This window comes from Meriones unguiculatus, chromosome 1, assembly GCF_030254825.1.
Source record: "Meriones unguiculatus strain TT.TT164.6M chromosome 1, Bangor_MerUng_6.1, whole genome shotgun sequence".
In the NCBI taxonomy this organism is placed as follows: Eukaryota; Metazoa; Chordata; class Mammalia; order Rodentia; family Muridae; genus Meriones; species Meriones unguiculatus.
Window position 1 is genome coordinate 153924047 of NC_083349.1, and position 144179 is coordinate 154068225.

At 39.9% G+C, this 144179-nt stretch overlaps 3 protein-coding genes across 16 annotated transcripts; 2 read left to right on the forward strand and 1 right to left on the reverse strand.

Annotated features, from left to right (window-relative positions):
- The first annotated feature begins 15852 nt into the window (after nt 1-15852).
- Mtmr2 (myotubularin related protein 2) lies at nt 15853-74135 on the forward strand. Of its 11 annotated transcripts, none has more exons than XR_009586727.1 (17): nt 15860-16090; nt 43892-43997; nt 48840-48915; nt 53086-53180; nt 53604-53714; nt 56151-56252; nt 57331-57414; nt 58576-58725; nt 59325-59513; nt 63031-63216; nt 63700-63906; nt 67506-67598; nt 68650-68763; nt 69940-70116; nt 70505-70678; nt 72242-72388; nt 73935-74135. XR_009586727.1 is itself a non-coding variant. In XM_021646380.2 (16 exons), exons 1-15 carry the CDS (start codon nt 16011-16013, stop codon nt 70664-70666), a joined length of 1932 nt encoding a protein of 643 aa, XP_021502055.1. In that variant the 5' UTR covers nt 15860-16010; the 3' UTR covers nt 70667-70678; nt 73935-74135. The 11 variants fall into 11 exon arrangements, 1 of the variants encoding a protein (XP_021502055.1); XR_009586731.1 differs by adding an exon at nt 23391-23461 and having other exon boundaries at nt 15953-16090; nt 70505-72388; XR_009586725.1 differs by having other exon boundaries at nt 70505-72388.
- Cep57 (centrosomal protein 57) lies at nt 72950-92459 on the reverse strand. Of its 2 annotated transcripts, none has more exons than XM_021646383.2 (11): nt 91943-92459; nt 88772-88830; nt 84977-85156; nt 84482-84603; nt 82824-82940; nt 82174-82251; nt 79271-79381; nt 78468-78545; nt 75864-76099; nt 75095-75239; nt 72950-74073 (listed from the first exon to the last, which is right to left on the reverse strand). In XM_021646383.2, the coding sequence occupies exons 2-11, from the start codon at nt 88800-88802 to the stop codon at nt 73840-73842; spliced, it is 1332 nt and encodes a 443-aa protein (XP_021502058.1). In that variant the 5' UTR covers nt 88803-88830; nt 91943-92459; the 3' UTR covers nt 72950-73839. The 2 variants fall into 2 exon arrangements, with proteins under 2 accessions (XP_021502058.1, XP_021502057.1); XM_021646382.2 differs by having other exon boundaries at nt 88674-88830.
- Nucleotides 92460-92786: 327 nt separating this feature from the next.
- Nucleotides 92787-112744, forward strand: Fam76b (family with sequence similarity 76 member B). Of its 3 annotated transcripts, none has more exons than XM_021646377.2 (10): nt 92787-93134; nt 93836-93900; nt 94781-94835; nt 95697-95852; nt 97914-98113; nt 101618-101665; nt 101829-101909; nt 102579-102711; nt 105518-105619; nt 110247-112744. In XM_021646377.2, exons 1-10 carry the CDS (start codon nt 93048-93050, stop codon nt 110334-110336), a joined length of 1017 nt encoding a protein of 338 aa, XP_021502052.1. In that variant the 5' UTR covers nt 92787-93047; the 3' UTR covers nt 110337-112744. The 3 variants fall into 3 exon arrangements, with proteins under 3 accessions (XP_021502052.1, XP_021502050.1, XP_060225366.1); XM_021646375.2 differs by having other exon boundaries at nt 92791-93134; nt 102576-102711; XM_060369383.1 differs by lacking the exon at nt 92787-93134 and adding an exon at nt 93145-93530 and having other exon boundaries at nt 102576-102711.
- Nucleotides 112745-144179: the final 31435 nt, after the last annotated feature.

Genomic DNA, 144179 nt, shown 5'->3' on the forward strand with positions numbered 1-144179 from the left:
ATAATCATAGGGCATTAAATCTAAAAACACAGACTTATAAAATAATGTCCGCTGGAGAATCTTCCACACTGACTGTGCACAGATGTCCCAGGATGAGGTCATCTCTCTTGTCAGCATAATTTTTATTTCTAAGGATGTCATTCACACTGCCATAAAATCAGTTGCATCTCATTATAGAACACAGAGAAAATTATCTCCAAATATGTATAGATATCTAAGGTTAGCTGACCCCGGAAGGGAGCCAAGAAACAAATACACCTATTTCCTCCCTACTTCACCCAAGAGAAGCATGCTTGCACAATTTTAAGTGTTTAAGTTAAAACATGTGATGTTTTATTCAGAAAGTCCAATTCTTAAAAAGTTCATTTAGTTCTAGAGCTTTTCCAAAGATGACGTTTCTCTTCCCTTCAAAGCTGGAGGCCTCTTGATGAATCCCTTCCATTAGCCCCTTAGTGCAGGCACCTGGACTGGGCCTTGGTAAAGAATTCCCTTCCTTCCACTTGAGCATCATCTCAGTGATACATGCGACCATGTTTGGGGAATTTTCTAACAGAGGAAAAACCTATCTTAAAACGTAAATGTCCTAGATTAATTGACTAGTGGATGTCCGTGGTACAGTTAGACATAGGCCATCTTGTGTCTTTTAGTGTAGGAGTGTGTTCTCAGTAGCCTTTTAGAAACTATGACTATTTTTACAATAAAATTCAAAACATTGATTGTTTGCAATGAAACAACATTTTGTGCATAAATTAAAAAAAAACAAGACTTTATTGATTTGCCTTTAAGGCCAACTGCAGTCTTTCCAGAGCTTGTTTTGTTTTAATTATTATTTTATTTATTTGTAATTTATATACATTGGTGTTTTGCCTGCATGTATGAGGGTGTTGGATTCTCTGGAAGAGGAGTTATAGACAGTTATGAGCTGTCATGTGGATGCTGGGTATTGAACCTGGTTCCTCTGGAAGAGCAGCCAATGCTCTTGACCACTGAGCCATCTCTCCAGCCCCTGCTTTTGTTTCACTGCTGTGCCACAGAGCAAGAAACAGCACTCCACACAACACTGGGACACCTTTCAGGTAATAAAAGGCACCAGGAAACTCAAGTGTTAAATGAGAGGGCTAGAGTGGAGAAAGCAACGCACTTTCTGTTTTGGGGAAAAAGGCTCAGAGCAGCATGCTTTGGAAACAGGGCCTAAGAGACAGTGAGAGAGGCTGGTGTCTGTTCTAAGCTAGAAGACTCTTTGAGGGACGCCAAGGGGAACAAAAGAAAGAGAAATTTTCTAGACATCTACCTTAGCCTAAGTTCTCTCGTTAGCTTTTTAACTGTCACTGTAATTTTATTTCCTCCTTAAAAAACAGCATATGTTCTTATCTGCACACTGAAGAATCAGTCACCCAGCATTGCTTCCGCCTTCCTATAACATCTTTAGTTCATGTTTTTTAAATTATGTGTATGGATGTTTTGTCTACATGTTTGTCTGTGCATCACAAGTGTCCTCAGTGTGCTATTGGAGACCAGAAGAGGGAGTTGGGTCCTCTGTAACTCCACGAAGGTTGAAGGAAGTTTCAGAGGTATCTTCTTGCACTTCCCTCTGTAACAGCCCCTACCTTCACCATCCATCAAGGATAACATAAAAGATATTTTACCTATCAAGTATGGTTTTTACTTTTCAATTTTTAAAAGCTATTTATTTATTTATATGTGTGTGTGTGTGTGTGTGTGTGTGTGTTTTGCCTGCATATATATGTATGTGGACTACATGTGTGCCTGGTGCCCATGGAGGCCAGAAAGGGACATAATAATCCCTGGGACTGGAGTTACTGTTGTGATCTACCATGTGGGCACTGGAAATCAAACCCAGGTCTCCTGAAAGAGTAGCCAGTGCTATTAACCACTGAGCCATTTCTCCAGCCTTTTATTCTATAATTTTTACCTTACATATTCTATTTACCTAGTTGTAATCACCTTCTCTATATCAATATTTCTTAATATTTATTTTTTCCATTTTACTTTTTAGACATTATTTTATCATATAGTATTCATAGTCTCTTCTAGTTTTCTTTTGTATGCTTAACAAGAATCGTAAAAATCATTGAGCTTGCATGACCCTTTTATTCATAAATATATCACTTATTATTTCCTCCTGTTCTTGAAATGTGATAGGTGCCTGACAGTAGTATGAGCAGTAGCTGAGGCCAGTGCCTGTCCTAAGTAGCTGAAGCTAGATGGATTTTTTTTCTCGTTTCTCTAGCTCACCCTTCCATCTTTCCTTAGAAGACTTTACTTTTCATTCTGTCTAGTGTTGAAATTTTTTGAGCCTATAGATACCTATAGAAAATCCATTTGAGCAGTATAAAATGTGTTAAGCAGATACATAACTAAGCATCGCTCATGTAATGATCTTGTGACAGTAACATGAAAAGGTCTATATCCAGAAGGCTTGTCGACATGGTAACCATCATCACAGCAGATGCCACATTCTATGTGACAGGGACGATTGGAGCACTTGATGTGTCCAGAGACTTTATGAAACAACTGTTAGTACTTCTGCACAGAAGCAGAAATTGAGGCAAAGAAAGGTTGAAATTCTTGGTACTGTATAAGAATTCAGGCTTGATTTCAGAAGTCCTACTATGTGATCTTAAAAATTCAGTTCAAGTTACAAAGGTAAAACATATTATGAACTAGACTTTTAAAGTTACTCTGTTTCTCTTTTAAATGGTCAACTATTTGAGTTACTGTGGTTAAAGGTTGTATTAAGATTTTCTAAATATATAATCATTAGCCCTGATATGTTCATGATTCCAAATTTCTAGACTGTATCCTGACTCCACAGCCATTATATTAGTTTATCAAGACATTTGTAATACAAATGGCAACCCAAGAAGATAGACTTTTGTTGTTTTTGTTCTTGTTGTTGTAGTTGCAGTAGCAGAGACTGAAGCCGGAACGTGGGCATGCTGAGAAACATTCCACCCCTGAGCCGGTTTTTTCTTGAGATGGAATTGAAGTTTTGAGGACAACTGTGATCGGCTGTGCAGTAGTGGTGGGGTTAGTGGGCAGAGGAGAAATGGAGGTCAGCTTATAAACAAGCCCAGCTCATGAGAGGCAGTGACAGGGGCATAGTTTCCTTGGGCAAAGTTTCTAGCTAGAGCATCCTAATCAGTGAGGTTCAGGTCTGGCAAGAGACTGTCTTTGTAAAATCAACTGGAGATCTATAGAGGAAACTATAGGCCAGTCTCAGGCCTCTGCCTCTACATCTACTCCCAGACATGTCAATATATATGCGAGCACACAGGCATAGCCACCACACACAAATACACACACAGTCACTAAAATCAGTATTCATTTGCCCTGAAGTGTTATGGGTATAACACTAGCATTTAACAGCACAGTGTTGTGGTTGTTGAATCTACATTTTGAAATGTAAAGAAGGCTCAATGTTCTCTATAATACAAGATTTGCTAGGTTTTTGTCTGTGTCTCAGCACACAGATGTTGTATTTTGATTAAAGTCACTGATTAAAGTCACTGAACAGCATGAAAGCTGTATAAAGAAATGAACATTAGTTTTAGAACTAGACCTGGTCTTGGTCAGATTCCTTAGAAAGGGAAGGATATATAAACACATTCTACAAGAGACACGCTCACTCTTCAGGAACTCAAATCAAACATTCTCCCTTTGTGCTTAGATGATACTTTCACGAACATTATCAAATCATATCAATTTTAAACTGTGAACTACATACATGTGTTTATTCATCCTAATATCTTGTTGAACTCCTATCTCATGACATGGCCTCTTGCACATGCTTAAGAAACACTGGTGGGTAATGTTGATAAACTCCATTATATACAACTGAGGGTCATATTAACACATAGTGAACAATAGAAAATAATATATTGACTATATTATAAACAGGAGATAAAAAGTATAAAAAGAGAAAGGTGAACAGAGGAAATCTGAGTGTAGGGTGCATGTAAAGATTTTAAATAGGATACTCTAAGGTAGACAGAAGGAAGGAGATCTCTGGTTAGACTTGAGCATTAATACTAGGATGGAATCATTGTTAGCAAAGGTATGCCAAACTCCTTGGCAAGAGAGATTGAAGCAAAAATAAGCTTTAGATTATTTTGACCGAATTTTATCTTCAGTTTGGAATGTTGCAAACTGATTTCAGCACTTTGTGAAGATACATGTGTTTTGGTTAGCTTTCAGCTCAAAATGCAAACTTCATTTAAGGTCAGGGAGAGGTGACTGCTGTTGTTTTTGTTTTGTTTTATTTTGTTGGTTTTTGAGACAGGGTTTGTTTATCATTTTGGCTGGACTTGAATTCACAGAGATCTGCCTTCCTCTGCCTCCCAGAATGCTGAAATTACAGGTTGGTGCCTCTGTGTCCAGAATGGTGGTGTATTCTTATTCATTGCTATTGGTTGGAACAGACATGCAAGGCTTCCCACACTACATCAATGTGATACACATTAAGCAGTGAATGTTAAATGCTTAGGACAGGTACCCAAGCTTGGCAGTTCATACAACACTCTCCAGGAGATGCAACATCAATGTATCAAGATGTCATCTCCTCCAGGACAAATCCACCCTTCCCAATATGCCAGCAGTCTTATATCTACTTCTCAGTGCTGGAGCCATAGATCAGAAGTCAAGAGAAGGCAGTGAATGTGAAAGTCATTTTAATGAATCAAAGGATGATGGCAGCCTGTGCATAGCTGTGGAGTTTAGTAACCGGGATCAAACTGAGACAAATCATTTTCTCAATGTAAAAATGGCCATTGCTCAATTAAATTACAGCCACACAGTTCATGTTACCTGGGAAGATGAAATGAATGGATTGAAACGCAAAAACAGCTTTTTTTTTTTTGTAAAATATGTACATCATAAAAGGTGAAAAGAGTGTGGGGGTAGGATGAGGCAGGGGAAGGAGAACTACAAAAACATCCTGCTGAAATATGTCATAATAGTGTCTAATTTAAAAAAATTAAAAACAATATATATAACATGTATGTCAAGTGGTTCTGTCTTTGGATATTATTTATCATGTCCCTAGGTTCTCTTAAAGAAAATAACCTTGGGGATATTCAGTTAATTCCAAAACTGTAGAAATGCTCAATCTGCTGTCCCTTTTCAGTCTGACTCACACTGCATGCCTCTCTAAATGCAACAACAGTGTTAGCAAATTAGGGTTCTGGCATATTTGTCAGACACTCGATGCCTTTCCAGGTCATTTTGCTTCATACTAACATTTGAACGTGTGAATGCTGGTGTTTATGTGCACAGGAATTGAGCAGACAGGAAGAGAAGACAAAGTCACCAGAAAACCCATTATCTTATATTACTAATGTGTGCTAATTTAAAAAATTGAATACCCTAGAGTGGTGACTCATACGTGTGTGCAATGTCAGAACTTGGGAGGCTGAGGCAAGAAAGACCGCCATGAATTTGAAATCAGCCTGGGCTACACAGCAAGCACCTGGACAGCTTGAGCTACAAAGTTGGGCCATATCTCAAAACATAAAAAAAGAAGAAATAAAAAAAGGAGAAAGGAAAGAAGAAAAAGATAAAACAAATATTTTTTTTTAAAGGAGGAGCTGCATTCCACCCTGACAGAGAGGATGGATGCTAAAGCAGAGTCTAGAACTACTCTGTAAGGCTATATGGTGCACGAGAGACGCCACTGCAATCCCTGCTCTTTGCAAGTGTTTTCTGGTTTAGGACACGTTTGTACTTTGCTTGCTTATATCATAATGTTTCTGGCTCACGTTTTCAGAGCAGCTATCTCAATTGACTTCAACAGACATCAATCCATGTAAGTCTGCAGTCTCTGGAAAGGGTGTACAGCCACTTGGCTGTTTTTTGTGTACAAACTTCCCCATGTTACATATCCTCATTTTATCTTTTTCTTCCTTCCTTTCTCCTGTTCTGTGTGTCCTTTTTGTGTTTTGAGATAAGGTCCATCTTATCTGGCACAAGCTAGCCAGGAGCCTACTGTGCAGCCCAGGTTGATTTTGAATTCACGGCAGTCTTTATTGCTTCATCCTCCCTAGTTCATAGCTGGCTTTAGCTGTCGACTTGACACAAGCTAACCTCACTCAGGAGGGGAGTGTCAGGGAGGAGTTGTCTACACTGTCTTGGCCTGTGGGCTTGTCTGTGTGCGATTGGGAGCTCACCAACCTGGACTGAGTAGGCTGAGTGGATTGGGAGCTCACCAAACTGGACTCAGGAATGAATTCCCTGAACTTATTTTGAGATCCTAGAGTGAATGAATTAGTGTGTAGAAAGCAGTTGCTGTAGCAAGAAGCAATAGGTTTCATTTACATAAAAAAACAAAGAACTCCAGCTAGCTGAGGTGCTGAAGGAATGTAGAAGGAACATGGAAGGAGATCTTAAGGAATTATAAATATCCACTAAAGCCTTGGTGATAAATGACTAGAAAATCTATCTGTGGGCTGGGGAAAGGACCCCACAAAGTGCTTGTTGACTGATGAGCCGAGTTCCAATCACCACAAACTATATAAAAGCAGGAGATGGTAATGCAAGCATTTTTGATCCCATCAGCTCCACAGGGAGATGGGAGATGGAGTCTGGATAACCTCCAGATACTAGCCCAATGGTGACCATCATTGACCTAGGTCAAACAAGATGGAAGTGGGACTAACACACAAGTTGACCCTCATGAGCACAAACACATGAAGCACACGTGCATGTGTGCATGCACACACACGCACGCCATATCTTCTTTCTTGCTCAGCATCTTGCTTTATGCATCTTTCTTTCCTTCCTTACTGTGTTATATATTACGGTTGCTCACTTTCATCACTCGGTATTATCATTAATCAGCCCCCTCTACTTAGGGCATCATGTCACTCTGATTTATGAAGAAAGAAATAAACATCACTCAAAGATACAGATCTGAGGACTTAGTGTGTCTTCTTAAGGGACTGTGTTTTTGTCTGTGTGTAGGGTAATTTTATTATGGCTGGGGATATATATCTTGAATTGTTGAGGTTGTTGTTTGGAATCTGACATGTCAATAGGAAGTGCCTGTGAAAGTAGCATAGCCGAAGGAATGACTTGCAGTGGATTGCGCATGGAACTAGTGTTTTATATATTCTTTCTGAACCTGCAGAAGATGAAAGCTAAAACACAGTTTTCCGACTTCTATGAATGTATGAATCTGGACATGACTTCCGTTGCACCAGTGAGACTCACACATGACCAAGAAAATGGAAGTGAAGCAGGGCATCTCTTTGCCATTTGGCTTTAACGTTGAAGGTCTGTTTCTCAATCCCCACATTGCAGTTTGTTTATAGAACTGCATCAGTTCTCATGGCAGCATCCCAAGTCCCCACTTTGCTCATTTAATCATGTTGTTTGTATATCTTTCTTTCTTTGATTTCTTTCCTTGTCTGGGTCATGCTGTCCTCTGATGATTCAAATGTTTACATTTTTGTTGCTGGTTCTTCTGGTGGTAAAAACATACCTTATGGAAAATACTGTGTGAGAGTGGATTACTTACTCAAAATTTTTGCTGCTCCAGTCTATAGAGCATGATTATATTAGGTCTTCCTCTTCCAGGCCAGAACATACTCCTTATGCCAGATTATGAATGAAACGATAAATGTCCCATAAAAGAAGGAAGAAGCTTTAAGAAGCTCTTCATCCTGCCATGAGGAAAGTGAACTAGTTGGACCTTAGATAGGGCTACTCCTTTGTGTAGCATCTCCGAAAGAAGTTGTATAGAGCAGAATCATAGCACATGTGTAGCTACTATGTAATTATAGAGAAACAAAGCTTTCTCAGTGGACTCATTCTGAGAGTCAGAGATTGTTGTTACAGTGTAACATATGTAGTAAAAGCTGAGTGATGTTCAGTTCCTTCATCACTTCCATAGACTCATTGACTGAGCTCTGTCTCTCTGTGTGTCCATCTCTGTGTACGGATCAGCAGATGAATAGGTAGATAGATGGGTGGGCGGATAGATAGATAGATAGATAGATAGATAGATAGATCGTTTGTAGGTGTGGACTCTCTATCCCAAAATGGCCTATAAATCTCTGCATAGTTGAAAATGAACTTGAATTCTGATCCTCCTGCCCCACCACAAACAGGTTTTACTGAGTACTGGGAATTGAACCCAGGGCCTCCTGCATGCTAGACAATCTACAACTGGCACTGTGATGGATAATCTTCTTATCTTGAATTACAATATGCCTTGGCTGTGTCTGTATGGATAGTTCAGGGGTTGTTAGATAATAAGTGCTCTGACATAATGTGTGGTTTAATTATTTCACCTATTCTTAACATTACGGCATTGTTGGGAGATAGAGCAAGTAGGAGATGGCCAAGAGTAGAAGATAGGGACCAGCCGGGCACTAGATCACTGAAAGCATGTCACTGGAGGTGGGAGGGGCTCTGGTTGCCCTGGTATCTTTCTACAGTCCACTGCTTCTTTCCTGACTACAGCTTTATTTTGCTTCCTGTCTGTGGTGATGTGACCTGATTATCATTGCTCTTTGTCCACCATGTTACAATTGGTCCAGAAACAACAGAATTGGCCTTGATGGAATTAAACTGTGAGCTAATTGTACCTTTATTCTGTTTGTTAGTCATTATGCCACAGAAGTACAGGCCAAGTCTCTGAATATTATAATACTATAATATATTTACATAATATGTAACATATTTTATATATAATATATATTTAAAAAAAAACAAATAGAGCTTTTCTGTTAAAGATCACTGCATTTACTTTTGCTTCAGTGAACCTCATAATATTAGCTGCTTTAAAGCCATTGCCTAACATTTCTGACATTTTGGACTTTTGAGTTTACCTTCTTTTGATTTTTTTTCCTTTGAAAGTATGTCTGGAGCAATTTTGGATTATGTCCTAGACATTATTTTTCTAATCTCTGGGTTTTGTTCTAATCTTCTGGAAAATATTAATGCCTTTGCTTAGTAGAAGATGAAGTTGATTAGACATGAACTCTGTCTTACTTATGTAGGAAACAAGTTAGATCTTGTTCAGCAATTCCAGAAGGAATTGACTGGAACTCTCCTATTTTCTGTTCTTCTATCCACGCCATTTGTACTCTGCCTTCATGTTGTTCAGACTAAAGTAGAGCCTGGCCAGAACTCGCAGGACTGGTACTTAGTGTAGTGTTCTCCTTTCCTGAAAACTTTCTCACTTTTAAGCTGCCCTTTGACACCATTTCCTTACTTCCTCATGAACCTTCAGGAGGTGGAGCCTCACTAGGGGAAGTCATTAGGATTGGGCCTTGAGGTTTATAGTCCTGACCTGTTTTCTGTCCCATTTTTGCTTCTGGTTCCTCTCAGATGTATAGAGGTGAGGGGTCCCACCCACAAGCTATTTTCATACTTTTCTCACCACAACAGACTGTCTTCTCTCAAATGATAAGCCAGGTAAATCTTGTCTCCTTTAAGTTGCTTTCAGGTATTTGATTACGGCAAAAAGTAACTAATACGCTGTGATAAAACAGTATATGAACAAGACACATTAAGAATGTAATGGTAGCTAATGAATCTAGAACAATTTACAATAAATATGATCTTTCACATACTCTTGTTTTAGTGTACAACTTTTCTTCTTTTTTGTTTTGTTTTGTTTTGTTTTATTTGAGGCAGGGTTTAGCTTTGGTTGTCTTGGACTTGCTTTGTAGACCAGGCTGGCTTCCAACTCACAGAGATCCACCTGCCTCTGCCTCCAAGTGCTGGGATCACAGGTGTGAGCCACTGCACCCCGCCCAACCTTTCTTCTTGTATATCATTATAAAACATGGTATGGTATAATGGCCCTGTGCCGAAGCGGAGGTGTGACATTGTGGTATAGCTGCAGTCCACTACGTGAAGGTTTCTTGAACACATGGGCTGAAATAGTGATATTATAATAGTTTATATGAACATGGAGATGGCCACTAAGTGGATATCCCATGAAGTCATTATTATCTTGCATAGGAAGACGGCAGCATGAGAGTCCATCAGCCAGTCAGGATGGCATGCACTTTAAAGTGTACCCTTTCTGGAATTTTCCAGGTAGTATCTTCAGTGAGGCTGAATGCAGTTGACTGAAACCGTGGAGACAGGAGATCCCAGATTGTTGCAGATAATTAAAAAGGTTTATGCATACTTGATGTTTCTAAGGCTTATGTGTTTTGGGAGAAGTTCATCTCACTATCCCTATGCTTTCCCAGTCATAGTTCATATTACCATCTCAAAAGATACTTGCTTCCTTATTTAGATTTGGATAATCTAATAAGCAGCTTTTGACAAACTGCTGGATAACAACCTAGAGATATAGTAATTTTTAAGTTACCAACAATCCACGATGAAAGAATGTTTATTATGTCTGTGAATTTTTCATGGAGTACATACCAGATACCTCTAAAAAGAAATTTGACCTTATATTTTTGCATACCTTTCATGTTTAGAATTTTTTTTAAATACTTTATTAGTTACACTTTATTCACTTTGTATCCCCCCTGTAGTCCCTTCCCTCCTCCCTTCCCAATCCCTCCCTTTCTCCACCCTCTGCATGCATGCCCCTCCCCAAGTCCACTGATAGGGGAGGTTTTCTTTTCCTTCCTTCTGATCCTAGTCTATTATTTTATGTATGAATGCTCTGCAGCATGTACACCTGCACACCAGAAGAGGGCATCAGATCCCACTATGGATGGTTGTGAGTCACCATGTTGTTGCTGGGAATTGAATTCAGGCCTTCTGGGAGAGCAGACAGTGCTCTTAACCGCTTAGCCATCTCTCCTGCCCCTTAAATTTTGTTTTTTAGCAAAATGTTTTCTTCTATTTTTAAAAATATTGATTGATGATTGAAATTAAAACTCTAATTGTCTTTTCCACAGGCAGTTTGAGAAATACTAGTGTAAGTTAAACACTAGAAATTAACTTTGGAGAAGAACTTTAAAATTACCCATTTTACATAAAATATGTTCCTAGACTATAAGTTGATTATGTAACAGCTCCTGTATGATGTGGGATAGGCTGAGTTGTTTTTTGTTTTTTTTTTCTATGTGTGTGAAGTGTATGTATGTATGTTCACCTGTGTGGTTGGGCATACCTATGTACATTTGAAAGCCAGAATTTGACACTGGGTGTCTTCCCCAGTCTCTCTGTCTTATATATCGATATTCTCTCTCTTGAACTTAGAGATGGATGATTTGGCCAGTCTGGCCACCTATCTGTGTCAGGGAACCTGTCTTCACATCCTGTGTGCTATAATTACAGGCAGGATGGCCATGCCCCCCAACATTTACCTGAGCACTGGGGACAGAACTCTGGGCCTCATGCTTATAAGACATGCACTTTACCCATTAGACACCTCTCCAACTCTGCCTTTTAAATGAGCATATGAATGTTTGTGAGTATTGTGTACATATGGAAATGTGTGTACTTCGCACAGGGACACATGGACATGTGCACGGTCGCCTCCTGTGCCTCAGGTGCCTGTCCCAGTGTGGGAGGCGAAAGCTCTTTCTCAAGCTCTGAATAGCTGCTTGTCTGGCAAGCTTGTTTTGTTATAGATTGATCAGTGAAAAATATGCTTTAGCCTTTACCTTGAGACAGAAACAAGCAGGAGGTTTGCCAGGTTTCTGTAACTTGCCTGTGAGACCTTGGACCATGTCTGCCCTACAGGAATGTGGTCTTTGAAAACAAGCTTAACAGCTTCACGAACCCTGTCCTTGGACCAGTGTGAACTGTGTTTGCTTTGTCTTTAAAAAGGAATTGGAAAATAAACTTTAGTAATGAGTGATAGCCCTCTCAAATCTATCCTCAGTTTTCTGTCTCTTTCTCTTACCCTATAATTTCTCAATTGCCACTCTCTCTGTCCTGTCCCAAATTACTTACAGTTATCCTAGTTTGGTTCTCTGCTGCTGCAATAAACACCATAACCAAAAGCATCTTGTAGAGGAAAGGGTTTTTGGCTTACACACCTCCATAACAGTCATCATAGAGAGAAGTCGGGAACCATGAAAGAAAGCTGTTTACTGGCTTGCTTTACATAACCTGCTCAGCTTTCTTTTCTTTTTTTCTCTTCTTCCTTTTTTTCCTACTTTTTATTGATTCTTTATGAGTTTTACATCATGCACCTCAGTCTCATTCATCTTCCTATTCCGTCATATCTGCCCTCTGCCCTTGCAACCTCTCCCCCCCAGAAAAAGAAAAAACAATCAGAAAAGTAAATGAAACAAAGCATAGAAAACATCTCATCATGGAAGCTGCAGTGTATCGCAGTGTGTCACAGTATACCCCTCTGTCCACACATCTTCACTTAGAATGTTCATCATAATGAGTCATTGGTCTGGTTCAAGGTTTCTGGCTCATCTGTCACACCTATAATATAGGATCCTCACTGGGACTCCTCGCAGTTATCCTGTTGTTATTGCCCTGTGTCATGGAGACTGCAGCTTTGGCCAGCAGGACCAGCCCTTTCATGTACTCTCACAGTTCAGGGATGATGTGGATCTGGCCTGTGTGATTAAGTTGCTTTCTTATATTGTCTAGAACCACCTGCCTGAGGATGGTGCTGCCCACAGCTGGTGGGCCGGGCCTGTTCACATCAATCACCAATCAAAACAAAGAAACAAAAAAGCAAAGCCCCACAGACATGCCCACACGCCAATCTGAGCGGGGTAATTCCTCAACTGAGGTTCCTTCTTCCCAGCTGTCTCTAGTTTGTGTTAAGCTGACAGAAACTTACTAGCATAGCCGCTCAACAAACTCACTCACTTTTACCTGAACTCAATTTGGCTAGGCTGGCTGAACAGAGAGAACCAGGAGTACCCCACATGGGCTCTCTTGCCAGTGAGATTACAGGCAGGCCACTAGGCTCAGCTTTCTTATTTCATGTAGGTTCTTAGGGGATGGAGATCAAGCCCTAATGGTTGCACAGCAAGCACTTTACTGAGCTGTCTTCCCAAGCCCTGGTGCTGAAATGTTCTTACAAAAGTGAGACCACTGAGGTCCACAAAATCTTAGGTTCATTTTTCTGGGGAATGTGACATGACAGCCAATGTATAAGATAAGGAATGCAGCAATTTAACTTCCATCTGAAATTAGTCTTTTCTTTTGAATCTTCATCATTCAAATTAGAAGTAAAGATGGAGTGCAGTTGGAAAAGAAACGAAAAAGATCTATTAACTAAGAACTCCCTGTGCAACTGACTGTTAAGAAAAACAACCTGTTCTCTTTTCAGAGATGAGAAACAAACTTTCAAAGTAAGTTTAGTGACAGAATTTCAATGCAAGCTTTTCTGGTTGCAATCTCTCTCCCTTTAACAGTGTTCCAGAACAATCATTAGGGGGCCATGCAGAAGTTGGAGTACCTAAGAAGACAGGCTTATAATCAACACAGTGCTAGAAAGGGGTCTTCCTTTCCTCACAAGATGGGTTCATCCTTCAACATTTGTAATTTGGAAGACACAAGTTGAAGTATCAAGTGATCATTCATCAGCATTTACAAAGGCTGATAGGGACAGAGAAGCAATAGATGTGTTCTCTCATGAATCTTACAGATATTTATGCTTGTCAAAGTGTTTCATTTGACTACTTATCCTCCTGGCCTATCAGAGGTACAATTAAGATCTCTAGAAAAATTACACAGATAAAAACAATTGCTTAACATCTGTCCTTGCATGGAAAATGGAAGAGAAAGCCTAAATCTTTTGAGGTTATTGATGAATCAGTCTGCCTTCATCATGGACTTGAAAGCCATCTTATAGAAAAGACAAAATTGGTTCTTGGCTATTTTGTTTCTCAAACATTGGGCTATGCCCCACTCATAACCTTGACTACAAATGGTTCTGTACTGTCTGTTCCAGGAAAAGGCAACCATGCTTTTGTTTCAAAAAGGTTGTTATGACTACCTGTTGTTATGACCACCTTGCAATCATACCTTTGTTTCAGAAGGTTGTTATAGCCAACTTGTATGTTCCGCTTCTGTAACCCAGCCTATTTGCCTGCCAAATTCTCCCATCTGGAAACCACTACCCCTGAACTATTAAAAACTTTCTCCATGTCCAAGGCTGATCTCTTGAACTGTGCCTTTTAGGGAAAGACAGCCCATGTACACAAATACAAAAAACTTGCTTTAATTAATTTGGCCATGGTGATTTGGGTCAATGGTCTTTCTTCTCAAATCTGTGGGATTAACAAAATCCCACAGATATTCATTCTGAATATCACATATTCATTCATTGATACCTTTTCTAGTTTATGAAGAATACAATTGGGATAGGTTATCTTATAGGTAAATGTACTTACAAGTTGTTAAGGTTTTGGACCCGAAATATCTCCTGCAAACTATGTGCTCTAAAGGATAGGCTGTCCACTGATAGTGTCACTGGGAGGTAGTGGGGATTTGAGGAGGAGGAAGGGACTAGTTAAGATTCCCCTTTAAAGGTGAACTGGAACCCCTCCCTCTTTCTTTCTCTCCTTTCTGGTCACCTGGAGATGGACAGATTTTTCTACCACATGTTCTCAGGTAGGATGGTCTCTTTTATCACAGGCTCAAAAACAATGGAGCCAAGTGAGTATGGACTTAAATCTTTGAAACCATCAGCCAAAACAAATCTTTCATTAGGCATAGTGTGACAGTAATGAAAAGCTAGCACACAAATTATTTCATTGGTTCTATAAATTAAGATTTTGTTTTGAGTCAAGTAGTTGTTTTAAATTAAATCTAGTATCAGCATGATTTATCCTAGCAATAAACTTTTAAAAGGTTCTTTTATTTACAGAAATAATCTTTGCATTAATTTAGCTTTCTGTATGAGGTGACTAAGACAGAGTCACAATTAGAATGATTCCTCTAGTACTATCCTTCCTGCATCCTGAGTAACAGAAAGTCACTGGTATTAACATTTCCCCTTTACCCAGTTCCTGTTCTCTTATCACATTCCATCTACAGTCCCTCCCTGCTTTGAAACGGAATAAGAAGCACACGGGAGGGTAAGTCTGTCTTCTGTTTTAAATCACTGGATCCAGCAGTGTTTATGTCTAATTATTTTTTCTTTTTTTTTTTTTTTGTGATCTTGGCAATTTCTCCTTCATTCTCTCTTCAATACTTCTTCCAATGCTTTATGGGTTGGTGTCTAAGTGCTTACCACCTACAGACACATTTCCAAGCCACAGTAAGTCTTTTTCCACAGGAGGCCTGAAATGTAATTTTCGGCATTTTTCCTCCCCTCCCCCATCTGACGTAGCTGCTATTAACTTTCTCCCACCAACCACCTGTTACTAGGCTGTCATCCTTTAGTTTTCTCTCATAACAGTTACCATTTCTCACATTTGTTAGACTGTTTATAAACGTGAATCCAATGGCTACTGTTTGAGGGCTTCTCAAACAACTTTTGTTTTGGGCATTTTACATCTATCCACTCACCTATTCTGTGAGGTTAATACAATTACATAGAGGGAAGCTAATGTAAGTACAAGTTACCTGGGGGCAGTGGAATCTGCTGAGTCTGCCTAGCTTCATTGCTACCTTTATATAATGATTCTATCTCTAACTTCATCCTTAAATACTCCTGTCCCTCGATCTCCCACCTCAGCCCCTCAGCCCACAGGCTGCCCACATTCCGGTCATTTCCCTCGAGTCCATGCTCCCAAAGCCTTCACATCCTTGTGTGTTCTCTCTGACATACTGGTGTTCCCTTCCTTCTGGAAATTTCCTTCTGGAAACTTTCCTCGGAGCAGAAAGTCTGCACCCTGCTCTTAAGCACCCTCCTCATCCAGGCCTCTCGCTGGGCAACCAGCACGCATGCGCATGGCCCAGCTTTGCAGGGCCACGGGGCCCGGCTCCCATCAGCCCCCGCGCGCTGTGCAGGCTGGGGGAACATGGCCGCTTCCGGTCTTGCACTCTGCCTGGCGCGGGGCTGACAGCGGCTGCGGTTCCGTGCGCTCCTCCTTCTGCATCTCGCGCCGGCGGCGGCGGAGGGCGCAGCGGCCTCCCGTTCTCGCGCCATGGAGAAGAGCTCGAGCTGCGAGAGTCTCGGCGCACAGCCCCCGGCAGCACGGCTGCCCAGCGAGGACTCACTGTCCAGGTGAGGCCGGGGCGAGTGAGGACAGTAGCCGTGCCGTGCCGGGACCGAGGCCGGAATCGAGCTTGGATGGAGACGCCCGGGCGTGCGGGAGGAGACGCTGGAGCTGCTCGTGCGGGAGGGAGGGAGGGAGGCCCGGCTGTGAGAGGATGGAGACGCCGGGGCATACCGAAGGAGAGGCGGGGGCTGCGGGAGAAGAGCTGGAACGGGCAGAGTTGTGAGGGGATGAAGAGACCTGGGCCTAGAGAGGCTGGGCCGTGAGGAGAGCAGGAACCACGGGCGGTTATGGAGAGTCCGGCAGATATGCTTCCTCTTCTGGGCCTTGGATGTGAGAGGTGAAAATGCAGTTTCTTCATGGCCACTGCCCCTCTTCATGCTCGTTTACCGTCCCTGGAGGTTACTCCAGTTATGCTTAAGGACACAGCGATTTTACTTTATCAGGAGTTTTGTTGTCAGTGGCATGGCATTATCACTCTTTTGTCCTAGTCACAGAGTTTGGGGGCCAGCCCATCACCAGACAAGTGGCCTTGGAGGACACTCTGAGACAAACATGCTTAGCTTTTGAAATGGGGAAGGCATAGCCTCCCAGAGCCAGCTTCTCAGCCAGTGTAAACATCAGTGACATTACCAACATAATGTACATTATATATGGTGTCTGTTTGGGGTACTGTTATTAACTGTAGATAATAGCATCATTATAGACTTGTTAGTTTAATTTTAAGCTTAATGTAGGCAAACAGTCACAGGTGACTCTAATGTACAGGCAAGGTAGACTGTTATTTTCACTCACTATGTTAAGGGTATATCTACATTATTTCAAGTTTTGTTTTGTTAGTCTACAAAGTACAAGCGAAGTATTTATGTTTGACTCTGGTAGCTCAGCTTGTTTCTGTCCTGTCACTCTAAAGTTGTTCTTTATCTTTTCTTTTTATACAGAGGCTCAAATAAGAATTTATCTTATGAGTTTTCTTTCACATACTCTACAAAATCATCTTTAATATCGCTTAATGTATCACACAATTTCTTTCACCCAGGTGATTGATGAATTTATTACTATTTAAAATGTTTTTCTGTGTGTGTCCTTGCATGAGTTTATGTACAACGTGCATGCAGGAGCCTAGGAGGTGAGAGTCCCTTAAACTGTAGGACAGACAGGTGTGACCCTCGTGTGAGTGCTGGGAACTGAACCCTGTTCCTCTGCAAGAGCAGCCAGTACTCACAACTGTTGAGGCAGCTTTCCAGCTCTGACTTAAATTTTTACGAGGAGAAGTATGCAAAAATTCATAATACTTTCTATTATGTTGGAGAATGGAAATCATTCAGTTTATAACTGAGGTTGATAAGGCACTCGTGTTTGAGTAGTTAGTTGTATATTTTTGACCCTTCTGGGAAGAATATAATATGAAAATGAACACTGTAACTCATTTCAGGGCTCACTGGTCTTTTAAATAGTCATACTCAGGTGAATTTGGATGAAAGGCTTTGGAAGGTGTATTTTCTTGATGGATTACATAAGTCATTTTGGATTTGTTGCTGGTTTAACTTTATCTTCTGGGTCAATATAGATCTGACATTTTGGCTTTAAAAAGCCAATTTTTTTCTTTATGCAGCATTCATGTAGTTTCTGATCAACAGTAGTAAGCAGTGTGTGGTGAATCTTGCTTGGTACTGCTGTCTCTAGGCAGCTCTTGCCTACTATGCACACATCAAAATTTAACATACAGGTTGTCCGTCCTTTTGTTGGTCTCGTTCAGATTCTTGGTATGTTCTATGGAATATAAACATAAATAAATCCCTACTGTAGGCCAGTTGTGAAGGCTCAGATAGACTTAACCTTCCACAGTTTATTGTAATATTACACTTAGGTCTAATTTCCATCTTCCAGCTTTGGTTAAGCTTAGGTTCATCCTCAGCTTACTTCTTTGTGAAACCACATGGCATCCTGTGTGGCCTTTATTGCAGCATTTTCTTTTCTGTGCACAGTCCTCTCTTTACTGAGTGCCTTATGTCCTTTGCCAGTTTGTTTGTTTGTCTGTTTGTTTTGATTACTCTGACTCCCTATTCGCTAATTTTCCCTGTCAGTCATTTTAATGTCTCCTTTTACTTCAACATATCCTCATGCTGTAGGTATTATGGGTTGTACTTATTTTATTTTGATTTTTATCAGTTGCTTTCTGGTTGTTAAATTTATTAGCTTGCATGTTCCATGTCCTGTATTTATACTTAATTTTCATTAACAAAACAAGAACATATATACGTACTGAAGGTCATTCACAAGTGATCGCTTTTCTTTTTCTTTTTTTTTTTTTTTGAGAATGACTCACTGTGTAGCCCAGTCTGGCCTTGAACAGAAATCTTCTGCCTCAGTCTCATGAGTGCTGTGATTACAGGTGGCTACCATCTCTCCTACCTCTCAACTTAATTGCATTTTTAAATTGCATGTCTTTCTTAAAATTATCATTATTTGGCAATAGTGAATCCTGGGTTACTGTTTCTGGGAATTTTAATTACAGTCTTATGAGGTAAAGAGTTGCCAGGATTCCTAAAGCATATTTTATTGCAAAATCTCACCTGTAGTTTTAGCTTTAAGGTCACTTCAAAGTGATACGTTGGTAGGAAAAATGTTTCCAGCTTTTTCCAGTAGTGATAGATTTATATACAGACACATTCTTGCCTGTTCAATTGTGACTTGTGGTGTGCTTCCTGAAGCAGCTGGCCAGGACTAGTGTTAGAAGTTATGGCTTCAGGACAAGGTCACTGTCTGGCTTCTTGTCTCCCTTGGTTTTGTTATTACTAGCACAGTCAGGTACTGTTTGTATTGGTAATCTAAAAATCATTTTGAACTTCATTACTTATAGACCCTAAAATAACTTTAATATTCTTATTTAAGATGCAATATTAGTATGAACTTATTATCAAGATTTTTTCCCTCCTTATTTGAGACAGGATTTCTATCGTAGCCTTGGCTGTCCTAGAGCTTCCTCTGTAGATCAGGCTGGCCTTGAACTCAAGAAATCCACCTGCCTCTGCCTCCTGAGTTAAAGGTGGTGGCTGGAATTAAGCTACCACCACCCGGCTTACTATGAAGACTTAAAAAAAAAAAAAAGCCTTATTACTATTCAAAAGTGTGAAAGCTGAGATTAAAGCTGAGATTGGGTCCTGTTTGCTTTTTTTTTTCTTAAATCTCATCTTTAAAGGGAATTTTCTCTTTGCCCTCTCTGTATTTATTATTTACAGCTGTTAATTACGGCCAAAAGTGTAGACTCTAGTACTTTTCCTAAAAATGGGAATTCTAATAAGATACATAAAATACATTAAAAAAAAACTATCATAATGGAGAAGTTATATAAGAGCATAAATAAATAAATAAAATCAGTGCAACCTGACTTTGTACCCAAGGGGAGGAAATAACTGGGCAGGGCACAAATGGCCAGAAGATAGGAAGTTTATTTTGGAAAGCTGCCAAGTTAATGCTATTGTATTAAAGAACCACTAGGTCCTAAGATAAATGTGTTTTAAGGTTTTGAATAGTGGAAAGTCTCCAGATTCTAGTATGGAATATTTTCCATTTTCTAGGGAAAACGGCCTTGAATAGGTGTAGTCCTTGCTATCTTTGTGCCTTGTTAAATAAATGGCTGAATCTCCTGAAGAGAGACTCATCAAGGACTGGAATGAGTTTATAAGCCTGCTTCCCACAGAGTGTAGGTTAAAGTGAGCTTGTAAAAAGTGACACTGGTCAGATGGAAGGGGAGGAGGACCTCCCCTAGCAGTGGACTTGGAAAGGGACAGGGAGGAGATGAGGGAGGGAGGGAGGGTGAGATTGGGAAGGCATGAGGGAGGGGGCTACGGTTGGAATACAAAGTAAATAACCTGTGATTAATATTTTAAAAAAATTAAAATTAAAAAAGTGACACTGTCAGAAGGTTCCTGATACTCAGAGAACAAGGAACTGTGGGAGATGCCCTCCAAATGGAAACCATCATCATTTTAGTCGGCTTTTCCTGTAGTTTTGTTACATGCAGCTAACTGTGCTCTGAGACCAGTGAACAAACAAGCTGCGCAGCTCCTCCTTGCTGGATACAAAGGACCCTTGGTAGGAACCACTTTCTTTCACAGACTGTTGCTACTGTGAATATCCTTGAGCTTTTTGTATACTTTTTATCTAGATTAAATTATGACAGATAATTTAAATATAAAATTGGGCTTTCAATATAAAACATGAACTTTAAAAATATGTTTTAATGTATACCCCCCCCATCTAAAGACTGGTATGTGAAAAATTCTGATTTTTTTAAGTGGGTCCGTACTGAAACTGGAGCTGACTACTGACTATTTTGCCGAGACTGACCAGGCAGTGAGTCCCTCTACCCTCACCATCCACCTTTCTTCATGCCCAGCACCAGAGATACAGAAGCACACTTACACCTGGCCTTTTTGTGGGTGCAGGGGATCTGAACTCCGGCCTTCATGCCTGCACAGCAAACATGCTTTCTCTACTGAATTGTTGCCTAGGTCCTAGATTTTGTTTTTATTGATATTCTAGTTATGTTTTGCAGTGTTTATGATGGAACCTAGGGTTTTATGTCTGCTAGGGAAGTAGTGGTATAAGAATCATTAATGTGCCACCACAGTGTATTTGCTATAACAGAGGTTTGTTATGGGAAACCATGAGGAATAGAGAGCAGGGAGGGAGAGAGAGGAGGGCACCAGTGACACACACACAGAGACAGAGACAGAGAGAGTGTGGAAGAGAAAGAGCTAGAGCTAGGGAGGCTGGCACATTCCTTATCAGGCACACACCTGGTGGTGGCAGATGATGACATCAGAGGTTGTTAGGGCCCTGAAAGGCAGGCTGGTGGGAACATTATTCGCTAACAGTGTACCATTGAGTTACACCTAAAGTTAGGATTAGACTTTACAGAGTACAACAGAAAACCTGAAGTAATGTTGATTTGAAACTTTTTTCCCTACATAAAAGCCTGCAGAGTTAATGCAGTTATGATGTAGTGGATCTGAGTGCCAAGAATACAAATTCTTCATGTGTTTTACATTCCACTGTTACCATAGGAGCCAAGATTGTAGTTAGAGCCTCACATTGCAATTTCAGGAAGAGGAACAATTTCTCTATTTAAAAAACATGATGTTTTTGGAGATCATAAGTTGTTTTTAAGCTACTTTCTAATTAGTTGTTGCATAGTCCTATGGCTATGGCTAGCTATAAGGCAGTCTAGGATATTAAGCTCTGTAGTCTCTAAGGCCTCATGCTAAGGCAAAACATAGAAGTTTTGATGTAAGGAATAGAAGGAGATTAGAAGGTGGGAAGAAGAAGAGGGAGAGAGAGAAAGGGAGAGAGGAGAGAAAGAATAGGATGCAGGCAGTGGATTCTCCCTGACACCCGTGAATCATTTAAAAGCAAAAAGCACATTCCTCTGATGCCCCTGTAAGCTGGAGATGCCTCTGGTTGCAAGGCAGTAGCCACAAAAGAAAATGAGGGAGGGTATTGTATCAAACCAAGAAACTTGTCAGAACCTTTTAGCTTCAAGTTGAACTGTGCTTTCTTTGTGTATTGTGTTGGCGTGATTTCTTTTACTGGTGATAATCTCAGAGTCTAAAATGAAAGTAGTACTTAGTAATTGTTGGGCCAGGAAGAGCTGGTCAAGTAGGATCAAAGAATAGCCAACTATGCTGCACTTTACTTCCTTCAGAGAGCTCAAGGGACCACAGGGCAAGGTTGTGGGAGTGTTGGGCTTGCTCGCTTCCTTCTTCCTCTCCTTTAGTTCCAAACCATCTGCCCATATATTTTTATCTTTATGTGGGAAATAAACCTGGCCATTTTAAGCCATGTTAGTTTATGAATACTTCTACCAACATTCTGTTTGTCTTTAATCCTTTCCTAAAACACTAAAAATCCAGAGAAATCAATGTTGTATGAATCCTTGAACTACCTAACTTAAATTATTTCTTAAACTTGGGGAAAAACCCTTCTGTGTGTATGTTATGTGTGTGTGGATGTAGTATGTATGGATGTGTGGATGTGAATGTGGACACATGCATGCTATAGTGTGTCTGTGTGTGTGTGTCTGTGTCTGTGTGTGTGTGTGTAGGTCAGGACAGCCTTGGGTGTTGATTCTTGCCTTCTACCTTGTCTGAGGCAAGATCTCTTGGTTGCTGCTGCATGTGCCCTTTTGGCTAAATCCAGAGCTTTTCCAGACTCTTCCTGTCACCACCCAGCTAGCTCAGGAATTACAGATGCATGCTGTTGTCCCTGGCTTTATGTAATTTCTGGGGGTATGAACTCAGCCCCATACTTGAAGCATATGTTTAACCCACTGAGCCATCTTTTTACCCCTAACCTAAATATTTTAAGAGTGTGTTTTCAAACGTCAGGAGTTAAATTATTTGAAAATGAGTAGGTAAGTGTTCTGTGGATTGATAGTACCATTTTTCATCAGGCCGTAGGATTCCTCAGGTACAAATAACAAATCTGTCTATCTCCTCCTCTGCAGGATTCCTTGTTCAAGCAGTTACATGCCTCACTTCGAGTTTGTATTCTGTAAAAAGGATAGTAATTGACTTGTGACGGGCCAGTGAGACTATTAGCCAGATAGTTTGTGACCAAATCAAAGGTGCCTGTTGTAAAGGTCAAAAATGAAATCAATAAATCCTCTTTTTCTAATATTAAAAAAAGCATTCTGTCATTATATTAAGGGTGTTAACAATAATAGAAACACCCAGGGTAAGTTTTGCTTGCCAGGTAATAGTTGTAACAGCAGCAGAGTTAACAGTGTAATGTAAATAATAGCCCTGAATGTTTGTTGTGGCCTACTGTCTGCTGATTGCGACACTATTACTTATGTGCTTTTCTCACATAAGCTTGAATGAGCTAGACATTATTAAAATTCCCATTTTACAGATAAGAAAATTAAAGATCAGAGTGAACGGACCTTCGAGCTGTCTGACTCCAGGGTCTGTGTGACGAAGAAGTACCTGAAGATTAGGTGCTGGGGCTGCAGGAAGCTTTATGGTTAGAGGGACGGATTGGTTACAGGGGTGTGTTCTGCACATGCTGCCATGTGGAGAAGTGTAGATGGATGTTAGCAAGTGAGACTTTCTGTAGATTTGAAAATATAAGAAAGATGCCTGGTGGCTGTATAGTTTTCATTTACAAGGACAGTTTTGTCTTTGAAATTCCCATGAATTACGTTAGTCCTGCCCCTCAGACTTTACACAGTCATTTAGAATACTTAACTCGAGGGCTCATTCAGTATCTGAACCCCCTAAGTTCCTTTGTGTTTGTTTACAGTTAATGTGTTAAGAACCATTGACATTTGAAGATCATCAGAAGTGAAGATAAAACATCTCAAAAATTATAATGTAAGTGAATGGGAAACTAAAAAAAATGAACAGAAATTAATATTGCCAGTAATATCTTCGGAATCTGATACTATCCCGGATGAAATATGTGTGTATATGTAACCAGTGACTTCAAACTTTAATCTCAATTCCATGTTCCAGTCAAGAGCATCCTGTGATTTCTACCTGGGGAAAGCAGTCGTTAAGTTTTAGTCATCTAGTAATTTTCCATTAGACTCTGAGACCTGAGGATGCTTCTGTATACTTCCTCTCTTTAAAATGTGATATGCGAACAAGGTGAATAGGGTACAAATTATATTTGTGTGGAGACTTTTCCGGTAACATACATGTGTGGTTTATGATGCTACCATTTTGTATCTCTTAGTCATAAAGAGGACACGCTTTCTCCCTCCCTTTTCTACCTGCTCCTTTCTTTCATCTTTTTGTGTCTTTCTGATTTGGGGAGTATTCACTATGTCTTATACTCTGTGTGCTAGAATCTGCATTTGTATTTATTTCTTTTTCTTGTGGCAGGGTCTCATACAGCCCAGCCTGGCTTCATACTCACTTTGTAGCTGAGTGTCCTACTGCTTCTACCTCCAAGTGCCAGGATTACAGGAGAGCACCACCATTATCGCACCTGATTTATGTGATTCTGCAGATCAAACGCAGGGCTTATTTTTTTTTTTTTTATCAGTTACATTTTATTAACTCTGTATCCCAGCCGTGTCCCCATCCCTCATTCCCTCCCAGTCCCTCCCTCCCTCCCTCATCTCCACCGTGCCCCTTTCCAAGTCCACTGATAGGGGGGACCTCCTCCCCATTCATCTGATCCTGTTTTATCAGGTATCTTCAGGACTGGCAACGCAGGACTTTTTTAATGCTAGGCAAGCTCTCTGCCAGTTAGTTCCTGAATTCTTGATTGCTTGGTGCTGTGACAGCTGTATTACTGTTAGGTCCATCAGGATCACTTGGTACTTCTCAGACATTCTGGAGACCTGTGTGTTCTAGTCACAGGTGCTGCCAGGTAAACACTGGTAGTTTCTAGCCCATTCTGAATCTTGAGGAAAAGGTCCCAGCATCTGTACTGAGAAGTTTGAGAACCATTAGTTCCGATGCTTTTTGGAGTCTTAGTCCAGCTCCAAGAGTCTGCAGGTGAGGGAAGAGACTTCGAGAAGTTTATTTATCCAGAGACACACCAATTTTGGCAGGTTGGGAAGGTTAGTGCTCCTCTTCAAAGTCATGGTATTTTGTACTACATACCAATTCTGAGTTCTAATTTTTGTTGGGCTAGTCTCACTGCTTCATGTTTATAAGCCCCGCCTCCACCCCACATTTTACATCATAACCATAACGTTGTAACAGTTATACTTGGAAAGACATAGAAGCCACACATGTGTCATTTGCCTGAAGATGGCACACTGTTTCTCAGCCTTTAGCCAGATGTATGGCTGATCTGACTTTGGAATCATTGAGTAATAATTTTGCTGGAGAAAAAGCATTTTTTTTAAAATTTATGACATTCATATTCCTATCTGAAGATCTAAGTTCTTTTTTTAGTGCCTGTGAGTGGGAGGTGCCAGTCAGCTGTGCTGAGAGCCCCTCTTTCATTGTTTTTCCTCCTCTGTGAAGCTTATTTAGGAGTGGTTGAGTTTACTATGTATGGAATCTGATGCTTCATACACCAAACCATAGTTCTTACCATTGAAAATAACTTGTATTTGTAATATGTTAGTATTTATTAAAAACTTTAAGTAATGTTTCAAACTATACATTTTGAATTAACTTTATTATTGTACATATTTTATATTGTGTCTCATAGTTCCCGAATTGTTACTATTCGGTTTCTGAGTGTTTTGAGGTATGTTTTAAAGGGCCTTTTAGGTGTTGTTTGCTTTGTGATGTAGAGGACAAAGTGCTGCTTATAAGAAGTTGCTCATCTGTGCACAATTATCCTTGGCTTTACTGACACCAATTCATTATCGTAGGTTTTGTAAACATAGGCTCAAAGTTCCAAGTAGATCATCGCTAAAATGAAATGCAGCTCAATGGAAGAGTCTGTTTGCCATTGACAGGTTTAACTCCCAGCATTCTAAAAGGAAAAAGAAAGAAAAAGAGGACTTTTTCTTATTATGTAGTGTTAATTTCCTACCAAAGGAATTTTACTGAAGAAATTTCATGGATGCTGAAATATACTTTAGAATGATACTATATTTCTACAGTGATCTCTGAAATTTTTTGAAAAGTGGAGACTGTCACAGCTGCAATGTAACTGTTACCTACAGAGTTGTCTTATTATTTAACTGTGTATGATTGCCATAATTAAATTTAAAATCAGAATGAAAAATGTGATTACCATCGCTTGATCTGTTGTCTTCTTGTGTTCAGATACCATTAAGTTATTAAACATGTATTATTAAAGTAATCTTTACACAAGTAGCCCAAATTTCGCTTTCATCATGTCGGAGTCTGTGATGGTTAGACATATGTTGAGGATCAAGGATCACCCAGGAGATGGACCTCGTACACCCCTGTGGTGGTTATCTTGATGATACTATTCCATGTGGGAAGAAGACCTGTATTTTTCTTGTTGTTTGTTTTGTTTTCCTTAAGACGGTATTTCATTTCTCTGTGTAGCCCTGGCTGTCCTACACTGGCTTTGTAGACCAGGCTAGCCTTGAACTTAAGTCAATCTGTCTGCCTCTGCCTCACTGAGTACTGGGACTACTGGCATGCACCACCGCACCTGGTGAAGACCTGTCTTAAAAGTGGTTGGGACTATTCTCTGGGCAAGCGAACTTTGACTACACAGAATGGAGAAAGTGAGCTGTGCACTAGTTCATTCCTCTCTGCTTCTTGCCTGTGGATCTCAGGCTGCTATTGCTGTGATTTTTTTCCAGCCATGAAGGACTTCATCTTTGCGTTGTGAGCTGAAATGAACTATTTTATTTTATCCTTAACTTGCTTTTGTCAGGTGTTTTAATGCAGCCATGGGGAAAGAAACTAGAACTTTAGTCATCAATCCAGATTATTACCTTCAGTAATAAAATACTAAGGGATACTATATTAGAAGACTTCTTTCAGCAAATATTCATGGAAGAAAATGATTAGCAAATAAATTAATATTCACTCATCTTTTCAGTGTACTAACAGTAGCTAATAAGCATGTAGTTAGGTGTCAGTTTTATAGTTGCAAAGCTGCTTTGCTTATGCAGTCCACGGTTCTTCCGGAGAGCCCTAATTTGATAGATGACAGACCTAAAATTTTCCGATGTCTCTGCTAATAAAAGATGGAATAGGAATTTGGATTTTCACCTAAGTGTTCTTCTGTCTTTACTCCCAACATAAATTGTAGGGCAGAAGTGGTAAAAGTTAACAGAGTGTACATTTTGCTGATTAAATAAAATTTATTTTGTTTCACAGTTGATGACAGGCTCATCTTGTCCAATTAAGTCTATAAAGATTCTTGCTTCATCTGTGTCTTCTCTTTTTATTTATTTAAAACTTCTTTGTGGGGAGGTAGATTAGGGGTGGTGAAAGGCATCCCTCAGTCCTGTCATAGATAGAGAAAAACTGACAGAAGCAAGCAAGAAGTCATGATTTGTGGCCTGTTATTCCTGGCATCCAACCAGTCTGTTACATAGGTTACAATTCAAAAACATGGATGCACACCATTGGCAGGTAGGAATCCATGAGTGATAACTAAAAGTATTTAACTTTCCCAGCCAGGAAGAGGATGGGTGTGGTGTGTGCTTTCTTAGTGCTTTGGCTTGGCGATGAGGAAATAAGCAAACATAACCCAACTCCACTTCCTCATCTCTACCCAAGTCTGGGTGGAAAGTTAGTTAATTGGTAGGACAGTGACATATACAGTAATAGTATCTGCATAGCCTAAGAATCAATACCAATTTGTTTTATAATTCAAATTCGCAAGTAGCATGCGAAGATTGCAAAGTCATTTATTAAGAGGTAAATAGCGGCTGGAGAGATGGTTCAGAAGTCAAGAGCACTTGTTGCTCTTGCAGAGGACTCTGGTTCACTTCTCACCTATATGGCAGTCCACAACCATCCATATCTCTAGTTCGAGGATCCAATATCCTCTTCTGATCCCTGCAGGCACTAGGCATGAATGTTGAGCACATAGACATATGCAAACAAAACACTTCCTCAGAATAGTGTCAGTGCTCATGTGCTTTTTGTGTTGCTGAGATCAGAATGCTACCAGATCAGAGCTTTACTGATTAAGCTGACTACCCTGCCAGTTCAGGCTTCACAGGGTAACCTGAATTATAATCTGGCACATTTAAGTTTAGGGTATTTCTCTCAGTAACTGAGGTGAAAGGTTTTCCTTGTATGCTACACTGTGAGTCCATCTAAGTACTAATTTAACTGCTTGCTGAAAACATGGGTGGATTTGGAGGAGTTATTGTAGGACTGCTGTGGCTGCTGAGCTGACGCTAGAGCCATGGAGCCCTGCTCCTGGCCCCGCCCCATCTCATGTTGACACTCATTTTTATTACAGTGCTTAGGGGCTTACTTGTTTTTTTTTTTAAACTTGTAAATATGACCCTTGAAAAACCATACTGTGGGAAAAACAAGTCTTGCAAGCTGTTATCAGTGTAAATTGTTATTCATTGTAAATGATTGTTCATATTTATGTTGGAATTAATAGAACACATACACTGAATTGATCTGGAAATAAAAGTTTACCAGTTTAACCGTGTGCCCTGGATGACCTAGTCTTACTTCCTTGCCATTTCCCAAAATGCCAATAAGCACCAGTCAGGGCTATCAGAACTCAGACCCATTTAGTGCTCTGAATGCAGGCTCTCATTTCTGTCGCATACCTTGATAAAACATCATTTCTGACACCTCTAATGTTCTGTAGATGGGTTAAATTTAAACATGTAGAGCTGGCATAGAATTTGAATAAAAGTGATTAAATGTGCATTTTACCGTGTTCTGGTGAATTTGTTTTCTGTTTTGGAGACAGATATTCTGACAGTAAGTTTTTTGTGTTACAAAACACACTCAAGTCTTTTATTATTTTTTAAGTAAAAATTTCAGCAGAATGACTAACAAGCACATACAGTGCTTAGGAAAAACACTACAGTCCATTGTGTGAGTGTTGAGAGCAAAATTTGCATTCCTAGAAAAGCTTTCTCCCAATCAGAATACAGAGGCATTCTGTAATATTCATGGGCAGGCGACATTAATAACAAGAAAATACGCTGAAAGTGCCTCTTCTTTTTATGGGCTACTCAACAAAAGTTGACTTGGCAGTGAGAAAAGTCATTTACACAAGGCAAGTGGTAAAGATCTTACTGTAACAACCGTGGTCAGCTGAGCCTGGGAGAAGAAGAAACATGGCGGATCCTGAGCTCTCTTGAGACTTGTTTACTAGGAGTGTGAACAGTAGGTGACGTGACATGTGCCTAACTTTCTGGGCTGTTTTGAGTTAAGCATGTGTGTTGCTAGTTATATTTCTTGTATCTAGTTTTCACTCTTCCAAGAAGTGTTTTACTGACGTAAGGAGTACTGGGTTAGAACGAATCAGGAGCATGAATATTAGAATCTGTGAATGCTTAGATTTTATTTTCTGTTTATTGTTGTTGAGTGCTGCCAAGTGACAATGTTACAAGTGAGGATTTTATTGACAGAGCAGAAAACCAATGTTTCAGAGATAATACTTTGCTGTTATGTTCATTAAAAAAATAATGGTGGTAGACTTGGCTATGTGATTGAAGCTTGAATTAGCTTCTTGAATGGATTGAAAGTTGTGCATGGTGTGTGTGTGTGTGTGTGTGTCTGTGTGTGTAATTTAAGCTTTCCCCTAATATTTGTACTCTATTGTAAGGTTTAGCAGTTAACCAGAAGTATTTTGAGTTTAGAAGTTTGTCAGTTTCCAGTGTGCAAGACATTTACAGTGTGGAGCTAAGTAAACATGAGCTTTTAGGCACAACTGGTTGGTTTGATTTTCTTTTTTAAAAGTTGTTCCTTATTTCTGATTTCATCATGTTGCCTTTCTGATAAGGCACTCTTGTATTTCCACAATGCTGTTGTTGAACACTTTTTACTAGTTCAATATTAAGCACTACTTTTATATAGTACCAACATTTTATTATAGGGTAAAGAAAAAGGTTAGATTGAATTAATTGAATTTATTTGTCAGATGCTGAAACCAATATCCCATGACTGAAAGCTCATGTCTCAATTACTGCATTCTATGACTGTGTTCTGGGTTTTCCTTGTTTCCCTTACATCCTGTATGAACCTTCATTCTCACATCAAGCTATGATAAGGTGCCAATATAGCTAGCACCTTCATTAGCCAGCCAGTATAAGACAGTGAAACTGCTTTGTACAGCACATAACGCTCAACAGCATATGTTGGTTATATAGCCAAAACACAAGGAGAACAGAAAGTAAAGAGATTTAAGAAGTTCCTGCTCCTCAAATGGAGGAAGAGGGAGAGAATAGGAGGGCAGCTAGCTGACCCTGCCTGTTAGAGGTGGTATTGGTCAGACTCCATTTTTTTCTGGGAAGCTGAAGTGGTGCCTTGAGGTATGAGGATGTTTGAGGTGCTATGTGAACCTTATAGACACATTGTTTTTTTGTTTTTTGTTTTTTTTAGCAGCATTAGTAAGGATGTTTGTAAATCTGGTAATACTGTGTTCGTTACTTCTGTAGGTACTCACAGGTACCAACATTGATTTGTTTAGGAGGGACTTCCTTAATTTGCAAGTTTGTATCCTGGTCATGTCTCTAGAATATGTGTAACTGGAGGACAGGGCTTCCAAACTAAAACAAACCCCAGAAAAGTTTGACACTATTTGGAAAAGGACAAAGTAATTCCTGTTTCCCTTCCAATACCTGGCTTGTATTACTGTTCACATCAGTACTGCACTTTGTGGTAGTAGAAGTTTTGAATAGGGCAACAAAGGAAAAAAGGACATTGTGGTACAACAGCAGATGAGCAGATGTGCGAGAATGACTAAGAGTCAGATGATGGGGCTCTGTTTGGTTCTTGTGGTGGATGAAGCTATGCCACTGGCAGAAAGTGGGAGGGAGGTTAACTGTGGATGGAGAATGAACAGTGTTTTGTGCCTGCCTTCACTGTAGATTTAAGTTCTTTTCTTTCAGAGCTATGTGTGGATGCATGGGCTCATTCTTTTTTGAGACTGGAAATTAGCATTTAAATAATACTAGGTTTACTTTTTTTTTTTTTTTAGTAGGAACTAAGAAGAATGTAATTTGGAATAGAAAGAGAATCTTAGATTGGCTTCCACTTTTATTAAGAGTGATGCTGAAATTTTGGATAAATGTATTTGTGATGGGCATTGAACCCAGGGAGCTTGGTTTCTACTTACTAGACCATCACACAACCATTTAAGTTACATCCCAGCTGTTTGTGAGTTGTTAATGGCCTTCTTAAAGGGTGATAGTCAGAATTTAATACATTAGAGTGTAATTGTAGTGCTGTTATGAGGGGTATTTCTCGTAGGAAAAATTATTTACCTTAATAATGTAAAGTGTAATTGATGTCCTGGACAGGTTTCCAGAGTGCTGGCTTTATTCTGACCAGCTTTGCTGTAATGCTTCATTAATTTCTAAGATTAGTGCTGTTTATGCCTTCTGTCTTGACGTAACATGCTTGATTCTCTGAGGGAGACATTAATGATCTGGGGCGTGGAGTGTTTGTGATTGCTTCTGTTCCAAAGGACACTTGGGTTTATGTCGTTTTGAATCTTATTAATATCTACATGTTACCCAGTGCCTTGGAAGTTACAAGTTATGGCTTTGAGCTTTGTCATTATATGTTTAATAAGTGTGTACATATGTGTTTACGAATGTGTATATATTTGTGTTGTGTTTATGTGTATGTATTTGTTTATATGTGTGTTGTGTGTATGTATTAGTGTATATATGTATGTTGTGTTTGTATTTGTATATGTATGTATATTTATGTTTGTGTTTATGTGTATTTATTTGTGTGTATTTCTATGTGTATGTGTGCTTATGTGTAATTATGTGTCCTATCCCCCCATGCACACATAGTGGATATGATTTATCTCCTATGTTTTTTGTTTAAAATAATAAAAATATTACTGTATGTGTTGGTATATGCTTGTAATGCCAGCACTTGAGTAGTGGAGATAGGAGGGTGAGTAATTCAAGGCCAGCCTGGGCTACATGAAACTTTATGTCAGAAAACAAAATAACATTTAAAAATTTTTGTTCTCTGTTTGGTTCTACTTCAAAGGGCAAGTTTATTCATACCTGTGGGCCCCGTATTCTCCCTTTGGGAGTGTAGGTTCTGGACTCTGGAGGTTCTGTTTTACTTCTAGTCTGTATACCAGTAGAAATACAGTTCTGCCCATTAAATACCAAATCCTTTAATCCTTTCTCTATTTCTTGGATCGTTATATGGACTTGGTATAGCCCTTTCCCAGCTTTAATCTCTTCGTGGAGCCCTAACTTTCTGCTTGTTTAGTGAACATATCAACTTGAGTAGTTTTGAAAGAACTTCACCTTCGATGACATCGACATTCTTTATATTCTCTCTGCGTTCCCCATCTGTTTAATCAGTTGTTTTTTTCTGTGTATCTCGTGTGTTATACCATGGACCTTTCTAGTTGTCTATTAAATGATGTAACTGCCTGATAAGCCATATTACTCCAGAATTTTACCACCCTGAACCTTTTTCAGTCACAGTCAATGTATTCTTCTCCATGTAACTGTGGCATTTCTTTTTAAGGTAGTCTTAGAGCATTGATTCCACCAAGGTCCATAGTTAAAAGACTAAACAGTTAATCGAAGAGTGGACTGTAAGAGTGGGAAAATCTGCTAACAGACTCATAGGAACTCTGCTGGATAATTTTGTCAGCTTGACACAAGCTAAAATCATCTGAAAGGAGGAAACCCCTGCTAGGAAAAGCCTCTCAGTCTGCATCTCTGGGGCCTGTTCCCTGGTAGCATATCTAATACTGTACTTTGTGCATCTTTACAGTGTACACAGTGTACTCACCTAGCAGAAAGGCCTGAGTAAGTCAGCACCGAGCAAATAAATAAGTAACACGTATAAATGCACTGCAGGGGAATCCCTCAGCCTCCTGGTACATGTAGTGGCACACAAGCCAGCTCTGTCTGAAAAATCCTGAGACTAACGCCATCAGTTCCACCCGTGATTCAGTTTTCTTCCCTCTTGTGCAGTTGGAAGAGTGCTTTCCTGGTCAGCAGACTTGGGATCATATTTTGATTCCTCCTTTGCCCCTACTGTGATACCAAGTCAGTGCTAAGTTCTGTTGATTCTTGTCGATGTGTGCCTTATGGCCACTTCTATTTAATTTTTGTTGCTAGTTTGGACTCTATCTCTGTTTCTAGAACGTTCCTGTTTTAGGGTTTTTACTGTTGTGATGAAACACAATCACCAAGTAACTTTGGGAGGAAAGGGTTTATTTTATTTGGCTTACACTTTCACATCACCATTCATTATTGAAGGAAGTCAAGACAGGAACTCCAACAGGGCAGGAAACTGGAGACAGGAGCTAATGCAGAGGCCATGGAGGAGTGCTACTCACTGGCTTGCTCCCCTTGGCTTGCTCAGCATTTTTCTTTTAGAACCCAGGGCCAACAGCCCAAGGATGATACCACCCACACTGGGCTCGGCCTTCCCACATCAATCCCTAATTTAAAAATAACCAACAGGCTCGCATACAGTCTGAGAGCCATTTTTTATTGTTTATTATTATTAGTTACATTTTATTAACTCTGTATCCCAGCTGTGTCCGCTCCCTTATTCCCTCCCAATCCTACCCTCCCTCCCTCACCATTTTTTTTTAAATAGAGGTTTCCTCCTTTCAGATGATTTTAGCTTCTATTAAGTCAACATAAAATTATCTAGCAGAGTTCTTATTAGTCTGTTAGCAGATTTTCCCACAGTTCACTTTTTGATTAACTCTTTAATTTTTGTAAGGCACAGAAACTTCCAGTGGCTTCTCCTTACAAAACTGAATATATCAGCCTGGATTGCAAGGGGTTAAGGATATGAGGTTGGGGTGGGGGTGGTGAAGACCTTGAATTCCAGAGACTACTGAATTGAAAGCAGTGGCTGGACTCTGAGAAATAAAGTATGGTCTGCTGGTCTGGAGAGAGGCTGGTGAAGAAAATCGTGTGCGTATTTGAAAGAAACAAATGCTGTTAGAAGTTTGATCTCTGCAAGCCATTCATTTCCTCTTTCCACCTTCGATGAGAAGCACTCCAGATGAGTGATGCCACCTGTGCTAATTGCAGCCCCAGACTGCTGAGGGTAAGAAGTCTGTGAATCAAAATAAGGAGCTGTGGAAACCGAACTATTAGTATTTAGGCACCCTGCTTCTGGGTTGTCTAGTAACCTATTGTCATCATGTGTTGCCAGCCAGGTAGCGCACCTGGCAGGCGCGGTTCAGTTGCACAGAAGCTATAGAAGGACCAACTGGCACTTTTTCTGTCTCTTCCTCTCTTGCTCTCTCCCCTTTCTCTGCCACGGTGCCCCCTTCCAATTCCTCTATCATGTCTTGCTCTCTCCTTCCCTCTCTCTCTCCATCTCCATCCAGTAAACCTCTTTCATATAGTATCTGTTGTACACATCATCATTTCATGAACCCTGTCTAGCACTGTCAAGGCTGGCATCTCAAATTCAATTGTTCATGTTCCTATTCTAGTTTTGAATGTTTATTTAAAGGAAAAATGCCTGAGTTGGTCAAGTCCATTTTTAGGGCACCTCTCTTCTCTGAACCTTTTTTTATCATTTGGAATGAGGTATATTTTGAAATTGCATACATTTGAAATGGAATTATGATTTAGCTGGATTTCTCAGACATTTTAGAAATACAGCTCCTGATAACATTAATTAATATAAAAATGAAACTCTTTAAGAAATTGTGGCTTATGTTTCTTAGTGAATGAAAAAAGAAATAAAAAGGAAGGAAATGACTGCTCCTAGGAATGGTGTAGGAGTTCTTTGTAGATAAAAAGGAGAGCACAGTCAGAGGAAGGGACATCTGTGAGAAGCCAGAGTGATCATGTGAGGATGAAGGGAGAGAGAGAGCAGGAGAGGAACAGCCTGGGCCAAGAGACTGGCAAAGAGAGTGAAGGGTAGACCAAAAAAGGCCCAGGTAACCAAAATGGCTGTGTTTTACAGGGGTGGGCAAGGGGGAAAGGGAAGCCCAGCTGATGGACTGCAGAAGTTTAGAGTAGGAGGTGGTGTATTCTAGGTATACCCTGTAACAAGTAGGGACTCAGGGATGCTGGGAGAACCTGGCAGCCATTTGTCCTGTATTTAAGACCTAACATCCCAATCTTTTTGTAGATAATAAGTACATAATAAGGGGCAATGTAATCTTTTCTGACTAGTTTCTGCTGACATTTCTTGGGTCATCGTTGGTGACCCAAGAAATCTGGAATACCGGTCAAGGTCAAGAGGAGCAAGCTATTTCACTCAGTGTCCAGGCTCTGTGGGATCTTCTGGGGTTAGGGAAGTATAGGCAGTCTGTGAGGCTGGACCACTGGGGCTATTGGCATTGGAGCCTTCTAAGAAGCAAATTCTGAGGGAACACCTGGAGCAGCTGGTGATTTGTGGCACAGTCTGCAGTTGATTTGAAATCTGCTGGGACAGATGACTAGAGAGAGAAGGTGATGTTAAGGGGAAATTTTTTCCTGGATGTACATTTGAAACTTTTAGGTTCATGGCCCTGGTAGTTGGGGGAGGGAGTCCAAAGATCAGAGAAGGGGGAGAAATCCCATCCTTAAAAATAGGCAATGGGTGGGAGGAAATTAGGCTGTTGGTTCACAGTGTTTATGGAGGCCATTGAGCTGTGAGAGGTGGATTCAAGACGCTTACAATAATTTTTTTTTTTAAGTTCACAAGAAGGTAAAAGTTTAGCTAAGTTAGCATTACTAGTGTTTATAATTGTACTGAAATTCACTGTAGGAAAAGTCAAGTAGACTAATGCCTTTGAGTCTTAGTAAACCCTTGAGGGAACCCTAAAATGATTTGGGTTTAAAAGCATGAACACTCTTACAAGAGTGCTGGTTATATAGTTTGGGCAAGAGATGTTTTTAGCATGATTGAGAAGCACTTTTAAGTCTATCCCTGGAAGATAACTAAAGGAAATTTAAAATCTTGAGCTTGTGACCCTGATAATAGTAGTCAATGCTTACTTACCAGAGCTAGATTATTAGCTTATCAGAACTCCATTGATTAATGTTAAAATTCTGAAATTTTGAAGTCTTAATATAACAATAACAAAGAGAAAGAGATCTGAAACATTTTTTTCCTAAAACACTTTTAAACCTTTACAAATTGCATTTACACACAGCATCTTTTTAGACCCCTCAACTTAGACCTTTACAATGTGAACTTAATACATTAAAACACTTTCTTAGACCTTTATAACATAAACTTTAAACATTTTTTTCCATCCAACTTTGTACCATGAGACACAGTGATTGGTTACTGAGAGCAGTCATTGCAAAGCATGTTCCCTTAAATGAAGGAGTAATAAAAAGTTACATTGAAATCTGTTTTGTGAGTTTATCTCCTTTTAGAGTCTGGTGGCAAGGTAAACTGTTTGTCTTTCTCAGATGGAGACCAAGTAGCTCTCCAGTGAAGTCTGAGGCCTGATTATTACATATGAAGATAAGGCTTGGGAGAGGAGCTGGTACACTTGATACTTTTGAATATCATCAGAGATCTGAAAAGAATAAATTATATTAGGAGGTACAATCTAAATAGCCTGTGTATCAGTAACAGTGACAGAAACTTCCCCATTACCTAGACGGTTGCCCTAGGCTTCTGTGTCCTCCATGGCTGGGCAGTGATGGTGGGTCTTCAGCTGTCATATAGAGCAGCATTTAATCTTCAGTTGGTACCAGAGAGCAGTGGGCCTTTGGTACTGGGGATGGTATGGAATATGGAAATGCCAAGGGATGCTGAGGGTTTGGGAAGACTGGGAGGTGAATTCAAGGCCATTATCTGACTGGAAGGAGGTAGGAATTCCAAAGCAGGGACGAATCTCCAGGAGGAGTACATTGGAGACTGTCTGGACCCATTTGTTGGTGGTAGGAGATGCCTCCACCCACCCTGAGGTGTCCATGTAGACCTGGAGGTACTTGATGTTTTTGACTGTGGGCCTGTGGGTACAGTCAAATTGCCAGTCGGTTTGGGGGAGAGAGCCTCTGGCATAGTGGGTAGGAAAAGGGGCCTGTAATAACTGGAGTTTGGGGGCTGACATCTGACAGATTTTACAAAAGACAGTAATCGCCCTTAAGAAACGCAGATCCTCAGAGGTGGGCTGCAGGTGGGTTTTAACAAAGTAAGTCATGCTTGGCTGTTGGGATGAAGGAGCTAGTGTAGATAGGTCAGAATTTTTGCCAGCTGCCAGGGTGACGGGTGATGTGGTTTGGTGTGCAAGGATGTCCTGTAATGGGTGAGATGGGTCTAGCCCTCCAATGGCTGTAGATCTTACTGCCTTGTCTGCTCGGTTATTTCCCGTAGAGAAGATTTGAGATGTTGAGCGGTGAGCATGATTGGAAAATAAGTGTAGCATCTTGTACTAGTGTTGTGGGTTATTAATATTTACCATTGATAAATCTTTTAGTTAAGCAGTGGTTAGTTCTAAACCAACTGTAAATCCCAAATCACCACACAGAGACTGGGATTTATTTAATTAACTTAGAGCACAATGCTGGGCAATAGTTATTCCATCCTAAACTTCCAAACCCACATAGTTTCAGATTTCACTTATTATACTTGCTTTTAGTTTTATCTTAGGTCTGGTCCATCTCTCCACACGGTTCCAAGACCTCCCCTGCAGGGATTCTCTGTTCCTGCCCTCCGTACTTCCTTCTTCTCCCCTGTCTGGACCAGGATGTCCCACCTTGTCCTCTCCATTGCACAGCTTTGGGGCTGGTTGTTTAATTGACAATATAGAGAACAAATGGTGGCATGTTTACATAAACTTGAGACAGGTGATGCTTATCACCATGCAGTGTCCTGATTGAAACCAGAAAGTGGGATAGAGAAATCGGTGTTTAAATGAATAAGGATAACTTGTATACATTCCAAAAGAACATTACACCAACACTAGTACTATCTGGAGAGAAAGAAACCAGGGGCAGGGGAGAAGAGTTTGTAGGCCTTTATTCTTTAGTTAAGAGAGGACAGGTTGTGGGTGGAGAAGGTAGTGGTAGATGACCTAAGAGTTACTTTCTTGGATTCTCAAATGAGAAGCTCAGTAGCTGCTAAAGTGGGTAGTAAGGTCTAATTTTTTTTTGACAGGTATGCCATGGGTGCAAAGGAAAGTCCAGTTGGACTAGGAGCCCAAGGGCATATCCTTCTTTTTCTGTTACATAGAGGGAGAAGGGACGGGTTAGGTCTGGGAGATACAAATCTGGGACTAAGACAGGGGACTATGGAACTTCTGAAAGGGCTTGGTGATGGCTGAGAGAAGGGGTTCATGTGAGGGGCCCAAGGCTTGCTTCATATAGGGAGTGGACAAGAAGGGCAAAAAGGGATTCAGGAATGTAAGAAGCCAAATATTCTTAGGAATGATAAAAATCTACTCTTTGATGCAGAGAATTGCAAGGGACTGGATTAGATGTTTTCTATTGGAGGAAATGGATTTGTGGGTTGGGGTAATGGTTTGTTCCAAATAGGTGACCTGAACAGTGGATAATTGTGAGACTACTCTATTAGCTCAGGCTGGACAAGAGATTTAGAAGAGCAGAGGTGTCAGTTAGGCTATTTGTAGAGATAGACTGCAGAGGAGAAGGTAATGTACCTATTGTGTAAGTTTAGGTTTGTGGAGAGACAGCAAGTAGATCAGAGGCCAGGGCCTGGCGCCAAATAGGTGTGGGCATTCCTGGAACCTCCCCTGTGCTACAACAGTCCAGGTGAGTTGGGTAGAGAGTTGGGTGTCAGGCTCAGTCCAGGTAAAAGCAAAAATGTTTTGAGACTGGGTGTCAAGGAGAATAGAGAAGAATGCATCCTTGGGTCTAGGACTGAGAAATGGGAGGCACCTGAAGGGGATGGTGGAAAGGAGTGTTTAAGGGTTAGCTGCGACAGGGTGGAGTGGGACCGCTGCAGAGTTGATGAGTTGGAGATCTTGCGGATGGTAGGTTGGGCTTTTTAACTACAGGTATGGGAGTATAAGAAAGGGGAAAGGTGTGAAATAGGTTTTTTTTGGTTTTTTGTTTTTGTTTTTGTTTTGTTTTGTTTTCTAAAGAGGTCAGAGATGATAGGTTTAAACGCCCTGAGGCTCTGGAGTGGGAGTGGATCCTGGTCTTGGGTGATGTACTGGATAGGGTCTTGTAATTGGATGATGATGGGAGAATGGTGTTTAGCAACAGAGGGGTTTTGGGTATCCCAGACTTGAGAGTCCACCTGGGAGATAGGCAAAGGAAATGACGTGTTAGAGCTAGTAGGTTGGGTGGCTAGGAGGAGGAAAGGGGCTACTAGCAGGCAAGCATGGGGTCAGGCAAATGAGGGGAGCAAACAAAATAGAGGCTCCAAGTTTGCCTCCAAGATCCATTTCCAATAAAGGGATGGGACTGGTTGGCACCACAAGGAAAGAATGAGTGGGAGGAACACCCCCTGAAAATGCAAATGAGAGGTGGGGTCTGGTGAGGTTGGTAAGGCTGTCTCCCTACGCCAACAATAGGGAAATGAGAGGTGGGTTCCCAAAACTCCATCAGGACCACATAAGTGGTCCTGGTGTCCAGGAGGAAGGAAATGGGTCGCCCTGATACCTTAATGACTACCTGGGGCTCCCCATTGGAGATGACAATAATCAGACCAAGGGAGCCAGGGTCCCCTTCAGGTCATCATGGTTAACCCTAAAAGATCGATTGGAGGGTGATCTGGGTCTGTTGTTCCCAGGCCACAAGAGACATGGGGGCAGTCAACAGTCCAGTGTCCCTCTTGGTGGCACTTTGGTCATGGTCCAGATGGCCTGCAGTGGTTAGGGCAGACCTAGACCCAGTGACCCTCCACATTTGAAACAGGGACCTAAGATCTTTGAGTCTTGAGAGGCAAAGGAGCCTGGGAAGTCACTGAAGCTGGTTGAACAGCCTTGAACAGCATTTGATATTTTTTGGTTTATGGGCTTTGTCATCTCTCCCACCTTAAAGGCCAGCGCTAAGACATCTGCCTGTAGGGTTATTGGTCCTTTCTCCAAGTGCATAAGTGTGGACCTAATATTAAGGAAACTCTGGGTTTTGGAGGTCTAAATTGGTATAATGTAAGAGGGCCTTTGTGAGGCGTTCTAGGAATTGAGATGGATTTTCATGTTTGTCCTGGAGGACCTCTTGGAGACTGGCCAGGAGGCAAATTATAAACTGATCTCTAGCTAAAATGCCCTCTGGGGTATTGTATCTCTTTGGGGATTTTGGTTGGGACCATCTCAGCCCTGGCCGAGTGTGTTGTGTTTGGTAGATTTCATCTGCATGTGCTTTAGCCTGCTCCCAAACTTGCCTGCACTCTTTGGAAGTTGGTAGTTGGTTAGGATCATATATATGTTGTGGAAGGTGAGACTATAGGATTGGGTAACACACTGAAATTCTTTAATAAAAATAGAGAAAGTAGTTAGAGGTGTAAGATCCCATTTATTTATTTTTTTCTATTTGAGAGATTTCACTTAATGAAAAGGGGACATGTACCTCGACCAGGCTGTTTACCCCAGTAGCCTCCCACAAAGGGAAAACTGAGCTGCATTAGGCTGGATGGGGAGAGATAGAGGGTGTCCCACTTTGGAGCAGGAATGAGAAAGTGGGGTGGGGATTAACAACTGATGGCTGCTGGTGGGGTGAAAGTGGATGCCAGAGTGGGATGGTTAGAGCAGCCTGTTGCTGAAGAGGGAGATGAGGAGGCCAAAGGAACTGGAAGAGAAAGAGCTGTGGGTTGAGGTCATTGGGGGGTGGGTCTTAGCAGGATAAAGAATAGTGAAGGTTTCTTCTTATATAGACTTCATAGCTAGAAGGAGGTGAGTGGGGGAACAGGAACAACAGAGGGAAGACTTGGAGCACAGATAAGAGAAAGCTTGGATATAGGGAGCCTTTTTCCGACCCCCACCTCATCACTGGAAGTAGCTGTAGAGGGCCCTAATAATGTCCAGATCTAGGGTGCTGCTGGGCGGCCAACTTGATTGGTTATATAAGGGGTATTGAGGCCATGTCTGACTGTAAAGGCATTTAAATTTAGAGGCCTTTAAGTCAGGCACAAGGTAGAGTGCCTTGGAGGTTCTCCAAAAGGTATTTGAAATATGATCAAGGACACCGTTTCCTTGGGTGAGGTAGAGGGGAAAGTCCAAGGTGTCCCAAGGACCCAAGGAGGACTGAATTAAGAAAGCACAAATTGAACAGTGGGTTGTCACCACATAGATTGAGGGCCAGGGCTAAAAGCTCAAGGAGATATGGGTACTTGGTACCAGCACTTTCAAGTGAAGCCAGAAGGCAAAAACAGTACTTAGAATCAAACTCAGAGGTGGGTGTCTGTAAAGAGGGTCAATAGTAGCCTTAAAGACTGTGGCTGGCGATACCCTTGTCTCCAAGAATAATAGTGGGGTGCCAGATGATCAACAGGTATTTTCTCAGGTCCAGGGAAGTGTTTACATCAACTGGGAGGGGAAACTTGCCAATTGGCAATGTTTGGCAGTGTTGGATGGGGTGCCCAGCAATAGGTGAGCTGGAAAGTGAGTCTGTTACAGATGGACTGGGGACAAGGGATAGGGTCCCAGTCTGGCTTAGACCCACGAGAGAGGAGTGCACAGGCACTGGGATATTCTACGGAGTCATGGAACCAGTATTATGATTTAGAGGCTGAGTACCTTAGTGGGTATATGTTCAAAGATCATACCATGCAACAGATCTCACACAAGAGGTATTTGAGAGAGGGGTGGTATGTAGAGGCTGCCTTTGAGCGAGGGTGGAAGGGAAAGAAGTCACTGGCTTTTTATAAGGGGTATAGCACATGCACATAGTCTTTTAGGAATAAAAGTTCGAGCATAAATGTTGGGGAGAGTTGTTGGTGGATGCTCTGGACAGAGAAAGTGGGTGGAAGAAACTGAGTAATATGGTAATAAACACATATAACTAAAAGTTGGCTTGAAATAGAAGAATGCCAGGACAACAAGAGTAACAGGGATGTGGTGGTTGACTAATGAAGTGTTGTGCCTAGGGAACTGAGGACCAAAGTGGTATTGGATGATGAATGAAGTCTGTATAATTTGCCCTGAGATGTAGTGCCTTGCCAATTACAAGGTTTTCATTGTCTGGCAACTTACAATTTAAAGGGGAGGTGGCCCTGGCAACTCAGGCTCTCCAGTAATCTGAGGAAAGTGATTAAGTGCAGTTAAAGACTGTGGAAATAGAAGATGGAGAGTTCATTTCCAGCTGGAAGGCCTTGGAACTTTTTGGGGAACCTAGATTTTCATTGAGTCTGATAAGAAAGGTAGCGTGTTAATGTTAATAAATGGACTGAGCTAAAGAAATAGCCTGTGTGGGATGATAGCAGGTTTGGGCTTGTGGAACAATTGGTAAAACTGATCTTGACATGAAGATGAGTCATGAAGAAATGCGGGGCTGGGGAGGACAGTGGAAATTACTCATGTTGTATTAGTAGCCATGGTGACCAGAGCACTGAATACACTTATTACTGGAGAAGAAAAATAAGGGTCCTGAAACAGAGCTGTGCTTCTGTGCTGTGGCACCTTAGTCTGAGAAGCCCAGCAAAAGCAGCACTTGATATGGACAACAGCTTTCAGCAGTCCTGCCAGTGTGTGTGTTTCTGACATAATCACAGGGTACCCTCCAGTTTCATCATTTGTCTGAAATGAGAACTGGCCAGCACATTCTTGCTTAAAGCCCAGAACTAAATCTGAGGCTTTGAGCTGTTTGTTTATTTCTTGTATTTATTTTTTCACGTTGCCTTTAAGAGTTATTTGGTTCCTCAGTGCTACGTGCTACATTGGTTTTCTAGATAATGTAGTACTTATAATTTCTACTTGTGCTTTATTGCTTTTAAAAGTTATTATCCACATTCTCTCAGAAGGTTGTGAGGGTAGTCCTATATGAATTTGAATTTTCTCCAAAAGACCTTGAAGTTGCTGTATTAGTAGGGTTTTATTTAGTTGTAGAGAACAGAAAACCCAATTGCAATAATTGTAGGAATTGAGGTTCACTTATTTTATGTGACATCAATTTTAGGGTTATGGGCATACCTGTAGCTGCTCAGCTCTTCTATAACACCCTAAGAACCCATCCCTTGTCCTGGTAGACTTTTTGTAGGCCCCCTGTTTACAGAATGGGTACTGATATTTTCACCTCAGGTAAGGGAAAGGGAAGACAGTAGGCCTATCTAGTAAGAAAGGGTTTTCATTGCCATTACCAGACTTCCCATCTAATCTCAGTGACCAGAGTTGTCCCTTCTAGTCTTCCCAGCCACAAGAGAACTAAAGCAATTGTGTGTGTCTTCTGAGGCTCAGCACAGGATGCAATGGAAGAGGACAGGACTCTTACGTGGTGTAGCAAATGAACATCAGTTAAATTGTGGCCTTAAGCTTTACTTCACCTGCCAAGGCAAACAGTGTTAAATTCATCAGAAATTAGCTACAAACAAGAAGAACATTTTCAACCTACCGGTTTTTCTTTTTTTATGTTATAGAATTAGATGATTGTAATATATATATTATATAACATATAATATATATGATCATATATATAAAATTTATGACGCACTGTATATACTGTTATGGCCTACTGGTTATAACTACATCCCCCTTTCATCCATTTAAATGAAATAACAGGTGTTTTGCTTGTTTATGCAATAATTTTATTTATTAGTTATACAGTTGGCTCTTTTCAGGACTCAGTTCCTAGGCACTGATTCTTTTAATATTTTTTTTTTACATTTATTTATTTTGTGTGTATATGTGCTTATTTGGGTGCTTGTGCAACGCATGTGTGTGGATGTTAAAGGACAACTTGTGAGGAGTCGGAATTGAATGTATATTATCAGACTTTGAGGGAAGCCATCTCGCCAGCCCCCCCTCTATTGATGTCCTTTAGATGGATGGATGGATGGATGGATGGATGGGTGGATGGATGGGTAGGTGGGTGGATGGGTGGGTGGGTGGATGGATGGATGGATGGATGGATGGGTAGATGGATGAAAGGAAGGCGTTCATCCAAATTATGCTTTTCAGTATTGGGGAGTCTGTTCAGACTTGAGTGGCAAGAATACTTAACTTTTAAAGAACAGAGGCTGCAATTCTCCTGTCTTTCTAGAAACCACTGAATAGGCAATCCAGAATCTACCACAATGAAAATTGCAATAAATATTAGAGTTATTTATCAAACATTTAAAATTAGTCTACAAAGCACCATTTTCCAAACATACTGTTTTTCTATTTTGTAGTGCTTCCACTTCTCATTCAGAGAACTCGGTGCATACCAAGTCAGTTTCTGCCGTGTCTTCAGACTCCATTTCTACTTCTGCAGACAACTTTTCTCCTGATTTGAGGGTATGTATGCTGCTTAAACAGACTGATGATATCCCTGCTGTTCATTGTCTGCCCAACATCATCAGTTCAACTTGTAATAATTAAGTAGGTGATGGCAGAAAATTCTCAAAGCCCTCACTTTTTATAGTTCATCCTAGACCAGGCCAGCAAATATGAATGCTTACTTACTATTAAAAAAAAAAAAAAGAATGATTCATTCTTTAAGGTAGTGCTTTTAAGTCTAAAGATAGTATTTTGTGTAATATGATTTTCCTGATCACTTCCATAACGACAGGGAAAAATAACTAACATGCATTGAGAACTTACAGTAAGCCAACCATTGCTCTAAAGAGCTAAACTGAAATTACCTCTTGTAATAATTCTAGTTTTGTCACTTCCACATAGTATCTCAGATTAAGTAATGTGTCCAGGGCCTCATAGCTAATACTGTAGCTAACAGTTGTATTGCCAGTTGCATTAGTCAGGGTTCTCTAAAGTAACAGAACTGATAGGATGAAAAGCATTTGTATAAAGGGGATTTAATAGAGTGTCTTACAGCCTCTGATTCTAGCAGTCCGGTGAAGCTGTCTCCTGAAGGAAAGGCCAAAAGTCTGGTAATTGTGCAGTCCACAAGATTAGATATCTTCATCAGTCCCTAATTGGGGCTGGAATTCTAGAGAACTCGTAGAGAGCTGCTGTCTTCAGTCTATGTTAGAATCTGGAAGAAGTATATTCTAACAACAGTGAAAGAATGTTTCAGCAACAGGATTGCCAGCAAGAGTGAGGGTAAGCAGGCAAAAAGCAAAAGCTTCCTTCTTCATGTCCTTTTATGTGGGCTGCCATCAGAAAGAGTGGCTTAGATAGGGTGGGAATGATCTAATCAAGAAAATCCCTCACTGGTTACCTAGCTGCTTGGGTTTAGTTGATTCTAAGTTGAAGCCAAGATTAGCCATTACATCAGTGCTCTATCCTGTTGAGTCTTTCTGTATTTAAGTACTAGGGTGATAGGTCATTTCTACACTCTCAGTACCTTTTTAAAGTATTCTAAAAATTTTGTCTTATTTCTACCAAAATTAACCATTTCAGTGGTTCACTGTAGTACTTGGTATATTTATGGATTCATCTGCTTTTCTTTAAGCCTTTCTACAGAGTTTCTTTTTAAACAGTAGATACTTATTTTCATGGTTCTGAAAGATGGGAAGTCTGTTCAGGTGCTGCAGACCAGTGTCTACAAGCATGTTCTTCCTGGCTTGCATCACATATTGTGGAGAATATAAATACCTTCAGTAATGAAGTTCTTTGCTGTTTAGTATTTATTGATAAGTCTTTCGTTTTAATGAATACATGATAACAGAATGGAGATCTATAAAGGTTCTACAATATTTGTCATTGTCTTTTGTGAAACACGGTATTAAAGGCATTTCTGCAGTTCTAGGGCTTATCTTCATAATCTCTGTGTGTGCTGTCCTAATTTTAGTGGCTTCCTGGTGTGATGGTTACAATAGGGAAGAGCACGTGTGTTTAGGACAGGCTTGGCTCTAGTAACAGTGGGTATAAGTCTGTTGTTGCTGTCCTTATTAACATGACAAATATGTGGTTTATATCTATTTTTGTCTGTTATTGGATTAATTAAAATAAAATAGGGCATAAGCTTAATTTTGAATTGTTTTGGTCTACTTGTCAGCTCTTAACTACTTAACAAAAGAATTGGTTCAAAATGTAATTTTTTTAGTTAAAAACAAAATTTACTTCTATTTTCACCATTGCTGCATAAAGCACCATTTCTCAACCTTTGGGTTGTGACAGAGGTTTGGCAAACTTCTATCTCCAAAAATATGTATATTATAATTCATAACAGTAGCAAAATTACAGTTATGAGGTAGCAATGAAAACAGTTTTATGGTGTGTGTCACCACAACATGAGAAACTGTATTAAAGGGTTGCAGCATTAGGAAGGCTTCTCTCATTTTCTTAGGATACACATATGCCAGAAGTAATAAGTGACTGGCTCATGCTTAGACATAATGAGGACCAAAGTGTTCATTTGCACATGAAATATTATTCTTTATTATTCTTTTTAGGGCACCTGAATTTTAGATCAGTGTAGAGTTAAAGAAAAACTGCAAACTGTTAGTAAAGAGTGCCTACATAGTCATGTGCAGGGCTCTACCCTGTCACCATGGCTCTAACCATAATGTTCACCTTAGCCACTTAGTGGTTGAAGTGTTGGGATTATTTAGTGTAGAATATTCTGTCTTCTTATGTTTAGTCTTTGGAAAGAAGCTGTTACATATAGCCCATCTTAGAGAGCTGTGCCCTGCTACCTGATCCAGAGCAGAAGCTGGTGTACATTTTTTGGTACTATTAATGGGAGACACATTTCTCTGCCTTCCCTTGTTTGAGATACTTACCAAGCCATTTACTTCATTGTGTGCCTGTGAATATTAACTTAAACCTCACAGTGACAGTGCACTCAGTGTGGAAGCTCCTACTGGGAAGGTCTTTCATAAAGCCCGCACCCTTGCTGATGGTCTTTACTTTCTGCATTGTGAGATGCTCAGCCAACACCCTGCCCTGGGTGTATCACCATAATCTATTTTTCAGAGAATCCTGTTCCTTTTCTTCTTTTATACCCTGGTTTATTCTTTAACATGTAAACAATGGCTCTTGGGCATATCCTCTTTCAACTCCCCTCTCCTGTTACCCCTGCCACCTCAGCAAGTTGTCCTTCACTTCATGTTCTCTCCCCTCGCTCTCTCTGGTTGTTGATTCTTATACAAGTAACCATAGCCACAGTGAGTTTCCCAGTGTAATGATCATGTCATGTCCAGTAGAGTTTTCCAGAACATTACTTTGCATCCTCTGGCTCTTGCATTCTTCCTGCCCCCGCTTTTGCAAAGTTCCCTGAGCTGTTTCTCTGCATGTGGAGGTGGGATGAGAGGGAGAGCAGAGCATGACCGGGAGGATGGAGACATAGATGTCTGTTTAGGGCTAAGCACTCAATAGTAACTTATTCTCAGCACTTTGACCATTTTCGACTACATTCATTACTGACCAATGCAAAGAATAGCACCTCTGGCCAAGGGCAACACTGGCACCTGTGTACAGACAAATATTTAGGAGGCATCTGACAGCATGACCATGGTTCTGTATCTGGTTTTTAGAAAAGTGGGCTATCTTTCCCTGGGTCAAGATTTAATTTAAAACTTTTTTTGTTTGTTTGTTTTATTATTTTTCTCCCAGTAAGGTTGTTTATCAGTATCACTTAAACTCTGTACTAGGACCTAACTTTACTGATTGTAAATGCACTCTGCACCCTTAATGTGGCTTATTGGAAGGGAGTGGGCTTTGGAGTCTCCTACCATTATGATGGGACCCAGGCTGCTGTTTGTAACTTTGAATAAGATCATGGACATTTGACCTTTATTTCCTTACCTATGAAATGAGGATTAAAAACTTTATTTTTATGCTTTTTAAGGATTTGTTGTGAAATATACAGTTTTTTTTATGTAATTATTTCTTGTGTTACTTTATTTTTTTTTCATCAATTACACTTTATTCATTCTGCATCCCCCCATAAGCCCCTCCCTCCTCCCCTCCCAATACCACCCTCCCTCCTCCCTCTGCTTGCATGCCACTCCCCAAGTCCACTAATAGGGGAGGTTCTCCTCTCCTTTCTGATCTTAGTCTGTCAGTTCACATCAAATAGTAAAAATGGCCATCTTACCAAAAGCAATCTACAGATTCAATGCAATGCCCATCAAATTACCAACACAATTCTTTACAGACCTGGAAAGAAAAATTCTCAACTTCATCTGGAATAACAAGAAACCCAGAATTGCTAAAACAATTCTCTACAATAAAAGATCTTCCAGAGGTATCTCCATCCCTGATCTTAAGTTGTACTATAGAGCAACAGTTTTAAAAACTGCATGGTACTGGCATAGAAACAGAATGGTGGATCAATGGAACCGAACAGAGGACCCAGAAATAAATCCACACACTTATGGACACCTGATCTTTGACAAAGACGCCAAAACCATACAATGGAAAAAGGATAGCATCTTCAACAAATGGTGCTGGTCTAACTGGATGTCTACATGTAGAAAAATGAAAATAGATCCATACTTGTCACCCTGCACAAAACTGAAGTCCAAGTGGATCAAAGACCTCAACATAAAACCAGACACATTAAATCGGCTTGAAAAAAAAGTGGGAAATACCCTAGAACTCATTGGTACAGTTTTTTTTTATATGGATGCAAGATTTTATAATTCTTAGGCATTCAAGAAATACTTGTAGAAAAATGGCAGCTTTATATTGTATGTGGCAGTTGTTAGCTTACAGGCGATTCCCCTAAGCTCCTCTTAGGGACCTAGCAACAGCTTACATCATCACCTGCTGCCACCAGGTGTGCCAGGTGTGTCAGGTGTATGTTACATATGAAAGACTGCCCATCACCCCTTTCTGTCCTGGGCACCCCCTTTTTCTCCTTCTCTGTACCCCCTCTTTTCTGCCATCATAGTTCTGCACCCATCTGTCTGCCTGTCTAAATGTTTAATCGTCTGCTTCTACTCCTTCTTCAGATCCTCATTCCTCTCCCTTCCCCCAATAAACCTCTTTATACCAGATTTGCTGCATCACATAATTTCTCAGAGACACACGTTGGCATGGACGTACCATGGTACTGCCTCGCGGCATTATATTTAATAACAGCAATACTACAGTTTCTATAATTTGATTTGAAGTAATATAATAAGATTATAATTTCAAATAAAAGCAAACAGTCTGAAATGAAATTTAAATGAAAAAAAAAAATAGCCTTTGAATAAAAAATGTTTCTTTCTTACATGCCCCATCTAGGTCCTGAGGGAGTCAAACAAATTAGCAGAAATGGAGGAACCAGCCCTGCTTCCGGGAGAAAACATTAAAGACATGGGTCTGTAGTGAATTTTAAATTTTGTTTCTGACTATGCACAGGTGTTCATTCTCCTGTAGCTTCCAGGCTGTGTGCTGCAAGCGCAGACCCAGAGCTTTGGGGAGTGTTCCTGTCTGGCTATCGGAAAATGTACAAATTTAATGTTACGCTTTTTAAATTGTTGCTGAATTCTGTGAAGAAACATTTTATTATTGTAATATTTATTATTATTTTGAAATACTTCATTCAGACACTGGGGTCACCTAGCTAAAAACATCAAACAAGTGATTTTGATTAAAGTATAGCCTCTCACTTGCTATTTTTTATAGTTTTCTTCCTTGCATAAGCTGAGGTTAATTTTTGGATGAAGTTTTTATTTCCATTGCAGAACAAGCATTTGTATATAGATAGGGTTTGCCTCCCAGTGTAATACTCATAGTCAGAAAACTGTACTTTATATTCTTGCTTTGTTTTGCTTACTCACAAAACAATTATTCATAGGTTTGGAGGAGTAATATGTTGGGGGGGTGAAGAAGATGGTTGCGTAGCTAAAGTAAGCACCATCTTTGGTGTTATGGTCAGTTATATTCTTTTAAAGGCAATGCTTCATTTTCCCTGCACGTTCCTTTGGGTCTAAAATAAGCATGCCAGAGGGAGGAAATGCCATCAGATGGCTGGATAGCAACTACTAAGCTTAGCTTCTTGGCACTGTTTGTCTTTCTGATCTTTACCCTGAGTAGCTCCCTCCATCTTTGTCCCTCTCAGCCCTATCTATGACTAAACTTGACCTGCTGAGCTACTGTTGAGTTAGACATATTATTATCAGTATGGGGTGCTAAGTGCTAGGAGTAGTTATCATAATGACATTTGGAGTAATATTGTGAGAAAGACATTAGCTTGCTTTGTGGGATGAGGGAACTCCAGCATAGGGGGCTTCCTAGCTAATAAAACCAGAGCTCAGCCCATAATGGTTTCTTTTCTGCTGTTCTAAGCCCAGTGCCCGCACTGCTTCCATTACAGTGTGTAGTCTTGCACAACAAGCTTTTATTGGCCACTTTCCTTTAGGTTCAGCATGTCCTGGGACTTCATCTACAACCAGTTTTCTTATTGCTTATTCTTTTCAGCTGATTAATTAGTAGGTTTACCTACATATGGGTTAATGAGTACAAGCACGTGCTTCAACCAGAGCCTCCCTCTGTCCTCCTGCATGTAAACAAGTGCCTCTGTCTCTGAACCTGGCCTTACTATCCCAGGTATCCTTATTTCAAATGTTCTTAAGCCTCAGATTCACTTTTTATCATGCATTCTTGCGCTCAGTGGCTGCTCTCTCTGTTTCTGTGCTTTTGTAATTTAACTGTCCTCCTGGTTACCACATGGGGAGGTATTTGAGTATTTTAATGTAGATACCTATAAGTGACTTGAAGTAGACACAGTTAATAATGGTAAAGAAACCTCCACATGCATGCTGTGGCCATGACATATACATACCCATATACACATATAATAAATGTAATAAAATGCAAAAAATTAGCCCTTATGTGGATAAACCTACTAGTTAGTTATAATCAACTGAAAAGAATAACAAATAAGAATGATTAAATAAATGCTATAGTAATCAATAGTCTCAGAAAATTATAGACTGATACTTCTACAGTGGAATTACTTAGCCTTTAATGGAAGGGTCAGGTACTAAGCAGACAGTGCTATGCTAGGGGGTTAGCTTTTGCTAAGAGGTAGCTTCAAATCCATGGCAAGAAATGTTCTTAGCCAGGAGAACTGGGTTCAAGTCTTAACAATAATTACTGGTCTGGAACGCTGAATGGTTCGCTTTACTTTGCTGCACATTGATACTCTCATCTAAAGGTTGTTGGCAAATATATTCTTATCTTTAAGGCTGACTGAGGCTAAATTACATATGCACAGATGAAAAGCACTTCATAAACTTTAAGCACTGGGTGACCAGTGCTGGCTGACTCTGCTCAGGTTGCTGGTCAGAGTCTCGTTTCTCCCTGGTGTGAACTACTTAAAAGCCATCTTGTTGCTGATTATTAATACCAGAAGACTTTTCTATAAGCCATCTAGCTTCCTAGTAATTCAGATGGAGACCTATTGATTTATTTAACAAGCGTTAGCACAGTAACTTTTCAGGTACGATTTAAACTAGTTTTCTATGGTAGTCTGACTACCTCCCAGCTCTACTCCCCAGGTTACTTGCCAATATTCATCCTGTCTGGGCTGAATCTGCTCCATCAGGCTACGTTCTCTCCATCTTCCTTCTCTTTTCTCCTCCTTTCCTGGCTTCATAGTCACTACCTGAGACCTCAAGCCTAGGGAACTGAAGTGCCACCTACGTCTCTTCTGCCCAGTTACAGGCTATCCAACCTTACTTATTTAACCAAACAGAGATAATTGGAGGGCATAGTTTATACAACATTATTCAGTGTACGTGAGACTGCCTGTCTGGACTGCAGCCAGATCTTGGGGGCCGGAATGTAGCATCTGAATACACGGAGCACCAGAACCTCCAACAGCATCTCTGTGTCCTCAGTGAGAAAGGGTAGAGAACAAAGCAGAGATAGGTGTTGGTGGTGGCAACATTGTTGTAGACCTGTGTGTTTGCACAGTCCTTGCAACTTTATATGCATATGCATGCGTCTTCCCTCTTTGTCTAATAATGAGGGAGTGCAAGAAGGACAGCCTGTGATGGTTATAGAATAAGAATGCTGATTGCTTTTCCTGCAGAAGAAAACTGGCTCTGATATCCTCCAGAACCATTTCAGTGACACTAATAAAAGTTTCTTAGTTAAACTATAAAATCCTAAAGGAAACAAAAACAAAATCTGTCTTTATATAGTGATGGGCTTATTTGATTGCAGAACTTTCCCTCTAAATAAAACATGCATTGAAAATTGATTAAGAAAATGTATCTCACACTTCCTCGGGGAGCTGAGTTGAAGTTTAGGACAATTGTTAAAAGACTGGTTTCATTTCAAATGTTTTACAAAGTAGTCAGCCCTTTAATTAATATGAAAGCAAAGTCAGAAAGTTTCAGCGTCCTACAGATTGTGTAGGTCTTTGTATCCTCCAGAGCCCCCCTGGGAGTTTGTAGAATGTAATGGCGCTTCAGAATTGATTGCATTTGCTTAGGGGAATCTGATGTTTTGCTCTGATAATGGCATGGAGGGAATTTATAATATTTTAACATAAAAAACCCTGTATTAGCTAGGTAGTGGTGGCGCACACCTTGAATCCCAACAGTTGGAAGGTAGAGGCAGGCAGTTCTCTGATCTACAGAGCAGAGTTAGTTCCAGGACAGCCACGGCTACACAGCGAAACCTGTCTCAAAAACAAAACAAAGAAACAAATCCTGTATTGTGTATTACAAGTCTGCCATGTTAAATATGTTTTAAGCTACTAGTTGCACTTACTGTTTAATCGGGTAGTACATGTTTTTAGAAGCATAATACCCTGTATTATGTATCCATCATTCAGTATTTAATAAAACATTGATTATGTTTATTTCTCTAAAATTTGATGTCAGTTACTTGGTCAGGAATATACTATTCTCTTAAAAAAATTTTTTTGTTTTCAAAGAGGCCTGGAGAGTTGGCCCAGTGGTTGCTTCTCCAGCGGAAGACTAGGGTTTGATTCCCAGCATTGTCTGGATATCAGACACACACACACACAAAGTGCACATACATTTATGCAGGCAAAATGCTGATGTACATGAAAGACAAACATTGTGCTATTCTGTCTGCAGTCTGTTAATGCCTCAGAAGTATAGTCAGCTGAAAGTCTTCTAGTATTATGTGTACTATGGTCATTTTAGTTTTGGAGAAATTAGTACAATCTGAACTGTGGCTGAGAATACCAACTGGTCTTGAAAGTGGCCTACAAACTGGAAAATGGGGTTGATCATCACCTTTTTCCTGCCACTCTAACCTCTGACCTGCTTTGTCAGAGGATAAGGGAAAGGGACAGGGGACGATCTTTGCTCCCTCTTGCTGTCTCAGGAAAGGCCCTACCTCTGCCTTTCTGTTTATTCTATAGTTCTTGGATTAAGTCAAAGTTAGAAGCTTGGAAAAAGTTTAGGCTTCTGAAAGTTTTTAAGTAATTTATTTTGTCATAATTAGCCAGTCAGATTAATTTTATAGAACGTGTAAGTAAACTATGCCTTTTTTGTCTTTTTAGCCAAAGATGTGACTTACATATGTCCTTTCACTGGTACTGTACGAGGAACACTGACTGTCACAAATTACAGATTGTATTTCAAGAGCATGGAACGGGTAAGGCTTCTTGGTTTTGCTTTTGCCTGTATATTTGTGTGTATTTGGGATATTTGCTTACTTCTGATCAATTAACTTTTTTTAAAATCATTAAGACAAAGTCTTAATTATGTAGCTATGACTGTCCTGTAATTCACTATGTAGACCAGGCTGAACTCAAACTCAGAGATCTGGCTGCCTCAGCCCTCATATACTAGAACTAAAGGTGTATACCACCACCACCACACCCAACTCACTTCTGGATAATATTTGATGAAAGCATTTATGGTTATGATTTTTAAAATTTGGGGGGAATAGGTATTGGAGATTGAACCCAGGGTACTGTTCATGTTATTCAAGCACTTTACTTAAAAACAAAACAAAACAAAATTGTGTGGTTTTTTTTTGTTGTTGTTTTTTGTTTTTTTTTTTTTTATCTTGTAGGACCCCCCATTTGTTCTAGATGCTTCTCTTGGAGTAATAAGTAGAGTAGAGAAAATTGGTGGTGCATCTAGTCGAGGTGAAAACTCTTATGGCCTGGAGACTGTATGCAAGGTAAATTTTACAATACTGGTGTGTTGTATTTGATTTGAACTTATACTTGACAACTGGTCTAAGTGGATTGCATACTAGGAATGTATTCTTGTAGAAGCAAATGTTATTTGCCATTAAGTCACATCGCCTGGCATTTAATACCAGGTCCTAATCAACACCTTTGCCCATCTTTTTCTTTTTTTTTTTTTTTCTCCTGAGACAGGGTCTCTCTATATAGCTGTCGTAGAACTTGCTTTGTAGACCAGACTTACATCAGACTGAGGGATCTGCCTGCCTCTGCCTCCTGGGATTAAAGGTGTGCACTATTACCATCTGGCTTGAGCACATATGAATTCTAGGCTTCTGTCTTGTTCTCTCAGTGCCCTAAGTAAAATAAACAGTGTGTGTATCATCCAGAACGTTTGAACATATTAATCTTAGAAATTTGTCGAATTTGGTGTTAAAATTATTGACTTGGTAACTGGTATTCTTGACATCATGACCTATGAGTATAATGGCTGTCATTTCTGCATTTCTGTCTTTTCTCTTTAGCAGTAAATAGTGCTTAAAGTATAAGACAGCATGAAAGAGGCTGACTTGAAATTATAACATTTTAGATATGTTGTTCTGTGGACCCATACCATTATGAATTATAGTTGGGTCTTTCCTGGAGAGAGGATAACCAGAGAGGTGATATGTCTTTATAGGAATACACAATGTACAAATGTGTTTTCATAGAATGGTACATTTGGTACTATAGTTTGGCTCAGGTTTGCAGTAAGCTATTTTATTTGTGTTGAAAGTGCACTGTGGAGTGGCTCTGCGTGGTTTTTCAAAATTACTGGTAGTGTGCTATGCCAAGAAACAGCTAACACATTTGTATATTTCTGATATCAGACTTATTAAATAGCAATAAATTTACAACAGTTAGTGGTTTCATCGACAGCAGTGTGTCATATAGTCCCACCTACCCTTTTGGCCTGGCTGAAGGTTCTTTTATTTTAGTCTTAATTGCTAATATTCTCTCACAGGTCACATAGTAACTGTTTCTGTATATTAGTTGGCATATTTATGGTTAACAGAACACAAGTTAAAGAGCCTGCAGTGGAGTTCAGGAGGTTTCAGAAGTAGGCTGAGAGAGTATGTCTGTAGGTAGTGAATCAGACCAGTGCCGGGTGAAGCAAGCTGCCACTGGGTGTGAGGCCAGCCAGGGCAGGAAGTGGGTTTGAGTGACCAGTTAGATTCAGATGGGAGAGCCAGAGCTCTCGGAGTAGTCAGGGATTCTCAGTTCTTGGCACAGCAGCTGTCAGATGATATGGGAGCTATAGGATCCAAGCGAAGGAGTGATATTTTCCATAGTCTGTTGTGTCTGGAAAGTTCTTGGCCTTGGTTTCCCTGATAGGATTTTAAAGCACTACGTGCCCTTGCTGTCTCAACTCAGCACACTGGACTTACAGGGCAGCTCCCTTACTGCCCTCAAGAATAAATCATTTGTCTGTATTGGATGTAATGAACAGGTGCCATTTCTGAGTCCTCCTGAGAGTGCAGTCACCTTTCTTCCCCAGAATGCAGACATTGCTTGTAAAATGGAGTCTTCTGAGGCAAGGCTCAGGATTCAAACCAAAACTTAAAAAGTAACTATTAATGTATTATTATTGTGCAATGTGGAGTAACATAGAGTAGTGCACAGCCTGATCTCAACCAGTAATAAGACCGAAACCAAGTAAAATCAGCTTCTGACTAGGTTGAAATACTTAAATAAAAATGGATACTTTAGAATAATCTTTAATCTCACATTCTTTTACTAAATGCTATAAAATAGCATAAATTTGACTACTCCTGTCATCCTGCCTGAGCATGCGAAATGGCTGAGGACACATGCAGAGTCCCTGAGATCCCAGTGTAAAGCTGCGTCTGCGCCAAGCCTGGATGGTTACATCCAGAAATATTGGGACTTCTATTAGGAATGCCCCTGAAATGGAGGAAGAACTGAAGCCGGTTTGTCCTGTCTGTTCAGCAGAAGAGATGTAAAGTGACCCTAAGAAGCAATAATAAATACAAGAAAGATTGCCATACATGAAGCAAATGTGTTTTGTTTTGTTTTTTTTTTAATTATTTTAAAAATCAAGCTCTAGGAATTGAACTAAGGTTCTTATGCTTGTGAGGCAAGCCCTTTCTTTACCTACTGAGCTACCTTTCTTGCCTAGTAGAGAACAAATGCTGATTGTGGGGGTATTCATCAGTACTTGTCATTGACATCCCCTTTGGCCCCACTGAACTCAGGGGCACAGGTTGATTCTCTGCCATGTGGGAGAGTGCTTCCTGTTTCTTCTGCTCCCTGAAGCTGTGTTTGTATCTTAAATGTAGATCTTAACCTTTACCCGACATTTCCAAGTAACCTCATTTGTTCATTAAAAAGGAACAAAGTGAGTTAATTGGGTACTCTATCTTTTCTAGGATATCAGGAATTTACGATTTGCTCATAAACCAGAGGGGCGAACCAGAAGATCCATATTTGAGAATCTAATGAAATATGCATTTCCGGTGTCTAACGGCTTGGTAAATATGTCTTTCTAATCTGTGTTGTAATTAGTGTGAACAAACTCAGCATGGCTGAGATCCTTCCTGTTATGTCCCTGCTTTGGCACTTGGGCAGAGGCTAGCTTGTGCCCAGGGTCCATTTCAGTAATCACATTCTATAATTACGTCTTGATTTCTCGGGAAGAAGAGTGAACTGGAGATTGAACCCAGGGTCTCACAGCTAGGCAAGTGCTATACCACAGAGCGGTTTGTTAATGTGTCTTTGAGACAGGGCCTTGTGGAGTTGCACAGGCGGCTTCTCCAGCTACTTGCCCCAGGAGGCCCAGATTACAGCCTGTGCCGCCATCTTGGTTTATATAATATTTTTCTTTAGGATGTTTCTATGAGGAAAGCTTTATTTGCTCTTCATTGGGGTTTGAAATCTCTTACTCTAGAGAGTTACTAGTCTAGCATTATTTAACAGTGCTAGGTTCCCTCAACTGCATGAAAATTTCACTTCCACAGCAGCCATATTCATTCCTGTGTTAGAGCCAGAATGCATAAGGCAGGGAATGAATTAACCTAGTACTGGAGTTAATACTGGTTCTCACTTCAGTTGCAATTTTCTTTTTCTTTAAACAGCACAGGTTTTTTTTTTTCTAGTTAGATGTTAAAACTCTATATGCTGAAGTATGTAACAGCTGCTCAATGTATTAGAACTTACAGAATGGATTTCAAGCCACTCAGTTGCTGCTGTCTGGTGTTGGACCAGTTATTTGTGCTGGAAAGTAACGTTTTGGAGATGTCATTTATTACTTAGACTTAACCTATAAAAGCTAGCAAAATATTTAAAGGATATAGGTTAGCATTTGGTAAACTTTATAAATGGGCCTTTGTCCTTTCTGTACTTTTTAAAGCATATAAAATATTTAGTGTTGTAAGTAAAATAGTAATGTCAATAATAAAACTAAAACTAAAACTATTTTAAAAGGGCAATATAAAATATTCTTGCAGATAAGTAAATTAAAACACAAGTGATTATAACCCTTCAAGGACATGTTTCTGATACATTACTTTCTTAAATGTCTCTTTACACTGTTAACTATTTATTTTGCAGCCTCTTTTTGCTTTTGAGTATAAAGAAGTATTCCCTGAAAATGGGTGGAAACTGTATGACCCCCTTCTAGAGTATAGAAGGCAGGTATGTGCTTTTCTGTTCCAGCTTTCATCTTCTACATTATTTTCATGATAAACAGTAGATCAGAGTAAGGAGTTCTCTCGTGTCACTTTTTGTTTTAAGTGGAGGCTAACCCTGATTTGTTTCATTCCTTTTTATTTCTTTAAGTTGATTTCCAGAATACACACCAGTGCTCTTCTACGAATCTTTACTTATCTAGGAGTTTTTAAGTATAAGTTTGTCTAAAACTTCAGTATAAAGATGAAAATGGGATCAGTATGTATAAAGTGTAATGTTCTTATATGCCTTAACATCATTCATTCAAAAAAGTATATTTCAGTCAGATTAATGACAGATCCCTATCTGTACAGTGAATACATGCATTAACCTCAGATTACTGTAAAGAAGTTCACACAGACAAAGAGAAACTGTAGAACATCAAAGTCTTAAGAATAGCTAGAAGACATAGACTACTGTGGGCTGGAGAGATAGTATTGCACACAAGCCTGAGACCTGAGTTTAACCCCCCCCAAAAGCATTAAGATGAAAGCAGAGAACCCGCTGCACATAGCTGTCCTTTGGCCTCTACAAGTAGGCTATGGTACCTGCCTTTACCCCTTCCTTGTGCTCACTCCTTACAGTAATAATAATTGATCCCTTTTTATTACTGTCTTTTAAAGCAAAAGTTCAGCTGGCAGGTTGTATTTCAAAAGGAAAGTGGAAGCTAGAGGATTGTACAATGAAAAGTGCTAGTTGCTAATCATTTACCAGTAATTATACCCTGCAGAAGTGGAAGTGAAATCAAAACATTTCCTGACAGAGCGCTAACAACCAGAGAAGGTTTTGGAGGATGTATACATATCAGCAGCAAATCAGTCATCTAATCACTACCAGAGACGGCTCTTGTGAGGACAGAATACTGAGGTCTTTCTGTCCCCAACCCACACGTATGCTTAGCACAGGCTGTTAGTATCTAATGAACTGATAAGCCTGCTAACATTATATCTGGTGCCAAGTAAATCAGATCCCCACATTAAAATGTTGCTTCCTAAAACTCTGGCTATCACTTTTTGATCAGTTTTAAGATAATAGGAAGTGGAGATGGATGAGATTGGCATGGGTGGCGACTTTCCTGGTATCTTGTATTTTAGCTGACAGTTCAGTCTTATGTTTATGTCGATGTAGGGAATTCCAAATGAAAGCTGGAGAATAACAAAGATAAATGAGCGCTATGAACTTTGTGACACATATCCTGCCCTCTTGGTTGTGCCAGCAAACATTCCTGATGAGGAGCTAAAGAAAGTGGCATCCTTCAGGTCACGGGGCCGGATCCCAGTAAGTAGGCCAAGTGGGTACATGCATGGGTGCTGGGTGATAAGCCATAGTATTTATATGAGACATAGTATTTATATATCAGATTGTAAAGTTGAAACAGAATTGCCTGGCTCCTGACTCAAAAACATTTGCCCTGTGCATTAGCTAGCATTCTATATCACATATTCTTTATTCACGGCAATAAATGTTTATTGGGTTTGTTTTGCGGTTTTTTTGGTCACTGAGTCCAAGGAAGTAGGAAACTACAGATTTATGTAGTTCTCAGAGGAGCAGATGAAATAATTCTGGTTGCAAATGTATAGATTCTAAGAACTTTACAGTTTTACTGATATAGTAATAGTAATAAAAAAAACAAGCAGGCTTTATTTGGCTTTGTTTAATGTACTTTTTTGAAGGTTAGACTTCTCAGTAATCAGTGAGTTTTGCAACAGTATCTGATTAGGAACTAGCAGAGTTTACTAAAAAGAAGGGTGGCACAGTTTCCTGGCACCCTGAAGGGCTCTTGTTCTGCCAGGCATCTGTATAGAAGACTTTTCTTTAGGAGGCTCACAAGCAGGGTGCAGTAGGGGGCGCAGTATCACCATGTCCCTTCCATTAAGGTTTTGTCATGGATTCATCCTGAAAGCCAAGCTACAGTCACTCGTTGCAGCCAGCCCATGGTTGGAGTGAGTGGGAAGCGCAGCAAAGAGGATGAGAAATATCTTCAGGCCATCATGGATTCCAACGCCCAATCTCACAAAATATTTATATTTGATGCTCGGCCAAGTGTCAACGCTGTCGCCAATAAGGTAAGATTTTCTTTAGTAATTAGTTGTCACTAGTCTGTTGTTACTAAAGTCAGCTGAATTTGTACAATAGCCTGGTAAAGTGGTCAGACCCTACAGAGGTAAAGACAAAGGCCACACTGTGCTGGGTTCGTGATGAGAACGAGTTCAGTTTTTTTAACCTTTTTGAGACTACATTCATATGTATTATAGAAAAATTAGTTAATGCAGTCAGCTAAACAAATGATGAAATACTTTTAAATAGCCAAAACTTGTAGCATCATTAATCTTTGCTTATGTTTCCAGACCTGTGTGCATAAATATTTGAAGTAAAATGGAATAATTTTTCTAATTAAAACATTTTATGTCAATGAAAATTATTAATGTCATCTTAGTGTCTGATAACTAATCACATTAAACTGCATTTAGACTTTTTTGTCCTCCCATTCTGAGTGGTGTTTAGCTCATGGAGGATATTCCTTCTGCATCTGCATAGCTTTTTTGAGGGCGTTGTGAGTCGCAGATGTTCCTGCAAGTGGTCCTTTTAAAAGGAGGTGAAGGAGGATCAAGTCATTGCAAGTGTTTAAAGCATGATTGTTTTATTATTTCTTTTTTGTCAGTTAAACTTATAAACTTTATTGGTCTTAAAAATGAAACCAAGTTCATCCCAAAAGATTTTGTAGCACAAAATTCTTTCACTTATTGAGTATGGAATAATTTGAATGCCAGAAATTATAGGCATTTTTTCAGTTCATTAAACTTTATGCATCTTTTGAAATACATTTATACTACAAACATCAAATAAGTATCACCCATAGACATGCTTTGTCATAATTTTTTGTATCACACTGTTTAATACACTGCTTATCACCAGCAATCTTGCTTCTTTGTTATCCTGATATTTTATAGTGGGATGCATAAATGAACCCTGTAGCCAAAAGAAGTCAGATGTATTCTCTAGCAAGTGCTGGTTTCCTCTCTAAATTCCATGCCCTGAATAAAAGCAGGAGTCAGACTTAGCCTTCTGAGCAGGAACTGACTAGAAGGCAGCAACTGTGGTAGGGCAAAACATTGATGTTTCTGTAGTCACCACCTCCCCTCTTCCCAACTTCATTCAGGAAAATCTTTACCACACATATGTACTCTGTTGCAGCGAGTATTGGAGGTAGCATTTTCACAGCCTGATTAGTTACTGTTGTAACTTCCTGTGGCCAGAACCTAGCCATCTTCTGCCCCGGAGCAGCCACTCTTCTTGCCCTGTATTTCTTGCACAACTTTATGCTATTATACAGGTGTACACTCTGCAGTTTTGATTCATCTTCCGGGATACTCTCTTCAGTGTCAGGAGTCTTATATGGGGAATCCTCTTACCTGTCCAGCTTTTCCTTCTGTTAACTGACTGCATCATAGTGTGGATTGTTTCTGTTTGTCCCCAAACCTTTGAGATGAGCCTGAGGTTTATTCAGATTTAGAGGTTCCATTCATTCTATGGGCCACTGCTGACTCTTGGATCCAAGTTACTTTGGTTAGCTTGGGTTAAAATAGTACTTTTTAAAGATACTGGTTGAATTCTTTTATCTTTTGAATAATCAGGATAAGTGCTTCTTACTTCCCAGAAACCAGAGGTGTCCCCGGCTGCTCAGGTAGGAAGTTATAGGGTGTTCTACGGTGTTGGCCCTTTACACCTACTATAGGTCTTAGCACTTGGCTGTCAGGATGAAAGGGCTCCTGACAGCTTCAGCTGCACAGCCTCTCACTGTGAGCCAAGGTCACCTTGGATCTCACAGAGATCTACCTGCCTCTGTCTGGTGAGTGGGTCTGCCTAGGGATAAAGGTGTGAGACACCATGGCCCGGTTAGCTACACTTCTAAGATTAAAGAAGACAAAACAAAACCAAAAACTGTTAATTTCTTCATGCTCTTTTCTCTGCGTCATCTGTATCCATTGCACTGTTGCCTCCCGTTTACTGATGGCAGTCAACCCTTGGGACTATTGGTAGTCTGTCCCACACTTCCCTACACTTGCTATTTTGAGACTCAGAGTAGCTAATCAACAAATTCAGTTTTAAATGATTTTCATTTTTTTTGTTTGTTTTATCATGTAGTTGCCTTTAATGGAGATAAAAATGCACTCACCATAAGAAAGTGTCTACTCCTTTAGTATTCACAGTCCATAATGGCTGTGGCTTCTGTATTAATTCTATCCTGTTTCTGTAGTGGGTGTATGAAGAAGCTACTGCCATGCTATGGGTTCTGTAGTATTTATTTCCATTTCTGTGATAGGCTTGTAAATTAACTACTACATCTTCTTAAATGTGTTGCAGCAGAATTGCTTTGAAAGTTTCTCTGGCCTCAGTTTAAGAATTACTGTGTTAGACTTGTTACCTCCTGTGGCAGAATAGCTAACAGGGCTGCTGTGAGCATGTGCCATTTGCTCCCTGAGGTGTGCCGGGAGAGACCTACTTACTCTATCTAGGCCTCACGTTGTAAACATCCTCCAAATACTGCTAGCCACTAGAGACATAAGTATACAACACAAAAGCCTGACATACCATGTTAAACCATAACATCCATTCTCACTCTTCAGGAGTCTTTGTTAACAAGTATCACTGACATTAATTTTTGTGACAACTTTGAATATAAATTACTCTGCAGAAGAGAAGTCTGACCAATCTTTAAAATTAGTTTGGACTTGAATTCGGATGTGTCATAGTCATGATTTTATTATTTTATAGATTTGAAGATAGTAATGTCAGTGGGATTGTTTTATAATCTTTTTAATTTAAAATGAATTAGCTTATAAGCAAACTATGATAGCTAATCTTATCATCTTGATTGTAAAGAGGACTAGTGTATCTATGAGGACATTTTGATAAATAAAAACTCTGACACCTTTGAGGGGTGGCCTCTGCCCTTCCTGCCACTCTTCTCTGTAACAGGGCTGAAGTAGGGGAAAGGTTTTCCTTTGCCATGCTCTTTCCCCATGATGCATCACAGTCTAGAAATGTGGGGCCTGCCTGTGAACTGAAACCTGTAGAATTGAAGTAAATCTTCCCCAGATAAAGCCTTCCTCAAGCATTTTGTCACGGCAACAGAACACTAACTTGGAAGTCATTATGGCTACAGTGAGTTTTTCAGTTATTAAATGTGAAATGATGTAAAAAGGAAAAAAAGCTTGGGTGAGTATGGGATTCTTGAATATAGAATTGATGACCTGTTTCAGTGAGTTTGAAAGGAAGTTCTCGATAGGACTGATAAGCATAGTGAAATTTTCTTTAAAATGCTAAAGTACGTTGGGATGATTCCTAACATCCTGTCACATAGGCTTAGCACAGGCTGTTTTAGGGATATTATGAGGCTGCATGTGTTTATTCTAAGTGGCTCTGAGCTACCCATGCTTCCCATAGGGCTTCCTTATGTACAGCAATATTCATATTTCATACATTTTAGGTATTCCATACATTTTATGGAATTTTGTAAGAATATCTATAGGAGAGTTATTCATTCACTTACGGTTTTCTGTGATATGTACCCTTTTGCAGGCAAAGGGGGGAGGTTATGAAAGTGAAGATGCCTATCAAAATGCAGAACTTGTTTTTCTGGATATTCATAATATCCATGTTATGAGAGAATCATTGCGGAAGCTGAAGGAGATTGTGTACCCCAACATTGAGGAAACTCACTGGTTGTCTAACTTGGAATCTACACACTGGCTGGAACATATTAAGGTATTTGCTACTCTTTCTTAAGGCCGCCACCCTTGGATCTTGTAACTGAAATCAGTAAGAGGGACTTGCTGAGTAGTGAGGCCAGTGGCTCTGTACACACTCTGAAAAAGCTGTGCATGTACCTGTGCTGTACATGTGTCTCTGCTGCTCCTTGTTTTCTGCTTCCACATCTATCTGAATTCTATCCATGCTCCAGATAATGGTGTGTCTTTCACTTTGTCTTCACACATTGTATCCTTTTCCAGCTTCCTATGTTCTCAACCCACACTCCATTTTAATATGCTGTTCATTTATTTGTCTGTTTTGGAGACAAGTTCCAGGCAGTCTTCCTCTCAGACTGTTGGGATTATAGGCATGAGCCTTGGCACCTTGCCTCCTTTTTAATGACTGTTGATGTTTCTTGCCATGTGACTGAGGCAGTAATATCTAACAAAACTGTGATTCACTTTTTAAATTTTACTTTCATTTTACTCTTGTTTCCAGCTCATTCTTGCAGGGGCTCTGAGGATTGCTGACAAGGTAGAGTCGGGGAAGACCTCTGTGGTGGTGCATTGCAGTGATGGCTGGGATCGCACAGCTCAGCTCACTTCCCTGGCCATGCTCATGTTGGATGGATACTATCGAACCATCCGAGGATTTGAAGTTCTCGTGGAGAAAGAGTGGCTAAGCTTTGGACATCGATTCCAACTAGTGAGTAAAGAACCTTCATTTAACTGTATGTCTGGTCTTCTTATGCTCACGTACGCATGTGCATTTGTGTGCAAGTCAGGGGTTGTCAGTTTTCTTCAGTTACTTCCTATCTTACTCTTAAAGACAGGGTTCTTCACTGTCCCTGGAGTTCACAGATTTGGAGTAAGCTGGCTAGCCATCAAAACCAAGAGACCTGCCATTTCCGTCTCTCCGTGCTGGGGTTACAGGCATGCACACTATGCCTATCTTTATTAAGCTGTTGGGACCAAACTCAGGTCTTCATGTTTTTGTGGTAAACACTTTTCCAGCTGAGCCATCCTGCACCTTCATTCCTAATGTGTTAATGTTTCACATCTTGTGCAAGGTATAAAACTGGATAATGGTGTTAAAAAAAAAAAAAAAAGTCTGGGCTATTAAGAACTTTTGCTCTTGTGGAGGATTTGAGTTCATTTCTCAACACTTAGGTCAAGTGGCTCCAAAGTACCTATTAGTACAGCACTAGAGGATCTGACTCTTTTGGCCTTTGGGTATCATGTACACATACACATATTTTAACTAATATTTAACTCCTTAGGACTAAATATAGTTTCCTATTTATGCTTTCCATAAATTTGGAAAGTGGTACAGGTAGTCTTATGAAAATGACAAAATTTTGAGCCCTGGACTGTTCAAAGTGTTATTATTTACTTAGACAGTGGTTAAACCCACGGCCAAGACAAGCACTCTTCCACTTAAAAAGTTCTGAGATATAGGGTCTTGCCTAGTTTCCAAGACTGACTTACTTTATAGTCTCACTTGTGATCTTCTAGTCTCAGCTTCCTGAGTAGCTGGAGTTTCTGATATGTACTCCTGGGACTGGGCTGAGATTTTTTTTTTTTTAATGGTAAATTTTAAAATGAAGAGGTCCTAGAATATTTTAGTTGGATTGAAAGTTTGTTTAGCCATGAATCTGAAGTATATGCCTAAAACAGTAATGTGTACCTACTAAACTAGTGCTTCTATTCATTACCATGCCCAGAAACAAGCATATACCCCTTCTTGAAGCCATCAGTCCCACTTAGACTCCCTTGCTGGAATTTGTGATAATGGAGTGAGGCCTCCTGCTTCCTATGGTTCCACACTCCCCCTGGAGACAAATGAAAATCATTCCTTGTTATCATTCAGATATTTGAGCATAGCTATCTCCCTGCATCACCCATAAACAGTTCAGCTTTTCAAGATGAACATCCTTGATTGGTCTTTTCTCCCCATCCCAGTTGTCTGTCAGTATACTTCTGACTGTCTAGACGTGTGGTAACCACAACTTAATTCATTAGTGAAACGGAGTTATATCCTCCTTGGAAAGAGAAAACACTTGGTCTCTGCTTTCCTGTGCTATGCTTTGGACTCATGCTGTTCTTCAATGGAATGTTAAATGGCTTCTGTTCAATGCTGTTTTGGAATTGGAAAACTTACAGTAACGTTATAGGTCTTGTGTTATTTGTATTGGAATTAAAGTGATGACGGAGTCATCTTCCCAGGAAGGGGAAGGAGTTTGAGAATAAATAATGAACAAGGCAAGAGTTGAACTGAGGTAGAAGCCAGAACATTAGAGCCTAGATGGCACAGAGGGATATGTATAGGTCCCGGTATCTGCATGGATATGCTTTAATATTAATCTTTAGAAGGGTTTGCTAGCAGTGTTTATATGTAACTTCAAGAAACTAGCACTTGAAATTGGTTGACTCTTCTGAACATGAACTGTCAAGCAAAATTAGGCACCTGAAGCATTCTCTCCCAGTAGCTTACATTTTCCCACTTTGTCTATACAATGATGCACTTATCAAAAAACTCTCTTTAAAACAAATTCTTCAAAAAAAACCAGTTATGTTTCAAAACCATAAATTCCTTGTGACTTGCTCTGGTCACCCATCCCACTCTTTCTGGTCCACTATTTAAAGGGGGTTCTTTTCTTTGCTTTCTTTCATTAAAGAACATCTAGTCAAGATGTTCTTTGCTAGTGACTAATGCTACAATCAGTTTGTTGAAATTTATGAGGAACAATTCTATGTATTTTTTTAGTAGCCTTATTTGAAAATTATTATGCATGTTTTGAAATCTGTCAGAACTTAGCAAGTGGTAGTAGTTCCTTAGAGGTTATGGAATCCAGAAAAAGATTTTTTTTTTAATCCTTTGTCATACTAAATTCCTTTGGTTTCCTAATTTTTCTATAATTTTTTTTGTGCCATCAATGGTTATAGAAAAAACACTAGCTCATCGTTATGCAGACCTGCTGATCTGCTCTTTTGTCTACTGTAGCAGAGGCATATGTATATGGTTTTTCAGAAAGGTAGAGAAGGTGAAAGTTTACTAAAATTCCAATCTTTACATGATTAGCAGTGAATACTGTCCATAGTACTTTACTGTAAGGAAAACAAACTGTACATTTTTGAAAAACATCAAATATTCAAATCTTATAATATATAGTTTACATTAAAATGTTACTTTGTTTTATCCTGATGCACAGGATAATAGCAAATCACACACAGACCTTTTCCATTTTGTCACATTAAAATATTTACTCAGTAACAAATTTTTTTCCTGCTTTGTCAGTGATACTTGTCTAAGAAAACTTGACATTTTCCTTTAGTAGTGAGCTAGCAACTTGACAACCAACAGCAGTACATACATTTGTACCAGGAGTACCAATACTACACACTGGGAAAGCAAATCAAAGCAATGGCCTACGATTACAACAGTATGTTTTTAAATCGAAGCTTGCCCCAGAAGTTATATATCCCACTGGTTTATTTTGGTTATTTAGTTTTGGTTTTTCAAGACAGGGTTTTCCTGTGTAGCTCTGTCTGCCCTGGACTCACTTTGTAGACCAAACTGGCCTGGAACTCACAGGCATCTGCCTCCCAGAGTGCTGGGATTATAGGTGTGTGCTGCTTCTATGACCGGCTATCTCACTTTTTTTTTTTTTTCTTCTCAATGCAATTTATTCAGGAACCTTGAACAATCTTCTGACCCTGGGGAAAGCCAGCCCACAGCTTAAAATAGCCTCTGGGTAGCCAACCCCAGTGTGCCTCGTGGGCAATGCAGATAGGTCCACATATACGGAAGCAAGCCAGATCCTCAGCCTTAGCCAAATATGGAATTGTTTGTTTGTATCTCACTTTTTGAATGAATGCCTGCTTTGGGATTTTCAGTTGTATGGGTGGGAACCCATTTATGTGAAGGACAGATCCAAGAACTTTTGAAAGTTCTTGAGATTTGTGCTATGTAATTATCTCCTGAGGTGGTGTTCTTTGTCTAGTAAGTCCATAAGGAATGTCTTACCACTGAGACATCTCTAGGGACAAATATCTGGGCTCTAAGGACTGTCTCTTCTTTGTTGTTTTAGAATCTGGGTTTCATTTATTAAAGTAGTAATCTTGAAGTTTGCAGTGTGGAAATGTTAATAAGTTCCTGCTTGGGTAGAGTTATGATTTCTACTTTGTAGTACTTTTAAAGATGTTTTAAAGAAATTACAAATACTGACCAAATTATACTTTTGGAAAATAAAATTCTACTAAGTAAAATGTCCTACATGTGACATTTCATTGTCTTTGCTTCAGAGAGTTGGCCATGGAGATAAGAACCATGCTGATGCAGATAGATCACCTGTTTTTCTTCAATTTATTGACTGTGTCTGGCAAATGACAAGACAGGTAAAACCATCCGCTAACACCCTTCCCTCACATCTACTTTAAGCTCAGAGTGGTCCTGATTGGCTTATGATTCTTGGGTAGACTACCACTGGCAATAGCTATTGTTATTGTTAGGTATTAAAACTTGTTATTTAGGGTAATGTTAATAAATATTAATAAACAGTTGGATTCTAGTAGCATCTCAGCCCAGAGTACTGATAACAATCAAAAAAGAGTCCTCCCTTGAATAGTTCTTTGTTCACTGAGAGTTCTGTATACTTTACTAAGATGAGAAAACAAGCTACATCAAATTCCAGCCTAAAATAAACACTATTTTGAATCATTTTAGCAGTTTTAAAGGAAGTGTTGAGGCAGAAAGTATAAGGAAGGGATGACTCAGCCCCTTGTTAATCATGGAGCTATAAGGAACCCTGTTAACAGCCTTTTAAGCAACAGGTTTGTTTGAAATAGTGGTATAACCTGACTCAGTCTAAAAGGTAATGCCACTTTGGGATTATGATAGGAAGCAGAGTTGCAGGGTCTTGAGAATGGTTTCAGCAGGAGTAGGGTTAAGCTTGATAGCCCTCCAAAATTGGGTAAAATTAGGATACCCACTGAGGCTTGGGTAAGGGTGAATTTTGGGTTGGACTGCCAGTTGTGCATTACAAGAACCTGTTCCTCCACAAGACAACTAGGTTGACTTGTAAGTTGTCTGCCCATATGTATATGGAATACTTTCTTCTGTGTATATACTGATGGTATTTGCTGGGCACATTTGATATTTTAATTCTTAGAAATAAGACATGTTGAAAACTAAAAGAAAACTTAAGAAGGGAAGACTAGACTCACCAGAATTGCTCCAAGTCAGAATTCAATGGCTGGCAACTGTAAGGTCAAAGCAGAGCAGATCTAAGACCATGCAGTACTTGTTGCATGAGAGACTCTGCCTTGGAAAACAGATAATGCCACGATGGCTTAGGTAGTTTTAAATCTAAGTACTATTTTAAAAGATCTGCTTGTAATAGATAAATATGCTTGATAATGTCTGAAGTTTGTGGTGCTCAATTTGCAGTTCCCTACTGCATTTGAATTCAACGAGTATTTTCTCATTACCATCCTGGACCACTTGTACAGCTGTTTATTTGGGACATTCCTCTGTAACAGTGAACAGCAGAGGGGAAAAGAGGTAAAGTATGAACTCTGGCTCTCACTCTGGTATGTATGTAGTTATACTGTACTTCACAAGATGTATTAGGATTACTTCTACCTATAAGTGGGGATAAGGGATCACACCTATAATCCCAGATACTCTAGAGGCTAAGGTAGAAGGACCACAAATCTGAGGCCAGTTTTTAAAACACAGATCCTCTCAAAATAAATTTGAAGAAAAGATGCAGAGAGAAGATGCTGGAGATGTACAGGCTCAGTGCCAGGTTCAGTCTCGCTACAGCAAAAGAACCATTCTTTGTAGAAACCGTTGGTGGTATTGGTAGAGCCCTCGTGGACATCAAGTTTTATTCAGAAAGCATGGTCAGAAAGTAGGTTATTCTGGGAGAGCATTCACACTGGAAAGCCCTGTTACAGATGTTAGACTCACTATTATGCAAGTTCATTTCTGTTTTTGTGAAACAGGGACAGTGTTTACTGTTGTGGAAAATAGTGACTATTTTTACTTTATAGTGATGTATTTCCATGCATGGTAGGCTTTCATTATGTTGTGGCATATTAGATAATCACAAATAGCACAGCAGTATTGTAATTACAGTCAATCTGTTGAGAAACTACCCTTGATTTAAAAGTTTTATTCATATAATTTAAATGCCTCAGAAATCCTCTTTTATAACCACAGAATTGTGGGACCATCACTGTTAAAACACACAGAAGTCATCCCAAACTAGTTAGTCCTCCTCTAGGTTTGGGCAGATACTGATCAGATTTCTCTATGGATGGGCCTCTTATGAACACTTCATGTAAATGGAATCATCCACATCACCTTTACTATCTTTTCAATATTTATGTCCTAGCATGCCCTTTTTCTTCGTGCTCAAATAATCTTGCATTATGGGTATCTCATTAGTTGTTGGTCCTTTGTATTTTTCTTTATTTTGGCTGTTGTAAACAGTATTGCTTTAATCATATGGAGTACTTTTATTTTTCTATGTGTGGAGTGTGTGTGTTTGGGGAGACCAGAAGGTATTGAATGCCTTCGAGCTGGTGCTTTCAGCTACCCAATGTGGATGAGATCCTACCTTGAGCATCCTCTTGTTGATTTTAAAGATCACACAGCCCAACATAGGTTTCACCTAAGGTTTAAATGGCTGATGTGGTAGGGGAGGATCTTTATCTATTTTCCCTCTTACAGAATCTTCCTAAGAGGACGGTGTCACTGTGGTCCTACATAAACAGCCAGCTGGAAGACTTCACTAATCCTCTCTATGGGAGCTACTCCAATCATGTCCTTTACCCAGTAGCCAGCATGCGCCACCTAGAGCTCTGGGTGGGATATTATATAAGGTGGAACCCCCGGATGAAACCACAGGTACACATCTACAATATACAAACACTATGACTCTCCTAGGTTTGTCACTCTCAAAACTTCCCACTCTGTCATGAGACTTTCCCGACTACACACCTCTTTCTGTGTGGTCTTTAAGTATACTGAAGAAAAGCTTTTATAAAAGCCAAAAAACTGCAGGTCCATAGTCCCGAAGAGTTTTAACTAAATGATGACTTTGCAAAGTAGCATCTTCGTGGAACACCTGAAGCCACTGAAAGATCAGTGGTGACAACAAAACATGTGGATTCCATTGAGGAACTAAAGGTGGGGCTGTCCAACAGCTGAAACAGCCAGTGCCAGAAAGCTCAAGGATGGTTAAAATCTCCTTTGCCTGGGATTTCTATTGCAGTGATTTTGTTTGCTCTTGCAGGAACCTATCCACAGCAGATACAAAGAACTTCTTGCCAAAAGAGCAGAGCTTCAGAGAAAAGTAGAGGAACTTCAGAGAGAAATTTCCAACCGCTCAACCTCCTCTTCAGAAAGAGCCAGCTCTCCTGCACAGTGTGTGACTCCTGTCCAAACTGTTGTATGAAAGGACTATTAGGTCAGGAACTCTGCATCGCAGCACCTTATGGGTAGAAAGCCTTTCATGTTTTAAATCCATCTACAGGAGATTTATTTCAAGTCTCCCTTAGATGAGTTTAGAAACAGCATTGCAGGTGACAATGGAGATCATTTGTAATTAAAGTATGACACTAACCTTAAGTCACCCAAAGAATACTAAAGTAGTGCAGTCCAGTATCCACAGTGGGTACAAGTTTTTCATTTCAAAATGTCTTAAGAACTGAGTGAGGACCTGGTTAAGTTCTCTAAGTGGGAGAAAAACAAGAGCAGCTGTTTTCACAGAGAGCATACTTAGAGCCTTGATGTCTGTCAGGTCAAAATTGCTCCTTTGTCAAATTTCCCAATTTAGTAAAAAGCATTGCCTTGAGACTATTACAGCATAGTAGTAATTGCTGACATTGTAACTAGGGTATTCTCAACAGCAGTTAGGAAATGATGCCTTATATATGTGCTTTGAGGGGATGAAGGGACAAAGTAGTAGCTGTCATCCAAGAATTCAAAGAACATTCTATGCCTTTCAGATGAATTTGCATTTGTATGTTGATCATAAACATCACAGAAGACATTTTAAAACCTTATTATTCCACTTTATCTTGATGATAATTGGCAAGTTTTAAAACAGTATTCTAAGACCTTAAAAGTCTGACTTTAGTGCCATGTTTAAATTTCACATGAACACTACCAAAGAACACTGCATGTTAAAAGAGTTAGTCTCAGTATCAGCAAGTAAAGCCTCGCTTCTCTGCTCACCTGAGTAGGGTGCTGGTGTATATTTTACTCTGTATAAGAGCCATATGTAATGTACTGTAACAAAGGAACTTCATACCACTTGGTCTTTTAATTAAATGACTTCAAACTTTGTCCTTGTCTAGTTGTCTAAAGTATCCTCCCTAACTCCCAAAATGTTAACCTAGAAATGTTCAATTTGACCCCATCAGTCTTTTTGACACCTAAATCAAACTAAATATTGTTCTTTAATTTATTATATCCTGTTGCTGATGTTAGAATTAGTACATCACATACATATGCACACAGAGCTCTTCTTCTCTTTGTTTTTCCTTGGATATTTTAAGTGGACATTGAACCTAGAGTCTTAAACTTACAAGGCAAGTGCTGTACTACTGAACTATATCCCCAGCATACCCAGTGTTAACAAAATTGGTACCAAATGATTTGGTTGATGCAAAATTAGTTATTAGAAAAATTTTAGGAGGTATTTATGTTACTAACTAGCATTCAAGTAAGGTTTCTACGTAGTTCACACTTTCCTCTCTAGTCTGCTTCCTCATTGAAACTTTTATCATTGTGGTATGACACAAAGGAATGCTGATGGGATCCAGACTTTAAAGGTGATCATACACTTACTCAGAAGCCAGAGAATATAACTGGAACTCTGTCAAGTCTCCCTTCTAAACCTTCTAATGTGTTCTATGACCTCCAAAATATCTTCAGTGTATAATGTACACACTAAAAGCACTTTATGTGGAATTCAGCTGTCTTCTTGGCATATAGTACCGAGGTAACAATTCACATTTTCCCCCAGCTTGAAAGCACTCCTTTCTTACTCAGCATGGGATCCATGTTGTCAACTTGTACAGAGAATACATGGGAACTCTGCTGTGAGTGAGTGAACAAGAAACAAGCAGGATCAAAACCCAAAGCCCTACACTTTGGATCCAGCTGGAGATAGGTAGGATTTAGCATCTCTCAATTACTATTCTAATTAGGAGTTGGAGCCATTTCCATTCAGATGAGTTATTCAGTTTAATGTCCTGAAATTCAAACAAGGAGTAAACAAAATGGCGGTTGAGATGGAAATATTTACCATATCACCAGAGCAGTTTCTCACCTTCCTGGGGTCTATGAACTCAGTTGTCACTTCATTGTTGCTGCAAACCTGCTCATCAGAAAATTGCACACACAAGTAAAAGGTTTATATATAATTCCTGGAGATTTATAAATCTCAAAAAAAAATCTATATAAAGATTCTAACTAGAAAATTAATTCAGCAAGAGACTGGGCAACTTCCAATGAGTGCCCAGGTAGCACAAACAATTCATGCTATTAAGCTTCTCAGTTACTATAGTATATGACTAGCATGTTCACCAGCCTGTCCAAACCCTTCAGTCACATTGGGCTTAGGTCTCTAAGCACAAGAATAACAGATATGCATTGAGTACTCTTGTTTCTCAATCAGGATACTAATAATGCACATTTGGGATTGTACAACAATAAAAGCTTTTGTCAACTGTTAAATTTAAAAATTGCTTTATTTATTTCAAGTACCAAATTTATGAAGTTTAACATGTCCATCTATTCAAAATTATAATTTAAATTGACATAATGATAGCTGTGTGTTCTCTTCACATTCTACTGTTATACTATGTGCTAAAAGCATGGGGTTCTCTAAGAGTCAAGATTAAAAACCAGTGCTTCAATGAATAAAATGATTACAGATAGGGATTGTCTAAAATCTGCAAATGCGCACACTTTACAACATCTCCCTTCTCCTAAGTCTTTATTACAAAAGTTCATTAACAACTGTTTATGGTTTTATAAAAAAATTGTTACATATTTTATGGGTAACTGACTTAAAATGTTTGGGTCTTTAAGAGTGAATTCAATACTGATGAACATCTGAAACACCAAAAAGCAAAACAAAGTTCTCTTAAATATATAAATATTTAAATACAGAAAGTCTCTATCAGCAGTTGAAGATAGTACATTTAATGGTCATATGGAGAAGGGAAAATAGTGGGCACTTCATGCTATGGGAAGATTTAGAAACAAGACTTTTTAAGCACTGACTATGGAGACCGCCCCATATTCTGAATTTTCAAACCCAATTTATTTATATATATATATATATATATATATCTACACCTACTTAAAAACACACCCACAAGTAAAAAAAGCTCATCATTTGTTTACAAAATGCAGTATATGAATACAGCAAATTCAAACACTGCAGCTTCTCAGCCTGTAAAACTCCATTTCCATTTAGTTGTGCTATAACACAAGAGATTGTGTAATGAAAATTGGGCCCCTTACCACCTGCTAGTAATGGCAACATTAGCAAACATGAAACCTGGAAAAGTCTATTGTCATTATCCGGTAAGGTACATTATTTATGACCTGGTATCAGTAGTCCCAACACGGATTATTGCTCTGCAATGAATTCTGTATGGTTTGCATGTCCTTCAGTAACTGAAGATTTTTCTTGCTTTTTTCTCCAGGTCTCTGTTTGGCAAAATCCTTCTTACTTGTGGTCTTTGTGACTCCAGGTGAACGACTGCTGCTATTTCCTTCTTCATCAAGAGTCTTTTTGTTAACTTTTAATTCCTTCTTCTGCTTATTTATGTTTTGTTTCTCCAGCTATCCAAATAATCAAGGCAGAAGAAAAAGTGAATTCAATAAAAACATTTTCTTTTAGCTCAGGTACTTTGTTTTTGACACAGAGTCTTGCTATACATACAGTCATAAACTCTTGATTCTCTTGCCTCAACCTCTTCAGTGCACCAATAACTTAAATAATCTTCCTTTTACACTCAAATGATAGATTCTAGGTGGGCACATAAAGTGCAGAAATCTTAAATCATTTATGACTCAGTACTTAAGTGTGTGAAGATACACAACCAGGTAAGTAAGAATATTTATTAAACTAATACTGCGATATTTTCCTAGAGGAGAGAGAGGCAGTATAGCTTCACCATTAACCATAGCCTAGATTTCTTTGGGCAAGCTACTTATTTCATTCCACTGAGAATAGGGCCATATCTTAGAAATAAGGTCCCAGTTTCTTCACCTATAAAATGGGAACCACCCATACAGGGGTTTTATGGAAATTAAATGGAATGACATTCTCAGATACTTGGTATTGTATCAGTGAAACAATTCTTCCGTATCATGCAGCATCTGGTAGCTTGATATTTAAACTTCTAAAATCTACTTCTCCTCCAAACTCCAGCTGGACTCCTCCTTTGTCCTTGCTCTGTTTCACAGTAATCTCAAATACATGGTCTGTTTCTCTTGATAAGCGCCCTGAGTGGGTTTATTTAATGTGAGTAAACCTTTGAGTCATTATTTAGTATGAGCAAATGTACTACTTTTTCACATATTTAGTCTGACTTACTATTTTGGAAACCGAAAAGTTCTAACTGTACGTTGGACAATTTAGTCAAACTCAACCAGTTCAGTTTGTTTATAAAGCTAAGGATATTAAATACATTCAGTAAAGACTTGAATGAAACCTCAGAACTTCTTTAAGTAAACCACTTAACACAGACTTTTTTAAAAAACAATTCACAGGAACAGCTTAGAAAGGCAAAGACAGTGTCATCAATCTATATGAAAGGGGACAAGTGAATCATGACAGACAAGTGAAGGGAGGAGCTACCTGTGCTTGGTATTTTCGCACTTTAGTTATCTGGTTGGCCTTTGCTTCCATTCTTCCCACTAAAGCCTCCAGTTCACACTCTAAGTTGTCTTTTAGTTCCACAGTTGGTGACTCCTGGATGAGTTTAGCAAGCTGCTGGTGATCGCTGCATGGAAAACACAATGGGACCACTTTAAACTTCCCATTTTTAACGTTATGTCCTTTAGATCTCAGCATGGGGCTCACCACTCTTTAAAACATGACCCATTTTGCTTTTTAACAAAATGCTGCTCTCCCAGGCAACCTGAGTTCAGTTCCCAGCAAGCATGTGATACGTAGGTGGCTCACAATCAGCTGTGACTCCAGCTCCAGAGGCTCTGATGCCCTCTGGCCTCCGTGGGCACTTGCACACATGATATACACATGAATAAAAATAAATGTTTACAAAATGAAGATATATTCAAGTATTCTTAATTCCACACAGGTTTGGTTCATCCTTTTATCTATTTTCTGCTCCCTCTGTCAGTATTACATATAAAGCAAATTTTACAGGATACCAGTTTTCAAACACTTCCAACTCGTCAGTTATACTTGGCTAACCCTCGCTTTGGCAGTCGGCATCTAACACAATTAGAAAGGGAGGTTTAGCCAGATGGTTATGTTTATTTAACTTCTAGCCAGTGGGCTAGTGTAACATTTGTTAACAAAATTAGGCTTAATAAATTCAAGCAGCTAAAAAATGAAATTTTAGAACCAAATGTAACTTTAAATTCAAGAACTCAAAACTCACAAGCTCATCTGCCCAAATTCATCCTGTAAAGTCTGTAAGACTTCTGACAGTTCTTCATTAACCGTGCTGGATGGACGCGTCACTGGCTTCTTAGTCTTAATACTTCGTGAACAGGCTTGCTTTGCCAGGGGAATAGTGTTAACAACTCGGTCATTGCACAAAGCTTTACTGTGGTGCTTCATCAGATGCAATACATGCTGAACATTGGCTACCACAGCATGGCTGGGACTGGTGGACTAAAGAGAAAGGGAAGTCAAGCAAGCAGTGCCCTCCATTCCCATTTTCCATTTCTTAATCTAGGTAAGAGTAAATCCCCTCCAAAGCCTAAGGCATAAATTACTATAGTGTGGCAAATTAGTAGCTACCCATCCACCCTTACATAATTGGTTGATGTACCTACCTCTTCAGTTAATAAAGAACAGCCTTCTGGGGTTGCAGCTCAACTGGCAGGTGCTTAAGTGGCAATTATGAGGTCCTTCTCTTGTCCCTAGCGTTATATAAACTGGGTATGGTGGTGATCACCTGTAATTCCAGCACTTGGGAGGTAGAGGCAAGAGGGCCAGAAATTGTTCACCGTGTGCTATAAGTGGGATTCAAGACCACTTAACACCACCAAAACCAAATAGCTCAAATGGCCTTGCCTCCGCTTCTTGTTCCTGGCTATCATTACCCTTATCATTACTCTATCTGAAATCCTGTGATTGGCCCTCAAGCAGTCAAACTCTAGGATGGAGAAAACAGCTCTCTAACTGTGAGGCACAGCCTGCACTTCCTGCTTTACCTTCTATGGTCCCTTGACTTATTCTGTGAGCAAACTATTTGCACATGACTTTTTGTTTGTTTGTTTTTCATGATGACTTAAAGCCTAGATCAAATATAACCATATTTCTAAAGGCCTGGGTGATTATCTGCTTCACTTTGCCTATTGGCAATTTCTGTATCTGTCTATCATTGTGTTTATCACAATATACTCTATGTGCCTGCATATCTATTCTACATATTCAGCTGTTCTTCCAGAGCCTAGAGCAGGGATTCTCAACTTTCCTAATGCTGCAACCCTTTTTGACTGGCATAGGAGTCATGACCCACACTATTCTAGACTCAGTGCACATTTTAAAAACACATTTTGTTGTTTTTCAAGACAGGGTTTTTTCTGTGTAGCCCTGCCTGTCCTGGAAATCACTATGTAGAACAAGGTGTCTTTGAACCTGGAGATGCCTCCTAAATGCTGGGATTAAAGGTGTGTACTACCACCACCTGGCATGTGGTCTCCACTACTGTAGCTCTCTTTCTCTGTCTCTCTCATGTTTGCATGCTTCCTGCCTTAGCCTCTTGGGTTGGGATTACAGTTATGCACCATGCTCAGGTTTCTTTAAATAGTAGGAAGTACTGAAGTATATCTATATCTGCCACAACATAAAGAATAAAACCTGGTAGCGTTCATGTACTTGTTTCCCATAGGAAATAATGTCAATTGTTAGCTGGGCTTGTCTTTAACTCCATAAGCCACCAGCAAACAACTTGTTTAAAATGCAGACTTGGGGGAACAACTTAAGACCTAATGTGCTTGTTGCTTAAAAATGTTGCCTAAGCTTGTCCTGATTGGGACAAGTTGCATTGGGAAAAGAATCCTACAACTAAACCCAAATGGAGTGACCCAAGGAATGTAAAAGTGGCTAATGACAATCAGAATAATCACTAGTTAGCAGTCACTTATTTACACACAAAGAGAGAGAGAAAGGGCAGAGAGAGTGTAATGGCTGATGTGTATACTTTAATATGTAATGAACAAGTCATGAAAAGTTTTGTTACTGTTGCATTTCATAATGTAATGAAAAATTTGGGCTTATAATCTTTTCTAGTGTTTCATTTTTATTACCTATTACATAAGAATGACTCTATAACAATAAGTAATTTATAAACAGGTTCTTCAAAACCTCATAGAGAAGGTCAGCTAAGGAATTTTGTTTTCTTAAACTTTTGGAATAACATTTCCTAAATACATAAAACAACTTCAGCAAGTGTGGTGACCTAAATTCTATTTCCAGAACCCATTGTGGAAAGAGAAAACTCTCTTCAAGTTGTACCCTGACCTTCTCATGTACGGGGGCCATCAGTGCACCCCACTCCCCATTTCTTCATTCTGAAAACAAAGTTTGTAATAAACACTTTAAAATTAAAAACAAAAGTTTGTATAAAAAATAACATTACAACCATAGTTACAGAAGTTTATACAGAGTCAGGAGGAAACATGTACTCCCGATTCCAGTTCAAAGCTTGCTTATATCCCCCAAAATGTGTTCTAAAGACTGAAATAAGCCAGAGAGATGGCTTAGCAGTTAAGAACACTGGCTGCTTTTCCAGTGGAATTCCAGGTTCAATTACCAGCACCCACATGGCAGCTTATACTGTAAGCTGTAACACTAGTCCCAGGGGATCCAACACTTTTCTGGCCTCTGAACACTAAACAGATGGTACACAGACACACAGATAGTCAAAACACCCATACACTTAAAGTGTGTCGGACCATAAACTTACAAAGAAAAGAGAAAAGCAAAAGACACTGAAATAATTTAAAAAGAAAAATCAAAAGCTACAACTCACCTTTCCTGCAACAAAAGGCATATCGCCTAAGCACAATCTGTAATGTGGCTGTACACCAAAATAGTTTCTAGAACTTCTCTGATGGAGAAAAAGAAAACCATTTTATTTTATTTTATTTTGGTGAACTAACCTAACATTCCACCTCACTGTGAACTACCGACTACCTTGCTGTACCAGTCACTTCTTTTGCTGCTGTGACCAAGCAGAAACAAGACTTCACGAAGCTACTTAAGGAGGGATTTACTTGAACCAAACTATAGGCTAACAACCCATCATGGAAAAGCATGGCAGTTAGTAGCCTGGGGGTGGGTGGGTATTTATCACACTGCACCAACAGTCAGGAAGTAGAGACAGAAGACAGGAGGTGGGCCAGAATAAAACCTGTAGGCCTGCTTTCCGGTGACTTAATAGGAGACATTTTACATTCACACAACACCATTTGTTTATATTGGGATCATATAGTGTTAAGCAACCTAGTATTACTTGAAGGCTAAGAGTGATGGTCAGCACTAAGAAAACATGTCAGAATTACAAAAACAGTATTCACAAAGTATTTTAAGAGCAAAGGTAATGAAGGTCTTGAACACTGGCTGAATATTCCTAGTATTTTTATGTTCTTCTGTAGTTATCAATGCTTTCATATAGGGCTTCACAAGCAGGGTAAGAACTCCTGAGTAAATTTTGCTTCACTTTTGAGTATAGAAACTAAGAATAAACGAGACTTACTGTTCCAAGGTTCTAATACCACATGGCTTTTGTTTTCTAAACAAAATTGGTACTTTGACTGATTTCAGTTTTCATACCTTTTCTGGTGGTTTAGACTTTTTTCTTTTAATTCTTCTATTGCTGGTTGGAACATGTGGAGTTGTGTTATCTTCAAAAATAAGTCTATTAGCTTCTAGACCAGTCTGCAACTAGAAAAAAAAAATTAGCACAAAGTCAATACTGTAAAATAAAAAGCTTTAATTCACATTTGAGATATATAAAAAAGTCTATAAAATATACCATCTCAATGAAAAAAAGACAGCATGGCTGTACAGTATGTCTTTAGTCTCTCATTTGTGTGCACTGCTGAGCTACAGTTGTTCACGTCTTCCCTGGAAGCACTGTTTCACTACTGGTGGTTACTCAGGAATTAAATGGAATGCATGTAGCTCCAAACGGACATCATGCTGTAAAAAACATGATTACCCTAAAACCAGACTCAGAGCAGCTCAAGAGCAAAATACACTTCTTCCTTTTTAAACTCAAAATTAGCAAAAATTATTTCAGCAAATGTTACATTTATGGTAAAAAATCTACAATCGTTTTTTGTTTTTCTAAGTTGCACTGTCTGTGGTGGAGAAATGGCTCAGGCATTAAGAGCACTTTCTGGCTGCTGCTACCAGAGGCCCTGTTCTCAGCCCCTACCCACATGGCAGCTTTTAATGACCTAACCCCATGTTCAAGGATCCAGCACCCTGTTGTGATCTCTGCAAGCACTGCATGCATGTGGCACACATACAAACAAGTAGGCAGTACCCCCTTATACATAAAACATAAATCTTGGGGGGGGGGGAGCTGGAAATTTCTCTGAACTAGCTTTCAACAGCCATACTCTCCAAAAATCTATAAACATGGTTATTTTTTTTCTATATATATACCAAAAATAGTCTGAATTTGATAAAAATCCTAAAAACCAGATTTCTTCCCTAAAAAGTTTAAAATTTCTATGTGAGGAAAAGTTCCCCAGAAGTTATGACTGACTTTTAAGAAACAGCAGAAGTAGTGAATGAAATGCAAGGAATACTAAGAACATGCCCTCCCCATCATGTACTCTGAGGACACAGTCTTGGGCTCTCCACCCTCAGAACATGACACCCTTGACCATACTGAGAAATACTTTATACTAGACATAACTCCATAAGCAAGCATCCCTCTGGAATACTTACAATGTCAGCAAGTGTGAACAGTAACAAGGGAACCATTTAAGAGCTATTTTTTACTTGAGCTCATGCATCTATTTTTCTAGCTGACATATGTGTGCCTGGGTTTTAAAGCGCTTCTCTTATCATTTCTTGTTTGAGTTCTTTAGCACTAAAAAACCCAGGCTCTGAATGGTTAAATAATCTGTTCATATATATAAACCAGAACCAGCAAGAAATAGAAAAGCATCTCCCTCAACACTGGCCTTCCACTACTATAGTGTTCACCATCAGAGCTCAAACTGATAATAATTCATCAATCAGTGAATTTGTGAAATTTCTACTTAGCATACAAGGACTATACACTAACCCCTCAATATTACATGTGAGGAGCAGAGACACAGTAAAATTAGTTTTCCCTAACGTCAGAACAAATTCCCTTAAGATCAAAAATGGTTAAGTGGCATTTAATGCAACAAACACACAGAGAAATAGTAGATCTACAAATCCTATCAGTTTTAATCAATGATTCAAAGAATTACTAGAAGAAAGATATCGTAATGTATTCCTGCAATGACACCTATGAGAATGCAGGGCACTAGACAAGGTGCACCAAGACTCGACTACAAAGTCTCCACTGATAACTTCTGAAATCAGGACCTGCTTCCTGGGTTACTATAATAAAGGTCACATGCACTAGCATAATCTTAAGTTGGAAAAAAGATGATCTGGGAAATATGCAAGTAAATAATCAGATGGAAGTCTCTATTTAAAATATAAAACAACTTTATCTTACAGAGCCTAAACAGGACTTTATTATTATCACTGTGTCTTACATAATGCAGTTTTGGCTGGAATACATAAACATATGCTTTGAATCTAGAAGTTCTACCACCAGGTGGCTGGCCACTGCATGGTATAAAATTCAAAACTAGGAGAGAGTTCATTCTTCTACTAGAGTAGGCAACTAGCTTAAAATGTGTGTCCTGGGGCTGGAGAGATGGCTCAGAAGTTAAGAGCACCAACTGCTCTTTCAGAGGACTCGGGTTCAAATCCCAGCACCCACATGGCAGCTCACAACTGTCTGTAACTCCAGTTCCAGGGGATACAGCACCCTCACACAGACATGCATGCAGTCAAAACACCAATGTATACAAAATAAAAAATGTGTGTCCTGGTATCTTAATAGTTTCAAGTAAAGTGGCAGCTTTGTTGTTGCAGCACTGAGGACTGAACCAAGTGTCTTATGAAGGCTAGGTAGTTGTTCCACTCAACTGTAACTCCAACCCAAGACACACATTTACACTGGATACTCAATGATCTGGTAGTAGCTCATCACACCTAAGCTTTACACAAACACTTCTCTGTCTGACATGTTTTTACCCCACAAGTGTTTTTTTTTATATTTTACATGTATGGATGTTATGCCTGCATTTATGTATGTACATGTGCCTGGTGCACAGGCGCTGGAAGAGTGTCAGCCTCTATAGTACCAGAGTTGTAGATGGTTGTGAGCCACCGTGTGGGTTGCTGAGAATCAAAGTCAGGTCCATTGCAAGGACAACCAAATGCTCTAATCCTCTGTACCATCTCTCTAGCTCCAACCTGATGGATTTTTGAACTACTGATCCAGACTCTGTAACTTGAAACATCCAAAGAACTGCTCAAATTTTACGTTGCAAAATTACATTCCTAATTTCCAATACTAAGCTATCTCTGAGGTCAATATAGGAATCTGGCATGCACATGTGTAGATAGTAACCATTAGAACATGGTGTTTAACTGTTTATTTTTCCACTCACCTCTGCTGCCTGAGCCTGCATACGCTTCCTTTCCTGTTCTTCTTCACGGAGTTTTGACTCCAACTCTTGCATTTTTTTCTAGTGATAACAATGTCAAAAAAGTTATCTTTTTGTAGAGTTTTAAGGATAGTCAAGGCATATTAGTTCATGTGAGTATTGGCCCAGGCCTAGATAATATCAATGACATTCTCCCAAGAGTATCCTAATAGATCAATTAATAGTCATTAGTGAGGTAGCTTTGAGTTAAATGGCCAAATTATGGAAAAAAAAAATTTCTATGGCCAAAGAACACAGCTTTGTATAAAGGTAAAGACTACATAGAGATAAATCTAGATCTTTACAATATCTCCCAAGAAAAACAAAAGTAAAATTAGTTAAAAAAAAAAAATTACATGATGCCAGTTTTAAGTATCAAAAACCTTTCACCTTTCAGTTTTCAAAAAGAACTATCTCATGTCCAGCTACCAAGATTGCAAAATGCCAACATTTTTTTAAATTATCTTTTCTTTTTAAAGAAATTTAGTTTTAATAACCTTAAAAATGATTATTTTCTTTAATGTATAAGACCTTTACATTATAAATATCCATGTTTATGAGAAAGCTAGTGACAACCACAGCATTCTACATGAATAAAAGTCATGTTCACGGACTTCTGCAAGGGCTTGCATTGTGGTGAGCTTGTTGTATTCCTGTTCAAGAAGATCCAGTTTTTCCAGCTGGCTCTGAACATGGGTTTGATCTTGTTGCCGTTCTCTTTCTAAGGAAACCTGAGAAACAGCATCAAAATACAGTATGATAATTAGAGTTAAAAACACTGCATATAATCCAGTATCATACTACATGTAATTTGCCTGTCCTTTCACAGAGCTACTGGGAATGGAAATGGATTCTAGGAATCGAACACTAAGAGAAGACCTAAGTGATATAGTAATCTTTGAGTCTCATTTTGTATGTGTGCCACAGCATGCCTTTGGAGGTCAGAGGACATCACATAAGAGCTAGTTCCCTCCTTTGCCATGTGGGTCCCAGGGATCAAGCTTGGTTTTTCTGGGACTGCGAATTATCCACTAAGCCATCTCACCAGCCTTGGAATATTGGAATATTAATCTTAATTACAGTATTTTCCTGGTATGTGCTTTCATATTAATGAAAATATCTTTATACCCTAGAATAAATTTACTAGAGACACAGGCTACATAAATACACAATACTTTCAGTCAGTCTGATCCTGTTAAGTAACCTGTTAATAACTATGGGAACTCGTAAGTATTTATTTTCTTTGAAAGCAAAATATACTTTTTCCCTCCAAACCTAGGGTCTCATTTGGAAAGATTGCCTATATATTTAAGGAATGAATAAACAAAACAAAATAAATGGGCAAATATACTAGATGGATATATTTGGAAAAGTCCAACACTAAGCACCTGAGTATGCCACACTGCCATTTCTTCACATGTCCGTGACAATGGGGAATTATAAGAGAGCTATGAATACTAACAAACAATCCAAGCAATCACACACTCAAGAGATGGGTAACCTGAGAATAATCACTGACACATCTTTCCAAACACTGTATATAACTGCATTTAAGTATTATTTCTCAAACTGGGACCAAAAGTTGACAGGGGCTAGAAAATGGTATTTCTTTTACAACTGGAGATTATCTAGCATCTAAGTATGTTAAATTGTTCATATGAAAAGGATATTTAAAATCTATACTGGACACTGATATTATAATTGTCCTCAACAAATGTACAAGTTACTTAAATACGAAGACTTTCACTATAAGAAAATTTTTGTTAAATTTTAACAAGTGTAGTAGCTTGGCATGTAGCTCATTTGGTAGAGTGCTTGCCTAGCACCAGAGGGGGTGATCCACAATGGTACCACATACACCAGGCAGAGTGGTGTGTGCCTGTAATCTCAACACTTTGGAGATGGAGTCCAGAAGATCAGATGGTCCAGATCCTTCCTGGACAACATAAATGAACCCACAAAGGCTATAAAGTATTTTTTAACTGCATGGAATTTTACTAAGATCAGTGGATTTCAGAGGTACATAGGGTTATTTTACATATTTGATAATTCAGACTCCAAGACATTAACATGAATGATTATTTTTCAAATTTTAAGCACAAGTCTAAGAAGTACAAGAATCATAATAAATAAAAGCAATCAAACCACCATCTACTACACTATGCCTAAGAAATTCCAGCATGGAGTTATTACAACAGTGCCATCAGGCCTCTCTGAGGGCTTTCATTATCTGTCTCCATTCTTGCTTGATTTCAATTGGGAGATGTCATACCTGCTTTTCTAAGACAGATGTCCTCTCCATTTCTGCATGCTTTATCATATTTCTCATGTATTCCAATTGTTTTTCTAAAAGATTACATTTATTTTCTGCAGCTAACAACTGGGATGTCAGTTCTAAAATAAATACATACAAAAAAGTAGTAATTAGCTAACACATAGGCTTGTCCCAACAGCTTATAAACAGGAACTGGTCCAGAGCTAAGGTTCGTGGTAGAGTGCTTGCTCAGTATGTCAGAGTACTACAAAACAAACCACCAGTCTCTTCCCTTTCAGTACTCCTAGAAACCTCTCTGGAAGAAATTATGTTCTTCCTTCTGCGAGTGAAATAGGACACACACTGCCAATAAGCAGTGATGTCACATGCTCTTCACAATCACCTGATTATGATGTAATTCTGTAGTCGCTAAAGACAGTGACCACTACAAAATACCCATGTGGAATTCACAATATTTGGATAGATTTTAGTTTCTTTCATAATTGAACAAACCTTGATTGTGTTTTGATTCTTCATTCTTTGAATTCTCTCTCTCTTGTATCTGTTCATCCAATACTTTTTTATATTCACTTGTTTCCCTAGACAAGGTTTTCACACTTTCTTCTGCCTGAATCCTTTCCAGTTCTAGGCGACGAATCTTATCTTGAAGATTCTTAAGAGCAGAAAATATGGCTGCCAAATATAAAATGCACACCCAAGTTAACAATGCACACAGAGAAGTTCATCAAAAAAGAGATTTGTATGCCTGGATAACTTCAAAGCCACAACAATTCTCCTGCCTTAGCCTTCCAACTCAGCCTTAGGCTGAGTTATATGTATGAACCATACAGCCCAGCTCTGAAAAGAAAATTTTAGAAGACTGATGCAAGTCAAGTAGCAGATCACTAAAAAAAAAAAAAAAAAAAAAAAAAATTATTTCATAATTTAAAAACAAAACAATAAAATAATAAAAATGAAAAAAAAGAAAAAAATATGAAGAAAATAAAAACGAAACAAAACTCTGTTGGCTAATTATGCTTAAATTCACAACTGACCTATGGTGCTTTAAATACGAGTGACCCCAATAGGCTTATATTTGAATACTTGGTCAACAGGGACTAACACTACTTGTTGGGGTAGATATGGCCTTGTTGGAGGAAATGTCACTGGGGTGGACTCTGAGGTTTCAATCAGAAGACCAAGCCAGGCCCAGTGTCTCTCTCTCCCTGCTGAGATGTAGAACTCAAAGATACTTCTCCAGAACCAGATCTAGCTACATCCCATCATGCTCCCTGCCACGGTAACAATAGTCTTAAACCAATGAAGCCATAAACAAGCCCCACTTTCATTTGTAAGAATTATGGGTGTTCATGATGTCTCTTGACAGAACACTAAAACTGTAGTTGGTATTGCTGTGACAAAGCTGACTACGATGCTTGTGGACTTTGGATTAGAAAAAGCAGTGGAACACTTTAAGTGGGGCTTAATGGTCCCTACTAGTAGGAGTGTGGAAGACAGCAGTGCTGAGAGCAGTATAGGTTATCATGGCCCCCTCTCAAGAGATTTCAGAAAAGAGTATCAGTAAGTGGCCTAGAGACCATTCTTGGGATATTTTGGTAAAGAATGTGGCTGCTTTCTAACCTTGTCCAAAAAATCTGCCTGAGGCAAAATTAAAGAATACTGGATTACTGGCTTTGGGGAGATTTCAAAGGCAATCTATTAACTGTGTGGCTTGGCTATTAGTGGTCATACTTATGTGAATCTATAATGAAAAGGAGCAAGATGAGCAAGAAAAAAAATACAAAACGTATATGCTAAATGGAATAAAGGGAGTTGTGACCGCAGGTCAAGACCTCATCTATTTAAGCTTCCAACTTGTGACAGGAATTAAAAGAAAGTTTAAGCAATGAAGGAATCCATCTACAACAGAAAGCTAGTAAAAATGTATTTGAACCAGGGGCCAAGTTCCGGTGCAGCAAGCAGAAGAACTTGGCAGCTTTGGCTATGTGCTACTTCTTCCTTTACAGTCAAGGATACAAGAAAGGGGTTGTGGAATCTCCCTCTGAGGCTAAGGAAAACTGCTGAGGGTAGGCAAGTGTCAAAGGTGTATATGAGCATGACAACTCTTATAGAAAGAAAGCATTGCATGAAGCTGTCAAGGTGAAGCCTGGGATTGTATTGGAAACCACAAATTGTTGTAGATACCAGAATTGTGGGATATCTTGCTAAGGAGAGCTACTAACAGCATGTGGAACTAGCCAAAGAAAAAGAAGTATGTTACAGTCAACAAAGCTGAAAGCAGTTGGAGATCTGAAGAGACTTTTGACATCAGACTTGAGATTTAGAATTTAGAGTTTGCCCTTTTGGTTTTGGTCTTGCTTTGGCCCAGTATTTCCACAGTACACACCCCTTCCTCCCTATTGGAATGGTAACATATATTCTGTGCCATTATATGTTGGAAGTACGTGATCTGCTTTTTGATTTTTATTTTACACGGTGACTCTCAGAAGATTTTTAAATAATGTTGAAAATCCGATACACTACGGGTACTTTTGAAGTTGGACTGAATGGATTTTTGCAACATTATGTTATAGCTACAAGCTTATAGGGATTAGAAAGTAGAATGTAGTTTGAGTAAAAATGCCCCCATAGACTCATATATTTGAATACTTGGTCAATAGGGAATAGCACTACTTGTTAGGATAGGTGTGGCCTTGTTGGAGGAAGTGTGTCACTGGAGGTGGGTTTCTGGTTTCCCAGTGTCTCTCTTTTAGCTGCCTTCAGATCTGGGTGTAGAGTTCTTAGCTCTCTTTCCAACATGCTGTCTGCCTGTATGCCACCGTGCTCCCTGCCATGATAATGAACTAAAACACTCTTAAACTATAATCAAACCCCAATTAAAGCTTTTGTTTAAAAAAGTGGTCATCATCCTGCTGTCTCTTACAGCAACAGAACACTAAGACAGTCCCAAAGTACACCATTAAATGTTGTCAACCTGTTGGCCCCTGGATGATGCACTGAAATCAGCAGCTATGGCTATGCATAGAAGACCCTAAAAAAGTGTTCTAACATTCCCTCCTAGAAAATGAGGAGGCTCACAAAGCCTACCAAGCAGCCCAGGAGGCACACTATACAAGGTCCTTTTTCCTAGAGATTCCTCACAAGTTGATATTAACTGTCAGTTCAGGGAAGACTCGTTCTTAGTCACCTGTAGGTTGCCCATGTTCATATGAGGAAGCTCAATAGACTTTACTGCTTCATCAAAGTGGTCTTTAATGGAATTATCTCTTTTGTCTGTGGTTGGTACCTCTGTGGCAAGCAGACATTTGTTCATATATTCCCAGTAACAGGCACAGAACAGACATCTTAAAAGTCTTTGTTGTATGTATACACAAGTGCATAAATATGCATGTGGAGGTCAGAGGTCAATCTTGGCTTCCATTTCTCAAGTAACACAGTGTTTTTCAGCCAAGGTCTTTCACAACTGAGGTTCACTAAAACGCTACATTGGCTGCTCAGTGAACCCCAGAGATATGTCTGCGCCTGATACACAGCAGTGGGAACAGAAATGGGCTAAAATGCCTCACTTAAAATAAATAAAAAATAAAAAGGATTGGTTTTGTTTATCCTTTGTCACTTTCATATAGGTATGTAACATACATTGATCACATATTTACCTGCTTCCTTTCACACTGCCCCAGGACCTGACCTGTAACACACACACCCTCCCAATGTCTGTTTTATTTACAAAAATGTAATTCAGAATCTAGTCAGTGCTGTCTACAGATGACCCTCACTTTTTACAGAGGTATTTATTCATTTAATGGGTATGGGTGTTTTGCCTGCATATATATCTGTGCACCGTGTGCATGACACCAGAAGAAGGTATCAGATTCCTATAGTGCTTTGCCATGTAAATGCTGGGAATTGAACCCACATCCTCTTGGAAGAGCAGCTACTGTTTTTAATTACTGAGCCACCACTCAGGCCCTTACCTAAAACTTTGGTTCCTGACTGATTCTAGAGATGACAGATTGGTAATATGTGACTCAAAGTATTTTAGCTTCCATTATTTGGTGAATAATGTGCAGCAGTCAATATGAAAAGCACAATAAATTCAGACATAAAGGTGAAACTTACACTGTTCTAATTTCAAAACAGTTTAGTTTTAACTAACAAGTAAACAAACAGCATTTACTTTGTTGATTACCTCTGCTGTTGCTTTCTGGATAGGCAAGTGTGGGTTTATTTGGGGAGCGTCGCAGATCACTGTTAAGGAAAGGCTTATCAGGTGGATATAATACATACGGAGATGAAGAATGACGAACCCTACTTCCATTAGATCTTGATGGTTCAGCTGGGATGTTCTGAAAAATAAAATACCGAAATTACCTTTCTTTTCAAACATTAAATAATATTGTATGTTTCTCTAGAAGACAATAGAAAAGCCGTGCACTGATCTTACAACAGAACCCAACCACTATTTATTATGAAGAGAGATAACTTTTAGGGTTAAATGTTTATCTATTTATAGCTACATGGTAAAAATAAATCATGCTCATACCTCAGTACAAACATTTGGGCAAGTCAAATTTTTGTTTAGATCAGAAACAGACACAAATTGCTGAATCACTCTATCCTCAATAAACAACATAATATTTTTATTATTTGGGAATTTCACACCATACACTCAAAATCACTTTCACTTCCCAATTCTCCCATATCCACCCCCTACCATTGTGACTCACCTCCAACCCCTGCAAACAAACAAAAAAACCTACTAAGTCCAATTTGTGTTGCCCATATATTCACTGGAGCATGGTCACACTCCGAGTGGCTAGCCCCCATAAAGAAAACTGAGTCCTTCCCCAGCCACACCCCCACCAGAAGCCATCAACTGTACAAAGCTACACGTCAGCATCTTTATCACAGTTTTTAAGAGTTCTCTTCAATGGCTTCCTGTTTAGGCTGTTACTTTTCTTTTCTTTCTTTTTTTTTTTTTTGCGGGAAGAAGTTGTCATGGAAACCTATGTCCCTCTTTCTTAACTTTGCATCTTCAGTTATCAATACCACTGAAAAAGTAGATTCCTTCCCATTTACGGTCAGAAGGAGCACAGATCATGGACTCCCATAAGGTTTCTGGCAACAACACAGACCACGAACATCTTTAAGGTCTCTGGCATCTGCATTTGCCAAGGACATCAACATGGTCTCCAGTAGAACACAGATATCAGCATGGCCCTCTGTCACAGCATGGGCCACAGACATGATCATATCCCTCCAAGGCAGCCTGTGCCAAGGACAACAACGTGGCCTCCGGGGCAACATGGACCACAAAAACCAATATAGGCCTTAGTGCAGGCTGGCCCATGAACATTGACATGCTTCCAGAAGGAGCACAGAGCACAGACATCAAGATGGCCCCCAGCAGCAGAAAGTTCTTGGGTTTAAGTTGTATTCTAGGGCTAAGCCACCGAGCCACTCCACAACTAGAAACAGGGTTCAGAATGGCATCAAATATCCTGCAACAAATGCCATTTACTAAATTGCTCTGTACATAATCTTTGTGTGGAGTCATTTCCATTCACCTCATATCCTATCCTCATATCAATCTCTCTGTAAATCATTCAGGGTTCTTTCTCCATAACATACTTAGAATCCCTTACACCCCTGTGGTTGCTATAGTTATTTTTTAAGTTTGAATTACTGTGAAATACTACTTTTCAAACTCAGTAAGTATGCTCTTCCAAACAGCTTGCTAGTGATAACTATCCTTTAAAAAAAATCAATTCAAGTTATTTCTAATCAAAACCTTCCTATGGCTTTCCAAAACAAAGTGCAATTCAAAATTCTTACTATAATTTATAAAACCTCCACATAATATGGTCCCAGCCTTATTTTGTTTCCTGACTCCTTTGATACTATCTCCTTAACAATTTTTCAGCAATATGACTTTTGACTTCAAACATCTATAATACACCCTTTCAAAAAACTAACAAATACAAAAAAACAAACAAACCCAAAACAATGCCAGTGCACAAAATTCATATATTTTCCTATTGAACAAGCTTTAGGATTTCTGTTGGGTTTATCATTAGGAATAAGGATTAACCACATCCCTGCGGCATTGCCTTGAAGGTCTTGGGTACAGTCCAAGCTAACATTATGTACTCCTTAATTGCTCTCCAATTTCTAAGTTTTGAGGGCAAGGAAGAGCCCTCCTTTCCCATGTTTAATCAATCGTGTCTCCTATATAATTCACACATCCCCTGACTCATTTCTCTCAGCCTTTCTTTTGTCTTTTATCGATCTTACAGTGAATGAACTCCCAATTGCTTGCTTCATTACTTCTTAATCTCCCCTAGACCTCTTGGCAAAGGTACCATACTATGTGGGAAACTTGAGATAATCTGACTTTGTCACAAATTCTAGTAGGCATGGAAAGTTGAAACTGATATCTCTAAATGTGACTTCCTGAAGGTGATTGCAATCTCTGTAGTCTCTCCCTCATCTACTATGAAACTACCCTGGTAGTTTTCTGACATCCCTCATTATTCAATATTCACCCTTTCCTAGCTCTTCTTGCCCAATTTTACCTCTATATTACCTCAGCTTATTCCAAATTACCCTTTGGTGTCCTGAAGTACCTACTGTCTTGCCAGTACCTCAAAAAGCTTGCAGTGCCTTCTTCTCTTACAATTCCTTCAACGGGCAGCTACCTCTTCCTCTCTTCAAGAAACTATTTTCCCTAACACTGCCAATCAGTCTCTCCCAGACTCCTCTGGCATCAAAACATGCACTGCAGTAATTATCGAACCAGCACAGTGCCTTGCTCCTCCTTCAGAATGGAGTTTCTAGTCAATTAGAGTCCAACATCGGAATGCTTTGTCACATTTAATTCTAATCTCTTCTTATTGGAGCGTTTTCCAAAAGACTGAGCTCCACAATCCAATTTGACAAACGCCAGTGACTGAACCCTCCGGTGTTTAATGCCCTCGATCGCTCCTCCAAAGCAGCAATTTCCACCCTGAGTCCTAGGCGTGCAGCGGGAAGTGGGAACGCGCGAGCTCCGGCTGTCACTGAGAGGCACTGCACACATGGTCCAAAATGCACTCCGGGGACCACGGACGCCTCGGCGGCTGTCACTCAACGGGCCTGCACACCTACCTGCTCTCAGAGGCCGTTAGGCTCACGTGACCGACGGAGCATTGTTTTAGCAGGCCTGAAAGTGCACCCACCCCAGCCCGGGGCAACGCGCCACAGCGCCGCCTGCGAGGCTAAGGGGACGCAAGGCGGCAGGGGAGGAGGCGGGCAGGGCTGCTGCTTCACTGGACCCAGGTGCAGCCTCCCGGAGCGGCTCGCGACCTCGGGCAACCCGCCGCCCTGCGGGCTGTCGCCACAACCAGGGCCCCCGAGGCGTGAGGCCACCCGGAGGACCAGAGCAGCCTGCCAGGAGCCCACGCGATCGCCGCCGCTTACCGAAAACTGAGTCTCAGAAGCCGCCGAGACCGAGGCCGCCGCCATGTTTCGCCTGCGCACCGCGGGCCGCCGTCCTCGAGGCCCTCCTCCGGCTTCGAAAGCAGCCCGCGTGAGGTGAGCTGAAGCCCAGCCCCCGATGGAAGGGGCGGGCACGGGGCGAACCCACCAGGAACCCCGGCCTCACACCCCACAGGGACGCCACACTCAGCGCGCGCGGAAAGGGCAACGCGTCCTGACGGACGTCTTCAGTGACCAATCAGAAAAGCGGACATCTTCTGGTGGCAGGCGAGAGCCCGCCTCCTCTCTCGGTGACGTCACAAGGTAGCGCGGCGCTGAGCTTACGGGTCCGGCAACGCCGTGAGTTGACAGACGGCTCGGGAGATCTGGAAAGGGATGGCTGTTCAGGAGGAGGAAGTAGAGGCTAGAGCCTCTGGAGCCTTCGGCTGCTGCTGCGGTGGATGACGGGAGCCGAACAAAGGTGACTGGGAAGTCGAAACACTTCATCAGTACCCCAGCAATAAATTCCAGAGGGTGTTGCCTCTCCAGGTGAAGTACTCATCTTTTGACCAATAAAGAACAAGAGTAGGAGGGGCTTGATGACATGGTCCAATGGAAACCAAGGGCTTAAAAAAAGCGACCTGTGCCCAATGAGCTCTGGCGCCTCGCCCACACGAGGACTGGCCGTGGCTTGTGGGCGGGACTGCTTCAAAGCGGATTTCGCGCTCTCAGAGAGGCGGCCTCCTATTGGTCGGTGCTTTCCCCTCTTTGTGGGCGCTTCCTGTGTAACATAGGCCAGGGGCAGGGCGGAGCTTTCAGGTGACGTAAGGTTCTCTGCAACCAATCATAGAGAGGGACGCGAGGCCGAGGAGGAAGCGGAATCCACAGCCTAGCCCCGGCTTCGTCTCCCTCCGCCACGGTCCGGGCCTAAGCGAGAGCGGCGGGGAGGGCGGCAGTGGGTGTCCCGGGACGGCGGCGGAGGCGGAGGGAGACGCGGGGGGCCCGGCGGTTGCCAGGCCTGGGCTGCAGCGGCCGAGGAGCCCGCGGGCGGGGCTGCCGAGTTCCCGGAGGCCCCGCCTGAGCGCGCGCGGAGGAGCCCGAAAGCAGGATGGCGGCGTCGGCCCTGTACGCCTGCACCAAGTGCACGCAGCGCTACCCCTTCGAGGAGCTCTCGCAGGGCCAACAGCTCTGCAAGGTCGGTGGGCGCCGGGCGTTCAGCGCAGCGCTCCCCGCCGGGTCCCGGGCATCAGGTGGGCGAGACCCGGGTCGACCGCGTCCCGCCTGCTTGCAGGCTGGGGCCGGCTCGGCCGCTCCTGGCGGTCTCGGGTGGGGCTGAGCCAGGCGGCCACCAGTCCACCGTGTCGCAGAGATCCGGTGCAGACTTTCTCACCCCAGCTTTGGCAGGGGCTGCCCTCTCCTTCCACTGGGAGGCAGGGCGCCGTGTTTGCACTTTCTTGCTAGGAACCCGAACCCGAAGCTGCAGAGCTGATGGCATCCTGCTTCCCTGTCCCGGAAAGTGAAGCGACTGGTTTGGGAACAGAATGCTCTGATTTGGAGCTCCTCCCATCCCATAAAAGCCGGGATGCTGTCTGTGAGCAACTGTACAAAATAACTAGTAGTTCCACATGTAATCAATCACCCCTGGAAGCCAATCCTGACAGCTTCCTTAATTTATCTTTTCCATATTCCCCCACGTCCAGTAATGGCAAAAAATGTCTATGGCCTTCCCATGGAATTATACTGAGACTGGCTGCTGATGTGATAAGTCACCCAGTTGTTATGTTGCTAGCCACATTTTATTGACATTTCAGGCACTTGACTAGGTCGAGTAATTTCTACCAGAAAAGTGCGATTGGCTCTCTGAGATAAATACTGACATATATTATCTTATTACAGGAATGTCGGATTGCACATCCTATTGTAAAATGTACTTACTGCAGATCAGAATTTCAGCAGGAGAGGTTTGTATACTGAACAGTTTTTCATTGTTACAAGTTCATGTAAAGAATATCTGGGGTTTGTGTAAAAGAACTTTGAAAAAATGTTTTTGTTTCTTAAATTTAAAATTAAGAACTAAAAGATCCTGGTTTTAAAAGTAGAGTTCAATTTGAACATGAGAAACTAGGGATAAATTGATGGATAGAAAACACTTTTTTGCCAACAATCAAAATATGAACAATTACTTTTAAACTATTTTTAGTGGAAAACTGCTAATTAATCTGAGGAAAGAGATACAGTATTACCAACTGCTTTTCAAGACTGAAGTCACCGACTTTAGCAGTAACTCTGGCAAAGATGTTTTTAATGGGAAATTCCTTTTTAAAGGACACAAACTAAGCTCAGGAGAGCAAATAATTTTATTACTGAGTATGTGTGGACATTACAGTGGAGAAAAGGTGACTGGAAGTGAGGTGGGCCCTGATGCAGGAGGATGTGCATTCGTACTTGTAAGGGAGAGCTTAGATCCAGAGGGAACACATTAGCACTTCTGCTTTGTTTTCCTTTCAGAAAATATACGGTAAGTTGGTTGTCTATAAGCACAGTGTTTGGAGGTGGAGGCAACAGAATTACCACTTAAGAGACCAACCTGGAGACACATCCTAAGAACTGGAAGCATTGTTTCTAATAAGTAAATAGTATATAGAAAATTTGTCTTTAAGAGAAATAAGTTTATAAAAAAACTATCCTAAACTTAGTATTTTTATTTATATTTTTACTCATTGTGAATTAGAATAAGTACTCTACAAATCTTTAACTCATCCATTTATTATAGGTCAGCATGTGTTATTTATCTTGGAAAGCTACATGAGTATAATCATCTGAATATAATTTCCTTTTCAGCAAAACTAATACAATTTGTAAGAAGTGTGCTCAAAATGTCAAGCAATTTGGAACAGTAAGTGTGTTTTTCATTTTAAGTCATTGTTATTGGCCATTCTACTCTGTATGTCAACATATCAGAGTAGTTCATGGACGATATTTTCTATAGTTTTGATGACAAAAAAAAATAGCTGCATGCTTTACATGCTATAATAGTGAATTGCAGTGTGAAATTTCTAAAGCTGTTTCTTAAAAGTATAAGCAAAGTCCTTAATGTGGAGAACATTTATTACACTCTCCACATACTCAAACTTTCCCTGATTTCTGGAACTTTTTATATGGCGGCACCATTCAGGTATTCAAAATTCATGAAGGTATCATGGTACAAATTGGCCAACATGTATGCTGTAGATTTTAACATAGTCAAACTGCTTAAGACTGTAGTGTTGTGAGTATCCAAGAAGTCAAGGGTGTTCATTGTTACTTAACTGAATATGCTTGTGCTATTTTTTATTATTGGAAAGATACTTATTATTTATTGTGGTAACACCCTATATATGGTAAAATTATTTTTAATTGAAGAAATGATTTAACAGTTAAGCCAATTAGCATATCACTGCAAGTGTATATCCTTGTTAAAGGTTTATGATTCTTTTTGTGAATAATTGTTTAACCTCATAAGCAAATTTTGTCTTGTATAAAATGTGCTGAGTATATTTCTCACAATGGTCAGATTTCTGAGCAGGCGTAGTTGAACTTCATGACTGTAGCAATAAATATTAGTTGAAAGAATAGACATGCTATATTTGTCTTTGACTATATAGAAGAACAAATGTTTTTAATTTAAATGCTTTCCCAATTTTACTAACACTGGATGTGTCTTATACAACAAGGTTTTAAGGTATCTCAGTTAAACTAAGTGTGTTTATTTTTTCAGCCTAAACCTTGTCAGTACTGTAACATAATTGCAGCATTTATTGGTACCAAGTGTCAGCGGTGTACAAATTCAGAAAAAAAATACGGACCACCTCAGACCTGTGAACAGTGCAAACAGCAATGTGCTTTTGATCGGAAGGAGGAAGGAAGAAGAAAAGTATGTTTTATCTATGCTATGATGTCTTCTAGAATTAAGAACAAACAATGTAGCAGTTACTGTAATCAGTACACTTCTAAGACATTTGTTTCTGCTGCCTAAAAACAAAAGTGACAGGATAGCATATTATCTTTACATCATGCATTGATTTATCTTGATCAATTAGGATGACTATACTTTAAAAGTCAGTCATGTTAAATATGGTGTATGCCTATAGTCCCTGCTCCTTAGGAGGCTGAAGCAGGAGGATCAATCATTTGAACCCAGGAATTCAAGACCAGCCTAGACAATACAGTAAAACTGTCTCAAAGAGTTTTTAAAACTACTTCGATATTTATTCTTCATTGTTCATCCCAGCTCAGTTATGGGGTAAATCCTTCGCTTATACCCTTTTGCTGGTTACTTGAAATTGTGAAAAAAATAACCGGTGGCATATTAGCACAAAAAATTCCAAGTTAGTATTCTGCCTGTTGTTTGGGCTCATGTTTGAAACTACTGTTTGTTTCTCTCTGCCTACAGTGACTTAATTATTAGGTGTGCATGTGCCATTCCTCTGCTGACCAGCATTCACACAGGCCTGTTTGTCAGTTTCACTGTCTTTGGAGGATGACTCTCTTTGAGGGACTTACCCAGATCCCCCAACAGCACTGTATGTACGTTAGTTGTAAGACATGTCTGGCATTTCCTGTATGAAAGGAAGAAAGGCAGAAACTTTTGTTTTGTTTTGTTCTGTTTTTCAAGACAGGGTTTCTCTGTGAAGCCTGGGCTGTTTTGGACTCCCTTTGTAGACCAGGCTGGCCTTGAATTCACAGGGATCTACCTGCCTCTGCCTCCAAGTGCTAGGATTACAGGCATGTGCCACTATACCTGGCTCAGAAACTAAATCTTAATTTTAGAAAGAAATTACTTTCTCTCTACTGGACTCATATGATTGATTCTCATTATTTGTAGTAGTTATGGTCTGAAAAGTTGCCAGAAACACCAGTGAATAGTGAGCTGTGGCCTTTAAGGGGAAATGCAGGATTGCATTCTTGCTTATGTTTGACAGTTCACCAATACATTTGTGATTTTTGTGTCTATTGAAGATAACGTATATGTGAATTTAATTGAACTCATAGCCAGGAACAGTAATAATAGCTGAATAAAACTTAACATGTTTTTATAAGATCCATCACAGCCTTTGGAACAATTTTTAAAACTAAAAATGACAGTACTGAATGACTTATGGAAACAACAGTTGTTTATAGTAGGTGCTGTGACATCTGCTGACAGGAGTTTTGTACTGCTTTGTGTGTGTGTGTGAATGACTATAAAAAGGTTTTAGACTTAGAGATAATAGGCAAATCTATAGATATATAAACTGAATATAATGAGAACTGATATTTAGGCTTCAGATTTTGTTAAAGTCACAGTACTTACTGTTGTAGGAAATACTCTTATTATTTTGGTTAATTATACTGAGACTAAAACATTCAGGCTAGATTTCTTAGAGATAATCAGCCATTTGTACTCCTTTTCAAAAAAAATTTTTTAGACTTTTTTTATGTCTGTAAGTATTTTGCCTACATCTATGAGTATGTACCATTTGTCTGCCTGATGCCCACAGAAGTTAAGAGAGGGACATGGATAACCTGGAACTGGAGTTATAGGTGGTCGTGATCCATCATGTGGGTGCTGAGAACTGAACCTGGATCCTCTGTAAGGGCAAAAAGTGCTCTTAACTCCCTGAACCATCTCTCTATCCCTTATTGCGCTTACTTTCTAGACTAAATAAAGTGTCTCTCAATTAAAATAATTTAACAAAATTAAAATACTTTAACAGTACCCGTTAAATAAATCAATTCTCCTAGTAAATTTTATAATTCTCTTGCATCCTTATTCCAAGTGTCAAATTGTTAATTTAAAAAGAAAAAAAATCTGCCTATGTACACTTACTCTGGAATTTCATAAAACTCAGAATTTTGCACACATGGTGTAAAGTATAATTGCAAGTTGAGTATGCTTGCTAGATTCACTTGAGCTAGTTTACAAGTGTGCTTAATGCAGTTATTTTCTTAAAAGGTTGATGGGAAGTTACTGTGCTGGCTCTGTACCTTATCATACAAGAGAGTTTTACAGAAGACAAAAGAACAGAGGAAGAGTTTGGGGTCTTCACATTCCAATTCTTCATCTTCATCTCTCACTGAGAAAGACCAGCACCATTCAAAACACCATCACCACCACCACCATCACCACCACCGCCACAGTAGTGGCCACCACAAGTAAGCACTTTGAAATCCTTTGTGAAACCCTTCCTGACATTGCTAATGATCCTTGTACTAGCCTCCATGCAGTGGTGAGATGTTAGGCTAGTTTCTGGTACACATGCTGAGCTGCTTTAGTGTCTGGTCATGCCCCTATTTCATGCTCTCTGAATGAGTTCCACACAGAATATATTCATTGTTTATCGAGGTAGTAAAGAATACATTTATAAAATCATCATGTATAAAAATCAACATATATCAACGTTGACATTTCAATTATGCTAGTTAACAAAAGCTTCCATTTTAAAGATAATTTGGGGGTCTAATTTATATAAATTCTACTTTTTAACTTTATGGGTGTGTGTATGCCAACACACTCTTGGAGATTAGAGAACAACTTTGTAGAGTCAGTTTTTCCTTCCACCCATGTGACTTCCAGAGATGAAGCTCAGGTGACGGCTTCATAGGAAGCCCTTGTTTACTGTCCCCATATCTAAAGTTTATTTCACTTGCCATTTCTTTGTCTTAATAAAACATATTTAAACCAGTGTGGAGAAATACACGTTTAGCTCTTTCTGTGAACAGATTGTAACATCATTTGTGACTGATAGGAAATATTATCATTATTGTAGTGGGGGTTGAATCCAGGTCTCCTGTGTGCTAAGCACAGGCTCTACCATTGAGCTACATGCTGTTGTAGGCAGTTAGGTCCCTTATCCCAAGCATCACTTTGTGTTTAAGTAGTTTGGCATTTCCTGCTTTAGTGTTTCTTTTCAAAACAAAAAACACCAACAAGTTTGCAATTAGGTTTTACGGAAAATTGGTATGTATCTAAAATTAACTACGTACTTGCAGGTGATAGTGTGGGAATTGGCATTTCAGAACAGAAGTCTTCTTATACTATAAATGCTGACCCAGAAAGGACTAAAGCCCTTTGTTTGGAAGGATGAGCATAAAACTCACTTTTTCTCTTGGTTTTTGCACCTTTTTACTACTAGGTGCTTAGTAACTTATGGGGAAAACAAACTTTGAAAGCTTACATAATCTTAAAGGTTTCAAAATATAAGGGATAGTATTTTTTAGCTGTGGGTACTTTGCTTTTGACTTTTGTTGGCTGTTAGTTAGTTTGTTTTTTTTTTAAACATAGGTGTAGTTGTAATGCTGTTCAAATATAGCACCTTAAATCTTAAAGTGCTTTTGGATGGTGAGAAATTATGTAGTAGCAATGTGTTAACTGTACTATTAAGAGGTTTTTAAGATGTAATTTTAGTTTTTGCAGAAAAAAAAAACCATTAAAACAAATTTAATATGTAAATGCAAATTTCAAATAAGGATATGATGTATACCCATTTTTCAGAATAATTTGTTTTTTGTTTTTTTTTTCTGTAAATTTTACTCTGCATCTTTAGGATTTCAGAGAGTTATTTAAAATAGGATTTTATGTGCAGGAAACAAATGGCTTCCACATTTTGAAACACAAAAGTTTTAGCTTAACTGCCAGCAAATACCTTTTGGACTGAGGATTCATTGAGGCCTTAATATTTGCTATTATATTGTGATATTTCTTAGGGTGACGATGGTTGACTGCAATGCAGTGACATGTAAAAAGAAATCTTGGAATTTTATATCTTGAGTAGCCCTAGGAGCAAAGGAACACAGCCTTGATTCTGTTTCTTTCTTTAAGAAGGTCAAATAACTATGGACCACAAGAAAAGAACTACTACTCTGACTCTAGAATATCTTCTCTGGCTGTCTTTCCAGAAGGAATTTTTTTGGCATGATAGAAAAGAACAAGATGTAGAGTTAGGTGGCAGCATCTACTCTTTTTAAAGAATACCAATTTTCTAATGGAAAGGGGAGAAAGAAAATGCCAACTTTTACGTTTTTTTCTCTTTTGGACAGGCACTTAAGAAATACATATACATTATTATTCTAAGTTATTCACAGGAGAAAGGTTCCAAGTCTTTTGGATACCAAACTCCAAAGTGCCCAGTCTCCTTCATGATGTGATCTAGTATTTGCTTGACCTGTGTCTTCTCTTGTATTGTAAAGTAGTACAATACCTAACATAAGGGATATAGTCATAACTCATTGTTGATTATGTTGTTTATGCAGAAAAGACAAAAAGTTCTGTGTTTTTTGGTGCAGACGATCACTGTAGGCTGACTTACATTTTCTCTAGTTGATTGAAGCCTAAGATACAGAACCTGGCAATACACAGGGCCGACAGTACAATTTTGCATCTGATGACTGTAAAGACCACACTATGAATAGGCAAGGCAGTTTGTTGGGTCTTAAGTTGAGTTGATCATAATGAAGAACATGTAGATATGATAGATGATGATGGATGATGAGGGGATCATTGTAGCAGGCTGTGGCACAAAAGTCAGTTTGGATCCAGGAAAGACAGCATCAGATCACTAAAATGGAGATTCCAGAAGTTTCTGACAGATCATTAATGTGCTGTTGCTACTTAAATGAATAATTATGTGACTTGGGAATGTAATGAGATTTGTTTTAAACACCCTTACACATGTACAGAGGAATTCCTCCTTTAGAACTGAAATTTGAAGTTTGATCATCTAAGAATGAACTTGGTTAATAGGGTCACAGCTCCTATTTCCCCAACTCTTCACTTAACAGCTCAGTCTGGGTACACTTTAATTGTTTGTTTTTTTTCCTTGAAAACGTGACTTACATGATTTTTATACACATGTATACATTTGTTATACACATTAATGCTGTATTAGGTAGTATTAATTATAAGTGCTTGTAGCCCTAAACAAAGTAATTATACCTACTTCACAGATGTGGAACTGAGACTTGAGGATGTTAAATAACTTTAAGGTCATACAGCCTAGATGATGTGTATTTCTTAAGTTGTATAAAAATGAGTTTCTGGTTCACAGACTATGAAGTGGTTATTAATATGGAAAATGGAAAGGAAATCATAGTATTATGAGTGAAGTCAGTTGTTTTTATGAAATTTTCCAATATGTTAAGTGTGACTTTTTTATGCAATACTGACAAAGAGTTCTACAGACTTTGAAGAGATCTAAGACTTACTTAGAGAAAGTAAGAAGAAATGAGAGAAATAAGCTACTTTCCTCATCCAGCTTAACACATGGTTCTCAGCAGCCTGAGTATGTGAAGTTTATCTGCATTTAGCAGAGCCGAATTAATGCAGACTCCTGTATGGAATGGCCAGGGCAGCTGACATCATCATTCCTAGATTTTTAAGTGAGCCTGCTGTGGTCTTGTGCTCATGTACTCCAAAACTGAATATAATTTTAAATTGCGTTACTGGAAATCCTAAAAAGAAAATGCAGTCTGCTGTTGTACAGTTCTTTAAAAAATTAAAGCTGGCTAGTAATCATTGAATTAGTTTGTCCTATTAAAAATGTGATTTGTTCTGTCTATCAGATTATATAGCTTCTGTGACAGAAGGTCTATAACAGTTTGATTCTGTTGGGAAAGAAAGTGTTAAATAATGTTATCAGATGTTACTCTTGTGTTTTTCAGAATCAGCAGTCTAAGTCCTGAGCAGGAGCAGGGACTGTGGAAACAGAGGTAAGTGTGTGCTGTGTTTGAAGTGCACATATCTAAGTCGCCTCTCCAATGTGGTTATGTAGATTGAAAAGACTAGATGTTCTGTGATATTTCAGAGAAAGAATAGCTTATAAGTTAATGCCTCTCTTATATTCTAATCATTTTTGCTAATGTTTTCTTCCAGCCATAAATCCTCTGCAGCAATTCAGAATGAAACTCCAAAGAAAAAGCCCAAATTGGAATCTAAGCCATCTAATGGAGATAGGTAAAAATGAGTGTCTTTAGTGCTATGAAAATTGAACTTAATTGAATAATTCTGCTTAATTATAAATTTCACTACATATTTATCTGAGAATAGATACATTGGGTCTCATACACCAACTTTTTAGACACTTTTTTTTTAAGTCACCGGGAAAATAAAACATACAGAATCAGTTAAGAAAAATTTAATTTTGGCAATAAGAAAGTGGCACTGAACTATGTAATAACTGGGGAATAAATTTGGGTTTTGAGAAAAGAACAAATCTGAATAGAGAACATTACTGTAATTGTTCTTCAAGGAAAAGAAACACAAATCTGATTGTGATATTTTTAAATTGACCTGCTTAGAAAATGTTCTGATTTAAAATGAGTGTGACTTTGTTTTTAGTTCATTAGCCAACGTTTGCTGATGTTACTGTACAAATTGGCTGCCTATTGCTTTACACTAGAAATATTGACCCCCTAAAAGCTAATACTGAATTATATTTCTGCAGGTGTATGTAATGTGTGCCATTAGTAAGGTAATTTGCCAGTTGCATCCATTTCTGTCAGGTACATATTTTTTTGCATTAGCCTTAAGGATGTTTGTGGAATTGTCTAATTTATGCAATTTGAACATCTGCAGATTTTCCTTCTACTTTATGTAACTGTTTTATGTTTTTCTTTTTAGTAGCTCTATAAATCAGTCAGCAGATAGTGGGGGAACAGACAATTTTGTCCTAATAAGTCAACTGAAAGAAGAAGTGATGTCGCTTAAGCGTCTCTTACAGCAAAGAGACCAGACCATTTTGGAAAAAGATAAAAAGGTGAGAATATAGTTCACTGAGGCCTGGTAAGATTTGCATCTTGAATTTATTTAACCCTTGCAAATTTTCTTTGTAATTATTTGGTAATGTTTGCAATGTATAACTCCTACAAAACAAACTACAGAAGTCAAAATTGGAATTCTGAGCCATCTAATAAAAATAACTAAAAATAGTGTTTGAGAATGTTCATAGTTCTAAGATTCAGAACTGAGAGCTAATTACAGGAGTAGTTTTTAAACAGTTTTCAGTTAGCATGCAAATTTAAAATGGGTCTGATATCTTAATTTTAAGATATAAATGGAATATAAATGTTGTGGGTTTAAAATAAATTGAAAACAGTCTTTGATATATATTGGTCATGTCTCTGTCAGTCTTTTGCTGTGAGAAGTAATAATCTCATGTCCTGTGGTAGTGATTAGCAGTAGATGTCTGAGAGCATTTTTTAGGAAGTGGATGTACTTACTGGCTTTATAGTCATTTAGTTATTACTCATTCAGGATAAAATTCCAATCCTGGCTATTTATTTCTTTGTGCCCTTAAATAGAACATGTTCACTAGTTGAGGCCTTGATTTCTCATTTCATAACATGCTACTTAATGGAGCAGCTGTGATGATTGTGTGTGAGAGAAGTATTTCCTGCAGTTCTTGGCATGTATAAATTCTCAGTGTATTGGTGCTCCTGTTTATCATCTACATATTTAGAAGTTCCAGAAAAGCATCCACTAGGAAAACATTTAGAAAAATTTTGAATAACTCCTACAAAACATTGTGTTTTTAATACAATTTTTAACAAAAGAAATGAGCACAAAAAAGACCTAGAATCTTTAAAAGGGTCTTGCCATCAGCAAAGAGATTCAAATTGAGACAGGTCCAATAAGATGAAATTAGTCCTTGAGCCTGCATTCAGCCCTTTGGTGCAATAGTTCCCACCCTTTGCCCTTGATGATTAATGGCCTTCATTCTACTACTGTTCCATTTTTATATTTTAACAGAGTGTCAAGGTGTGCCTTTGGCTGGCCTAGAACTCGGGATCTGCTTGCCTCTTCCTCCCCAGTGCTGTGATTATTTTAGTATGTATCACAGCTTGAGTAAACTCAGTTTATAAAAATTGGCATTGGTATGCAAGATAAAATTGATAGTTGTAGTTTTCTTTTTTATGGTTCTTTATGAGTAACAGAAGTTTTAAATTAATTTGCTTTTATTAAAAATGTGTACACAAAACTTTAATATATTACACAGAGCCAAGAGTGTCTACATTAACCTTGAACAAAATGGAATAAAATGCCAGATTTAATGCAAAATAGCAGTAATTCCAAACCAGGCAATAACAGATTGCAAGTGGCCCAGAACCTTTCTAAGGCCTCGACCCTTTAATACAGTTACTTCTGTTGTGGTGACCCTTTCCCCTTCACCCTGGGTGCCAACCATAAAATTATTTTCGTTGTTAATTCTTAACTAATTTTGCTACTGCTCTGAATCATAATGTAAGTGTCTGTGTTTTCTGGTGTCTTAGGCAGCCACTATAAAAGGGTCATTCAAGGGGTTGCAACCCACAGGTTTAAAAACTGCTGTTGTAGGCAGTTAGGTCCCTTATCCCAAGCGTCACTGTTGTGTTTAAGTAGTTGAGCATTTCCTGCCTTAGTGTTTCTTTTAAAAACAAAAAACACCAACAAGTTTACAATTAGGTTGTACAGGAAATAATTATGTATCTAAATTAAACCACACACTTGCAGTTTTTCCTTATAATCGAAAAGGATCAAATTAGTCTCTTGCCCCTGTTTCAGCTATTAACTCCCAAAGCCAGGCACTTACTCACTGTACTAAGTCAGAAAGAATGACAGGCAGGTAGTTTTTACCTTTCAGAAGTTCATAGTCTGGAAGCATACGGCGACTAGAATAAATGCGAATTGGCATTTCAGAACACAAGTCTCTATAATATACATACTGACACAGAAGAGACAAAAACCCTTTGTTTGGAAGGATGAGCATAAACTCTTCACTTTTTCTCTTGGCTTTTGCACCTCTTTATTTACTAGGTACTTGGTAACTATGGGGAAAACACAAACTTTGAAAGCTTACATAATGGCAGAAATTTAAAAAAATAACCTGGAGCTGTTTCTGTGTGGTTCTGTTCATAGTGACTTAGGCTATAAATTTGAAATTGCAAGATGTTATACTTTTGTTTGTGTTCATATCAATGAAAACATTGTCTTATGGTCTCTACTTCCTCACAACACTGAATTTTCTCCTAATACTTGCCTAATTTGGTTCATATTTTACAGTGATTGCTTTTCACATGCCACATTGAATGTATTTTTGTGCTAATAGGTAAATGTAGTATAATGGCTTTGTGTACATAATAGTGGGCACAAATTAACAATTACAAACACCATCACTCTTGGTTGATAACCATTGTGTAAATTTGCCCATTATAAATAAAGCCTTTTTCCTTTCATTATTGAAGAGGATTTTCACAGGAAACCTGTTGACTTACTGTGAAGTACATTTAGGTGAAGCACTCTGCAGGGTGCAGGCCACTAAGCTTTTTCCTTTGTCATGCTAGTTGTGAAAGTGAACAGTTAAGCCAAAAGAAACTTCTCAAAGATCTCTCCTAACATTAAAATCCCAACTGTGTTGGGACAGACAACTCATTGTGTCACAAAAGATGCAGCTACTGCCAACTTCCTCCACTTTCATAACAAATATGCGCCTGATGCGAACAGTATTTACATAGTGTGTTAATACATGGACAGATGTGTATGTATATGTGTGTATGATTGCCTCTTTTTTTTTTTTGTAATTTCAGTTAACTGAACTGAAGGCAGACTTTCAGTACCAAGAGTCAAATTTGAGAACTAAGATGAACAGTATGGAAAAAGCGCACAAAGAAACTGTGGAACAACTTCAGGTAAATGGTGTTTTATGTGAAGTGCTGGGCTGGAGATTTAAATAAATATATTTATGTATTTCTTGACTTAAGTAGATTGTTATTATTACCCCTATTTTGTGCATTTTCAGTTTTAATTTTGACTTTAAAGTGTTGATCCTGATCCCATTACAAGTTCTTGTTTGAAATCACTTGAGGGCTGGAGAGATGGCTCTGTGGTTAAGAGCACTGGCTTCTCTTCCAGAGGACCTGGGTTCAATTCCAAGCACCCATATGACAGCTCACCACTGTCTGTAACCACAGTAATTACAGTTCCAGGGGATCTGATACTCTCATACAGACAAAAGACCAATGCATATAAAATAAAATGAAATAAAGTTTTTTTTAAAAAAAACTGAAGTCGCTTGAAAGGTAATTCTCTGTTTATCTTGCAAACGTACACACACTAATTGGGATTTCTAAAAAAAATAGTGAAGACTGACTACTGAGCTAAGATGAGACTATCATTTATGATACTGAGGTGAGAAGTTGCAATGTAATCATTTTTTTCGTTTCCTTTTGGATACCCAGAAGAGAGATAGATAAAACCAGTTCTCGCTGGGCGGTGGTGGCTCATGTCTTTAATCCCAGCACTAGGGAGGCAGAGGTAGGCAGATCTCTGAGTTTAAAGCCAACTTCTTCTGCAGAGTCAGGACAGCCAAAGCTATGCAAAAAAAAAAAGTCTCAAAACCTCCTCAGCACTCCCCAAAAAAGCCAGTTCTCAAGACCATAATTGAAGGGCTTTTGTGCTGTGTGCACGTGCTGCAAATCAAGACAGTGCTTAGCTGTGGACTGTCTGAAAGTGTTGGCAGTGTGGTAGGTGCACTACTGTATCTAGTATAGATGTGTAGGCTTTAAACATAGAGTAACTCAAAATGAAACACCACTATCACAAAGAGGGTAGATAGTGATCGTGAGCGTAGAAAGGGCTATTCCCTTATTTAAACTTGTCTTTGTCTGTTTTATAAGCGGCAGGAAACCACACTACTTTGATTTCATGTTCTGTAGTTTATAAAGCGTGACATTTATAGAGTTAATCGTTGAGTAACAAGGTTAGGGTTGTTTTATTAGGTTGGTTTTTTTTTTGTTTGTTTTAGTGTTCTAAGGATCAAACCCTGGTTTCCACTCATGCTAGGTAAGGGCTATTCTGAAGCATAGCCCCTAGGTTAGGAAGCTTTCAATTGTAACCATACAGATGATGTCATCTTCTGACTTCAGACTTGATGGAAAAGTGCAGCTTTGAAAGAAATGTGTGAATATTGTTTCATTTGTATGTTTTGTTTTCTGCTCATTTTTCCATAACACTAAGAGATATTTTCTATTCCTTTTATAGTTTGGTTTGCCTCATAATTGAATAGAATTTATACACTTACTAGAATCCATATTTACATGCCCTTCTCTTTAACCTGATCTTATTAGTGAAAGGAATTTGAAAAGTAGCCTCAGTAGAAGCAGGGGCATAGTGCATCCAGGGAATGTGTTCACTGGTGGTGATTTCTGGAAATGCATTTGCCCTTCCTCCTCAGAGATTGCGCATCATGAGTTGGGCCTCTTGTGCATTAGTTACTGTCTTTGCCCGTCAGCCATTATTTTGTTTTATTATATTCTTACTGTGTTATACTGACTGAGTCGCTGAGATATAATCAACCTTAAATAACTGAAACAGTGAAGTAAATACTTCTAAGATATAGAATAACCCATGCTAACAGTAAGCACTTCCTAGATTTGATTTAAATTGTTATTTCTTTTCCACTGCTCCAAAGAGCAGGGTTTTTTTGTTTGGTTGTGGTTTTTTGAGATAGGGTTTCTGTGTAGCCTTGGCTGTCCTGGACTCACTTTGTAAACCAGGCTGGCCTCGAACTCACAGTGATCCTCCTACCTCTGTCTCCATGAGTGCTGAGATTACAGGTGTGTGCCACCTCACCTGGCTCCTTTTCTTTTTTCTTTTTCTTTTTTCTTTTTTTTTTTTTTTTTTTTTCAAGAAAAGTCAGTTTCAAGAGAACCATTTTTTCTTTAGTCTGGTTGGTGTCTTCAGCTTACTTTCTTGTAGCTGAATTTTTCTATGCTACCACCATGGTAGCCATTCATGCAGAAGGGAAGGTGTGGTCAATGTGTTTTATATATGCTGTCCATATTTGCTTCTTATAAGAACTGAGTTATAAGTTACCTCCAAATTACAGGTGAAACTGGTCACATATGTAGTGAAACATAGACACTTAATATCCTGTGCCTAAGATTTAGCTGTATGTTCCCCAGTCCTGCAACAGCTTATACTGCAGGTTACTCAGTTATCTGTGTGTCCTTCATGATCAGTTGCTTCCCTGTACACTTTGAGTTTCCACTAGAGGCACTCTTTACAGCTTAGTCCTATCTACTACCTTTATAGCAGTTACTAAGGTGAGTATACCTAATTATTTTCCTATCTCTCCTATTGTTGTTTGTGAGGTAGTGCTTCACTCTATAGCCTAATTTGCCCTCAAAGACCCTCCTTTAGCTTCCAAATACTAGGATTTGTGCCCCTTTACTCCTTCCTGTTTTCTTAATAATTTATAGAGAATTTAATGATTAACAAAATTTATTTTGCTCTTATAGCTCTTTTAAATATTTTTAAACTATCAAGCCTAGGAATACAGACTGAAACTCGTCCCCCAGGTGGTGTAAAATCCTAAGTACCAATAATGCCAAGTAATAATTTTGTTCTTTAGTAAGACAAGCTAAGAGGGGAAGGGAGGTTACATATGAATGTTTTGTGTACAGGCCGCCAAGTCATGGCTGTGTGGTTAGTTCTTTCAACTGCCTGAGTCTCTTGTTACAGATAAGGTGTCCTCCAGTTAAGTCATAGGTAAGTGGACCTGGAGATAGGCAGGGTCTGTGTAGTTTTTCATTGAACAATCTTCCTTTATTTAGGCTGACTCAAGTATTAAAATAATTTTGTCGGCCACTATAGGGTGCAAAATAAGTATTCGAATAAAATTTCAATATGTATATATCTAAATACTGCAATATAAAGCTTATATTGCAAATACTCAAAATAAGACTCAAAATAGCAACCAGTGCACTATTTTTCTTAAAGCCTTTTTGTCTTATGTAATTTATCAACAAGTTAGTGACATCATTGGGAGACTATGAATATATATATTGAAAATTAGCTGCAAAAGTATTCAAGAGAAAAACTCTGAAGATTTGTTTTTTAGTTCCTGAGTTTTGTTCTATTAAGGAAAAATGTAATTTCAGTTATTCTTGATAATTGAAAGCATAGTTTTCATGATTTGATAAGCCAGGGTAAATTCTTGCTGGTAACTGCTGCCTCTGCAGACCTGGCCTTTGCCTTTCTATGCCCTTCATTGCTCTGCAGTCTGAAATTTATTTCTTGAGTTTCCTATTTCTAGCCAGTGGGTCTGCTGTACTTCAGTGTTAAATAATAAGTAGCTACACTGTTACTTTTTACATCTGGCAGGCAACTAGATTTGTCAGAGTGACAGGTAATGAGTAATGGGAACTTATTTCCAGTGCCTGAGGATTTTAGAATTATGTTGCTTTTTAGGAGTACCTGAGCTGCATATTGTTTCTATTGGTTCAGAAACTTCAGAATGACCCTGGTGATTGTCTGTTTCCATGGGGGACTTCGATTATCTAACTTTCCGAAGGGCATATAGTAGCACAAACACATGAATGAGAAAAGACTCAGTGCAGACCCTACCAGTAGATCCCTCACAAGCAATACTGTTACCAAATGGCAACCCTGCAGGCAGTGTTGCCTGAAGACCAGGCATTGTGTAGTCAGGGGGAAATTCAGATAGTTGGTAAAGTGAAATTTTGAGTCATTGGAGATGTGGGGGGAAGGTTTTCATGAAATTATACCAGTACTGAGGTGATACTACAGTCAGTATACATGAAAGTTCCACTAGGGTCTGGTGACAAATGGTAAAGAGTAGTAACTTACCAGCCAGACTTTGATTTCCAGGACCCACATAGTGGGAAGTGGGACTGGACTCCCATAAGCTGTCCTTCGACCTTTATGTGCACATCCTGGCCTGCGCGCATGCGCGCGCGCACACACACACACACACACACACACACACGCGTGTAAATAAATAAGTTAAAAAATTGTTTGAGAAGGACCTTGACCTTCCTAAAGGCCAACATGATAGAATGATTTTTACAAAATAGTCTCATTCTTTTTCTGCCTATCAGTAGAAGACCTCATTCATCTTGCTTGGAAAATTCTCCAAAATAAACATATGATTCAGTCTTTGATGTTATCAATTGTAGAAAAACATGCATTTAAATAGCTTTCATGCTTTAAAGAACCAAAAGCTTTTTTCATATTTTAAATTTAAATCCTAGGGAGAGAGCCGTTTGCCATTTTTTTGTGTAAATAATTGTAGTTTGGGACAAATTATATTGATAATTGTAAAAGGCTGGTAAACAATCTAGAATTTTCTTTCTATCTACCTATCTAACCTTAAAAAGATTAAATATACCAACTCTTGGATCTCTTCAGTATTTCATTGATACAATTTTTTATGTAAATGAGGAAATAGTAACAACTACTAGTTTTGGCTTAATAGTTCAAACTTTTTAAAACTTGAATTTTTGTCTCTCACAGGCCAAAAACAGAGAACTACTCAAACAGGTTGCAGCCTTGTCAAAGGGTAAAAAGTTTGACAAGAGTGGAAGCGTGCTAACATCTCCTTGAGAAAGTCACTGGTCTAGCATTTCTGCCTGACAGTGTGTGTGAGGGGTCCTGTGAAACCCTTAGGTTCTGTGCAGTAGAAAGATATTTTTACATGCCAAGTACATTGGTGTGTTTCCTATTCACTTTTGTAACTGACACACAGCATTTTTTAAGTTGTAAACATGCAGATAAACTTCAGCTGGTTTGGAGTGACTTCTTAATTCTTTGATACCCAGAACTTTTTTCTAGCAATAGTATTAACGGTTGTGGAGTGCACATGTGTGCACTGTATAAAATGCAACATGCAATAATGGTGTGGTTGGAAGAACAGCAGCAGGGGTTTTGTGTTTCTCTTTTGTTTAACACTATGCTGATTTCAAATAACTAGTTTTCAATTTAGAAATGCAAAACTTTTAAACAAGGAAAATGGTGAACCTGTTTTTTTTGAAATTGTATTTTTACTTCACATCAACATGAATTTAGAGAATCATGGTGCTTTTATTAAAAGAGCTTCAGAGTATATGTAAATATGTTTTTAAAAGTTACTTCACTAACATTAGTTTAGTAATCTAACATTTCATTACTGTTATAGGATTGATGTTTACTGTACAGCATCCAAGGTAAAATGTGTTTTTGTTTTGTAAAAAAAATGTAGATTTTTACTTACAAGTGCCTTTTTGCCACCTAATGTTTTTATTTATAGGAATGCTGATCTTTTGTACATATGGTTTGTTAAAAAAAAATCATGTTAATAAGTGTTTGTATATAAGTGCATATGTACAGAACCCAATTTCAAAAAAATCAAACTTATTAGTAAATGCAAGATTGCATATTAAGAATGAACTGATAATGCATATAGACTTTAGGTGATTTTGTGGTTTGCTGCTGTATCATAAGGGAAGCTGTTGGTCTTTTAAGTTCACTTAATTATGTTGGAATACTTTCCTAAAGATTTAATTTTAACTCCATTTTGATAGAGTGATTTATTTTTATGTTATGTTGCTCCATGTTTATATTTTGTGAGTTACATGTTTTGCTTTATTTTTATATAAAATTTCTTTAAAATTTATAATGTTTCTATAACAGTCCATATATCTGCTTTTTTTATAATGTGTTGCTAAGTTAATATTTATGTACACCATACTTTGTAAATTTAATACAAATCTGGAAAATTAAATAACTTTTTATAATCAAATCTGTGCTTATGTCGGAATAATTGAAATCCATTCAATTCAGACACTATTTATAAGTAATTTGTCTCAAAGAGTAAAATTGTCTATAAAAGGTTAAGATATTGTGGGATAGATTCTGAGAAATAACGCATTAGCTTCTGAACTTCAGTGGTTTTAAGCAAGTAACCAAAATTGATCTACTTAATGTTAGTTCTGGCTTCATGGTCAATTTCAAAACTTCAGGCATTGCTAGCAACACCATATGACTTCTCTTGTTCAAACAGTTTACCTTGTTTTCATCAGTTTGAAGGTTTTGTTTTTAGAGAAATGTTTATATGATCTTCATATCAAAGATTAGTGTTTTTAAGAGTACATAAATATAACAATTCTTTTTAAATTACTCAAGTTTTAGTAAATTTCGCACAGTTGTTTACTATCAGAGAAAGCAAATCCACCAGTTTGGAAACACATAATTTCCAAGTAACAGGAAGATTGAATTAGTCACATTTGGAAAGAATAATTTACTATTCTCAACCATGGTAGATAATGCCTTAATGTGGATGTTAATGTCTGGCGGATTTGCTGCATTCATAAAGTGGTCGTTACTTTGCTTTGAATTTTGTAATGACTTATGTATTACAGTTTCCTGGCCACTTTACATTCCACAGTAGTCACGATTCTAAATGAACTACAGTAGTTCTGATACCTTGTTGGAGATAATAGAAATGGAATCCCCTTCCCCTTTAGAGCTAACATGAAATTGAAAATCAGTTTAAAATAGTGAAGCTTTGTAAAGTGCAAGGCCAGAACTGAAATGCAGGGTGTCACAGTATTCAGCCCTAATTGGACACACTCTTTATTCCATGACCTTATTTTATAACTTAGATTCCTCTGCAATTGTATAAATTAGTAATTGAGTCTCAGCCCCAGATCTGTAGTGCTGACCTATTGAGTTGATGGTCTTTAAATGTGGCCTGTCCAGAGATGCTATGGTGTGCTGTATTGTGCTCTTAGCCTGTTTGCTGCAGTTAGCATAGCCCAGTGAGGGTCACTTGGGCTCCAGTTTATCATGTATTAATAGCCTGTGAATATTACAGTCATTTTTAGAGTGTATTGGTCTAAATATGCATTTTACAATGAACCTGTTATGCTGGTCATTTGTATAGATTAACAAAATACTGTACCTGTACACATCTGACTGTTGACATTTTGTACTTTTTTTCTAAACCAGTATTTCACAATAAAAATATACCAAAAGCTTTGTGTTGATTCTGCTGTAATTTATGTGGCAAAACACACACAAACACACAAGTCCTGGGGACCACAATTCTAAAATTGGCCTCCATCGGAAATCAAGGTATTGGCAGGGTAGTCCCGGATGAGGTGAGAGGGTCTTGCCATTCCTTTGCCTCTTCCCAGTCAGTTCCAGTTCGTTCACTAGTTGGTCATCTTCCACCATCATAGCCCAATGTAACCTCTTGAAATCTCTGCTCCTTGGTCCCTCTCTTCCTTATAAGGTGTACTGTGTCCTTCTGGGGCAGCAGAATCTCCCCTAGTTCACACTCTTAAGTTACATCTGCAAAGTCCCAATTGTTCAGCTGTGTGCCATATTTCCAGGTTTAAGAATTCAATTATGGACATTTTGTAGTGAAGCATTATTGAGCATACTGCAAGGTTCGTGGTTTTCCCTTTTCCCAATGAAGTCCTTACACAGTAGCTATGCAGGAAATGACTGGGACTAAACATTAAAAGTACATCCTATCTGGTTCAGTCTGCCATAGTGATATGGGTAGGCCAATCTGGATATGGCAGTTTGAACAGTGATAGAAGATAAAAGCAATGAATTGAAACAGTCAGTGAATTTCCATACATAATTAGAATACAGAGAAACACAAAACCAGAGCAGTAATTGGTCACCATTGGCAAAATGGTTAGGGACTAATTCATTATTTTGAATGCTGGTATTCATTATTTTGTTTTGAACCACTAGGCAAATAGATGAAAGGCAGTTTCTCTTGGGAGGAAAATCCATTTAATTAATGTAAAACTTAACGATGGAATAATGTTCTCATGGTTTTGCAACTTGCAGTAGAGAGCATTAACAGTAGCTAAAACTGGGAAAGACGCTGTCACACGGAGTGTTTCTGATGGAAAAACACGCCCTATAAAGTACCAGGCCACAGATGAAGACTGAATGACAGTGCTGATGAGACCTGATAGGCTAGGGTCAGATGGAGAACCTCCCCTATCAGTGCACTGGGGAAGGAGCATGGAAGGAGATGAAAGGGCGGGATTGGGAAGAGATGAGGGTGGAGGCTACAGCTGGGATACAAAGTGAATAAATTGTAATAAAAATTATATTTAAAAAGTTGCCTACTTGTTAGACTTAGCATCTTTCAAATTAGCAAAAAATAGAACCAAAGATCAGATTGAAAGGCATAGCAAAAGGATGTAGTTGACACTTTCTTCATAAATTTCAAGGGGGATGAAAGCAATAGAGATGGAACCTATAAACCAAGAAGTACTCGGGAAATAATTATACTTGGTGGCTCCCATTTAGAATATCAGTCAAACAAGGTTTTGTGTTTTTTGTTTTTGTTTTTTTTTTTTTTTTAGAAATTTAAACAATAGGAGAATGCATACTGGTTATGTTTTTCCGATGTGATAATGATGTTATAATTACTCTTTACAAGTCTTTGTGACTCCTACTAAATACATTAAGTGCTAGGTTTTGATTCATTTCATGGGAAGACTTGATTGGGAATATAAACGAAGCAGGATTGGTCAAGCTGCTGCGAGTGGATGATCTATAGTGTCTGCTGCTAAGTTCTGTCGTCCCTGCTGTGTCTTTTCAAGACATTTCTCTGTAGCACTGACTGTCCTGGAACTCACTTTGTAGATGAGACTGGCCTCGAACTCAGGGATCCCCCTATCTCTGCCTCCTGAGTTCTTGCATGCACCACCATGCCCGATATGTCCCACTTTTGTGATAAAGCTTTAAAAAACAAACAAACAAGCATTGTGTATGCCTGAAATACTAACACTTAATGAGGCAGGAGAATCACAGGGTTTTGTCTTTTGAGACAGGGTTTCAGACAAAACCCTGGCACCAACCATCCCTATCAAATTATACTCATCCTAATACACGTATGCTGAAAAAAAAAATGTTAGCAGTATTAAATCCAAGTAAGAAAGAAAAAAAAAATGTCCCCAGCACTCCTAGTTGTCCCTGGAGTCATGTGTCCCTGTGTCTCCTGCCTTGTTTCTGTTCTTGGTTGCCCACCTATCCCGTCTATCGAAAGGTTGGTGTTCAGGCCTTTATCCTGTGTCTTTAATTTTAAAACAATATTCATTTTCTGATTTACTAAATGTTACCCTTAAGTTTAGTTCTGCTTAAACATACAATAACAGAACAGATCCACCTTCATTTCCACACTGTATTCAGTCTCTTGGCAGCTCCATTTGGATGTCTGAGTCTCTTAAACATACTTAACGATTTTAGCCTGTGTGTGTGTGTGTGTGTGTGTGTGTGTGTGTGTGTGTGTACAGCCATGCCACAGTGTGCATGTAAAGGTGAGAGCACCTTTACATGAGGTCAGTTCTCTCCTATGTGAATCATGGGATCCAAACTCAGGCCATCAAGTTAGGTGGCAAGCACCTTTACCTACCGAACCATCTTGCCAGTCAACCCTTTTAAATTTAGTATGTCCAAAATTGTGTCCACATAGCTATCCAAATGGCAGCCAAGCCAGCCTCTCCAGGTGTTCTCACGTAGTTAGTGGAAACTTAATTGTTGGGGCTCAAACTTGTCTCTGTCACACTCTGACCATTCTTTCAAGCTCTCTGCCAGGTCTAACTTCAAAACTACCAGAATTTGACTAGTCCCTCACACACACACACATACACCCCATTTCTTCTGGTATGTCACTTGGCTGTAGTCAGTTCTGAGTGAGCCTATTGAATGACCTTCTCTCTGGCCTCCAGTGGTTTCTCTTTTGAAGTGACCACTCCTGGAGACATTTCTGATGATCACATTTCTGATGATCACAACAGTGGGGTTGGATGCAGGCTGCTCCTGGGTCTACTTGCTACATCGCAGCAACAAGCCTCCGCAGCCAAGAGCTGTTAGTAAAGATGGCTGCAAGCTCAGGCTGAGATCTGACCCAGTGCACACTAGACTGGTGGAGTATTGTAATGAAGGCATTGCTGACTCCACTTATGGAAAAGGCTCATCCTCTGATGGTTCTTCATCACATCCTCAAAGAGTGGGAAGTTGATGCTGCTCTTATCTAAGGCATGAGCTAGTTAATTCCCTCACTGTAATGGTCACTTGGTAATCCAGCAGAGAAACTTGGGAAAGACAACAAATACAAACTCCTCTAGCTAGAATCCCTGAAAATGGGTTTACATCTCATCCCTCCTATCGTCCCAAAGACCTTGACTTTAAAACAACTTACACAAAACTGCAGAGCTTTGCACGGTAGGAGGCATTGAAGCATCCTGGGAAGATTTTAACCTTTTTTATTATTATTATTATTAATTACACTTTATTCACTTTGTATCTCCCCATAAGCCCCTCCTTCCTCCCCTCCAGAATCCACCCTCCCACCCCCTTTTTCACGCATGCCCCTCCCCAAGTCCACTGATAGGGGAGGTCCTCCTCTCCTTCCTTCTGATCTTAGTCTATCAGATCACATCAGGAGTGGCTGCATTGTCATCTTCTGTGGCCTGGTAAGGCTGCTCCCCCCTCAGGGGGAGGTGATCAAAGAGCAGGCCAATCAGATTATGTCAGAGGCAGTCCCTCTTCCCATTACTATGGAACCCACTTGGACACTGAACTGCCATGGGCTACATCTGTGCAGGGGTCCTAGGTTATCTCCATGCATGGTCCTTGTTAAAATTCCCCCCAATGTCCACAAGAGGGAGGGCTCTACTGCAAAACCAGGCAGTGTTTTTCTCCCAGGCAGCCCAAGCTCTAGAGCCCACTGTGGTGAGAGCAAGCTTCTCCAGCTGGTTTATGGTTTGGGTTGTGAGCTGAGCATGTAACAGCTGAGTCATTGCCAGCCCTCTGGTTACTTTATGTTGTTATATGTGAGAATATGTTTTCAGAAACAATCAGTTTTAGGCAATTCAACACCCCCTCCAGTCCAGTCAACTGATAAGCTCAATAAGTAAATTTAAAAAGATTTTTTTCTCTTTGGATGAGTTGCTTTTGAATTTAGAATTAGTATTTTTTCTTAAGTTGCTTTAAGAGTCACTACACTGAATATTTCTGAACATCTATTTCCCTTTGACTAGATGCTAAAATGCTTGGAGTACAATATTTGTTTGTCCTCTCCCCATCATGTACACCCAGCAATATCCCTGTTCTTATTGCATTTGATAGCAGTCCTGAATTAGAAGCTGACATCTCTAACAAAGACAGCGTGTCCTGGGGAGATGTGACATGGATAACGCATCGCTGTGCTTTTCTGTGGATGCAGCCTGGTACCACACAGCACACAGTTTGTGCAACCATCAAGGTACCTCTGTGCTTTCAGTGTCCATCAAGTTAGAAGGGGCGTGCTTTCAATTAAGCTCTTGCTTTACATCAGCGGTTCTCAACCAATGGGTTGTGACCCTTTGGGGGTCAAATGACCGTTTCACAGGAGTCATTAAGACCATCCTGCATATCAATATTTATAATTCATAGCAGTAGCAAAGATACAGTTGTGAAGTAGCAATGAAATACTTCTACATGAGAAACTGTATTAAAGGGTTGAGCATTAGGAACCGCTTTAGACGGTTCTTAAAGGGTCATATTGTGGATATAACTTGGTTTTGCACATTTCAGGTGACAGGCTTTTCTCTGTATGATGAAGCTTCCCTTATGCATCACTAATTGGACAATCTGGGAAACCAGGAATCTTCCTGGTGGGGCTGTTTAGCTTCTGTTGTAAATTATTCTTGTATTGTTAATTTTCAGTGCAGCTCAAATGATTGTACTTGTTTTGCTGCTAAAAACCTGTCATATTTTGGCCAGGATAAAGTGTGTCAATTTTCTTTGTTAGATGAAATTTTTAACAATTTTTACATGAATGTCCAGTGTTATAGAGGTACTGGACTAAATGTTTTATGGATTAACACCCTGAATAATGTACTTGGCATGTTGTAGCTTATTCAGGGTTTAATTTAGAAGATTTCTGAAAGATAATGAATGAAACTCGAAATAAGGGGTGGAACAAATGTGAAGACAGAACCAAGGCCCTTTGCTGCCTAATTTCTAGTGTGTCTTGACGCCTCAGTCATTACTTTTGGCCTTATATATTGTCATAAGTGATAGGTTTGCACACATTCCTAGTTCTAATGTTAGTTTACACATCTCTTCAAATGCTTCCAAAGGTTTCTTAAGCAAGCACATAGCATCCTATTAAATGGACGGCTGCCTCCAGCCATTTTCGGTGATGGAGAGGCCACAGCCCTTTACTAACATCTGCCAGCTCTTCAGTTTATGCTGTTTCTGGCTCAGCTTGTACCAAAGCAGGGAGACTAGAACAGTAAGAGCTGAGTTTTGTTTTGCTTTTGAGACAGTTCAGGTTGTTGGCCTTTAACTCTGTGTGTAGGCAAAAATGACGTTAAACTCCTGATCCTCTGGTTTCTACCTCCTGAGCACTGAGAGTACAGGGGTGTACCGCCATCCTTGGCTTTGCTTGACAGCTTCTTTCTCTGGACTTAGCAGATGTTAGAGCTAACTTCTTAAAATGGGGCAGGTAGCTGTATCAGAGGTTCTCCAAGTTTCCTTGGAGTCCCCTTCTAAAAGACTGGGGATGTTTTACTTCACTTGTGATGTGAGCATGCCATACGCTGGTGGCCTTCTGCTGGTCTGGAAGGCCAGCTTGTTTGCTGAGTCCTGAATGAAGACTTTTTGATGGATTCCCCATGGGTTACTTCTTACCTAACTAGAGCAGCCCTCTTGAGCCAGCTGGGACTCATTTCTACCACCAGAGACCCTACTCACAGCTCAGCTTTGTGTTCTTTCAGTCTGTTCTCTGCAGATGCAATTTCAAATTTCAAATGCTTAGCTGAGAGAACCCAGCTGACCGACCTGTGCTAAGAGTCAGTTGCAAATTCGTTCAGCTGTAGCGAAGGGCACACACCTCTGCAGTGTGAGCATGGCCACCAGACCTCTACACCACGGGAAAGACCGTCCATGTGAGCAGTCATGGACATTGCTGGTGTGGCCACTGTGGGTGCCACAAGTGGTATGTCAACTTCCCAGACACACTTTACCTTGTTTTGAGCAAACTTCAGAATAATTGTTTCCTCACAAACTTCCAAAGTACACTTAGGATATATTTAAATATTTATAGGATATATTTATATATTACATTAATTTATCACTCTACTTTTGTTTTTGAATTCTGATGGGTGCATGTACACTCTCATGAAGTCATATTAACAACTCGTGAATGCTGTTGTGTACCAGTTTCCTCAAACATTCTATCCTGTAGGAAAGCTCCTTAAGCAGGAAGGCAAACAGCTCAAAATAGCTCCAGGAAGTCCCTAAAACTGACCAGATTCACTAGGTACCTCCTGCCCAAAGTAAAGAAGCCAAGCTACAAAAAAGAGTCAGACACAGCGGTCACCTGAGACCATTGGAAAACACAGATCTTTACACTACAATTCATAACAGTGGCAAAATTATAGTTAGGAAGTAGCAACGAAAATAAATTTTATGGTTGGGGTCAACACAACATGAGGAACTGTATTAAAGGGTTGTAGCACTAAGAAGGTTGTGGAACCCTTTCTCTAAAACCAGACTAGTTGCCTGGAAGGAGCAGAAACCAGCTGAGCTGCCTGGAAGAGGTTTAGATGTGTCACTTGGAACCCTCCAACCTGCTGAGCGGCCTTCGGGCTGTGCGCTGTGCTCCAGGTTGCAGCTTTGTGGTCTGTCACCATGCTGGGGGGGACTTTGGTGATGATGACGCTGTCGTTGGGTCATTTCTGCCCTGTAAATAACCCTTTGCCCATATTCCTGTAAGTAAATCCTCCCCTTCCTTGCAAAAGCATTGTTTACCAAGTTGGACATTGGTGATCTCCATACTCTCATCTGTCATGGGCTCCCTATCTGGGGTGAGTAGGTGTGTGTCTCTCCAGGAAATGTTTTGTCACACAACAAAAAGTATCATGTCCTGTTAAATGTTAGTCAGCATCCCCTGTGTCTGTTGTTGAGCACATGGCACTTTCAGGGAGCAACAGGCAGTTTTGGAAAACGTACGGATGAGAACATGGTGTAAGCTGACTCTGTGGCAGACTTGACATTTGTTTTCTGTGGCGCTGACTGACTTTCAGTAGCAGAACATCTATGGTTTTAATGTGTAGTTCATGAATGCTGTCCCATGTAGAGCAGACGATGTAAAAAAGGAAAGTACACTTTAAAGTTTTAAGTCCATATGCAAAACAGTATTTAAAAATCTAAAATCAGTGCTGAAGAGATGGTTCAGTGTCTTTGTAGCTCCTCCAAAGGACCAGAGTTTGACTCCCAGCATGCGTTCTCGGTGCTCACTCTCCTGTCACTAGAGCTTCAGATGATCTGAGGCCCTCCCTCTTCTGACCTCCTCAGGCATCCACATTTGCGCGCACACACACACACACAGAAAATGCACACACACACATGCATACATAAATGTATATATTCAGACAGACAAAATTAAGAAAATAAATATGTATGTGTATACATATTTAGACAGACAGATAGACAAAATAAAAAAGAAAATAGACAATCTAAGAAAAATAAAGTAGCGAACTCACCATGTCAAAGCAGTTACAAAGCTTCTTCGTCACTGGCTGTGAAACTGGACATCCAGCCCAGCTTTACCGTCCACATTTCCTTCAGAGCTGAACAGCAGATGTGGCAGGCCTTAGATGAAACAGCTTGGAATCTAAGAAGGCGTGCAGAACATTTTTTTTAATTTAATAAGTACCAATAGAACTGAGGATAGTATGCTGTTTATGTTGAATGTTCCTGTCCCAGGCTTCTAGGGACATGCCCAGAGCTGGAGTTATTTTCTTTTCACTCATCCTCTGGTTGCTAGAATGTGGAAACTTGCTAATGGCTTTTGAGTGTTGGTATGCATTTATATGCATTTCTTTATATGCGTTTCTACTCCCATTTTTATTTTACAGCATGGACAGGAAATCACCCCTCCCCCTTCTCTGCCATGCCTGGGATTAAATCCAGGGCTTTATATGCATTAGTCCAGCACTCAGCCAGTGAGCTACAGACCAGGCATGGGGAAAAAAAATCTTTCTGAATTTGTAAAAGACATAACTAACTCTCAAACATACCCCTACTTTCATACTGTTTTAGAAAATGTCAGTACACTGAAAACTGGACACTCACCACTGTGTGAACTATGTTAGGTGTCGTTAGCAGACTCGAAGGGCTTTGAAGTGGGGAGTAGCATGAGCTAGCCTCCACAGAAACCTTGCGGGACTCCGCACCTCAGCCTCAGGAACATGGAGGGTGAGAATGAAGCAGAGGGCTGAAACTGAGAAGACTGATCCAAAGCCACAACAAACAAACTGAAAAGCAGCCTAAGGTCATCAAGAAAGACACACATACACACAGAACAAAGATGGGCCAATAAATATTTTAGAAGAGAGAAAGTGTTTGGGTCGGGATTCGACTTAGTAGAGATGGAAGAGCTGAGAAGCAGCAGCAGAGCAGCTGTGCTCTCCAGGACCCAGGCAAGGCGGAGGGAGTGAAGCAAGAGTGAACTTGAGCTGGGTGAAATACCAATGAAGACTTAGACTGTTGGAAACCTTCTGCCCATCCTCTCCAGGCAGTCATCTGGAGGCTTGCACAACAAAAATTAAATCAATACTCTCTGCAAGTAGTGATGACAGACTTGGCCAAAAGCCAGAGTGAGTCAGCGTGGTAGATATGGGGGTGACATTACATTTTGCATAAAGATGGTGAGATCTCTAAGTCCACTTATCTATCTGAATTCTCAGCTAAATTATAGACACTCTGTGTGTTGTGTTGAGTCATAAGTTTGGGGGGATTTAATCCTCCAAGCAAAACAGGCAAGGCAAGAACAAGAGTGGTTATTAATGCATTACCAAAGTGCAACAATATGACAGCATGAAACACACTACCTTATTGTGCTGATGGTTTCTTAGGCCCCGTGTTCAGGCCTCACACTTTAATACAGCCTAAGTGAGAATGGCTTTTACTTGCTTCACAACACCTAGAGGCTCAGTTGGGAACTGTGAGGCATCTGGAACACCCCAATAACAAAGGGCAGAATCATCTAGAAGCATCTTTAAGAACAGGCATAGAAGCTAGTGGGGTGGCATTAGGACTGGGTTCTGTTGGGACTACCAATTAAGAGTTCCTATGTGAGGTCTCTTTATGTAGTTCGAGTTTCATGTGGTGGTTGTGCTTGTCAGCCCAGGAAGCAGCAAAAACGTTAGAAGCTTTCCTAGCCACCTGTGTGTGTCATCTTCCATCACTTTTGCTGCTTTGTGTTGGATATAGCGGCCCATCCAGGCACACCGTGGCATGAACACATTATTCAGGGTAGAATGCCAAATGATGTATAGCCATCGGGAGTCACAAAAGATAGGGTCTACTAGTCAAGTCTTCTTCAGGAAATCAAGGCAGAAGATAAAAGCAAAAACCAGGCCCACTTTAGTTAAAGGGATCCTGAGGAACGAATGGAAAACAAATTTTCATGTAAACCTACTGGTCCCTGAGGCTTCTGCTACAACCCCTGGCCAGATTTGGGGACTTCCCAAGGGAACACCTGGGGCTCCTGATGGTAGGAATGGCCAAGATCAAGTGAATTTGTAGAGTCCCAACAGCAAAAGATCAATTACCCTGGTTGGGACTCTGTTTTAAAGGAAACAACTAGGACCAGATGTGGTGGCAGGAGCTCTGAGGGTTCAAGGCCAAGCTAGTCTACATGGTGAATTCTAGTCAGTCCTGCCAAGGATATGCAGTAAGATCCTGTCTTTAAAAAGAGAACAATCAGAGAGGTTTAAACACGTTTGAAGCAGAGCATTGGCTGTGATAGTTGGGGGACAGTGTATTTTTATGTTTAGATGATAGCTTCATTTTGTTCAAATGAGTTCTTAGCCTGAGGATTAGCTCAGTTGGTAGAATGCCTGTTGAGAATACACGAATCCTTCCCTGTGTTTGTCCCTCCCTAGTGCTCCATTAACCAGGCCCACTTTGCACACTGCAATCCCAGCACTGAGAGGGCCCAGCCAGACGAATCAGATGTTCAAGCTCACCCTCACCTGCACAGAGAGTTTGAGGCCAGCCTTGGCTGAGTGAAAAAAGCGGAAAAAGTGTGCTTTCAAAGAAACATTCTAAAATGTGTACAAATGAAACACCATTTCTTGGATTTGCTTCATAGCAATCAAGGGAGAAGGGGAGGAGGCATAAATGAAACAATAATGGGTATATGTTGATAATTTTGGAAACCAGTCATGGCCATATGAGAGTTCTTTAATGATTTTCTCTCCTTCTCTGTATGTTTATAAACTTTCACACCAAAAAAAAAAAAAAAAAAAAAAAATGAAGCTTACACACAAACCCATACATGCATGTATATGCATGAGGATAGGAGCTAACCTCCAGACAGGATTTTCTGTACTCCACAGAGAAATGAATAATTTAGAATAAATCATAAAATATTTGCATTAGCTCAAGTCAGATTTTATTATTGTTATTTATTACAATTTATTCAATTTGTGTCCCAACTGTGGCCCCCTCCCTCATCTCCTCCCAATCCTCCTTCCCTCTTCTCTCCTTATGTCCCTCCCCTAGCCCACTGATAAGGGAAGTCCTCCTCTGACCCTAGCCTATTAGGTCCATCAGGACTGGTTGCATTGTTTTCCTCTGTGGACTGACAAGGCTGTACCCCATAGGAGGAGGTAATCAGAGAGCCTGCCACTGAGTTCATGCCAGAGAAAGTCCCTGCTCCCCTTACTAGGGACCCTACTTGGAGACTGATTTTATAGGCTACATCTGAGCCAGGGTTTTAGGTCTTCTCCATGCATTGTCTTGATTGGGGTATCATTTTCTTCAGGGCACCCAGGGCTCAGTTTTTATGGTTCTGTTGGTCTCCTTTTGGAGCTCCTGTCCCCTCCATATCTTTCTATCTTCCCCTTCAACCATGTTCGTAGCAGCTGTACTCGTAATAGCCAGAAGCTGGAAACAACCTAGATGTCCCTCAGTGGAGGAATGGATACAGAAATTGTGATACATTTACACAGTGAAATACTACTCAATTATTAAAAACAAGGAAATCATGAAATTTTCAGGCAAATGGTGGGAACTAGAAAAGATTTTGAGTGAGGTAACCCAGAAGCAAAAAGACACACATGGTATACACTCACTCATAAGTGGATATTAGTCACATAATATAGGATAAACATAGTAAAATCTATGCTCCTAAAGAATGAAAACAACAAGGAAGACCCTAAGGAGGATGCTTAGTCCTCATTCAGAAGGACAAATGGGATAAACATTGGAAGCAGGAGAAGACAGGGAACAGGACAGGAGCCTACCACAGCCTCTGTAAGACTCTACTGATTGAGGTATTGAAGCAGAGGCTGAGACTCATAGGCAAACTTCGGGCAGAGTGCAGGGAACCAAGTCAGAATTTTGAATAGAGAATTGCAAGGCCACTCTGTACACTAGGAGGACACAAGTCTCCTGTGCCTTCTGGCTTCCTACACTTCACCATCTTGTAAGAGTCAGCACAGCCATGGGCTTCACACTCTGAGGCTTTATTCGAAGCTGCATAAACGCTCACTGCCCAAATGCACATATAGACACACAAAAAGGCAAGTTTGGGGTAGTGGTGAAAGGGCTCATTGTCATCTGAAGTCTATCCTCAGGCCTCGAGATAGACATTGCTGCACTTATGTGACAATTGCCTTCTCCACTCATCAGTGTTCTTCAACCCGCAGACAGCTGAGGCTGGCTCCTTCCTCCAGGCATCTGTCAGGCCTGACCTCTTGCTTTGGCCCCACTTCTTGGCAATGATCCAAACACAGCTAAGAGTCTCCTCACCTATCCTTACACCACCCCCACAGTACAGTGTTTAAGTTAGTGCTCGTGCTCTGTAGCTCTGCCATTACCTCCATTTCCACCTGGCTCAGATGTGTTGTCTGTCACCTACTAGCGGAATGGGACCACCTTTAGGAATCTTTCCTATGCCATGAAGAATTCGTCTTCAGGTCTCTGTGCTCCAGCAGCTATCTAAGCCTATTGCCTTTAGATGGAAGCATCCACATTGTGTTTTCTATTACACATATCATGATAATCACAGTAATACTGTGATCCAGCTATCTATTTGTTCCTTCTAGAGACTGTGCTCCTTGGCTACTGGATCGCACTCAACTTCATCACCAGGGAATACCCAGCACAACACAAGGGTAAACGCTTCTTGAGTTAATGAACCAAGGCTTCCACACATGTCCCTTGGTGAATTACTTAAAAGAGTAAAAACAAACCCAGATTAAAAACCTATAAATACTTGCCAGGTGTAAGTCATCACTCTCGAGAGGTCAATTAGATAGTGTTTTTAATGGTCCCTTCCATTGCTCTTCTGCTGACTGGAAGGAGAGGCATATTCTGGCTAATTATTATTAAAAATTTTCCAATATTATTAACTACCTTTCTGGAGATGAACTTAAGTCCAAACCTAATTAAAGTGCTCCTTCTAAATGATGGGCAGAGGCTCCTGTTCCTCACTGATTGGTTAGACATTCTCTTCTGTATTAAACAATAAAGGTAGATAGAACTGTTATCTCCAGCAAGTATTTTCCTAAAAGAACAGGTATTCTTACCTTGGTTAAAAAAAAAAAAAGAAGGCAGTTACCCCAGAGACAGTCTCCCCACCACTCCTGGGCACAACCATCTCTATAGCCCCTGAATGGGGAATTGGACTATGAACAAATGGATAATTACACAGAATGTTCTACTGAGCAACTTTAAAAAAGAAAGTGGAGGATTCAGAACCAGGGATGCAGGAGAGAAAGCTCAGTGGAAAGGGTTCAGAAACTCCTTTCTTAATGGAAGCCCTACTAAGCCTCATCACCTCAGGGCATCTGCTCGGTGATTAAAAGGGACTCCCTGGCCTTTGAAGAGGAAGGCTGTCTTGTGTGGAGTTGTGAGACTCTTTCTTTAATTGGAAAACTCTTGCCTAAAGTATAATAGTGATTAAAACAGTTCTGGCATTACATTTCCAGATGTAACTCAGTAACTGAGGCTGGACTTGCTCCCCTAACCCAGAGCACAGGAAATTGGACAAATATGCATGTAAAAGATTTGTTCAGATTTTGCACAGCAATCCAGGACTGTGGTCCCTGGGAGGAAGAAAAAAAAAGCAAAGAAAAAGCAGCTGGCACTTCAGCTTTCTGCATTATGGATGGCAGTACTCAAAGGGCGTCTGAACAGAACCCGTGAGTCTTGTCTGGAGAACACAGAAGGCAGAGATTGCGGAGGTTGAGACAATCATATCTTGTAGACCAAGGAACCAGAGGGAAGAGAGCCATACAGAAAAAGTGCACAGGGAGCCTGCCCAGGGACTCACTGCAGGCTGTTGCTGAACTGGCAATCAAGAAAATGACGACCCCTTGGGGTGAAGCAAGGGGCTAAGAACAAACGGATACAGCACTAAAGTCACTGAGTGCATTGCTTAGGCTTGGCATGGTGGTTTGAATGAGAAATGTCCCCCATAGATTTATATATTTAAACACTTAGGCCCCTCGTAGTGGTGCTGTTAAGGGAAGTTATGGAACTTTTTAGGAGGTGCAGCCTTGCGAGATTTGAGTGAGCTTTGAGTATTTATAGCATCATCCCACTGTTGAGGGTTATTAATATTTATCATTGCTAAATCTTTTAGTTAATCAGTGGTTATTCCTAAACCAGCTATACCCAGATCACCACACAGAGACTAGGATTTATTTAATTAACCTAGAGCACAATGCTGGGCAATGATTACTCCATCCTAAACCTCCAAGCCTGCATACTTTCCTACCATTCAGATTTATCCATTATACTTACTTTTAGTCATATCTTAGGTCCGGTTCATCTCTCCATGTGGTTCCAAGTCCTCTCTTCCCAACCTCTCTCCTCTCTGCTCCTATTCACTTCCTTCTCCTCCCCTCTGGACCAGGATGCCCCACCCTATTCTCTCCATTGCTCAGCATTGGGGATGATTGTTTTATTGACAACACAGAAAACAAATGGTGGCATGTTTACACAAACTTGAGATAGGTGATGCTTAGAATAAGCATCACAATGCAATGTCCAGATTGAAGCCAGATAATGGGGGAAAGAAATCAGCATTTGAATGAACAAGGGTAAATTATATACATTCCACAAGACTATCATCCCAACACCCCACTTTCAGTTTGTTCCCTGTTTCTTGGTGTTTCTATGAAAATGTGTCCAGCCATTTTCCAACTCTTCCTACTTGCTACCATGCCTCCCTGCCATTATGGGCCCTCCCTTTGGAACCATAAGCCACATAACAAACTTCCTTTTATAAGCTGCTTTTTGGTCATGGTGTTTATCACAGAGACAGAAAAGTAACTAAAGCAACTATCAATTTACTTCAGTCTTTTCCCCTCTGATTGTTGTGTGGCTACCAGCCAACTTTACTTCAATCCTGTAGCAGGGATCTAAAATTTTTGTATCTATGTTAGGAATAAGTTATAAACCTACAAAGGTGGGTTTTTAGGAGTCTAGGGAGAGGCTCAGCGGGTAATGTGCTTGCTATGAATGAAGGTAGACCTGAGTTTGGATCCCTAGCACCCACATAAAAATCTGGGCACACCATTTCATGCCTGTAATCCCACTGGGCCCACTGAGGGACAGAGACAAAGGGATCCAGGGACTCTCTGGCCAGCAAGCCAAGTTTCAGGTTCAATGAGAGAACATGCCTCTCATTGAGGAGAGTAGCTGCGGAGACACCAAATATTGGCCTCTGGTCTCTACACAAACAATCATGGATATATGCACATACACATACCTGCACATGCATGCACATATACATACACATACACACAATTAAGTTCTTGCTGAATACATTTAGAAAGTGCTGTTTATTAAAGCTAAATGCACTTCTAGTGCAGGTTTTGTTAAAGTGATTTGAAAGGTAATACAATTCTTATACTTTATTTATTTTGGCAATGGCCTCTGGCTGGTGTAATTAGTGAGCTAACCAGGGTCGTAACAAGCGAGCAACTTTGCTGGGATTTGAACACAGGCTCTTTGATTGGAAAACACACTTGTGACCATAGTGCTCTTTTTTCCCTTCTATTTTTATTTTATCTAAGCAGGATCTTGCTTATGCAAAGACCCAAGGGTCATACTAGGAAGGGAGCTCTTGAAATAAAAAGAACATTTTTTGCTGGGATAGGCCCTAACACTGGGCTGCCTTTTAAATGCTATTGAGGATACCCAGGACAGCTGGAATTACAGTGCTTCCGTGGGACTTTCTGAAAGCTCACTTTACAATAACGGTTGAAACTTCTACCCCTCTCCTCAACCCCAACCCAGGATTCCTGGTCCTGTTCTACAGATGTTTTAGTCTGTAACACCACATGCTTCTGGTCTGGGGTTTTGTTTGTTTCTTTGTTTTGACAGAGTCTTATGCATCTCAGGTTGACCTCAGACTTCGTATTTAGCTGAGGCTGGCCTTGAGCTTCTGGTCCTCTTGATCCTATCTCCCAAGTGATAGGGTTATAGACTTGTACCTCCATGCCGATCTTATGTGATGCTGGAGATTGAACCTAAGGGCTTTGTGCCCATTGGTCAAGATCTCTTCCAACTTAGTTCTACCCTCAGCTCCAGTATATTTATTCATCAAAGTATTTATTTATTCATAAAAGTATTCTGAGCATGCATTCTATGCTACAGTTGTTTTTTAACGCCCCCTCTCTTCCTCTCCTTCCACCTCCACCTTTTTTCCCTTTTCCCCTCTCCCCGCCCCTCTCCTCTGTGTGATATGCCATTTAAATGCATGAACCTGTGGAGACTAGAAGAAGGCATCATATCCTTTGGAGCTGGAGTTATAGGTAGTGATAAGCCACTCAACCAGAGTGCTGGGAACTGAATTCTGATCCTTTGGAGGAGCAGCAAGTGTTCTTAATCACTGATCTATCTCTCTGGCTCCAATAGGTCTTAAATGGATATTAATTGTGTGATGAATTATTTCATTTTAAGGAGCTTAGCATGGAAATATTCTCATGTGAAGAAGAAAGTGTTGGGGCTAAATACATGACTTAGCAGTTAAGATCACTCACTGCTCCATCAGAAGACTAGAGCCTAGTTTCCAGTACCCATGCAGGGTGACTGTCTAGATCCAGGTACATCCTGGCTCTTGATCACAAGGTGGTAACTACAAACAAGGTATGCTCTGCCTGGCCCCAAGAAGATAGACTTATGGGACAGATGATTCTTCTTATCCTCTTTTTCTCTGAATAATATAATATACATATTATTATACATATTATAATTATTATATTATTTTTATATATAATAATATACATATCATTATAATGTAGTGAGGATGGAATTGAGCTTGGATTACTCTCTCATTATAATATGGCAACAACAGATTCACAGTGGACATGAATTCAGTGATATTAAAGGGAACACAGAACACAGACTCAGAAAAAAACAAGCAGCTTGCTAGAATTTTTAGAAAGGTTGACACAGATAAAAGTAGGCAGGGATCATATACATGAACATTTCACTTTCAATTCCAGATGTGGACACATCAGCAAGGCATCATCAAGAACTGTTTTACCATATCTTACTTAGGATGGCGCCATAAATTGACCAAATACTATTCAACATGGGAGAACTCTCAAAGAATTTTAAATAATTGTAATAAGGTAACTCAACAAGCTTGAAGAAAACAGTGATGTTCCAATATTATAACAGAGAAATTTAACAATTATATGGAAGTGACCAAAGTAAACAAATACATACACTAAAAAATGTAACAGAAGGCATCAGTGGTATGCCACATAAAACAGAAGAGTCAGTGAGCTCAAAGACAGGCAGTGTAGAAGCACAGGTGGAGAGGGAAGAGAAGAAAAAAAACTGAAGGAAAAAATGTTAATGGGTGATCTGGGAGCAAACACTTGGCTTATTAGGGCTGGGAAGACCTGAGAATTCTAGAGTGGAAAAAACCTTAGTCAGAGAAATAACACAGACAACACCTCTAAAACTAGAGAGTACAAGCAACAGGAACAGGAAAGCTCTAAGGTCACCAGCCAGAAAAACCTAACCAAGTGTGCCTGAGATGAAGTTTAAGAGGCAGCAGCATAGGGATTCTTGGCAGACGCTTACAGTGCAGGACTAGTATCAGGAAATAGCAACAAAAGAAAAAACAGAGCAATACAGATGTGAAAAAGACGCTCCTAGAACAACAAAGGCTGACAGGATTCGTAAGCATGAAACACAAACAGAGCTGAAGGTGATGAGCTTTTACTCTTAAAGCCCAACCCCCACCCAGTGATTGTACTTCCTCCAGTAAGGCTGCACCACCTAAACCTCCCCAACAGCGCCATCAACTGTGGGCCAAATGTTCAAACACCCAAGCCTGTGGGGGAAATTTCTCATTTAAACCACCACACAAAGAAAATAAAGTCCATCGGTGGACAAAGCAAAACGCAAGCAAGGAATCAAAACATATCAATGTAATAATTCACTTAACAACATGGGAAGACCAGGAGGGGAAAAGGCCTGCTATAATAAAACTAGAAACAAAGTCATTTAATGACAGTGGTGCCAACTACTCTCAGTAGTTACTGTAAATATTGATGGATTAATTTACCCAGTTTGAGTGACATAGGGTTATCATATATATATATATATATATATAATATTTTTATGTATTATCTCTACCTCCCTTCCAACCCTTATTTCATCCTAATCCTTTCCAAGACCCAACACTAGATAGGAGAGGAAGAGCGTTAGAGGGGAAAGGGAGCATATGTCTCTCTAGACTACTTCCTGCTGATTGGGGTCATTGAATTCCTTGGGAAAAGTCCAATCTTCATAGTCAGGGCATCGCCAATTTTTTCTTCTTGTCACTTTGCTCAGGATCATTTGACAAACTGTAACAACAGCAACCAGGAGCAGCATGGGGGAGTAGCAGCTTCCTTCTCTTCCTCCTCCTTCTCCATGCCCTCCCTCCATCAACCCTCTCAGGGCTCTGGTATTTATCCACTCTCTAGAGTCCCCAGAATTCCAAATGTAAACTGTCTTCAGCTGGTAAAGATGATGTCCCTACTAGTTCATGAGGCAAATCTTACTCACCTGCTATGAAGTGACCTCTTAACCCATACCTGGGATTAGAACAAAAACATAATCACATAACTGGGTTTTTTAAAGAAACTAAAATGCTCACTACAACATAAAGCAACTTTAGGGATTAAAAAAAATACAATACCCAAATATGTGTTGTTTACAAGAAAGAAAGTCACTTCACCTGGCAGAACACATGCACCCTGAACATGAAGGGATGGACAGTAAAAGAAAGCAAAAGCAACTATACTTAAACAGATAAAATGAATTGTAGGGCTGGGAGGTGACTCTATGGGTAAAGTGCCTGCTGTACAATCATGAGTACCTGAGTCCAGATCTTCTGTGATCACCTTAATAACTAGGTGAGCACTGCACATTTGTAATCCAAGGGTTGGGGTTGGGGCACAAAGGCCAGGGGGTCCTTGAAGATGGCTAGCCAGGCAATCTAAGTAAATCGATAAAGTACAGATTCAGTAAGAGACTCTGTCTTGAAAAACGAGGTGGGCAGAGAGCCAGGACATCATCCAGTACCAACCTCTGGCCTCTGCACTGCATGTATGTGAGCTCACCCCATCATGAACACACACGCATACACCACACACACACACACTACCACCACCACCACCAAAAACTGTACCTTATATCATAAAAGGATCGATTCAGCAAGAACAAATAATTTCGAAAACAGTATCAGTAGACCTAAGAAAGCTTGATCCTGTGTAATTATGGCTGGAGACTTTAACAATCTGCTCAAAGGTGCAAAAAGAAACTCATCCAAAATCCAGCAGAGTTAAACTGTGCCTTTCACCAAGCAGACCTAACTGGGATCTACAGAACATTCTGTCAGAAAGCTGTTAACTACACTCACAGCTTTCTCCTGGAAAAGCCATCTGTTGGGCCACAAATCATGTCTCAATAATTTGTTTTTAAATGGAAACAAAGATAGCAAAGACAAACGTTATATAGACCTCAGTGTTCGAACAGAAAGAATAGAAAGGTCTCAAACAAGTAACTTAGTCTTTCTTTTCAAAAAACTAGAAAAGCAAGAACAATCAAAACCCTGAATTGGTGAAAGGCAAGATATAATAAAGACTAGAGCAGAAATCAAAACAACAAAACAGAGACAAAATGCAAATGATTAATGATAAAAATCTGGTTCCTTGAAAGACAGAGAATAAACTCTTTGCTAGGCTGACGAAGAAAATGAGAGCAGAGACACATTATAATTGGTATCATACAAATACAATGGCCATTGGGAATTATTATGAACGGTTCCAAAAACATAATAACCTAAAAGCATTGACAGATTCTTGAACATAGAGTCTAACAACACCGAGTCGTGAAGAGACAGACAGCCTGGATGGAGCAGCAGCAAGCCATGACTTTTGAGTCGGTTACTTAAATGCTACCCATTTGTGAAGAGCCTGCACCAGATTCACTGCTGGGCTTGACAAAACGTTTCCAGAAGATCCAGCATTGGTTCTTCTCAAGTTATTTATCTTGCTATAAAAGCGGGATGAGAATACAATAGAAGAAAACTATAGACCAAGGTTCTTGATGAACATAGACACAAAAATCCTCCACAAAACACCATCAAACTGGATCCAGCCACACATAGCACAGGAAAACACTGAAAATTGTACACCTACCTGACAAGGGTTGTGTGATGTTTAATGTTAATTGTCAACATGACAGAATCTGGTATCACCCAGTAGATGGGCTTCTGAGTATGCCCATGAGGCATTCCCATAATTGTGTTGAGGAAAGACCTGCCCACTGTGGGTGGCCCCATTCCCTAGCTGGGATTCTGGGCCGTACAGTGGAGAAAGGGAGCTCCACTCCTCTTCCAATGTGGTGTAACCATCTGTTTCAGGTTCCTTCCCCTCATGATGGACTGTACCTTGAGCCCTGAGCTGAAACAAGCCCTTTCTTCTTTAAGTTGATCAAGATATCACCCTATAGATTAACATGATTTTATATATTAATCACAATAAATTTAGAAAAGACAACAGCTGCAAGAAACATGGACTTAAAAAATTTAATTTTTCCACCTGTCAGTCAGGACAGAAATGTACTGGTGACTTTCACATCTTACTCTGACTGGGCTGCTCACTGTTCCACGGGGAGTGGTTGGTTAGATTGTTAAACAGCTTATGGCCTAGGTAACCCCAAGCATCTGGAATCTGTGGGGCTGTAAAAGTTCACCAGTGCAACTGATGCCACAAGGATATCAAAGGAGCCTTCATTCAGCTGCCCCAGTTGAGATGAGATTGAAAATTGTTCTTTTCCTTTCTCTCATCATGAAACTGCTTTCACCTCTGAGGACTGTGTTAATTGTTGAGTGGATATTTTAAGGCTGTTTCTGCCTACATCATGTTTGTGTCTTCTGTGTTTTCCCTGGATGAAAATCAAGCTTCTCCTTGGGTACTTGAAATCAGAAGGATAAACAGGAGCCATCTTATGTCCAGTGATGGCTACAGAACTGGATTTCATTAAACTATCGTCATGACCATATGGAGTGGTACCATATTTTAATTTTTTCCACATGTCCAGATGCTTGGACTCATCAGTTTGTTTGTCCAAAGATACACAAAATGGTGATGTGCCGGGTGATACTCAGAACTGTGTTAGAGCCCAAATCTAGAATAGTCTATGTAACCTTTAATAACCCCTATGTCAGTCTTTTCTCCAAAATACTAAAGAAAGTCATCTTAAAAGGGGACAGAACCCTAGTCCTTTCTGCAAATGTAACAAATGCTCTTATTTTTAAGCCATCTCTATAGCTCTTCAGATTTTTGAGACTGGCCTTAAACTCATTATAAAGCTAAGGAGGGCCTTGAACTTCTGGTCCTCCTATCTCCATTCCAAAATCCTGGGATTACAGGCTTGAGCCTCTAGCTAGCATCCAGCTTTGACAACCCAAGATGTGAAAGTGTGTACAAAGCTATGGCAGCAAAATGACGCAAAGAGAGAGCCTGCTCCCCGGCCTGGGAAAGAGTCTGTGCGAGGAAACAACAGCAACATGGGGAGTGTTAAACAGAGCTCAGGTGGCATCACCACCAGGAACCTAAGACTGAACTGACTGCATCCACAGGAACGAGTGCTGACAAAGTGGGGTGTGCTGATTTCTGAAGCTCTGGTGTCTACACAAGAGGCAGCTGTGGGCTTTAGTTGCCATTCTTAAAGTAAGTAGGTTGGCGGCGCAGTAATCGCAAGGCCATTTCCAGTTCTCGAGCTCTGTCTTTTGATTTGAAGGACTGTGAGATAGGTGGTAGCACACACAGCTACTGCAGGAAAGCCAATATTTTCTGAAAGAGTGATAGTTTCCTTTTCAATCCAGCTTTGGAAGAACGGGATTTGACCCTGTGAGATGCACTGAAACCAAAGAACATTTTAAAAAGCCAGTTATTAAAATACTGCTTTAAAGGTAAGTGCTCCAAAAGAAGGAGTGAAGTGCATGTCAGTGAAATCTCTGCTTATGAATACACCTGTTCTATGAAATTTAATGAAAATCTACAAATAAGATCTAATGTCTTGTGCGGAGATAAATACTCTGACAGAATTTATTTGACACAAAGAGTTGTCAGCAGCTAGGAATACATGAGTCCAGCTCTTGTTCTAACCTGTTAAGCAGCTATCTCCCAGGAAACTTAATGATGGATGTGTTCCAGAAATGATTTCCTATAATTCTTCCACATTAGTGTAGAAATCAGCTAAGGCTGTAGAATGCAAATCAGTGATTTTATCTTGCAAAATTTATTCTAATTTTCCTCTTGGGATGGACCTTGCAGCTGAAACATATTGACTTTGAGCAGATCCAAGGCCCATTTTGCATCTGCAAAAACACAAACATTGAACCCTAAGCAGTAACTAATGGTCCCAGCACCTGCGCAACTCTGTGTCGTAACTGAAATCCAGTCTGGCAAGTCATTGCTGTTTTTTTTTAAAGATTTTATAAAATTTAAATAATTAATAAATTACTAAAAATGTGATCTTTTAAAAACTGGATGCATTATTCCAGTGAACACAGAAAAGCACATCCCATCCAGGTAAGATTTCTTTCCCTTTCTTTCTTTCTTTCTTTCTTTCTTTCTTTCTTTCTTTCTTTCTTTCTTTCTTTCTTTCTTTCTTCCTTCCTTCCTTCCTTCCTTCCTTCCTTCCTTCCTTCCTTCCTTCCTTCCTTCCTTCTTTCTTTCTTTCTTTCTTTCTTTCTTTCTTTCTTTCTTTCTGATTGTTGTGTTTGTTTATGTGTGTATGTGTGTAGCCAGAAGAGTCACAGCACTGAAAGCCACCTTACACACGTGTCAGGAACCAAACCTGGGTTGTCTGCAAGAACAGCAGTGCTCTTAACCACTGAATCATCTCTCCAGCCCCTGGTTAAGCTTTCGTTTAGAACTGAAGAGAACCTGTCAACTTTAAATCATACTAACAGGTGATGATGTTAATAGTAAAAAAAATCAAAACATGGCTTAGAAGTAGAACATATAATGCTGAGGTTTATAGTGTTTTTCTTGGCTGTTTGTGCTTATCTATTATCACCATAGTGTGTGTGTGTGTGTGTGTGTGTGTGTGTGTGTGTGTCCATGCTATGGCACCTTTTGGAGGTCAGAAAACCACCCTTGGGTGTTGGTTTCTTCCTTCCACTGAACTCAGGTTGCCAGGCATTTAACTACTAAACCATCTCATCAACTCTGACCTTTTATTTGTATTCCTTTTAAGATAGTCCTTGACCTTGCTGTGTTGTCTGAAAGAGAATGAATGACTTTGAGATTCCTACCCTCTCAGCTTCACCATGGTCTCATGAAGTGCTGGTGATCCAAGCCAGAGCTTCTGCAAGTGCTCTCTTGACTAAGCTTCGTCCTCAGCCTGTGCTGTACTTTTCTAACATTTATATTTGCACGTCAAATACAGAAATGCTATTTTCTTTAATAAACAAAGAAGCGTGGGTGGCACACATGAGAGAAAAAGCTCTTTTCTTACATTTGCTCAGCTTAAAAAAGCTAAGCTAGATGGTGAAGGAATTTACAAGACTATCCCTGATCATACACATGCAATCTTTGTTTGTATTTTTGGTTACATTTGTGTGTGTGTGTGTGTGTGTGTGTGTGTGTGTGTGTTTCATGTGCATGTGTTTGTTGTAGGGGCATGTATATGTAACGCAGCAAAAATTGTGTAGAAGTCAGAGACCGGCTGTGGGAATCTTCCCATCTTCTACCCTGAGGGTCCTGGGGTTGGAACCAGACAGAAAATGCCTTTCCCTGCTCATTCATCTTGCTGCTCCCAGCAAATGCATTGCTCCCCTACGCAGTTATAAACAGAAATCTGTGTGATCTGCAGCACATAGTCCTATCTTACACACAGGGACACAGGCTTAGCTCATCTGTGAGATGCTTTTCAGGTCACGCTTCTAGTTAATTGTAGGCAGTATTGTTCCTCCATTTGACGTGAAGCCAACTAGATGTTCTCACTTCAATCCCTTTTCTGCAGATCTCCCAAAGAGGCAAAATAAATCTGCCAACAATTAATAAACAGTGATGATTCCCTTTACAAATGAATTTGTTGTGGAGTTTAAAAGGCAATCAATGCTTAAGTGCCATCTGTCCTTATACGGAATTCGCTGAAATGTATCTGTTTCTCAGGAGCATATCGTCCAGCGTGATACACGGTAAAAGTGAATGTCCTGTGTGCTCTAGTTTTCAAACGCTCTTCGCTGCTCTAATCCTGACATCACTTGCTGACACGTGTCTTATATCATGAGTGTTACTAAGAATAAGAGGGACAAGGCTCACCTGGCTGCAGTGTGAAGCACTGAAAGCCACCTGACACACGTGTCAGGAACCAAACCTGGGTTGTCTGCAAGAACAGCAGTGCTCTTAAGCAGCCAAGCGTGACTGAACTGCAGTGTATTGGAAGGAGTTCCCACAAAGCCAGGACAGGCTGGCATACCAAATGACTTCTCTGGAGTGTGAAGAGCCATCCCTCAGAAATTCTGCAGCTACAGACATGAGAGCTGCTAGCAAATTCCTAGTGACATATATGACACATTTCCCAAGCCACATCTGGTATGAGCAGAAACAACAGGGAGGGAGAGTAGGACAAATATGTTCTGCCTTTGGTTGTCTTCCTGCGGTGCTGTAAGAATGACCCTCATATATTTGAATGCTTAGTCATCATGAGTGACACTACTTGAGAAGGATTAGTAATCACTCTAACACAGGTCTATAATGGAAGAAGCAATCTGCATAAATAGAAATAAAACTGTACAGTTTGAGAAGAAAAGGAGCAGCAGGAAGTGTAGTGGGCTAAGTCCTGTGCTCAAGTTTAAAGAAAAGCCAGATGCCTGTTCTCTGTTTTCTCCCTCCTCCGATTTCCATCCTCTTTGCCTTTCTGAATGGGGATTGAGCTTCTTAGCCAGAGTCCTCCTTCTCCTGATTAGTTTCCTTAGGTGTACAGATTTTGGTATGTTTATCCTAGATTATAGGTCTAATATCCACTTATGAGTGAGTATATACCCTGTGTGTCTTTCTGCTTCTGAGATACCTCACTCAGGATGATCTTTTCCAGTTCCCACCATTTATCTGCAAATTTCTTGATTTCCTTGTTTTTTATTGCTGAGTAATATTCCATTGTGTAGATGTACCACAATTTCTGTGTCTATTCCTTAACTGAGAGGCATCTGGGCTGTTTCCAGCTTCTGGCTATTACAAATAAAGCTGCTACAAACATGGTTGAGCAGGTGTCCTTGTATACTTGAGCATCTTTTGGATATATGCCTAGGAGTGGTATGGCTGGATCTAAAGGAAGCACTGTTCCTAATTGTCTGAGATAGCACCAGATTGATTTCCAAAGCGGTTGTATAAGTTTACATTCACACCAGCAAGTGGAGGAGGGTTCCCCTTTCTCCACATCCTCTAACGCATGTGTTGTCACTTGAGTTATTCATCTTAGCCATTCTGATCGGTTTAAGGTGAAATCTCAGGGTCATTTTGATTTGCATTTACCAGATGACTAAGGACGTTGAACATTTCTTTAAGTGTTTCTCTGCCATTCGATATTCCTCTATTGAGAATTTTCTGTTTAGCTCTGTACCCCATTTTTTTAAATTGGATTATTTGGTTTGTTGGTGTTTAACTTCTTGAGTCCATTATATATGCCATGCATTCTGCCATGCTCTCCAGCATGATGATAACAGACTCTTTGAACCGTTAACACACACATAGAGACAGACACACAGACAGGTGTGCCCGAATGCTCATGCCCAGAGAGAAACAGACATGCTCACATGTGCATAGGGACAGGCACACAGGCACACATGCACTCAGACATGCACATACATACAGACTCATGCACAGAGACAGACAGACAGACAGACAGATGAACACATATACACAGAGAGAAGACACACACACACACACACACACACACACACATACACACACACACACGTATAAATCTATTACTTCCCCTGCCTAGGGGGAGGGTTGCTGCCAAATAAGTAACCACTGTATCCCAGGCCTCTTCTCTCAGCCCCTCCCTGCCTGCCCCAACACTGGAGCTACAGTAATGCAGGGGCTCTGGCTGGAAGCCTCCATATTCTCCATCATGAGTGACAAGTCCCCTCTCTTCTACAGGTTTAGTAAAACAATTTCTAGGCACAATATGACTAAGTCTCAAGATATCCCAGTATTGTACTTAGTCAGTTTCTAGTATTAGGAGAGTGGAGACAGAGATCATGTCTAATCTTGTTCTTGCTAAAGGGTTGGTGGAAATATCCGAGCTGTAGAACCAGTCTAGATGTCCATCAGGAGATGAGTAAGAGAATGTGGTATGTATATATACACAATAGAATTCTACTTGGCCATAAAGGAGGATGAAATGGTGTTACCCAGATAATGGGTGGAAACAGAGATCTTTATGTTAGCCAGACTCAGAAAGACAGCCACCACATGCTCTCTCCCATCTGGGAAATTTAGATTTATGTATGACATGAGAGTAGAGGAGGGCTGCTTCAGGAAAGGGGAGTAGACTGATGAGAGGGATGAGCAAGAGAGGTGAGGCAGGAGGAGACAGGCATCTTGTTTTCTTCTCCGTGGAACCCATAATTTAAATACACATATGACATAAAAGCAGAAGGGGGGCCAGTGGGAGCAGGAACGGGGAGAATAAAGAGGGGAGCATATGAGCAGAATGTAATGATACACATGTATGAAAATACCATTATAAAGCTTATTTTGCATACCATGTTTAGTTTTAGTCATAGAAATAGGGACCATTTATGTAGAAAAAGACACTCCTGCCAAGGGCAGAAGATGGGATCTGACTTCCTGGAGCTGGAGTTACAGGCACTGTGAGCACCCAATGAGGATGCCAAAAGTGGAACTAACAAGTTCACCGGTAACTAAGAAGAACAGCAAGTGCTCATTACTGCTGAGCCATCCCTGCAAGTTCTAGCTGGAATTCTTCAAGGGTTCTGCATCAAGCTGCATAGGATTCTGCGTAGAATTTTCTCCATATTTTTTTTCATAATTGTCCTGCATTTAGAATCAATCAGTGCTTTGAGTGCAAGTATTGACACAAGTGGTCTTTCATATTGTCCTTCCCTTTATCCTTGAAGCTGGACCACACACAGGACTCAGCCCTGCTCGAGGATGTGGTGATAGGAAGATTATGACCTTTGCTCTGCAGAGACCTATTTTAGAGACCCCAAAACATCCCCAAAGCACAGAACTTGCAGACTCCTCACCTTGACCCGGCAGACATTTGTGCCTTCCGGCTCCGAGTTGGGACAGATGTTTCAATGCTTCAAGGGTCATTTCTTTCTGCCAGAATGCACTGAGGGTGGTTCTGGACCCCAACTTCCCTTAAGGGAAACTTCTCGCTTTTTCTCTCTGCTTCCCTAATTCTTTCCGCCCCCCCTTCCCCATCTTCCTTTTGATATTTATTTATATGTATATTTTAAAATTAAAAACACTCATATATGTTTTACACCGAATATGCTCCCCTGACATTCTGCTCCCCTACTGGCTGTTGCCTCTCCCCCACCCCTGCTCTCCTTTGTTGTCCAGACAACTTTGCTTCTACTTCCAATCTCTTTAGAGGATGTTTCAAAGCATTGATCCTCTATCCAGGAAATGTACACACCATTGCATATGGAGGTGACTTTTGTAACTGGACATGCACAAAACTTGAAACTAGATGAATATCTTTGGAGGCCAGAATTTGTTTAAGGATGTGGGGAGTCGGCTCAGCCTGCAAATGCTACCTTTGATCACTGTAGCATCCATGTAAAGAAAAGCTGGGTGCGCTGGCACACACCTGTGACCTCAGGCTGAGGAGGTAGAAATGCAAGGAACCCTGGGGCTTGGTGCACAGCCAGTCTAGGCAAATTGGTGAGCTTCAGGTTTAGAGAGGACCCTTGTCTCAGAAGCCAAGCAGAGCGATTGAGGAAGACACCCATTGTCAACCTCTGGCTCCCAAACCCATGTGCATGTACATGTATGAACATGTGTGCAATACATGCTTTATGTTTTTAAATTTTCTTAAAAGAATTTACTCACCTCTAAAGTATAGTGTAAATGTCTTTAAGGATTCTTTCTCTCAGCATTTTTTGTTTGTTTGTTTGTGTTTTCTTTTTGTTTTTAGAGAGAGGGTTTCTCTGTGAAGCCTTCTTTGGCTGTCTGGGACATGCTTTATAGACCAGGCTAGCCTTGAACTCACAGCGATTTACCTGCCTCTGCCTCCCCTGAGTACTGGAATTAAAGGGGTGCACCACCACACCTGGCTGGCTCAGCAATTGTTAAACATATTGAAATTGGATTACAATTGATATAGATCAAAGATGGAATTAAAAATGCATGTAGAATGGTAATATGGCCCTTCAAAGCATTATACTCTTGAGTAGAAAAGTAGGTGTGGACTCTAACACTTGCTGTAGGGCATATCCTGGTCTGGCTTTTATTATGAAGCTACTATAGAATATGAACATGTGCTAATGAATTATTTATATTTCATATTCTAGAAATCATTGGTGTCAATCCTAGTATCAAAACTCAGAAAATGTTACGTTTGTGCACAGTGAGCTTCCACTGTATACACAAGACTTAGTCATGACGTTGACAGCTTTATTGTTTCAGGTGGCTGGAAGGATAGGGTACAGAACTGCAGGGATGGGAGCTGGTGTCCACAGGAGTGCAGCAGAGAATGAGGAGAGGACTGTGGTCAGGCCTCCTACTGACCTCCAGCTTTCCCGTGAACCAGCAAATTCCCCTCTTTATGTGTTCCCCATCCCACCCTCCAGTGTTCTCCCTGGCTTTCTAGCACTCAGCACATTAGTCCCAAAGGATGATTCCAGTTGGATCAAGCAAAGCATAAGGCCAGCCTTATCACCACATCCTGATTCCTCTGGGGCTTACTGCCATTTACTTATGCTCTTTCCATTAGACAGCTGCATTTTCATTTGGAGAACTTCTGTGACCTGAAGGACAGAAGGGAAAAGAGCCATTAAGAAAAACCAGTGAAGAATTTTAAAAGTCAGAATGTCTTTTAATAGCTTCAGCTGAAGCCAGTTCCCATCTTTTCTGTAAAACCTTCCCTGACTGAACAGAAGATATACGGCCATTTTTTTTTTCTTCCCTGACAGTTTCTCATTGCTTTCCCAGCATAGGGTGATGAGCAGCAAACTTTCTCAGAGTCTAGGGCTATCATTCATTTATTCACTCGAGTTAGCCCATGGATTTGTTAGCTGGGAAGTGAGTCAGTGATTAAGACATAAAATTAATGAGAGCCTTAGCTATCTTATGCAATCTGCAAGATATTTGAAATTTTGTTTTATGTTTGTTTTTTGGTTATTGTGTGTGAGCACTTGAACGCATGCTGCTTTTTTACTAGTGTTGTTTCTTTCCTGGGACACAATGAGGTGCATTGAAGCTTCAGCAGTTCCCTGTGTGATTGGCTCAGAGATCCAGTTAAAGAGGGCTGAAAAGGTCAGCAGGCTACCAATTCTAAAATATTTCTTTTGAGGAGACATCTGTTTCCCTTTTAGGGTGCTAATCATTACATGTGTCTTCCAACATCACCACATTTTCAGCCATCTGGAGTGGCTGTTTCCCATGCACACAGGCTTAGTCGCTGCACACAAACACACACCTTCGCCTAAACTTCAACAGCAGCCTGAAAAACACTGCCATCTCCTCAACTCTAGAGTTCAAGTGTATTTTCTCTAGGACATTGTTAGCCTCTTTTATTTGCAGTCTATTTATCTGTTTCTGCTCATTTGAATGCCAGGAAAAACAGAGGGGAAAGTTGTTTTTGTTGCTGTTCTTGTTGCTTCAAGTCACAGCATGGGAAAGAACCCAAGCTACACCGTTCTCACCTCTCACTGTGCACTAGGCCTCCTCCAGAGGAAGCCTTCATCCAGTACCTTCTCCTTTCAAAGCTACCTTAGGTAGGGCAGGTATGTGGACTTTTTCGGAGAAGTATTTCAGAGTTGATAAATTCTGCTTTCCAGAAATTCCTTCTACGTTTAGCTAAAGTATCTCCCATTACCTTTAGAGGTCAGTGGAAAGTTGCAGTCTGGCATGCATAGCCTTGGGTGGAGGTAAGAGCCAAGGTCTTAGATTTAGGCACGACTGAGTTCAAATCTGGTCTCTGCTTCCAATGAGTCACATATGTTGAGGCAGCCACGTGACTGTCTCATGCTTTGAGTTCATCTGAAGACAGAGGAAAAGAAGATGCAGAATCAGGAGGTAACATTCAGGAGTCTGACTCTCCCCACACGCTGGAGAACTGAGGAACAGTGACCTCCACATTTGTTCCAGGGGAGTGGGAACCAGGGCTTGCTTGGGTTCAATTCTTCGAAGCTCTTAGATGGTGCTCTGTCACACACATTCTGGCATTGTGTATATGTAATTAACAACAAATACAATATCTCAAGAGTAGGGAAGAAGTGCTCTTCTGCTAAGTAGCTCCAGGCTAAGGCCAATCATTCCTAATCCTAAAATCTTTGTTTATTTACTATGAAATAGCTGATTAGAAATTACCCTTTGTCCTTAAGTATTTGTGAGGAACCTTTATCTTGTTCTGTCAGAGAAGGAACTTCCAGAAAAGAAAGTTGTTTAGATAAAGTTTGTGGACCTAAGAATTATATTTTACTAGTAATTCAACTTTTCAACTCCCAAATATTTTATTTGGTTACATTTTTCATGCTTTAAATAAGACAAAAATCTGTCCCTCTGGGCTGGAGAGATGGCTCAGAGGTTAAGAGCACTGGCTGTTCTTCCAGAGGTCCTGAGTTCAATTCCCAGCAACCACATGGTGGCTCACAGCCCTCGTGGTGCCCTCTTCTGGCTTGCAGGTGTACATTCAGACAGAACATTGTATACATGATAAAAAAATAAATCTTAAAAAAAAAAGTTAAAAAAAATCTGTCCCTCTTAACAATGTGGAGGAAAGTCATCTCTAGAAAGGGGACAGCTCTGCCCATGTGGTCTCTCATGGCCCAGGCTCTGCTGGTCTTTTTATTTTGTTTTTGATGAGCGGGCATTGATTGTACATAATAAGGATCTCAGTGGGATATTTAGTTGCATCTTGGAGCACCTTCGAAGGGATATGATAGAAGCTGTGTCATATTTTCTTGGTGGGTTCAAGATGAAAAGGACAGACAGGTTTGGTTTCTGTTCCTTTGGCATTCTTTCATGGGAGGCCCAAGACAAACACTGGGCAGTGGTTACTAAGTGGAAGCAGATTTGAGGGTGGAGCTGAAGAAGCCAAAGGCTAGCACAGTTCCCTTTCATTCATTGTTCTGGTGACTAATGCCTTCAGCTTTCTCCCGGGAGGATTTCCAAGCTCCTTGCTAGCTGTTCACCTTGACTCTTTCAATGATGGCTAAATGAGGCAGCAGTGTGTGCCAACACAGAAGCTGAGGCGAAACCGCTGGCAAAGCCTGCCACCATCCAACTTAAAGAGACAACGGTAAACCCCACACTTAAATTCATTGGCCTCCGTTGGTTTCTTTTCTCAGGACTGAAGTAGAACAGGGAAAGACGCCTAGGAGAAGGGAAGACAGACCGCTTCTAACCCCAGAGGTCACGTGAACAAAGAGAACTGTGTATTTCACACATAATACCTCCTGTTGCTTTCTGTCTGATCTGTCTGGATTTTAGTATTTGAGAAAGAGGGACAAAACAACCCCACAACTGCTGTCATTTCAGGAACAGAGATAATTTTTTAAGTTTTGATGTCTGAAATCTAACCCTGACAGAGTCATTCCTCTGGGTTTTTTTCCTTCAAGAGTTTCTTATGAGGGTGTAAATACCATTGAGGTATTGTATTTTAAGCCTCAAGTGTTTTTTTCCCACTTAAAACACC

Excerpts from the sequence above, each read along its gene's own strand:
- Cep57 (XM_021646382.2), bottom strand. The coding sequence starts at position 91,987 with ATGGCGGCGGCCTCGGTCTCGGCGGCTTCTGAGACTCAGTTTTCG. Across the intron at positions 88,831-91,942 it reads CTTCTGAGACTCAGTTTTCG|AACATCCCAGCTGAACCATC; the intron begins GTAAGCGGCGGC and ends TTTATTTTTCAG. Across the intron at positions 84,604-84,976 it reads AGAATCAAAACACAATCAAG|AACTGACATCCCAGTTGTTA; the intron begins GTTTGTTCAATT and ends TATTTATTTTAG.
- Fam76b (XM_021646375.2), top strand. The coding sequence starts at position 93,048 with ATGGCGGCGTCGGCCCTGTACGCCTGCACCAAGTGCACGCAGCGCTAC. Across the intron at positions 101,666-101,828 it reads CAGGGACTGTGGAAACAGAG|CCATAAATCCTCTGCAGCAA; the intron begins GTAAGTGTGTGC and ends GTTTTCTTCCAG. Across the intron at positions 105,620-110,246 it reads AAACTGTGGAACAACTTCAG|GCCAAAAACAGAGAACTACT; the intron begins GTAAATGGTGTT and ends TGTCTCTCACAG.
- Mtmr2 (XM_021646380.2), top strand. The coding sequence starts at position 16,011 with ATGGAGAAGAGCTCGAGCTGCGAGAGTCTCGGCGCACAGCCCCCGGCA. Across the intron at positions 63,217-63,699 it reads ACTGGCTGGAACATATTAAG|CTCATTCTTGCAGGGGCTCT; the intron begins GTATTTGCTACT and ends TCTTGTTTCCAG. Across the intron at positions 70,117-70,504 it reads ACCCCCGGATGAAACCACAG|GAACCTATCCACAGCAGATA; the intron begins GTACACATCTAC and ends TTGCTCTTGCAG.